The 108733-nt window shown below is 40.3% G+C and overlaps 15 protein-coding genes, 1 long non-coding RNA gene and 1 pseudogene across 20 annotated transcripts; 5 read left to right on the plus strand and 12 right to left on the minus strand.

Moving 5' to 3' along the window:
• Positions 1-1224: 1224 nt before the first annotated feature.
• LOC116180471 (bifunctional 3'-phosphoadenosine 5'-phosphosulfate synthase-like) lies at positions 1225-4608 on the minus strand. Its single transcript, XM_031500469.1, has 2 exons — positions 3241-4608; positions 1225-2301 (listed from the first exon to the last, which is right to left on the minus strand). The coding sequence occupies exons 1-2, from the start codon at positions 4295-4297 to the stop codon at positions 1475-1477; spliced, it is 1884 nt and encodes a 627-aa protein (XP_031356329.1). The 5' UTR covers positions 4298-4608; the 3' UTR covers positions 1225-1474.
• A 956-nt stretch (positions 4609-5564) lies between these two features.
• On the minus strand, positions 5565-7202 carry LOC116180475 (caspase-1-like). Its single transcript, XM_031500473.1, has 4 exons — positions 6525-7202; positions 6226-6476; positions 5878-6177; positions 5565-5823 (listed from the first exon to the last, which is right to left on the minus strand). The coding sequence occupies exons 1-4, from the start codon at positions 6680-6682 to the stop codon at positions 5585-5587; spliced, it is 948 nt and encodes a 315-aa protein (XP_031356333.1). The 5' UTR covers positions 6683-7202; the 3' UTR covers positions 5565-5584.
• Positions 7203-7652: 450 nt separating this feature from the next.
• On the minus strand, positions 7653-9545 carry LOC116180474 (AH receptor-interacting protein). 2 transcript variants are annotated; one of them, XM_031500471.1, is made up of 5 exons: positions 9381-9545; positions 9144-9329; positions 8744-9096; positions 8552-8694; positions 7653-8508 (listed from the first exon to the last, which is right to left on the minus strand). In XM_031500471.1, exons 1-5 carry the CDS (start codon positions 9468-9470, stop codon positions 8303-8305), a joined length of 978 nt encoding a protein of 325 aa, XP_031356331.1. In that variant the 5' UTR covers positions 9471-9545; the 3' UTR covers positions 7653-8302. The 2 variants fall into 2 exon arrangements, with proteins under 2 accessions (XP_031356331.1, XP_031356332.1); XM_031500472.1 differs by having other exon boundaries at positions 9144-9339; positions 9381-9509.
• Positions 9546-11912: 2367 nt separating this feature from the next.
• LOC116180024 (ATP-dependent translocase ABCB1-like) lies at positions 11913-17031 on the minus strand. Its single transcript, XM_031499848.1, is given in 13 exon segments — positions 11913-12266; positions 12310-12708; positions 12755-12914; positions 12963-13408; positions 13454-13615; positions 13665-13921; positions 13956-14211; positions 14261-14635; positions 14682-14805; positions 15074-15174; positions 15219-15512; positions 15564-15618; positions 16935-17031. Coding segments are annotated over 11 exon segments (2895 nt in total). The 5' UTR covers positions 15495-15512; positions 15564-15618; positions 16935-17031; the 3' UTR covers positions 11913-11927.
• Positions 17032-17676: 645 nt separating this feature from the next.
• LOC116180469 (active breakpoint cluster region-related protein) lies at positions 17677-25872 on the minus strand. Its single transcript, XM_031500467.1, has 12 exons — positions 25461-25872; positions 25179-25414; positions 24994-25130; positions 22256-22409; positions 22069-22210; positions 21742-22026; positions 20565-20894; positions 20385-20507; positions 18912-19843; positions 18467-18606; positions 18169-18415; positions 17677-18114 (listed from the first exon to the last, which is right to left on the minus strand). The coding sequence occupies exons 1-12, from the start codon at positions 25728-25730 to the stop codon at positions 17910-17912; spliced, it is 3201 nt and encodes a 1066-aa protein (XP_031356327.1). The 5' UTR covers positions 25731-25872; the 3' UTR covers positions 17677-17909.
• A 143-nt stretch (positions 25873-26015) lies between these two features.
• Positions 26016-27630, minus strand: LOC116180025 (chymotrypsin-2-like). Its single transcript, XM_031499849.1, has 5 exons — positions 26923-27630; positions 26722-26872; positions 26422-26668; positions 26223-26369; positions 26016-26174 (listed from the first exon to the last, which is right to left on the minus strand). Exons 1-5 carry the CDS (start codon positions 26966-26968, stop codon positions 26016-26018), a joined length of 750 nt encoding a protein of 249 aa, XP_031355709.1. The 5' UTR covers positions 26969-27630.
• A 57-nt stretch (positions 27631-27687) lies between these two features.
• On the minus strand, positions 27688-28842 carry LOC116180026 (kelch domain-containing protein 10-like). Its single transcript, XM_031499850.1, has one exon. It carries the CDS (start codon positions 28840-28842, stop codon positions 27688-27690), a length of 1155 nt encoding a protein of 384 aa, XP_031355710.1.
• Positions 28843-31847: 3005 nt separating this feature from the next.
• LOC116180470 (G patch domain-containing protein 1 homolog) lies at positions 31848-34075 on the plus strand. Its single transcript, XM_031500468.1, has 3 exons — positions 31848-32034; positions 32084-32385; positions 32439-34075. The coding sequence occupies exons 1-3, from the start codon at positions 31974-31976 to the stop codon at positions 34059-34061; spliced, it is 1986 nt and encodes a 661-aa protein (XP_031356328.1). The 5' UTR covers positions 31848-31973; the 3' UTR covers positions 34062-34075.
• Positions 34076-36197: 2122 nt separating this feature from the next.
• On the minus strand, positions 36198-37217 carry LOC116180491. The gene is made up of 4 exons (XM_031500494.1): positions 37062-37217; positions 36689-37010; positions 36448-36643; positions 36198-36395 (listed from the first exon to the last, which is right to left on the minus strand). Coding segments are annotated over exons 1-4 (612 nt in total). The 5' UTR covers positions 37063-37217; the 3' UTR covers positions 36198-36302.
• Positions 37218-37248: 31 nt separating this feature from the next.
• LOC116180492 lies at positions 37249-37952 on the plus strand. Its single transcript, XR_004147134.1, has 2 exons — positions 37249-37416; positions 37472-37952. It is a non-coding gene; the product is annotated as an uncharacterized LOC116180492 (long non-coding RNA).
• On the minus strand, positions 37370-38217 carry LOC116180490 (transmembrane protein 223). Its single transcript, XM_031500493.1, has 2 exons — positions 37791-38217; positions 37370-37746 (listed from the first exon to the last, which is right to left on the minus strand). The coding sequence occupies exons 1-2, from the start codon at positions 38134-38136 to the stop codon at positions 37451-37453; spliced, it is 642 nt and encodes a 213-aa protein (XP_031356353.1). The 5' UTR covers positions 38137-38217; the 3' UTR covers positions 37370-37450.
• Positions 38218-38703: 486 nt separating this feature from the next.
• LOC116180489 (CCR4-NOT transcription complex subunit 3) lies at positions 38704-46811 on the plus strand. Its single transcript, XM_031500492.1, has 9 exons — positions 38704-38945; positions 39034-39266; positions 39323-39478; positions 42312-42491; positions 42540-43068; positions 43119-43249; positions 45799-45969; positions 46019-46531; positions 46581-46811. The coding sequence occupies exons 1-9, from the start codon at positions 38921-38923 to the stop codon at positions 46677-46679; spliced, it is 2037 nt and encodes a 678-aa protein (XP_031356352.1). The 5' UTR covers positions 38704-38920; the 3' UTR covers positions 46680-46811.
• Positions 46812-55869: 9058 nt separating this feature from the next.
• LOC116180777 (annexin B10-like) lies at positions 55870-58918 on the minus strand. Of its 3 annotated transcripts, none has more exons than XM_031500905.1 (7): positions 58767-58918; positions 57206-57232; positions 56981-57157; positions 56727-56931; positions 56349-56675; positions 56119-56300; positions 55870-56066 (listed from the first exon to the last, which is right to left on the minus strand). In XM_031500905.1, the coding sequence occupies exons 2-7, from the start codon at positions 57206-57208 to the stop codon at positions 56016-56018; spliced, it is 945 nt and encodes a 314-aa protein (XP_031356765.1). In that variant the 5' UTR covers positions 57209-57232; positions 58767-58918; the 3' UTR covers positions 55870-56015. The 3 variants fall into 3 exon arrangements, with proteins under 3 accessions (XP_031356765.1, XP_031356763.1, XP_031356764.1); XM_031500903.1 differs by having other exon boundaries at positions 55870-56069; XM_031500904.1 differs by lacking the exon at positions 58767-58918 and adding an exon at positions 58550-58573 and having other exon boundaries at positions 55870-56069.
• A 1837-nt stretch (positions 58919-60755) lies between these two features.
• Positions 60756-61503, minus strand: LOC116180825 (annotated as a pseudogene).
• Positions 61504-61609: 106 nt separating this feature from the next.
• LOC116180824 (FAD synthase-like) lies at positions 61610-63238 on the plus strand. The gene is made up of 3 exons (XM_031500962.1): positions 61610-62394; positions 62490-62840; positions 62884-63238. Exons 1-3 carry the CDS (start codon positions 61675-61677, stop codon positions 63148-63150), a joined length of 1338 nt encoding a protein of 445 aa, XP_031356822.1. The 5' UTR covers positions 61610-61674; the 3' UTR covers positions 63151-63238.
• A 6928-nt stretch (positions 63239-70166) lies between these two features.
• Positions 70167-84422, minus strand: LOC116180640. Of its 2 annotated transcripts, XM_031500728.1 has the most exons (6): positions 84207-84420; positions 75514-75861; positions 75309-75420; positions 70812-70999; positions 70576-70689; positions 70167-70422 (listed from the first exon to the last, which is right to left on the minus strand). In XM_031500728.1, exons 1-6 carry the CDS (start codon positions 84256-84258, stop codon positions 70343-70345), a joined length of 894 nt encoding a protein of 297 aa, XP_031356588.1. In that variant the 5' UTR covers positions 84259-84420; the 3' UTR covers positions 70167-70342. The 2 variants fall into 2 exon arrangements, with proteins under 2 accessions (XP_031356588.1, XP_031356590.1); XM_031500730.1 differs by lacking the exon at positions 70576-70689 and having other exon boundaries at positions 84207-84422.
• LOC116180027 (putative leucine-rich repeat-containing protein DDB_G0290503) lies at positions 78391-97172 on the plus strand. The gene is made up of 16 exons (XM_031499851.1): positions 78391-78553; positions 90436-90621; positions 90665-90943; positions 90986-91353; positions 91395-91534; positions 91586-91831; positions 91882-92246; positions 95278-95378; positions 95421-95634; positions 95680-95859; positions 95904-96090; positions 96137-96279; positions 96327-96596; positions 96638-96763; positions 96809-97006; positions 97053-97172. The coding sequence occupies exons 2-16, from the start codon at positions 90613-90615 to the stop codon at positions 97170-97172; spliced, it is 2946 nt and encodes a 981-aa protein (XP_031355711.1). The 5' UTR covers positions 78391-78553; positions 90436-90612.
• Positions 97173-108733: the final 11561 nt, after the last annotated feature.

Here is a 108733-nt window from a genome sequence, read left to right on the forward strand (position 1 = left end):
TAACAAAAAGTGTTTTCCCGAGAATGTTTGGTTTAGTCGATTTTTGGTAAAAAAGGAAGGTAAAACACTGCCTTTTTTTGAGCCCCGAAGAAAAAATTGTCTCAGATCGACCCGAGAAAAAAATTTTCTTATAGAATGTGGCCTGTAGAATCCATAATTTCAAACAGTTCCAAGATTGGGCTACTAGTTCAAAAGTTACAGCCCCTTGAATTTTTTTTCGAAATTGGTTTCTAGTCTATAACTTTTTATTGAGAAGTCTGATCGAAAAAGTACGAATTGTTTTGGATTCTACGCACCAAAATTAATAAGAAAAAGTATTTTCCCGAGAAATTTTGGTGCAGTCGATTTTTGGTAAAAAAGGAAGGTTATACACTCGTAAATTACATTGCAAGAATAAACTTGCAAAATAGTAGTTCACGAAGTAAAAATAGTAGGCTAAGAAAAAAAATTAATTAATAAATAGTTCAATCGTGCAAGGAATAAAAATCGCTGACACGAACCTTTATGTATCCTTCTCAAAAACTACAAAGAACGAGAAAAGGCATAAACGGAACTCTAAGACGTCCCCCGTACCGAATCCACTGTGACCGCTTCCAGTAACGCCCAAGCGTCATTATCCAGAAGAGGTTCTGCAGGTCTCGCCGTTGCCTGTTTTACTATCATCGCTGCCTGCAACCTTAAGCGGGAGAGTGCGTGTAAAATGTGTAAATGTTTTAATTGTTGGTATTAGACGTAGTTGTGTTCGTGTTAAAAAACCTATAATAAACTATGAAATATAACAGTTCCTAAAGTGTAATAAAATCCATTTTTTAAAGCAACATGGCACGTGAACAACAAAATATGTGAAAATTAATGAATCGCAACTCATATATCGCACAAATATTCTAAACTGACCTTTTTAATAGCAGAATTCCACCCCTGGAATAGGTAACACAACCCTCGTTCGGGGTATCCTACGCTACAATTGAAATTCGAGATCGGTCCCAGTATTAGGAGTCGTAACTAAAGTAGTTACAGTTATTTACCACCCCCGTGACTGTCTCTTCACGAAGAAAAACTTTAGTTTACCAACGACCAAATATATAAATTTAACTTGGTGCCAAAAGCAACTACATAAAACCCTTCTGATGATCTTCTAATCAATCGACAATTTCAGTTCCCTGATATCTTCAATGTCTTCCTACTAATATTGCCTTTTGGTTTTAGGAACTTACAATAACTCTCTAGGACGTACAGGTATAATTTGGAATAAATCTGTACATAGCTTATCATGTTAGGTATATATGTATACAATTACATAACATAAATGTGTATAATACAAAGGTAAATGGATTTCAGAAGTATCTTACAGTGAAGGGCAATTCTTTATCACTATACAGATAAAGAAAATATAAATGCAACAATACATAAATTTCTAAGAATCAACAATTAAAAACTATTCTAATTAAAGCTGTAAAGGAATCTGAGTGGAAATTCAACATTCTTCTTTCGATAGCATCTGGTAATAATCCGCCAAGATATTCCAGGCCTTTTCGGCCATAAAACCCTTGGGCGGATCCTCGCCGTTACGAGCCAGCGCTCTCATTCTGGTCCCAGAAATGAAGTCGAAATCCTCCCTTCGCGCAGGATCGAAGAAATCCATCCTACAATTTTTGTTATCGTACGCGGCGACTCTAAACGGAAGGATCTCGAGCGCGTCCAAGCCGGGCGCGATCTTTAGCACTCGTCCGCCGTGCGAGCCGTCGTACAGGTTTCCGTCGGGCGAGCCCTCCTTGCCCGACGGATGCGGAATGCCGGCGGGGTCGCGGCCCACGATGTAAAAGTTGGCGCCGGCGTTCATGCGGGCCTTCGCGTGCCACTGGACTTCGGTGGGGCCCGCGTACATCATCGGGCTCGGGAATATCGCCAGGACGGTGAAGGCGCGGTCGAGGACGCCGTCGTCTAGCACGGCCTCGTGCTGGAGGATGCGGGTGGGTAGCGGAACGTCGTCGTCCTTCGTCCAGCCGCCGAGCGGGTGCAGCAGGAGCACGGGACGTTTGAATCCGCGCTCTTCCAGTTTCTTGCGCGTGTCCGTCATCAACAGCGCGTGACCGTTGTGAATCGGGTTGCGCAGCTGAAAGGCGAACACCACGTCGGCCTCCATCTGCTTGAAGCGGACGCGTAGCTGGTTCGGCGTCAGACGGTACTCGTCGAGACCGTCGCCCCAGGTAATCGGGCGCAGAACCTCGAGCTCGCCGCCCATCAGCCAATCGCCGGATTGGTAAATCATGCTAATGTACGGATGGTCTTTGTTAGTCGTACCTATTAGCAATAATAAGGGGGATTTTATAAAGAGTTCTCAAAAGGAGTCTTGTCTAACACTTAAAGAGGGATTGGTAACGGGTGGCCGCTTCGCAGTTTTAAAAATTATTTTTTCGTTCAACAGCGAAATTAACACATATACCGCTTCATAGTAAAATAGAACGAAAGTACGTCTGGAGATAACTGAAAGTTATTTCAATTTTATTGATTTGCATGAACATTGATCGATTATTTTTAGGAATTTGCACGTTATCATATTCCTAAAGCAACCGACCTATGGGATTGGTAACGGGTGGCTGCTTCGCAGTTTTAAAAATTATTTTTTCGTTCAACACAGCGAAATTAACACAGATACCGCTTCATAGTAAAATTGAACGAAACTACGTCTGGAGATAACTGAAAGTTATTTCAATTTTATTTATTTGTATGAACATTGATCGATTATTTTTAGGAATTTGCACGTTATCATATTCCTAAAGCAACCGACCTATGGGATTGGTAACGGGTAGCCGCTTCGCAGTTTTAAAAATTATTTTTTCGTTCAACATAGCGAAATTAACACATATACCGCTTTATAGTAAAATTGAACGAAAGTACGTCTGGAGATAACTGAGTTATTTCAATTTTATTGATTTGTATGAACATTGATCGATTATTTTTAGGAATTTGCACGTTATTATATTTCTAAAGCAACCGACCTATGGGATTGGTAACGGGTGACCGTTTTGAAAATAATCGGATCCAAGGACTCAAAAGACCTTTACTAAAAATTGAGTCTTTAAGAGTGTTTAAAAGCCGAGCAAACCGAAACATTTAGAGGATTTTTTATAAATGTAGGAATTCGCTAATCTTGTGCAAATATTAATTATTTATATAATGTAACCTTGAGTCCCAGATTAACGTGTAGAAAGTCGAATCTGAGCTTAGAAAAATACATACCAAATTGCCTAGCAACCCGTTCCTCCTTGCGATGGTAATAAAACTCGGGCTTTCGCATGATCGCGTAGCAAACCTCGTTGTAGTATAACGCAACCGCCAGATTCCCATCAAAACGTTCCTTATCACTGGCTGTAACGGCTAAAACAATCGGAATACTTTGATTAATGCAATCACCGTCGGAGACGAGACAATTGAAATGCTGCGATTGCAAGAACTGCTCTTCGCGCATGAAACCGCGCAACGGGGTCGCCCAGCCTTCGGCGAGCACCTGCACCCACTGCAGATCGACCTTGGTGATGCTTAAAGCGGGAAGATAGCTGGCTTCTTCGCGAGCGGCGGCGAGGCGGTACTCGGGCACGAAGAGCTCTCTAACCTGGTCGTTACTCTCACTATCTATGGGGAAAATGCCGTTCTCCTGTAGCATCTCGACCACCTGCATCGTCGACTCCTCGACGCTACAATTGATCGTCTTCACGACGAGCTCGGGGTTCTCCGGCTTCTCGTACGCCTGATCTATCCCGGTGAAACCCTTGATGTTGCCGAGCCGCGCCTTCTGATACAGCCCCTTCGTGTCGCGCATTTCGCACACCTCAAGTGGCGCGTCGACGAACACCTCGAAGAATGGCAGATCGTTGTCGCGATGTATACGCCGGGCTAATTCCCGGTCGACAGCGAACGGCGACAGAAAACTGCAAAGGCAAATCTGTCCGGCGTCGGCGAACAGCTTGGCGACCTCCGCCACCCGCCGAATGTTCTCCTCCCGATCGCGCTTCGAAAATCCCAAATCCTGATTGAGTCCCCTTCGCATGTTGTCGCCGTCCAAACCGTAGGCGGGTATCCCGCGCGCCACGAGGTAGGCTTCGAGCTCGAAAGCTATCGAAGTCTTACCGGCGCCCGAAAGTCCCGTAAACCACACCGTGCAGCCGCGAAAACCGCGCAAATGGCCCAAGATCTGTCCTCTCTTCGCCCTCGAAACATGATGCTTCTGTTCGGTTACATTCGTTGCCACCTGCATGCCTGTCTTCTGCTTTTTGTAAATTTCCTGGGTACTATCCATACTTTCACTTGCTAACTTTCACTTCCAATCTGCGATTCTGCTTACGTCGCATACAATTATATAAAATTCTTTTTTACTTTTTAAAAATGTGAGGTTAAATCAATTGTCATTCTTCACGTCAACAAAATAGGTGCATTCAACGTATCAAAAAATTCCCATTTCTTAAAAATTCCTTACCACAACTCTACCAATCGTCAACTATGAGTGCGACACTTCAGAATCCAGTTGAACTATGAATCCTTTGCACTTATCATTAAATAAGATAAGAAGATAACTATCATACTAATGCTACCCCAATGTGCAAATGTAGCAAATAAAAGAGAGGAAAATTATGTCTTTTATTGATTCCCCTCCAAATTATGATTACCCGTCTAATTAATTTTTATTAGATAATAGCTGCAAGGCCGACAGAAATAGGTTTCATTATAAAGTCCGATTCGAAATACGCACGCAAATGGGTTGCACGTGATTATTGATAAGCTGAACTTCGTATTGCACCTAATAAATAAATTGTTGATTAGAAACTTGAATTTTCTTGGAAAAACAACTGGTCCTGGTTGGCTCGGGGCCGTTACTGGTGTTCATTTTGCATTTAACCCTTTCTGGGCCCCTTGTCAAAGGGGATCAGCAAGCCGAGCCGGTAACGGGACGGACTCCCCGAAAGAGGGGACGATCTTATTCGAGGACCCTGGTGGTTGGCCAGCTCCTATTCGCAAGAAGAATAGGATTGGCGCACGAAAAAGGGATGACCAGGCTGGTAAAACCTCGGGTCAACCGGCCCCTGCACCCAACCTTTAAGGCTGGGTGTGGGTCATTGGCCCAAGGGGGCAACTCGACATCAGAGACCAAGCGTCTCAGACCCGTGGGAAGCACTCCAGAGTCGGGCTCAGAGCAGCTTCATGAGAAGAAGTCTAAAGGTTCTGGAGTACCCATGCGTGAAAGGGGGGGGGGAGTCCTGGGCTGGTAGGGTTCCGCTGTAATTCGCAGGTTGCATCGTGACCGAATGCGAGGACCGTGCACTGGGTGTAGAAGACCGTCCCTCTACATTAGGCCCTGGAATGACGCGTCTCCGAAAGTTTAGAGACACGTCCCTAGGGTGACCAAGGTGATGACTGTGTTATACGGGCTCCCGAATGACACGGCCACCATCTTGAAACGCCTCCAGAGGCAAAATCCTGGTTTCAGGACGAGCCTCTATGGAGGATATGTTCTTCCGGAGGCAGAACTTTTAGACACACGACTTTTACGTCGAAGTAATAATCAGTAAAAGAGTCTTTGAACCCCAATTTATTCGACAGGATAAAAATAAAGTAAGCGCGTCAACGTGCTAACAATTGTACCAATTTGCTTCTTTCCATGCATCTCTTTTTTACTTGGGGCGACACTTTTATAGGTGATCGCCATTCTTCTATTTAAAAAGGTCAAAATTGTTAATAAATCAGTACTTTTGGACCTCGTTTTCAGTTCTTCGCACAGAGATTGAATGAACCATGAGCCGGTGCGTGTGCTTCTCCAGGAAACGTACCCTGCAATTGTAACGTGTAGGTTTAGACTGAGCAATTAAGTTCTGCAGTGTGTACCGTCGTAGCACGAGTACATTACGAGTATGTCGGCCATTACTGGTATAGTGTAACTGGCCTGGGAGTCAACCTGCGTCGCCATGCGTACCCTGCTACCATCGTCCGTTTCATCACCACGACATGCCTGCACAAAGAACAGTTTGGGTTTTCCCGCCAGACTTGGACATTTGTCTCCGGAGAACGACTTCCAGAGAAAATCGGGGGGATACTGGTGATCGCGCGCGTAAACTTTGCCGCGGTCACCGTGCGACAAGACTGCGACAAGGAGGCAGTCCACGTCCGAGTGGTCACTCTGTGATACTACAAAAACCACGACATCATCAGATACCATGGGGGAGGTATACTTGCATGTCGTGATAACTTCATAAATTGCTCCGTATTTCAGATCGGTGTAGACCTTAACGTTAAACTTCAACGCGACAAGCACCTCCTCGAGGTCTTTCGCATCTTTACTTGCACCCTCTCTCTTCGCAAGATCCCCGTCGAATTGGATATGGCTGAAGATGATCGCGTGACCTCTTCTGTAGTGATTCATATTGTAATAATCCGCGAGTGGGTGGTCTGCACTGCCCGATGGCGCGTTTTGGAACGAATCGCACCTTTAAAATCATACACTGAGCACTTAGAGAATTAATTCTTAAACTTGCCTTGTGAAACTTGTCAAACTGAAGGAGTCGAGAGTATCACCGTTTTGGTCCATGTCGAAATAATAACCTGGCTCGCTATCTGAACCAATACGGTCATACATAAACACCATCCAAGTTATCTTATCAAATTTAGTTAAGTCAATATAACCGATTACCATTTGAAACGGTAATTTCGGCAAATTGAAACGGAATTAGGTCGGCTATAGTGCAGCATTGATGATGATGGTTAGCTTTACGGCGAAACGTTCGTATAAATTAATTCTGTAGGTGGACAACAACGTGTAATTATTAGGAGAATAAAGTTCGCATGTGTACGAATAGATAAAATTTAAAGACAGGAGTTTCCAGAAATCATGACTGTCTCAATTACGGCAAAAAATATTAGTTTACAAATAACAAGTGGGCACATACATCAACCAATTTACTACCTTCCACATATTTAAATAAATAACTAAATACAAAAATATAAATTTAACTTGGGGTCAAGACTATGTAATCAAAACATAAACTGAGCAAACATTCACGCCAAAAATGAATGCGACAATAAGTTACCAATATCAAACACGTGATTCTGCATGAAGGTTAAATCAAGTCAGTTTCAAAAACAAAGATGGAAAACTATAAAAAACATATAAAATGTTACATATAACACAAATAAATTATAAATAAGTGCACAAATTACCAAACATTCTCGGGAAAACACTTTTTCGTATTAATTTGTATGCGTAGAATCCAAATCAGTCTTGTACTTTTTCGATCAGACTTCTCAATCAAAAGTTATAGACTAGAAATAAATTCAAAGGGCTGTAACTTTTGAACTAGTAGCCTAATCTTGGAACTGTTTGAAATTATGGATTCTACAGGCCACATTCTATAAGAACATTTTTTTTCCGGGTCGATCTGAGACAATTTTTTCTTTGGGGCTCAAAAAAAGGTAGTGTTTTACCTTCCTTTTTTTTACCAAAAATCGGCTACACCAAAAATTCTCGGGAAAACACTTTTTCTTATTAATTTGGGTGCGTAGAATCCAAATCAGTTTTGTACTTTTTCGATCAGACTTCTCAATCAAAAGTTATAAGACTAGAAAAAAATTCAAAGGGCTGTAACTTTTGAACTAGTAGCCCAATCTTCATATTTCATATTTATTTATTTTTTTCCATTTTGATTACAGTGTATAGGTAATATTGGAAACGTCATTTTAGATTTTACTACAACCAGACTAACAGTAACACGCATTTACATATAACACACATAGGGTTGCCATCCGTCCGGGTTTCCCCGGATTTGTCCTAGTTTAGGGGGCGTCCAAGCGGGTTTTCATTGGTAGCCCGGGTTTTAGGCTACCGAGACATCTATGAGTTTCTGTCAAAATTTAAGCCAACAAGGTAAACTTTTAAGCGCCCATCAGCTTTGGTTACAATTTTTTAAAACACTGAATCATCATTTATACTGGGAGTTATTCAAAATTGCCTAGTGCTTTTTTTGCATTCCTGCTCATAAAGCAAACATTGAAAGAATATTTTCACTAGTGGCATAACATTGGACCAAAGAAAGGAATTTATTGAATATTGCAACAGATTATTTCTTTAGACAATATTTTTTATCAAATTCAGTTGATATGTCCGGGTTTATAATCCCTAAATCCGGGGTTTTCACGCTTCCTGTCCTAGTTGGCAGAGTTTTGAGATGGCAACCCTATACTCAGTGCAAGTGGACCCTATTTTTTCATTAAAATTCTATGTACATAATTACATTTATAGTGCCAACATAAAATACGCTTATTTACTAAACATTCCCTTAAATAACTGTTTATCTGTACCATCCTTTGACTTGATCAGTTGATCTAAAACATCAATTTCCTTTTTAACCGAGGCCGCCAGACCGTGGTCCAACTTTACAACTCGTTCAAAATCGGCTCTCGCCTCGGTCGGATTCCACGCACCGATGTGAGCTTTCGCCCGGCGAAACAACGCCTTCACATTATCTGCAATAATCCATTGAATAACCACGTAAACTGTCAGACCTACCGGGCTCAATTTTAAGAACGGACGTGCAATGCTCGATGACCGCATAGAAATCGCCCTTCGCCATCATGCACTGGGAGTAATTCGACAGTAGGGGAATCTTCATTTTGTTTAAATCGTTCCATTCTTCCGACTGAGGTTTCTCCCTAAAAATCTTGGACCGGTTTTAAATGGCCCCCCCAATAAAAACCTCACTTGATCATCAGACGTTCGAGAATTCCAATCGCCTCGGCGTACATCTTCGACGCCGCCTCGTGATTGGAGCTCTTGTACTCGGCGTTACCGAGCTCCTTTAACTCGTGCACGCGATCGACCTGCTCCAGCTCGTTCATTTGCCACGATTCCTTTTGGTACTCGTTCGGCTCTTCCACTTTCACTAGTTCGATCGTGAACTCGAGATCGGCGGGATTCGACATCAGACGATTCAGATCATCGTGTCCGATGCCGTGCTGGTGTGCGGTCATCACGCAACGGTGATTATTGCGTTTGTCCGCGGGAAGATGGACGTCCCTTAGCGTTTTTGATACGAATGGGTACTGTGTCAGTAGCTAAACGCTAACGATTGGCATTAGTTCTACAGCTAAGTTAAACGTACGTCTTTGCTGACAGTAAATTGTGAGACTTCGCCGATGGCCATGCATTGTACGATCGCCTCCCAGAGTTCGAACTTGAATTTTCTGCCCAAGATTATTTCGAGGGGCTTTCCGTCGCCCATCCGTCTCGAGTCGTCGAGGAGTGTTTTGTCTTGGTCGCATAGTCGCGTTTGGAAGTGAAATTGTACCTGGAATAAGCTGCATTTAACATTACCTTACCGACTCTCCACTCCGAATACTTTGCAATCGTTCCCAAAATTAACTGCCTTACTGCCCGCGTGTAACACTTTTTTTATAATTTTAGGATCACCAGATATGCTCGTACTCATAATTTTATTATTTATTTGGGTTTATTTACAAAAATAAATATTTTAAATTGACAAATGACAGAGCGCAGATGATTGGCAGCTGTGGCTCACGCCCCCCACGCATTGACAAGTATTGTACAGGGTATTGTATTGTTTGTGTGAGTACTATGGCCGTCAACAATGGCGATAGTGACCCCCCACTTCTTGAGGGCACGCTCTTTTGGTTATCACTGGTCACCCCGCTCTTCAACATGCACTTTATCCGTTTCGATAGTTTCATGCAAGGCGTTATATACAGAGACCTGTTATAACTAGACCGCGAGTAACGTAGATTTTGCTATAAACGCCTGTTGTCAAGATAGGATAGGCAACCAACTGTTCATCGCGGGGCAGACGTACGTTCTGCAGCTTGCTTTAGCCATGTTTATTCTAAATTTTAGTAGCAAAAAAAGATAACATATAGCTGTTAACTGTTTTAATCGAATTTATTGGTATTTTATTTGAACTAAATTGGTATATAACTGCCTTCCTCTAGTCCTAATTTGATTTATATGTATTTTGGTGGTGAACACGTATGGGAAAATATACTCTTAAAACTAAAGATGTAAGTAGTAGATATGATTATTTAGCGGATTTTGATTCAATATATGCCTATCCAAAAACCCAAATGGGCTGTAACTGTTATTTATTTTTCTGACTGCTGATAACAATTTTGTTTACAACGCGGTGTGGTGTGGATTGAATGAAAAACCTGAACACATTTTCAGCAATTTGGCAAATTTTTAATGCATCGCTTGATATGTGCAACAATCCTCCACGATTTTTTCTACTTAAAAGCTTTGAATGACTCTCTGATGCGAATATCGCATCTGCACATATGGAACATTTAACACTTAGCTATTTTTCTTGTAACAAAACCTGAAATAGTACCAGTAAGTACTTCTAGTCTATAACTTTGGATTGAGAAGTCTGATCGAAAAAGTACGAATTGTTTTGGATTCTACCCCCCAAAATTAATAACAAAAAGTGTTTTCCCGAGAAATTTTGGTGCAGTCGATTTTTGGAAAAAAAGGAAGGTTATACACTGCCTTTTTTTGAGGCCCGCAAAAAAAAATTGTCTAAAATCGATCCGGGAAAAAAATTTTCTTATAGAATGTGGGCTGTAGAATCCATAATTTCAAACAGTTAAAAGATTGGGCTACTAGTTCAAAAGTTACAGCCCTTTGAATTTTCTTTCGAAATTGGTTTCTAGTCTATAATTTTGGATTGAGAAGTCTGATCGAAAAACTACGAATTGTTTTGGATTCTACCCACCCAAATTAATAACAAAAAGTGTTTTCCCGAGAAATTTTGGTGCAGTAGATTTTTGGTAAAAAATCTGCCTTTTTTTAAGCCCCGAAGAAAAAATTGTCTCAGATCGACCCGAAAAAAAATTTCTTATAGAATGTGGCCTGTAGAATCCATAATTTCAAACAGTTCAAAGATTGGGCTACTAGTTCAAAAGTTACAGCTCTTTGAATTTTCTTTCGAAATTGGTTTCTTACTTAGTTACGTCTATACCTAGTAGGCAAATAGGTATTGCCGTTGTCTTGCTGGTAAAGGATGTCGAATAATAGTTCTACGTTATTTTAAGTGAATGGGAAAGTCGAAAAAGCTCGGTATTGCATTATTGTTTAACACCTTCGTAGGTACCTTTCTAAAATCGGCTTCATTCCCCGCAAATGCACTATGGTGGGAGTAAATTTTTCTCTTCGAATGGCTCTGATCCATTGGCCCTTTAAACTTTTATCCGTTGAAAATCAGCATATTATTTAAAAATTTATCGACAGAGTACATGTTGATAGGCACAAGTTAACCTAAGTTTATTGGTTTATTCTCAACAGAAATTTATCTGTTCACTAATTCGAGCTAATCACGAGAATGATTAATGAACGGAACATCTAAAATAACAGCTTATTTCATTATATTGCATATCATCTCAGCGATTTTTGCCCCGCGGTGCATTGTGTGTTGCATACTGTGTCGACAACACCTTAGATACGTTAAGCGCAGTCTAGTTATAGCAAGTCTCTGGTTATATAACTGTTTACGACACCTAAGGCTGGGACTGACCTCGGCTCTCCACTATAGACTTGAAGATCCTGCACGAGAGCAAAGGCTACCTGTCTCCGGGGGAGACCCTGCTAACACAAAAACTCTCAGATTTAAAATGTATGTGCGAATGTCAGTCACCCTGGGCGTCCCCGGTTGTCCTACTCACAAGGAGGGATGTCAGCACCAAACTATGTATGCCTAGATTACAGGCGGATAACGCGTGGCCTCACTAAAGTTCTACTAATCCTTGGTTATCTAGAATTCTAGATGATAAACTAGTCTCGTCTGTCTCATAACAAAATCTATAACTGTTAACAATAAAGCTTATTTGTTTTATCTTTATTTTAGTCATCAAAGAATTTAGGGGTCTTTGTCTGAACAAAGCTAATGCTGTAAGTTGTAAAGGTTGTAATAAATTCCCCTTAAACTTAAAAGTTCTGCGTGCGTGCCAATTTCCGCAACTCTTCCGTGATTAATCACGCAAATGACATCTGCATCTTGTATCGTTGTTAAACGGTGAGCAATCGTAATACAAGTGCGTCCTTTTTTAGCATTATCTAGAGCTTCTTGGACAACCTTTTCGCTTTCGGCGTCTAGTGCTGACGTTGCCTCGTCCAAAAGCAGTACCTTAGGGTCTCTAACCAAAGCTCTCGCAATTGCAACCCTTTGTTTCTGACCACCTGACAATTGCGTGCCCTTCTCTCCCAATTTAGTTTCATAGCCCTGGACAAATTTTGTTTAACGCCGTTTAGGAGGCTTCACTTACCAAAGGCAACGACGCAATAAACGTGTGAATGTTTGCTTTTTTGGCGGCGTCAATAATCTCCTCACGTGTTACTTCGCGTTCATTGTCTCCATAGGCAATGTTCTCCGCGATTGTTCTACTGAAGAGGTCGGGCTCCTGCGAGACAACCCCCAAATGTGACCTTAAGGTGGAAAGCTGCATTGTGTTAATACGTTTCCCATCAACGGACACGGAACCGGACGTCGGATCATAAAACCGTGCCAATTGTTGTAAAACGGTTGTTTTGCCGCAACCACTCGGCCCCACCAACGCAACCATTTTTCCTTTTGGGATTGTCAAATTTAACCCTCTTAATACCGGAATAGTTGGTCGAGACGGGTATGAAAAGTAAACCTTTTCGTAGGCAATATTTCCACTCCCCTGAAAGTAGTTTGACAATTGATGCGAAGATATGGAGGATATCTACCCATTCGCCGTTAGTGTGCGGAGAACCATCGCGTATCAGAGGAATTCTACTAAACAATTGAAAAATACGAGAAGCCGCTATTAGGCCTTTTTGAAAATTTGGCGTGAATGCTAACGCATTTCCCATTGACCATGAGCTAGTGATGATGCACTCGGTAACACTGAAAAACGATTTCAATGGTTTTACGATAAGGCAGGTACCTACTTACATGATTACGTTAGCATAATCGATTCCTTCATTTTTGAGAAGCACAGATCCAAAATAAAGAGAAGCCCCGTATGTACAATACAACAAACTTCTTGATAAGCCGTAAACTAATCCTCTGAAGTGAGTGTTACGTTGGGCCACTCGTTGGTAGGACACCATTTCGGCCATATAACGCGTGTGGAAACTCCGTTCGCTTCCCAAGGAGGCGAGAGTGCGAATGCCGTTAAGTCCTTCGACGGCAATTTTGGTGGAATTTTGCAGAGATGCGTAATATCCTTGGCTTTCCTTCGCGATAATCTTTTGCTCTAAGTAAAAGGCCATAACGATTAGGGGCGAAAAACACAAAGCTACAAAGGCGATTCTCCACTCAAAGTAAAGAGACGTACTAAGAGCTAGAATTACAGTGGAAAGCGAAATCAAGATCGTTCCAATTCTTTGACCGGTAGCCTACAATAAGAGTTGCATTGACAATTCAAAGATGCAATCGCCTACTCCTTGAACGCTTGCCGCTTCTCCAGATAAACGTGCGCACAGCGAACCAACACCGTGCTCTTTACGGTCAAAGTAGCCGATTTCTTGCGCAAGAAACGACTTAAACATTTGACTGCGCAGGCGCATTGTTAGTTTTTCACCGGCAATTCCGAACATATACGTCTGAAGAAAAGAGATAAACGCATAAAAACTTGGTAAGACAACTACCTACATGCAACAGTATTGCGATTCCAGTAATGATTGCTATAATTAAGAAAAAGATGGCAAACTTCTTTGTTTCGCTGACAATATAATCAGCATCGTGGGAAGGTAAGACGCTCATTACGCGTCCAAGTACGATGGCGTACATTGGCATACCCGCTCCAGTTACTATTGACCCAACGCACCCGAGCAGAATAGCTCACCTCTCCGGGGAGTTATATTTCATTATAGCCCACAATGACGACCTACTTGTTTCGGTCTTAGATTCTTCTAGCATCTAAAAAGTACCGCACTTCTTTGCCATCAGAAATAATATTTACACCATCCTGGGGCTCTAGCATCTCCCCGGTTTCAGTCTTAATAAATGCATCTGCACCTGTGTCTGCTGGTGATACTTGCGCTGTTACTAGTTCGAAGTAAGCGCCCTTTTTATCCATAAGTTCATCGTGACCACCCTGTTCTACGACCTTTCCGGCGCCTATGACGACAATGCGATCAGCCTTTCTGACCGTAGACAATCGGTGCGCCACAATTACGGTTGTACATTCATAGCTGACCTGCATTACTTTAATCCTAAGGAAGGGTAGGTGTTCAACAACATCTTACCGCGTCAAGAGCAGCTTGAACGACCGCTTCGCACTTTGTATCCAAGGCAGAAGTGGCTTCATCCAAAAGCAGAATTGAAGGTGCGCGCACCAGAGCTCGCGCTATCGCTATCCTTTGCTTTTGCCCCCCCGATAACTGGGCGCCCCTTTCGCCGACAAGCGTATTGTAACCCCGAGGAAGTGAGCTTATAAAAGAATGAGCGTTCGCCTTCTCGGCGGCTCGTCTAATATCGTCTTCGCTCGCATTATCCGCACCGAGTTTGATGTTTTCGGCTATCGTCATTTCGAACAGTACCGGCTCTTGACCCACAACCCCAATCTGAGATCTCATCCAAGCGAGATCCAAGTCGACCACGTCGTGATCGTCAATAAGAACCTAAAAGTAGCGTAAAATCGCGAAACGTAAAAAAAAGCTAACGCACATTTCCGCACGACGGGTCGTAAAAGCGCTGTATACACGTCGACTTTCCACATCCGGAACTCCCAACTATAGCAACAGTTTCGCCGGGGTTTATTGTTAATTCGGTGCCTTGCAAAATCTGCGTTCATAAATTAATTAATCCCCGGTTACGTAAATCAGACGTGGCCTTGTTTTATGGTGTAGGGTCGTAGCCTGGGGTGTCTCCGACTTTAGGAAATAGCATTTTTCGATCATATCATTTGAATTTACCGTTTTGTTTGAATAATCATCCTTTTGTTTATTTGATTATTCAGATACAAGTGCCTGCATTGTTTTGTAAAGGCTTATCTCCGGTCGTTGAGATAAGTATGATAGTTAGGTACCCCAAAATAACCAAAAGCATCTTCAACCTACTCCGCCATGCGGCTTGCAAAATCTCCCGTCTGGCGAACGTCATACCAACCAATGTCTTGGTTTAACACTTTGTGCAAAAACAGCTCGCGTATTCGATACGTCTAAAATACGTCTTTTACCTTATCTCATTGCCGAGATTATTTACCTGTTTTAAGGCGCTATAGTTAAATAGTACCGTTGCAATATACGTGGCGGCCATAACAAAAACACTCAGCGAGCATTCGATGATGACAAACGTAATTAATCCATTCTTTAAGTTCTCCTCGGCCTGTTCAATGAGGGTTGCATTTGTTCCATTTAAAGCAGAAACGTAGGTCACTATTACGTTGGTCGCGTCTCCAATTATAATTGAAGGCAAGCTGTTGGCAACAGCGCCCACTGTGCAAATGATTGACCCTAAGGCGATGAAAAGTTTATCCATAAACGATGCATATTTGTACTGAAAACATATTGGTCAAGTTTAATTTGACGAGAAAAGGCGGATTATTACCAGTTCGACAAAGGAAACAGGTGGATAGTTCGCTTTAGGTATTGGTTCTGTTTTCCTAAAAAAATAGTAATAAAATTGTGGTATAACTCTCGCCAGGAAAGATTGCCGGTCACAGCACACATTGTGTCGATCTACAATGTATGTTTTTCTTAAGATGCGAGCGACTTCCGGAATAGGATCGTGCCAGTGTTGAACGAAAAGTTTTTTTGTTCAACATTGACACGATACTATGCCGGAAATCGCTCGCATCTTTAGAAAAACATACATTGTAGACCGGGATCAAGTGTTCTGTGACCGGCAATCTTTCCTGGCGAGAGGTTTATACCTACGTAACATAACATTGTCAATTTGTTCAAGATTAAAAAAAAAACTCGACAAAATTCCATTTCGCAACATGATTAAATGACAGGGTTGTAGCAATGTTATTTAATTTATAGCCTATAACATTTGCATCATAAATACAGTAGATCTATTACGTGCATTTTACCGTATTTATTTATTGATTTAAAGGTATAATTCAGGTAACGTATTAATTTTGATGTTGAGATATTTATGTTTAGCGATTTATCTGAGTAGGTTTCCAAATTTTCTTGTCATAAATTTCTCCAAATCAAGTTTGGATATACCGATATCACATTGTTTATTTACCACATAAATACGTAACAGTCGGCAAACCAAAAAAAAAAGGTTAGTTATATATAAGGCGCAACTACGAGTTGGCGAGTCAGTAAGTAAAATCATCAAACAGTCACAGTATATCCTGGATATACTGTGAAACAGTGGTCTAGCGACGTAGAAATAACATTTTCAATCCGTGAAAGTTCATAGTCACAAATTAACCCGATGCCATTTCGCGATTATTAGATTGTTTGTGGATTTTTAAGAACGCCAATGAATAACCAAAATTAAAACCCTCCCCCTCCCCACTCCTCAAACACATTTTCCAAAATAAGCGATATATACAATAAAACGTATATATTTCAATTCCTTTTTCATGTTTGAAAAAAAACACTTACTCTAAATAATTTCCAATTTGAAGAACACTTAAACTTGAAGTTTTTGAACACCTACTTATCCTACTCATTTTACGCCGTTTCAACGTAGGTACTTGATCATTTTTGTTTTACGGCGATAGTAATTAACTTAAATGCCATCCTTATCACATTGTCGGTTTTCATTACTTAATAATAATCTTTATTAGGGGGTTAGGAGAATCCAATTAAGGCTAATTTAATATTTCGGCGACAAAAAATAGTTGTAGTACAACATAGATTGATGTGAGTCGAGATGGCACTGCTTTTTCGCAAAGCCGACGGCCAATTATGCTCGGGGATTAATTACAACGTATAACAGGACATGAGATACTCATACCTTGCAAAATTGAGAGTCCAATTTCTTTAAATAATTGGAGCTTCCTCGTATGACACTGGGCAGTATTGCAGGAAAGCGATAAAATACAATAGTTGCAATTTCCCGCGACAAAATATTGCAGTGATTTTCCAGCCGGCCGGCGTAAACAATTAAAACTTCTTTAATTGACTTCTCGGTGTCCAGTCATCATATAAATCTGGGACCAGTCTTAAAATTCATGCTAATTAAGCGCGCTTCATTTGACACCATATGCAAACTAATCAGACGAGGTTTGCTGCAACACATCTAATTAGTGACGGTTAATTATTATGCTTACCTTGCACCTTTGCAGAGTTCAAATTGCAAAATTCTGTAGACTAATTGTTAACTGGAATTTCGGGTGAACGGTTCACGGTCTGCGATAACTAAATATGCTGCACGGCCTTGCAGTTTTAATGCTTGTTTTCGCTTTAACATTGGGAAACGAACTAATGTAGAAATCATACAATATCAATTTATTCTTGACTTTCGGAGGCTGTAAGAATAATTAAAATATCTCTACGGGAATAATTACATATCGTACTACAGGGAGCTTGCGTAGTCGTAGTTGATGCCTCACTATTGGGCAGCTCGACGGTGGGAGTGATCCCGCCGTGTTGATTCTACTAATGTGGTGTGATGCATATCAGCTACCATACGTTCCACCACAAGTCGATCGGCCTCGATTATGAATAACCTGCAATGATTATTGAAAACAAACGCGAATTATTTGATATATATTTACAAATAGTATGAATAGTACAAGTTCAGGTGGTACTTAAATACAAAATAAGTTACACACTAATTATACAAATTTTTATATGGATACAAAGATACAAATATTGGTATGAATGAGTACATAACCTAAAATACTAGAGCGAATGTTTTGAATACTCGAAGAAACGACTCCTTCAGTCTATCACTTGAACAATGTAAAGCACGAACAGCGTATTCTTGTCAACAATTCTTGTGGGCGATACTTATATCTTGCAGGTAGCAATAGAGAATGCCCGCCTGAGCCATTACGTCCACCGTACCTGTCGCCAGCAAATCTTTTTGTTTATTGCTATCCGATTTGCCGCCAGGCCGTAAAAGCGTCGGACCGAAAACCGTCGCCAAATTGTGAAGGGACATCTTGTTCTCGTTCTCGTGCTGGTTTATACTAAAAGACGATTTTAGGTTAGGTCTCGTTCAATTGGCCGCCGTAGGAACGTACCGAATTAAGTGGTCCAAAATAAACTGAATCGTCGCCTTGTTCTGCTGCGGCAGTTTCGTAAAGCACTCCTTGAGCAGCTCCATTCGACGAATCAGATTTCCGTTGCTCTGATTGAACGCCTCCAAAAGCGTCGGGTACAGTTGGTCCGTGTACAGCGCCTCGGGCAACTCCCGCAGGTACAGCTTGAGCACGCCCGTTACCGAATGAATGTCCACCTCTTTCAAGAGCTGCTCCGCCTCGTACGAATCTGAAACGTCTCCGGCTGCGGATGAACCGCGTGGCGATAACGAAAACTTACTGCTTTCGAACGACTTTTTTAGTCGAGCCAGATCGGACGCGGAACCGGACACCCTGTATATGCCGACTTCGGACATTCCCCGCCTTTCGACTTCACGTATGCATGCGGACACGATAAACGGTATATCGCGTTTTTGTCGCCTGTAAGATGTTAATACAATTAACTGCTAGAAGGTGAGGGGTTGTTTCTCATGCACTCATTGCCAAAAGCGCGGGATCTTCCACTGATACCTTTTGTTTAATAATTACGTGTTATAAGATTAGATTTAAACATCTTGAAATTTATCTCATATTTTTCTCCGGTCGCCAATAAGAAGTTTTGTTATCGCTGCGTACGCCAATTAAATTTTGGTCAGCAACAAAATATATTTATTTTATTTCTTTTAAATTATTTGCCGCCCAACGTGGGATATCTAACAATATATAGTTCAACTGAGAATACTTACTTGCAAACATTTTGAATTTTCTCCCCGAACAACGAGCCCGCTTTACCGGTAGGCACTCTCCTTAGGCTGACCTCGCAAGGTACAAACTTTAAAGCCACACGAAGGCTGCATCCATTTAGCTGCAGGATTTTCTCGATCTGATGCTGCCCGAGCCACTGGCGACTAAGCTTCTGCGTATGCTTACCGAACAGGTTCGCGTGAGATCCGTTCTCGCGATACACCAAGAACCGAAGATTCTCGCATCCTTCCAGATCGATGACAAACGACTCGTTCCACACCGGCGTACTCGAATTGCACACCATCTTTGTTTTCGCCTTGCGGAAGAAGTGCCCGTAGAAGTCGACCTCAATGCAGACGTAGAGATCCGCGCAGTATTCCATTCCCATCAGCTCGCGGATCGTTACGTGAAGATCGCCGACGAGCAAGCTCTCGTCGTGCCCGCTGCGCAAGAGGTACGAGCCCATGTTCGTCTTTAAAAACGTTCGGCACGCCGTAATCCACGTTTGCAACTCCAGCATGCTGAAGTTGACGGTGGGCGCAGGCGGCGTGCTCGTCTGCTGCAAGGTGTGTATCGCCTCGATCCACTGCGTCCGCTCGAACTCGGACGAAAGAAAGAAGATGAAGGTCTTCTGCGTTTGGCGATGCTTTATTCTAAATACTAAATTCGGCGAAACTAAGACGAGTTGACTTTCTAGTTCTAGCAGTCTTTTTCGATACTTCTCAGATCCTCTTCCGAGCCGCAATTTCTTGTCCTCGTTTTTCTCCTCGTGTCGTAACTGGTCGCGCACATTTGATGCTTGCGACTTTAAGGCCACTATATTTGAGGAGGACACCTCGTGCGGATTCGCGGTCGATTCCTCCAATATATAGATATCCTCCACCGGAATGAACCACTTCAATTCGAAGGTGTATTTTTCGTTACGGCCCGACGACTATAATGGGAATTTTTACAAAAAAATATATATATAAAAGGTCCTCCAAATTTAGGAGCTAGCTTAGCAGAATAATCTTTAGTGGTGATCTCTTTAAACCGTTTTTGAGAGCTTTTACAAAAATATATATATAAAAGGTCCTCCAAATTTAGGAGCTAGCTTAGCAGAATAATCTTTAGTGGTGATCTCTTTAAAACGTTTTTGAGAGCTTTTACAAAAATATATATATAAAAGGTCCTCCAAATTTAGGAGCTAGCTTAGCAGAATAATCTTTAGTGGTGATCTCTTTAAACCGTATTTGAGAGCTTCGGGGTGAATAAAATGAGTTTAAGGTTATTGTTAATTATAGGTAATAATTTGTGCCATTGATAACAGTATAAGCGAAGGTCAATAGGGGAGTCCAATAACTCAGAACTCACATATTGATTGAATCGCCTATTTTGGTTTGTCATCGTATTAACATCTGCTTTTTAGTGTTCTCTGAACTGGGTGTCATTAATAAATTCGTCACGGGATGACGTCACGCGTCAGTTTTACCTACCTTGTACTTCGCACAGGCAATTACGTCATTAAATAAAAATAAATGCCTCAGCTTTCGATGGCTGTCGACTAACTCTACGATAAAGGAATTTTTGACTAGACGCCTCTGAGCTCGGTCCGACGCCTGAAAAACATGTAAGATTAATCCGAGTTGACGCGCGACTTCGTCGACAATACGTACGGGAAACATCGACTTGGTCTGGATCATGTTGAACTGATCCAGAAATACTTGGGTTAACTGCAGCGCCTCCGAGAGGCTGCTGTAATCGGGATGAGTTACGGGCGTATACTTGAGGAGATCGTGCAGGACGAGCGCGTTCTTTTGTACACGCGCGACGGGTTTGTGGAGGAGATCCTCCAGGGAGATGGACGGACCTCCCGATAACGTTTTGCAGATAATGTTTTTCGTTATCTCGCCGAATTGCGTGTTGGAGGCGCTGCATTTGCGTACCGTGTCGATCGCCCTTCCGTAGTTTCCCAAGAAAGCACCATACATCGATAAATTTAAAGCCTGAAATAAAGAAACTTTACAATAGGGCAGTAGACTTTAAGTTAGCAGCATCGGACAAGGATAGAGACGGTCGGGACCTGCTATAGTCCAGGTACGTCGAGAAGCGCGGAGACGACACTGGTTAAATAATTATTTGAAACGAGGCTGAGAGATGGGGGGGAAGCGAGACAGTTTGTCAGTATTCGAGTTGCTTGACGTGTCAAACGTTAGATTTGTCTCGTGCCGTCTCTCTCGTTTTGTTTTTGTTTTAACTGAAAACTGTAGTTTTAACCGAATTTGTTCTGTTACGAGTGGTAAAATTTACGCGAAGGAACATTTTCGAGTCGGTGAATTGCTTTTAAAACCAAATCAAATGGAAGAAGTGGTTGTTTATCAGTACCCGTTAAAGGGAGTATCGATCGTTTGCTGCGTGATATTTGTTTTTCTGGCCCTGAGGGCCTATTTTTCTTTCAGCTTATTTGATTGATTTATGTCGAATTTAGCCCAAATAACGACATAGATTTCGAGGCGACTACTGAATGTCTCAAATTAATAAAATTTACATCAGTATCGAGATTTTCGTTGCGACGAAGTTTTTTTAATACTTACCTGTGTTTTATTGTGGGTGGTTTTAGAAACCATTTGCTATTTACATAGTAATATTTTATATTTAAATTTATCTTAAGGGAATAATAGTAGACTCCCCCAGAACCAGTACATACTTAATTTACAATTAATTCATCTGTGACCTGATGAAACGACACGATTAAATTTGCATGACACATCACCGACCGGTACAATTAAGGCGTAATGAGTGAACTACGCTCATAAATTGGCCTAATCAAATCCAATTAGCGCGCATACTCACCATATTTTTAAAACTGTCTCCTATTTTGCTGTCCCACTTTTGCGCGTGCCTCCGTAAGCTCTCCAGAAAATTGGAATGCAACAAATGCAGTTCGGGAATTTTATAAAATATCGTCCGAAACTCCGCCTCGGTTATGACGGGATGCGACGTGCCCAACGTCGCCTTTATCGCCTTCATGTACTGCAGCATGACGTTAAGCCATTCGACGTAATTCGCCTCGCTATCGATAATATTCGACAGCATGCACCTGTACATCCTTTCGACTTCGCCCTTGCTGTCCCCGTCCTAAAACTCAAATTAGAAGTGGCGTACAAAGCCTCAACGTACATGACTGAATTTCCGACGCGCCGAGGGGGTCGTCGACTCCAACGAGCTCGAGCTCGCGTACGAGCCCTCGTCGGTGCTCCGCCGCAACTCGGGCACTTCGTCCTCGTCGCTGCTGCTGTGACCGTCGGGTCCCGAACGTTTCCTAATCACGGACGTAATAAAAACACCTCACCCGTTCAACACTTACTTAATGAAGTATTCGATGTTTACGTAATTGGAGGCCGTCCCGGGCGATTGGGGCTCCGTTATGTCGCTGATCTCGCTTAGGGCGCTTCGTTTTGCCAGAAGCGGTAGCGTGCTCGATGTCGTAAAAACATTTTCGGTGCTCGACTCTTGCTCACCTTAAATTTCGATAAGTTTAGTTTTCCATACACATTTTCGGTTTTCTTGAATTACGTCAGGGATCAAAAAACCGTTTGTGATTGGTGGCGCAAGGGACATTAACCAATTGAAAAGTTTGACATCGCCATTTTGAAGAGAACTCGCCATTGTGGGTGTAGAACATTCAGAAGGGGGCCATTCAAAGTTGAATTAACAGACAAGATAATATTGAAGTTTGTTTTGTAAGGTATGCAACATTTTAAAGCGACCTACGTACTTTACTCAACGCGTTTTTGTGCGATAGATCGATGGTGTATTAGCGCCGCAATGCAAAGAACTGACACAAAGCTAACGCTACAAACCAGAGCATTCTACGATGATTCCTTCGAGAGTTATACTTAAAAAACCTTTGCAGCCGACCGACCGTCCGAACAGCCAAAGTGAATATTTTCTCAAAAACGCGCTAAAAACCTCTATAAATAAGAAAACTGACATTGCGCAATATGTGCATATCTGATTTTTACAATATGCGATATACCTGTTTTTACTAGAAGCATCTGTGGTTAAAATTTCAAAAAATATCCCCATAAACAAGAAAGATAACATTATGGTAATCTGATTTGTACAATATGCGATATGCTTGTCATTACTAGAAGAATCTTTAGTGTCAATTTAAAAAAAAATATCTATTAATAAGAAAGTTCACATTGCGCAATATGCGCATGCGTACATCTGATTTTTACAATATGCGATATGTTTGTTTTTACTAGAAGAACGTTTGGTTAAAATTCCAAAAAATATCTCCATAAATATGACATAGCGCGGGTCTCATTTTTCCAAAATACGATATACCTGTTTTTACTAGAAGCATTTGTGGTTAAAATTTCAAAAAATATCCCCATAAACAAGAAAGATAACATTATGGTAATCTGATTTGTACAATATGCGATATGCTTGTCATTACTAGAAGAATCTTTAGTGTCAATTTAAAAAAAAATATCTATAAATAAGAAAGTTCACATTGCGCAATATGCGCATGCGTACATCTGATTTTTACAATATGCGATATGTTTGTTTTTACTAGAAGAACGTTTGGTTAAAATTCCAAAAAATATCTCCATAAATATGACATAGCGCGGGTCTCATTTTTACAATATGCGATATACCTGTTTTTACTAGAAGCATCTGTGGTTAAAATTTCAAAAAATATCCCCATAAACAAGAAAGATAACATTATAGTAATCTGATTTGTACAATATGCGATATGCTTGTCATTACTAGAAGAATCTTTAGAGTCAATTTCAAAAAAAATATCTATAAATAAAAAAGTTCACATTGCGCAATATGCGCATGCGTACATCTGATTTTTACAATATGCGATATGTTTGTTTTTACTAGAATGTTTGGTTAAAATTTCAAAAAATATCTCCATAAATATGACATAGCGCGGGTCTCATTTTTACAAGATGCGATATACCTGTTTTTACTAGAAGCATCTGTGGTTAAAATTTCAAAAAATATCCCCATAAACAAAAAAGATAACATTATGGTAATCTGATTTGTACAATATGCGATATGCATGTCTTTACTAGAAGAATCTTTAGTGTCAATTTCAAAAAGAATATCTATAAATAAGAAAGTTTACATTGCGCAATATGCGCATGCGTACATCTGATTTTTACAATATACGATATGCTTGTTTTTACTAGAAGCATTTGTGGTTAAAATTTCAAAAAATGTCCCCATAAACAAGAAAGATAACATTGTGGTAATCTGATTTGTACAATATGCGATATGCTTGTCTTTACTAGAAGAATCCTTAGTGTCAATTTCAAAAAAAAATATCTATAAATAATTAATAAAACTTTTTTTAATTTTGGATACCATTTTTTTACTTTTTGTAAACTCGCAATTGCCCCTCCTGCAATAAATTTTTCGGAAATGATTTAATACTTTCCTTTATAATTCATTCTATTGTTCTGAACTGTACTGAGTTTTTTTAAAAAGAATTTTTGCTGAATACGGGAGCCAACTCTGAATGTATTTGTGCACTTCAATTTTTTGAATTTTGCGAATTTTTCGAAATTGTAATACCTTTTTAATTTGGTTCTTCGAATTTTGCGTGTCTTTTTGTTAAATTTTTCTGAATACCTTGACATTTTTGAATTTTTTTAATTTTAGAAATGTTTCTGAATGTTTGTCTTTTCAAATCCTTTTTTGAATTTTTCTATATGTTCAGAACTTTCCTGAATTTTTGTGTACGATTAATAATGTATTCAGGGGACACACTATCAATTTTTTGGTTTTTTAAATTTTTTCAAATTTTTTTGAATATTTATTTCAATTCTTTCAATCCTCCTTTTGACTTCTTTACTTGCGTACACCTAACATTACCCTTTTTGCTCCCCTAAAGAAACAAAAAAAATTGCAAAAATTGGCTAAAAGCACAAACCTGTCAATGAGATCTTTAAATTTTAAAAACAGTGTCGAAAGAGGGTACTCTCAAAGGGCAAATAGAAGGTCTAGATGAAATGTATCTATTTGTAAGATTGTGAGACACTCTGTATATTCGGGAGAACATTTTCTGAGTTTCCGAATACGTACTTTGATCATCCGCTGCTACCGAATCGTAAAACGGCTCATCAATACCGAGCTGCTCGGTCGAGGACACGAGAGATTCATTGCTGGCCGAACTCTCTTGCGCGCTACTGTTGGATCGCTGCACGGGTTTAATCGGCGGTCTAAAAACGTTCGTGCTGTCAATTTAATATTGTCGTGAACCGACTTACCTCGGAGGCAACTTCAGAGGTGACGATAAATCGACGGACTTCAGTCCGTTGACTTCGATAACCGTAACGAAACTGCTGGGATCTATGCTAGAAGGCGCCTCGTCGGAATGCGCTAAACTTTCGGCGGATATTTCGGATAAGCGAGCCGAAAGTTCGCTGACACACTGATTTACGGTACAACTGTCGAAACCGGGAGCCGCTTCCAGAGGTGGTGCCGTAGGTAGATGATTGTCGATCTACAACAAAACCACGTTTTCCCCGCGCCTTATCACGTTTGTTTACCTTATCAGCGATGACATCATTCTTTATTAGGATTTCCTCGCCCTCGGTCTTTTCCTGCTCGATTCTCTTCTTGTGCTCCTCGACGTCGTGCAGCAACCGTTCCAAATACTCAACGTAAAACTCCTCCTTCTCCAATTCCTCTTTCAAGAGCAAAACTTTGTGTTTATGCTTTGCCAAATTTGCCCTGACATCCTCCTCCCAAGCTGCAGGCAGTGAACTGTGGGGAAATCTTTGCGACCACACCTGCTGGAAATCGCCGAAAACACTCATTTTATTTATAACTATCACATGGAAGATTGCATCTTGTTATTGTTGCAATTTTTGTACTTAATTTTAATTAATTATACTCGAAAAAGAGTGTAAAAGCTTTAATTGACTACATTGACACTGACAGTCGGTTAAAGAACTAAACAATTATTATTAGAAACAATTCTTATTTCGCATAAAAACTATCAAAAGAGCTAACTTTTTTAAAACAGGTGAGTACGCGTTATACAGGATGACACAATAGTAAACAAAATTGATCCATGAAGTGTTTCATTAAATTGCATTACATTACAAATTACACAACGTAGCTGTGGTATGACAGGAAATCCAGGACAAATAGCTGTGCACTCTTGTGAAGACGTCCGGTTTACCTCTAGCGCAAGGAATACCCCATGACACCACGCCGACTTGCTTACCAGAAGCAACTAGCGGACCTCCAGAGTCACCCTTAAATAAAAACTTTGTTAATCTGCATTGTATGTGCAGTCGGCAAACCTTGCAAGCACCTTCGCCTTCCTTAGTAAAAGTACAAATATTAGTTTCTGTAACATCCCCTTCGTCTTGGTGCTCCTTCGCGCATTTATCATTCGTGATTGACACCAATTTAATAGTTTGCAACTTGTTAGGTGACGCTCCGGGATACTAAAACACGGCCGTTACCTTCCGTGCTCGCGCGATCAATAATTATCCTTACCTTGGTCATTCCCCATCCGGTCAAAACCAATTCGACGTCACCCGCAACATTTTCTTCAGATAACTCTATTTTGCTTACCCCAGCGTTGAAAGCAATGGGACTGTGCAACTCGATAAGTCCGATGTCGTTCGCAATGGTTTTCGGATCGTACTCCTCGTGGGGAATAAGTTCCTCGACATTGTAAGAAGCGCCGCCAGAATCTAGCAGGTTGGAACCAGCTACAACCGTAAAACCCTTGGTGCTTTGCCTGTGGGGCTCAGAGGATCAGCATTATGAAATTGACGCGAAGACACTACTTACTTGTAAATGCAATGGGCTGCCGTTAAAATCCAACGATCGCCGATTATTGAACCCCCGCAGAAATGTCGCCCTCTTCTACGCAACGAAACTTGATACGGGAACGCTCCGCTTTCCGCATCGGTTCCGCCAACTATTTTATTTTGACTGGCGTCTGAAAATCAAACTTTGTAACTGTTATTATGTTCTGATAGGGTGGATTACAGCAAAACTCTGCCAGAGCACACAAAACGAAAATCAAAGAACGCATTTTCGAAAATGTTACCTTTTGCAATTGGCGTAGCCTTTATATAGGTAGGTACTCCGGTTTAATTTGCATAAATAAAGTGTGCATTTAGTGTGTCAACGAAATGTATCGCTCTGGATTTGAATTATTCACACTGGATATCAACTCGCGTGCATTAGATTTAGAATAAGTTTACCATTTACATATCGCGATAATCCAACCCCAGTTAAACGAACCAAAAAGTTGTTCAACAGAAATAAAGTCGGACAATCGGCCCTTAATATTCACAACGGAGATCGAGGGTCGCTATTTTCTCGCTCTCGCTTAGCAACGTTTAATTTTCAGTGTGAATTGCGGCTATAAACGAATCGGATTGGATTGGAATGATTAAAGATGGCCGATTAAAGTAACTGACGCCATTTTGGAGCGTTCTGAATTTCTAAGAGTAGGGACTAAAAAGAGAGTCTGGCAGGTTTTGGACCACTTTTAGTGCGTGATTTAATTTGTATTAACAAGAGAACACCCGAACAAGGGGTGGCAAAGGACCACTCCCTTCATAGTATCCTGGTTAGGGTTTGGATATAGAACTTGCTAACGTAAAAGATCAACCAATAAATATTGAACAAAAACAAAGCAACACTAGGACACAGTATACAAAGCTAGAAACAAGAAAAACTAAGAGAGAGCAGAACAAAAAGCAGATCAATTGTTAAATAAAACCACCCAGAGTTATTGAAACTAATTTAATCAATTCTGCTTAGAAAACGATTAGGTAATTGTAGCCTATTAATTTTATTCGTTCGGGCAATATCTGGAAAGTAATGCAAAAAAGCCTCCCAGGCAATTTCCGCTAACGTCGGAATCCTAACCCACGCAGAAAATAGCTTGTTATTCCGCCGCAACGTGGTCCCACCTTCCATTCCGCCGAACACGTACAATTTACCCTCGCGTGTGAGCGCGACCGAATGGAAGTACGGAGATTTCGGTAAAACGTTACGAGCCAACAGCGTCCACTGCAACGTCGACAGTTCCAATCGCCACAGATCGTTGAAGGCCTCCTCGTTGTTCTCGTATCCTCCCAGCACGAAGACGTGCACATCATCGGCGGTCTTCATCTGGGCGAGAGCGTGACACCGGCGATTGGCCGGATAATTGTTGGTCGGATCGGGTTTAGCCTTGATCTGTTTCCATTTGCGCGTTCGTGTGTTGAAAATGGGGATGTCGACCAAATCGAAGGACGATATAGCGGTCCCTCCGCCGATCATGTATATGTTTTTACCGTCAAATGCAAGTTCGTGCCTGTAACGTCCGATAGGGTGGTAGACACCGTTGCACTGCTGGGCAGTCTCCGTTTTAGAATACAATTGCTTCCACACGCGCGAGTGTTTATTTAAGTTCACCCTGTGCACATCACAATTATAAGAGAAGCAGTCGGTCCCACCGACCGTGTACAGCATATTCTTGTGCATTACCACCGACTGGCCATACTGCCGCTTCGGCTTCTTACCGTGAACGACAAGCGACGAAATTCGAACCTCCTCGTCTAGCTTAATCGTGTACAACTTATTGCTGCACTTGAACGCGAACGGAACACCCGTGCCACCGTACACCACCAGTTTATCTTTGCGACGTAGAACAGAGCACGAGATCACCTCTTCGGGAAAGTTGCCCGTTATATCGAACATCCTCCATCTCTTCGTGCAAAAGTTGAACTCCCACAGTTCTTGGTAGCCGTCATTTGCCGCTTTCGGATTATACCCTCCGTAGAGATACAGCGATTTCGAGTTACACACGATACGGTGGGCATTTCTCGGTTCCGGAACCGGACAATCCTCGGAAGACTCCACTAATTCAAAGTTGAATAATTTAAAAGTGTACTGACTGTCGGTATCATTCATTATAACTGATTTTTGCTGGCTCTTTTTTGAATTTGCTTGCTTTCACAAAAAAATAACAGTCATGAAGTTTGCAAACGAGAAATTGTTAATTTTCTTTGGCACGTTGCCAGATTTACGATTATTATTGGTTTTGTACGATGAACGAAGAATTGACTGACCAATTCGGGACCACTTTGACCTTGAGATATGCGCATGCGCCAATCAAGGTCATTCGATTCGGTTCTGTTTACCAACCGAAACCAATCGGTTTATCGGGCGCAGGTTGTTTAAATAAACCTGATTACTTAATGTTAAACTGACCTACTTCTTCTGAACAGAGCTGTCCATTAACGCTTCCAATTATTTCAATGGTGCATGGAGCAACACTGAAAATTGCGCCTCCGGTTTAAGTGAACGCGAATAAGAAGTTACGAATTGCAAAAATAAATGTTTTCTATTCATTGAGCATGATGTGTTGCCTACAAACCAGGCTACACAAACATCGAGTGCCCATATTAAAATTAGGGATTTGCTTGAATCTCCCCAATCTGCCGTTTTTATTGAGGGTAAGGAGGGCCTCCACGAAGGAATGGCCCAGGGCCCCGAAAAACTTAAAAACGGCACTGCATTTAAGGAATAATAAGTGCAACGTTGCTATTAATCGCATAAATTCAAATAAAATTTTAAAAGTAGCTGCGTAAGTGGCGACATCTCAACTAGACTTCTAAAACTATAATTGATAGAAAGTGTATCGATTGCCATGGAGATGGCGCACTAGTATTTATTGTATTTAATCTATCTATTCAAAAAACGGGCATTTAAACTACAATTGCTCTACAGATCTTGCAAGACTCCGTACATTTTGAACTGCCATTTATTCAGACTTCTCAATCAAAAGTTATACCTAGACTAGAAACCAATTTCGAAAGAAAACTCAAAGGGCTGTAACTTTTGAACTAGTAGCCCAATCTTGGAACTGTTTGAAATTATGGATTCTACAGGCCACATTCTAAAAGAAAAATTTTTTCCGGGTCGATCTGAGACAATTTTTTCTTCGACGCTCAAAAAAAAAGGCAGTTAATTACCTTCCTTTTTTACCAAAAATCGACTACACCAAATTTTCTCGGAAAACACTTTTTCATATTAATTTTGGTGCGTAGAATCCAAATCAATTTGTACTTTTTCGATCAAACTTCTCAATCAAATGTTATAGACTAGAAACCAATTTCGAAAGAAAATTCAAAGGGATGTAACTTTTGAACTAGTAGCCCATTATGGCGATTTAACTCGTGTATTGGGAACAGATACTTTATTCAAATCGTCAAAAATCTAGGTATAGGTATACCAAAGAGGTATACGGACGGCCGTCCGTTTACCCGCCCTGTCCTTTGGCATTCCAAAAACGCTACGACGCAAAGAATACGAATTTCGTGGTTTACTCCTTTGACAGCGAAAGGCACAAATCCCAAAATGTTTATAGCTTTGCCTGATTTTTTAGAATCAAAGCAGAATACATTGTGCTGACATCTGTCTTTATTATTGGGGACTAGCATTTTATCGCTAAATGCAAGACACTTTATTACCACCATTATTTTAGTTGGAACTTACACCTCAAAGATGTCGCCACACTCATTTAGTAATGTACTTTATGAAACTAACGTTAGATGTCAGAGCGCAGTTTTTAAAAACCATAGAAATATGAAGTTTTAACCTCAAATGCATAATGAATGTTTGTTTATTTAACAGCCCGAAGTTAGTTACTCCTATTCATATTCAGCCTGAATGATATTTCCTATTTGCCTATGCTATTTTACGTTCTATCCCCAATAAATTAGGCGGAGTATTAGCTCTATTTTTATCAATTTTAATCTTTATAATTATGCCTATTTTTAATAAAAAAATTCAAAGAAATAGATTCTACATTCGCTTTTTTTTAAGGACATTCGCTTTTTGGGTAGTACCAACCTAAACGGGAAAACAAAAAATAACTAGAACCGGGCTGTCGTTACATTCGCTTTTTTTTTCAACGGCCATCGAAAATGATGGCACCGGGATCAATTCTCATCCCCTTTTTGGAAAATAGCCCTAAACCCCGACAAATTCGTCCCCGAAGTTGACAAATTGCGCAAGTGTGCGAGTGAGTGTGTTTTGCACGCGGAGGAAAAGGGCGCCGTGGAGGCCCAAGGGCCCACCTAAAACCCTCTACCTGTAGTTTTTCGAAAAGTGCCCCACAGTTCGAGAAATTCCCTTTTGGTTGGTCAATGGCGCGGTATACGAATAATGCAAGTTGCAATTCAAAATTGATTTATTACAATTGAGTGAGTTTTGCACGTGGAGGATAAGGGCGCCGTGGAGGCCCAAGGGCCCACCTAAAACTCTCTACCTGTAGTTTTTCGAAAAGTGCCCCCACAGTTCGAGAAATTCCCTGGTGGTTGGTCAATGGCGCGGTATACGAATAATGCAAGTTGCAATTCTAAATTGATTTATTAAAATTGAGTGAGTTTTGCACGCGGAGGATAAGGGCGCCGTGCAGGCCCAAGGGCCCACCTAAAACCCCCTACCTGTAGTTTTTCGAAAAGTGCCCCACAGTTCGAAAAATTCCATTTTGTTTGGCCAATGGCGCGGTACCTATATGAATAATGCAAATACCGCGCCATTGACCAAACAAAAGGGAATTTCGCGAACTGTGGGGCACTTTTCGAAAAACTACAGGAAGAGGGTTTTAAGTGGGCCCTTTGGGGCTCTACGGCGCCCTTATCCTCTGCGTGCAAAACTCACTCACTCGCACACTTGCGCAATTTGTCAACTTAGGGGACGAATTTGTCAGGGTTTAGGGCTATTTTCCAAAAAGGGGATGAGAATTGATCCCGGTGCCATCACTTTCGATTGCCGTTGATTAAAAAAAAACGAATGTAACTTCAGCCCGGTCCTAGTTATTTTTTGTTTTCCCGAGTAGGTTGGTACTACCCCAAAAGCGAATGTCCTTAAAAAAAAGCGGATGTAACTTCAGGCTGGTCGCGAACAAAATGTTCTTGATTCAAAAATTAAAAATGGCGGATTTTAATGAGCCGGTTCATTAGCCCCGAAAAGTAAAAGAAATTTGGAAATCTTAAACAATAGGCTTTCACATTTATGCCTGGTGAGCCTAAATAATGTCCGATTCCGAAGAGGAAGTGTGCTATTACGGCAAGCCGTTGGAGCCCTACGATGAAGGTGACCAAAAATTGAGGTTAGGTTTACAATTTTGTTTATTTACTACTAGACTCCTTCCCAAAGAAGCGCCCCATTTCCGTTGAGGAGCAAGTGGCGAAGGATGCGCAGGGACGTCGTCGATTTCATGGCGCCTTTACCGGAGGTTTCTCCGCGGGATTTTACAATACGGTCGGATCCCTGGAGGGTTGGGCTCCTGCCGAATTTAGAAGTTCGCGAAGCGAGAAGGCCGAAAGCCGCGTGCAGCGTCCCTCTGATTTTATGGACGACGAGGATATTGGCGAGTTCGGTATCGCCCCGCAAGCCGTCAAGGCAACCGATGAGTACGCCAAAACCAAAAAACGGAAAAAGCAAGTAAATAGGTATAACGCTTACGATCTGTTCTCTTTTAAAGTGAGGTGTTGTAGATTTTTTCCGACGGTCCCATTCCCGGTGAGCCGGTATTGGACACTCTGCTGCAGGCGGGAAATGAAACTGTCGGCTATTTTCTGATGAGGAACATTAACCGGAAGAATAGAGGGGTGGATGACAAGTCGGGACCGAAGGTGTACGGATGTGCTATGCCGAAAGATATTGAGGATGAACCTTCGCCCGTTGAAAACGACTTGCACCGAGTGTACACGGAGTATTTGTCAAAACCGAAAATCAACACGTACGGGTTGGGGTATTTCGGGTTGAATAAGACTCACGTTAACTTATTTCAACCGGCTAAGCTAACCGTTCGCGAACGTAACAATAAGAAGCTGTCGATTGCGGGGCAGGCGTTCGGTGTGGGGGCGTTCGAGGACGAAGACGAAGATATATACGTTAAGGACGACATGAGCCATTATGACTTCGAGTTGACCGCGGAAACTAGTAAGGAAAAAGTGGCACAGTCGGAGAACCTCGTTTTCGGGGTGTTCGTAGTGGCAAAAACCGCCTCGAGCCCGGTTCAAAACTTCCCACCGCCCGTAATTCCGGGAAGCTTCTCGGGGAGGCACAACATTAAAAAATCGAGGTTTGAGCCTGTCCTCGAGGAACCTAAAGCTCCCGAACGAAAAGAGATGGATGCCACGATTCGTGCGAAATATCTAGGCGAGAATTCCGCAAAAAGCCACACTCCATCTGCTCCGGTAGTCGGACAAACTAAACCGAAGCCGGTGGAAGAGAAACAGCCGGTCAAAACGGTCGACAGTTCCTTAATTTTCGACCGCTTTGTCTCGGCAAAGCAAGAGGATGACGTCACGAACATGCTGGAGCCGGTGAAGCCGACGGAGACAACGCACGGTACGTCCGAAATGCACGCCGCCGTCAAATTGAAAATGTTCGGCCCGCTCACGCGTGTCACGTTAACGTGGCAGCCGAACGGTTTGCTGTGCAAGCGATTTAACGTGCCGGAGCCAAAGCTCGAAGTTACGGAGACGAATAAGAAGAGAACCAAAAATCTCATCTTCGAGTACCAGAAGCAAGTCGACCGGGAGGTCGACCACAAGCCGGGTTTGTCCGTGCAAAATGTCATCGAGACAAAACCCGAAATCGCTCCCACTCTTGAAGTTGAGGTGCAGGCGGAGAATGTCATCCCGCCGACACCCGAGGTACAGAAACCGATCGATGAAACCGAACGCGTGGACGTGTCCAAAAATGCGGACCTATTCAAAGCGGTCTTCTTGAGCAGCGGTGAATCCGAATCTGAAGGGGAAGAGCGAGATGACGAAAAAGAGAAGGAAAGGAACGAACAGTTGACTGCCAGTGTAGTGTCGGAACCGTTGGTCCCAAAAATAAGGCCAATAAAGGAAGGTATACTGTCGAACATTCAATTTAAAAAAAGAGAGCCCGTTGAAAATAAAAGTCGGGTGCCGGAAGCCAATCCCGATATGTACGGACCTCAGTTGCCCGTTACGAAGGTATCCGTGCAAAATAACATTATGAGCGTGACCCATAGTGATGACGAATGGGTCGAAAAGGATGAAGTCGGTAAAGAAAAGAAGCACAAAAAGAAACATAAGAAAGAAAAACATAGGAAGAAGCATAAGGATAAGAGTAAGAAATAAATGTTTTTGTATTATTGGTTATTTATTTCTTCTAAACCTCCATGGACTGCCATAGTACCAGATTTATTTAACCTTTTTTCGTATCAGACTAAAGAGAGTACAAAAATTTTATTGCGTTATGTGACCGTCAACAGTCTAATACACACATTTGAGGAAGAAAAATGTCAAAAAGAACTTTTGACCCTCGTGGTACTTTACGTTTACATTGCGGCACGTCAAATTTGGCAACTGTTTCCTGCTGTTTTGATTATTTTATCGCGTTTGGCTACATTAGCCGATAAAAAATCCGTTAATTTTATAACTAACAATTACAGAAGACTCGCTGCTGTATTCTGCGCCAAAAGTTAAATAACTCAAAAATGCCCACGGGTTTACTAAGAAAAAGTACGCAACTGTATTGGTATACAATTGATATGAGTAGGTAATAGGTGCCTTATATCGACAAATGGGAGGGTAAACAGGCGAATACGCTGGCCCAAACCTAACAATTAAATGACCTATTATATATAAGGTTCATCATTCCAATGACTAACATAAAATTGAGTAGCATTCTAGCCGCGATTAAAGGAAATCCCATAACAGGTCGACCTCGCGCCACGCTCCACCAAGAAGACCGCGCTCACTCCGACGACAGCGCTCGCCGCGTGCACTTCAGGTACTATTTTGTTCCATAAAACACAATAGCATTTTATTTAGCGTCGCCCACTAAACCAGTGTTATATGTTTTTGATTATGTACTTTATGTTTTTAGTTTATTTAATTTAATTTGACATAGTTAATGTCAAGGTTTTTTTTTAGTCGTGCTCATTTCCCTTGAACAATGCTAGTTATTACAGTAGCTAACTGGAAAACTTGCCAAATTCGTCGTGGGTTTTCGCGAGTTTGTTTAGGCATCATTTAGCTACTTTTTCATGAAAAAAAAATCAAACCAACGCATTTAATTTTTTTGAGAAAATTAACCGTTTCTGTCGGAATGTCGAAAAAAGCCCTCAAGCGGCGATATGTGAAACTAACAAAACTTCAAATATTATAATATTTGTAGCCGAAGAATAACTCTTTTCAATTAACACGAGTTTGTTAAAATCGGCTCAGTCGTTTCGAAGATACAGGGTGTTCCTTACGGAAACCTTTGAATACCCCCACCACTTCATTTTTAGGGATACAGGAAAAATTGTCAAACAAAAAAGGTTCAGATTATCGTCAACTTCAGAGACCGAACATTTTTTTTCTTAGGTTAATATGGCGGAATTCACAGAAAAATCACTTGTTTAGATTCCAGATTGCAGTTACGCCTCCTAGCGGCCAATGCAGAAACTTAAAAATATTTTGCAGGTTTGTCTCGTGGCCGTTTTAGTAATAAATTTTTTTACCGCAAGCCTCTACGATGGACAGGTTCCCAGATACAGTACCTCGCATTCTTATTTGGCCACCCTGTACAACCTTATTTGGCCACCCTGTACAAACCAATTTATTTCGATAAGACCTTTCATTAGAATACCATGAAGGGTATAGAACATGTGCCCCCCCCTCCCCCAAATTGTCTAAAGTTTAACTTGGTACCACTAAAGGCATGCGTATGCAAAATTTGAGGCCAATTGGTTGTCGTGTGTAAAAGTTATGCACATTTTACTTTCAAAAACAGCATCTCAGGAAATAATTCGTGGGGGGGGGGGGGGCCATTCTAGACAGCGAAATTTGATGGCCGTCTGGCACACGTTCAAGGACAATTGAAGTCGTTGATGTAGCACTGTCTATATGGCCGCCTACATTCTCTTCCATTGTTGCATCAAAGATCTTATGATCTTTGATTGCAGCATGATGCTATGTAAACATACTTTAGTGCTGACGTCATAATACACCGATCATGTGCGCGAAAACTAAGGAAAATTCAGGAAACATGAACTGCTTTATTCTTTTAATTACCTACTTTGTTCACCCATTATAGGGTAATTACAATTCTTTATACTTATGAAGCATAACAAAGAATAATCGAGACTAATTTCTATCCCAGTTAAATGCTCCTCACTAGCGGCATTATGTGACAATACCTACTCTGTAAAATCTTTCCGAGTAAACCTTTTCATAGGAGAGGGAATACAAAAATAAGCTTTTGGTTTTGGCAATATACTCCGATAATGAATTTAAAATCTGCAAAAATACTGTTTATTACAGGAAAAAAATCACGACATTAAATTAGGATTAAGATTAGTAGTCTTCCAATATAATACTGTGGTTACCAAATCACAAAGGACGGTCAGGTTCCCAATTCATCCTTAAAAGTTTTAAAGGAACTTTTAGCACATTCAAAGTGGGATCACCAAGGATGTTGCCTCTCTGAAACAACTTCGTTTAACCACACACAAACGGAAAAATGCAACTTAAAAACCTTGCTGGCGTATGTTTTCTGTAACACCTCCTTTAACTGTAACTTTTTAATGTAATCAACTTCCTCGCCGATATTTTCACCCTTAAACACCGCCCCCAAATTCTCAAAGCAATCCATTAGTATCCGCATCGCCTCCTCCGGTAGCTGCCTGGGAGCCTTACCGGCCATCAGGTCGATGAGGTACTCGTAACACAGCCTAAAAAATTAACTCGCTTAAGTGCGACAGAGCGGTAAAGCTTACGTAAGGTTCTTGTCCTGTCGCTCCTCGAATAATTTGATGAATCTTAGAGCGGTGACGAGGTCGCGCGATGCGAACGTGTCCGGGCTGTTGTCGCGGAAGAATTCCAGCCAGCAGTCGATGGGCGCCTGCCGTTGGGTGCTTGTGATGCCGTCGTCTTTTAGCGCCCGTATCGCTTTCCTTTCGTACAGGCGCAGCGCTCGTTCCACCTCGGTCTGCGACTTCGTAGGTATCATTTTGGCAATTGCGTTTATGTCGGTCGATCCGCACTCTTCGAGCGCCTCCAGAAGATTAGCTTTCTCATCTTCGGACCAGAAGAGGTTCACTGAAATATGTTACATTTTTAGAAGATTAGCATTTTTATGTTTATTCTCACTTATTGCACACTTCTACTTCGAAAAGAACGAAAGTGAGGTTAGAAAACTACTTGGTAGTTCAAATCTAATGTTATTCTTAGCAGTGTTGCCAGACGTATTTAAATACGAAATACGAACGGAATTTAAACGTGGAGAGGTGCCCACTAGATAGCACCCTGGTTTATGCCTATGTCTTGGTCATGCAGTCCACTGTGAGGTAAGGACGAGCTAAATACAGGTGGTGTTGGTATTATAGGAGTGGGAGGGACTCAATAGAGAACCCTTGGAAGATGTCTTAGAATCTTCCCTTCTCCAAGGAAGATACCATAGTGGTGATCCTGGGAGAAGAGGTCTTTACGGTCTTTTAGCTGTGAGGTAAGAGGAGAGTGAAAATGCCATATAAACATTTTTATTTTAAAGTACGTTTTAGGCCTGCTGTGTAATCGAATAATGCAGCATTTTTAAATTCCCCTTTCATATCGAGAATATAATACATAAAACGATTTTTAACTTTAATGGGTAACTGTGTGGTGGCGTTCTGTCGCGTCTGCTGGCAACTCATATTTTCCAATCCGACAGTCATCATTCGGTTGACTCCGAACGGTGCGTACGTGACAAATGTCACCTTTGAACCGCCCTTGTGCAGAACCAGATACCTAACCGATCTTAACGTATACATCCAGGATATTGCCAAAATACCGTAACCTACAATTGAAATGAAAAACGAGCGCTACCGTTTCGACACTCACCAAGTAGAAATGAAAGGAAAGCGATACCGTTCCTGTACTTATTTTCGCCAAGGTTAATTCGCTGATACCAAGGCGCACCGGGCGAGCTTGTACTCGGTGCATCTCGTAGCGATGTGTAGGCAAACAGGGATAGGTAGGTCCAAAAGCCGAACTGGCATACTGCGAATATGTTCAATAGCTTAAAAAACCTGGGATTATCGTACTTGTACAAAATAACATCTTTAACGAGATTGGTGTTCACGATCGGGCTTTGACTTGTACAAAATTTAGGGGTCGTTTTAATTGCTCTACAAATCTGAAATACTCTCAGCTTATTCGGAAGAAGACACAACTTGTGCAAAATCATTTTAATAAATATTTTTTATATACCGTTTAAAGGTTATGTTTAATTTAAGTTCAAATGTAGAGTAGCAATTGACCGATTTTGTGTCGTTAAACCTACCGTTTCAAAATGTTAAACTATAATGCGTTCACACCTCTAGAAGTAGTATGGGGTCTTATGGACTAGCCTCTTACTAATTTGCGTCATTCTTGGATAACACTATCCTTGTTCCTCACCGAAATGATGCCAAACTGACATATGTGACACATTGAAGTAGACACAAAGATGGTCGTTCTATTTTCTCGATACATACTGTAGTTTAACCACCGAGGTTGACACGAACTCACCTTTTCACACATCGATACAGGTCTGCAAACTAGCAAAGATACTAAGAACGAGAAAAACGACGTAAGCCTAATCATGAAAAATACGTAGGCTACTAATAATTGAACATTCTGTATGTAAAAATTTGAATGTTAAATTGCCTGCGTAACTTTGTCACTGTTTAACACCTACCAATACACAAGAGTGACTGAGATAACTAGTAACGATAGATTGGTGCCACTGGTTGCAATAAACGTTGGTAGTTGGTACCGCGGAAAAATACAGAGTGTATTTTATGTCAAAATCGTATACTGCTGCATCTGGGAAATTAATGGAATTGAACCCCTTACAAGCGTCTTTAATGCGAACGGATTACTGAAATCTCGTTTATTGTAGCTTGCTGAACAGTATTGAAATAAATATCGCTCGATTGCTGGCTTTAGATGTGCAGATTATGAGGACTTGCTGAGGCAAGTGGTCAGACATGGCAGCGACAAGAAAGTTGCAAGGTGAATAGAAGTAAACAAAATTGTTTTTAACAATTCATTGAATGAAATTGTTGGCGCCTAACCGATAGTTATACTTCCATATCCTCAGGTGAAATCGATAGGTGTTTAAAAAAGGTAACGGAAGGAGTCGAAACGTTCGAAGATATCTGGCAGAAGGTGCACAATGCGACGAACAGCAACCAGAAGGAGAAGTACGAGGCGGATCTCAAAAAGGAAATCAAGAAGTTACAGAGGCTACGCGACCAAATTAAAAGTTGGATCGCGTCGGGCGAGATTAAGGACAAAAGCACCTTGATGGAATATCGGAAGCTAATCGAAACGGTTCGTTGTGCTTCGATTTTAACGTCTTCGTATTGCTTAACTCCGGCTCTTTACAGCAAATGGAAAGGTTTAAAATAGTGGAGAGGGAGACTAAGACAAAAGCGTATTCCAAAGAAGGTCTGGGGGCGGCGCAGAAACTGGATCCGGCGCAGAAGGAGAGAGAGGAGATGTCGAGCTGGTTGGTCGGGTGCATCGATCAGTTAAACATTCAGGTTAGTTTGTCGGCGAGGAACGATTCGCAAGTTAAAATTGTCGGCTAAAAAAGCCAATTATAATACAGGGCGTCACAATTAAGTGTGTAAAAAAATTGGGGGGGGCCAAAGCTTTTTAAAATTTTTTTTAACTGCATTGGCATATACAGGGTGTCCCATGGTGAATGCAGCGTTCTATATCTCGAAAAGCTGAAGACTGAAAATTTGATAGTATGCTATCTTGTATTTCCGTCTGTCCGTGTGCATGATAACTTTGTTTGGTACACATGTTCTTTAGGATATTGTTTTTCAGCTATGTAGATCTCGAGGATTGTTCGGTATTCAATCGTATCAGATTTCTTTCAATGGATTCTGTGTAAACATACAATATTCCGTTTTGTATGCTACAGGGTGTTTCAAAATTCGCGCACACGGACTATGGGATGATGTTATACGACAAAAACTGAACAAAAACTTCTTCTACCAGTTTTCCATCAGACCGCTATTTTTCGAGCTACCGTGATTTAAAAAATCTCCGCCCCCCCTACGCTGCGCCTCTGGTTAAACTTAATAATAACACATTTTTAAAAACAAAAGAAGGTTCAAAATAAACGATAATTATGACGAGTGCGTAATTACAACAGTTGTTCAAAATGTCCGCCGTCTGTTAGTAAACAAGCTTCAGCACGTCGAAAAAAAAGAAAAGTGCCGGTCTGATCAAAAACTGGTAGAGGAACTTTTTATTCAGTTTTCGTTGTATAACACCATCCCACAGTCCGTGTGCGCGAATTTTGAAACACCCTGTATATTGCATTAAATTAAACAAATACTTGTCTTCAGACTGGCTTTTAGTGTTATCATGCATAATATAAAGCTCTTGGATACAGGGTATATTTAAAATCAAATGCTGGTACCGAGGTTGTACTTCTAGTATTAGGAGTTGCGAGTTATTATGTTAGCATTTTGGACATTCTTATAAAATCTGGTAGCTTCATAAACCATCAGGTTGTTGGTGCACAGTAACCTGGTAACCATAGAACCTTGTTTGTATGTAATGATGTTTCTCTGTCTTACTAAATGTTTAAATTAACGTGGCCGAAAGGAGTGTGATCTCGATAAAAGCAAAAAAATCTTCCGCTATTGTTCGCATTTACCGTAATAGTTTATAATTCTCTTGAATTGACGTTCACCAGAACTCTACATTTTGCGTATTTAAAAACTGCACTTAACTACCGTATTAGCACAAAATTTTTCCGCTCTAGTTTATTAGGGCGTCACACCAATGTATAAAGCCATTATGCACTAGTTTCGCAGATAGTTAACTTAATTCGTTTCACTTCTGAGGGCAAATTTCGATGTTGCCCCATGGTAAATTACAGGTGGTTGACTTATATTCGCTCGCGGTTCAACGTGATTTTTCTAACACAAATATACAATAAATGCGTTAAATTACAGATGTTTGACTCAAACTTGGGTCGCTGTATCAATGCGAATTTAATAATACAACATTAAACACCCTGGGCTAATTTTTAGCGCATTTTTTTAAGAATTAAAAAAAGTGCTATTGTTTGTGTTTTGTCCGTCCGTCCCCACTTCTGCCGTTTCGAACTACTTCTAGGGGAATGGTCTTAGAGTCCTTGAATTTTTTGCGGTAGGTGCCAGACGGGCATCAAATTTCGCTGTCTAAAAGCCCCCCCCTCCTCCCCCCACGAATTATTTCCTGTGATGCTGTTTTTGAAAGTAAAACGTGCATAAGTTTTACATACGACAACCAATTGGTCTCAGATTTTGCATACGCATGCATTTAATGGTGTTAAGTTAAACTTTAGGAAATAGGGGGGGGGGGGGGTAAACACATGTTCCATCCTTCGTGGTATTCTAATGAAAGGTCTCATCGAAATAAATTGGTTTGTACAAACTATATCTTTTCCGTGCGACTCTTTTTCGGGAGCCTTAGAGGGTGGGGTGGGGTGGGGGAGGTTAAAAATGAATTTTATCTCACTGTATTCTAATTAAAGGTCTCAACGAAAGGAACCGTTTTCTACCAACTACTGCCCTTCTTTCGGTCCTCTTATCAAAGTACGGGGGGGGGGGGGTGGAACTAGTTTTATCCTTCATGGTACTCTAATGAAACGTCTCAAAACAAAAGCTATTTCGATTGAAAAAAATGCGCTTTATCTGCACATGAGTTGTGCACAATTTATACTTGTTTATGTTTAGACCGAAATAGCTTCTATTTGAAATTTAGGATCATACTGAAAAATACTGTTACAATTAAGTAAAAGTGTTTCTGGTCATTTACCAGTTTGGAATCGAGATACACTTCTCTCTCATGTGGAGGCTATAATTATTGGAATTCAAAGCGAATTCATATTATGTTATAACAAAACACAAATTTATTCATTAATTGCTGTAATAGCGGCCCTCAGGGCCAGAGACAAATACCACGCTCATTCGAAACAGGTCTCCTCTTCATGTCTGATTTTACTTTTGTTAACAAACAACGCTTTAATTACTCCTAGAAAACACTTGACTTTACGTACATCCGAAAACTCAAATATGTCGCGGCCAAAGGCCCAAAAGCCACTGTAAAACACTTCATCTTCCCTCTGTTTTTCATGTTCGTACTACTCTTAGCATATACACAACTCTTATCTAAAGTGCGCACCTGCGACAACATCTGTTTACAAAATTAATTAACTTCTTAGCGATAAGCACAATTGTAGCGATAATAAACTTACTAATACAATTCTAACAAATGTCCCTTATGCTTCTCGCACGCATTCCCACACGAAAACATTACCCCTCGATCGTTGGTTGCCGGCGCACTTTGTAATTTAATGATTGATTGCAGATAGACTCGTTTGAATGCGAGATTGAATCTTTACTGGCGAATAAGAAGAAAAAGTTAGACAAGGACAAGCAGGAACGGATGGACGAGCTGAAGGCGAAGCTCGAAAAGCACAGGTTTCACATTCGCAAGTTGGAGACGATACTCCGGATGCTGGACAACATGTCGGTCGAAGTGTCACAGGTGAAGCGCCCGCGCGAGGGTTTTCGTTAATTGTAAAAGAAATTGCAGATCAAACAAATAAAAGACGACGTCGAGTATTACATCGACTCCTCGCAGGATCCCGATTTCGAGGAGAACGAGTACATATACGACGACATAATCGGTTTGGACGAGGTCGAATTGTCGGGCGTCGGTCTGCCGTCGTCGGCGACGACCGACAGCAACGAGACGGGAGGAACGCCGACGTCGATTATCTCGGGATCGTCGCCGATAGCGTCGCCGTTACTGACGAATCCGCCGTACAATCATTCCAGCGACAGCTCGAACGAGGAGAAGAAGAATCAGTTCAAGGACGTGCCGAAGCCGGTCAAGCCGACCGCGGTGCGGGCGACGAGCACGAACCTGAACAGTAGCAGCAATTCGACGTTAAATTCGAGCGGGAATAGCGCGACGTCGACGCCTAGCAGTAAACCTACGTTAGTAAGCAGCACGCCTAGTAAACCGTCGTCGGTTCGAGAGTGTTCGCCGGTTCCTCACGTACCCACAACGGGAAATTTCGCCGCCGTCGCCGCCAATAATATTTTAAAATCTATCGCATGTAAGGCTTGAATCTGTAAATGCCGCGATTTATTTTGCGCGATTTTTCAGGTAATAACGAAAGTGTTCCGACTTCTGTGATAAGTACAAGTAATCAATCGGTGATCTCGACGTCTACGGTTACGAATACTATCCACCATACTGTGGCTGCTCAGGCTGGTAATACGCATCAAGCGAATCACGTAAGTCGTCCTTTTTATTTACGTTTTCTACGAGAGTAGCTCTAGGGTCTTCATAGGAAAAAGAGCTACTGAAAGCTTTTCAGTACTTACTTTTTTACTTCTTTTCCAATTTGCGTTTTACAATTACATTATAATAATTTTCCACTTGCACGACGACATCTGAGAATTTTATTTCCCTCGTGATTTTACATTGATATTTAAAATGTGGCATTACCTTTCACGGAAATAAATGTAGTTACTAAGGCGGTGATGTAACGGGCGAGGAAAATACATTTTTACAACATTTGTGTGGGTGGTTAGAGCTCAGGCGTCCACCATTTTGGCTGGCCCGTTTCATTATAATAACATAGGAGTTTTGAGATCCATCCCATAACAGTATTCAAATAACAATTGAGTCATGAAAGATGATCGCATTTGGACTCAATAAGATAGATACCATTGTAAGCAAATCTATTACGCCCCGATATAAAACAAAAAAAACCCGATCCATCGCACAAGCCGATTAGAAAAATCACAATTGATCTTTAAACTCACCTTTTTGCGAACAGTTATCATAAATCACTACAATGTGGAAAATTCCACTGCAGGTACGGGTACCGGCACGTAAGTAGGCGAAAGATGACGCATCCCCACTATTCATTTTCTATTAATTGCACCTCCCAGTTCGCCACGGAGCCAGTTGACTCCTGCAGACTCTAATACCCGCTGTCACCTTCTTATGTACGAGTGCATGTGCTTTAAACCAATTGTACAGGGTGGCCAAATAAGAATGCGAGGTACTGTATCTGGGAACCTGTCCATCGTAAAGGCTTGTGGTAACAAAATTTATTACTAAAACGGCCACGAGAAAAACCTGGAAAAAATTTTAAGTTTCTGCAATGGCCGCTAGGGAGCGTACCTGCAATCTGGAATCTAAACAAGTGATTTTTCTGTGAATTCCGCCATATTAACCTAAGAAAAAAATGTCCGGTCTTTGAAGTTGACTATAATCTGAACCTTTTTTGTTTGACAATTTTTCCTGTATCTCTAAAAATGAAGTGGTGGGGGGTATTCAAAGGTTTCCGTAAGGAACACCCTGTATCTTCGAAACGACTGAGCCGATTTTAACAAACTTGGGTTAATTGAAAAGAGTTCTTCTTCGGCTACAAATATTATAATATTTGAAGTTTTGTTAGTTTCACATATCGCCGCTTGAGGGCTTTTTTCGACATTCCGACAGAAATGGTTAATTTTCTCAAAAAAATTAAATGCACTGGTTCGATTTTTTTTTCATGAAAAAGTAGCTAAATGATGCCTAAACAAGCTCGCGAAAACCGCATCTCGATATCTTGTTCCTAACCTAAAATTTAGGCCAAAGAAAATTTTATACCCACAAACTTTTTTTTTTAAGGTAATTTTTCTGGAATTATTTTTATTATATAATTTGTGGCCCTAAGGTGGATCGGTTTAAAAAAGGAAGCTTTCATCACGATATAAAAAAAAAAAATATATATATATATATCAAGATACGAGATGCTGTCGAAATGTCGAACAAAGCCCTCAAGCGGTGAATGTGGAACTAACAAAACTTCAAATAGTATAATATTTGTAGCTGAAGAATAGCTCTTTTGAACTAACCCGAGTTTGTTTAAATCGGATCAGCCGTTTCGAAGATACAGGGTGTTCTTTACGGAAACCTTTGAATACCCCCCACCACTTCATTTTTAGAGATACAGGAAAAATTGTCAAACAAAAATTGTTCAGATTATCGTAAACTTCAAAGACCGGAATTTTTTTGTTAGGTTTATATAGCGGAATTCACAAAACATCACTTTTTTAGATTCCAGATGGCAGTTACGCCCCCTAGCGGCCATTTCAGAAACTTAAAAATATTTTCCAGGTTTTGCTCGTGGCCGTTTTAGTAATAAATTTTTTTACCGCAAGCCTCTACGATAGATAGATTCTCAGATACAGTACCTCGCATTCTTAGTTGGCCTCCCTGTAGACGCGTTTCTTATAGCATTTTTTATTATAGTGCAATATAATTCAAAAATAAAGGAAATAAATTAAAATCGTATCGATTTTCTGCTCGAATACATTTCTGATTAAGTGGGTTGCTTATTCGTAATTCCATGATTGCCATGGAAATGTCACTTGACATTTGATTATAAAACTGGCCGTCTGTGTAAATAAAAAGACTTCGGTTAAAAACGACGACACCTTTCATTCAGTTGCTTGTTGCAGAAGCAGAAGAAAAGTTATTAGGATAACGACAAACTGCGTATCCGCATCCAGACAGGGTTGACTGCCAAAAAAACACGTGCACACTCTCGGGCCAGCACCAAAAACGCCTCATTTTTGTTACGTTCTCGTATTTAAAAGATCTCTCTCAAAATCATATTTGATTAATGCCAGCTTCAAAAATAAACTGCACACCTGTTTTGTGAACACGTGCTTATCTTGAAACTAATTAATTTTCTCTCATTGTGTTGTAAAAGAGAGTCGGACTTGCAGTCATCATGCTTTAGTTACATCAAACATCCCAGTCACTAATATGAGACTTTTTGTAGACTGCTCAAAACTTATCCATCACCTTACAAAAGAACAACTTTGCGGAACAAATCACGAACAACTGCGTCAGTCCCGTGTCTAGCGTAAGCAGTCGAACGTCGCCAATGATCGACATAACCTTACAGGCGTTAAACCAACCGATAATGAACGGACCGACGACGGACAGCAAGGTAGGTAACAACCGCGTCGGCGCCGACAAGCCTTAACCGCTTCGCCAAGATTGCAGATGGCATGTCATCGTTGAAAACGATCGCGCAGCAAGTGATCGACCGTGCCGGTCTGGATGGGAATCAAGTAATGTTAGACACCAATAAAGTTCAAAATAATAGTAAATCGGAAGCCCAAATACCTCCACTTTTAGGAGTGGCACCTCTCGGCGCGGTGCCACTGCAGAAAGAGCACCAGGCGCAATTCCAAATGATGGAATCGGCCTTCTTTCACATGCCCCACCCGTCCGACTCCGAAAAGCTCCGCACCTACCTGCCCCGAAGTCCGTACCACACGCCCCCCTACTACTTACAAAGTCCGTTACCCCACTCGGACACGCTAGAATTCTACCAGAGGCTTGCGACGGAAACGCTTTTCTTCGTCTTTTACTACATGGAAGGGACCAAGGCCCAATATTTGGCGGCGAAAGCTTTAAAAAAACAAAGCTGGAGGTTTCACACCAAGTACATGATGTGGTTTCAGAGGCACGAAGAGCCGAAGATCATCAACGAAGAGTACGAGCAGGTATTTAAAGTTGGACCGGAGGCGAGTTGTTCAAGTGTAAATGTTGTAGGGGACGTATATTTATTTCGATTACGAAAAGTGGGGTCAACGAAAAAAGGAAGGGTTTACATTCGAGTATAAGTACTTAGAAGATCGCGACCTGAACTGAACACCTCCATGACCTACTTCTCGTTTTAATTGAGACAATTTTTCATTCTAACATCTGCATCTCCGAGGTCACCAAGCATTTATTTTAATTGTAAATAGTAAAGTAATATATGCCGGCATGGTGCTTATTAAATAACGTTTTTTATTTACACCTGCTGTTTTGAGTATTTCTAGTAAAAAGATTTCTGACTAGCTTTTGATCGTTTTATTGTTCGGCTACTACGAACCATGCATACGCATGATTCATTTTTAAATTCGAGTGGTCTAATATTGGTGGGGGGTTTGTTATAATGCGCACCGGTAGATGTCTCTAATTCAAATCGTGAATTTGTGATTATTTTGATATAACAACAGTGATAATTTGAGGTGTTAGTGAATTATGAAAGTAGAAGAAATGTTATAATCACGTCCGCGCGCTGAGTATAACATAACCAACACCTTGCGTAAGTCCTAACTTTATTAATTACATTTTTTTTCAGATGGGATCTACAGCTCCACCAAGCAAACCATTCAGACGGAAAATATGCGAACTAATTTTAAAAATTCATGGCGGGAACAACGCAGGCGTGTACAGGGTGGCCAACTAAGAATGCGAGGTACTGTATCTGAGAATCTATTCATCGTAGAGGCTTGCGGTAAACAAATTTATTACTAAACCGGCCACGCGAAGAACCTGGAAAATATTTTTAAGTTTCTGAAATGACCGCTAGGGGGCGTAACTGCAATCTGGAATCTAAAAAAGTGATGTTTCTGTGAATTCCGCTATATTAACCTAACAAAAAAATACCCGGTCTTTGAAGTCGACGATAATCTGAACAATTTTTGTTTGACAATTTTTCCTGTATCTCTAAAAATGAATTGGTGGGGGGTATTCAAAGGTTTCCGTAAAGAACACCCTGTATCTTCGAAACGGTTGGGCCGATTTAAACAAACTCGGGTTAGTTCAAGAGAGCTATTCTTCAGCTACAAATATTATACTATTTGAAGTTTTGTTAGTTTCACATATCACCGCTTGAGGGCTTTTTTCGACGTTCCGGCAGAAATGGATAATTTTCTCAAAAAAATTAAATGCATTGGTTCGATTTTTTTTTCTTGAAAAAGTAGCTAAATGATGCCTAAACAAACTCGCGAAAACAGCATCTCGATATCTTGAGATATATACAGGGTGTTTTTTTGGGAGCTTTAGTTAAACGTTTCTGGGAAAGTAAAATACGTAGGTTTTTGAATATAATAATAATAATAATAATAATGTTTATTTTACTGCAACAACGTTGCCGCACAAGATGTACAACAATAGTAGGCAGTAATTGTCATGCATAAAAACAATAATACACACCAAAGTACATAATAAAAACCATGATGTGTATTGGGTTGACCTATATAACTCAATGCTCAAAATATTCTTTTAGGTTGTAAAAATTTTGGTTTAGTAAGTATGTTTTGAGTTCTTTTTTGAACTTGCGAATGTCGTTTAGAGTTTGTATGTAATTTGGGAGGACATTGAAAATCTTACAGCTTAAATAGTTTAAGTTATTTTGAAAAAGTGCTGTTCTATGCCGACCAGGATTTAGTACTAACTTGTTACGTGTATTATAGGCATGTGTTAATTTAATAAACTGTTTTTTATTTTTGAAGGCGTATAAACATGTTTCCAGGATGTAAAGGTCAATGACTGTCAAGATTTTTAATTTTTTGAAGTAAGTTTTACACGACGTTGTTAATGTAAGTTGACACATTATTCTTACTGCACGTTTTTGTAATTTAAGGATTCGTTCCACATGCGCACTGGCACCCCAGATACCAATGTTGTAGCTTATGATAGCGTGAAAGTTTGCGTGGTATAAAGTTAAAAGCGTATTTTGATTGCACAAACGTTTAAAAAAGTGTAACGCGTAACAGCATTTCCGAAGCTTAGTGCACAGGTTGTCTATATGTTCTGACCATGATAGATCTCTTGTTATTGTTACTCCTAGCATCTTTGTAGAGGTGGAGCATGGAATACCGAGGGCATTTTCGATTTTGCAGGTATTGCGCTTACTTCTAAAGTGTATTACTGAAGTTTTCTCAGTATTTATAATTAAGTTGTTATTTTTACCCCATTGATTTAATTTGTCAAATATTAATTGAGCTTTCAATAGAAGATCGTTAGTAGTGTTTGATTTTATTAGAATATTGGTGTCGTCAGCATAACAGGTTATAAACACACTATTGTCAGTTGAATGTAACAAGTAAGGTGCTAAGTCATTAGCGAAAATGATAAACAACGTGGGCCCAAGAATAGATCCTTGAGGGATTCCAGTTGACATGAACGATCGGCTACTGCAGTGACCCTGTGGTAATTTAACAAACTGGGATCTATTCGATAGATAAGACTCAAATAGTCTTAGTGGTGTGCCGCGTATGCCGTAACGGTTCATTTTGTTCAACAGAAACTCATGACTAACAGTGTCGAAAGCAGATGAAAAGTCAACAAATAATCCGAGTGTTAATATGCGCTTATCCAAAGAGCTGACGATTTCGGATACGAACTCATTTAAAGCTGTACAAGTGGATTTGGATTTTATAAATCCATGCTGAGATTTGTTCAAAATATTGTATTTTAGTAAGTAAACCATAAGTTGCTTATTGATAACATTTTCTAATACTTTTGAAAAACATGACAGGATGCTGATAGGCCTATAGTTTGTAACATCACGAGGGTCACCTTTTTTGAAAAGCGGATTAACAATAGCAGTTTTCAAGGAGTCAGGATAGATTCCAGTTTGCAGGGTTAAGTTAATGATATGGCAAAGTGGTTTGGCAATAAAATTCTTCGCTAATTTTAATATTTTCGAGCTAATTTGGTCAAATCCACATGAAGATGATGAGTTCAAGGAGTTTATAATAGATTCCACATCACTAGCGATTATTGGAGAAAAGAACATTGACTGTGCAACATGGGAAACAGCAGAAAGATTCAAGGGCGTTTGAAGATTTGACGAGCTTGAATTTGAAAACCTTGAAAAATGTAAATTTAATAAAGTGGCTGCTTCCGAATCGGAGACCTCTATTCCATTTTTTAGTAACTTTATATATGTATTTTTATTAGATTTCTTAATGGAATTTATAATATTCCAAGTTGTTTTCATTTTGTTCGAAGAATTTGTTAACATATTATCATAATATAGTTTTTTGGATACTACTAATTGCTGTTGATAGTGAATGTGAAGGTTTCGATATACTGTACTAAGTACTGGAAAACTTTTAGACATTATTCTGTAATCAATTACCCTATTTTTCAGATCTACAAGTTGTCTTGTAATCCAGGGTTGTTTATTGGGTCTTTTACCGTTTTTAGCAATTCTAAGGGTTTTGAACGGAAAGCATAGTTCAAAATAATATCTGAAAATTTCGAAAAAATAGTTAAAAGCTTCATTAGAATTTGTACATTGATAAACCTGATCCCAATTTTCTTGCACCAGATAGGATAAGAAATTGTTGAAACTTTGTCCTGAGAATAGTCTTCTTTTTCTATAGTCTGGGGTTATGTTTTCATTACAATTATTAAGGGTGTATATCGTCAGTGTTTGGGCCAAAAAAAAATTTGTACTTAGGAGTTACTCTGAAGGCCGAATCTATGTAAAATATTTTCAAAATGTCCGCACTTCCGGAAACACCGGAAGTAGATAGTAACTTCGTTATTTTAAATTGCGACCCCTATTTTTTATTGCATTTTTGGATTCTACGTGAAATTTCAGTTCTTTTGATACCCATATGTCATATCTGTCATTTATGGTTTTTAAGTTATTTTGACTTTAAGAAAAAAAATGGCGGATGCAGATGGTACCTTGATAATTGATTACTTGAAAAAGGTTATAGTCATGGCAACCCATTTTTATCAGTGCATAGAGAATGAATAGGGCTTTCTTTTAGTGTACTTAAAAAAAGTTAAGTTGCGTACAACCGCACCTATGGAGATCCAAATTTAAGAAACTTCAAAGTCTATAAACTCAGTTTTTTAAATGGAATGACCATGTTCTTAATATTGCATGAGATAGAGAATCGAAATTGGCATATTTTGATATTACATGTTCCTATACCTATCTTTAACAGTTTCTGATTTATTCCCATTTCATTGAATTGATCTCGGAATTGATGCCATTTTTTTCGCATTTTCTTTTTAGTGGTTGGCCATGATTTTATATCAATCGAATTTTAAACAAATCATGGAATGGATTCTTTAATACCATTGATTCTAGTTCTAGTCTAATTAATTAATAAATAAATAACTCATTTATTAAGGATATAGGACGGAAAATTTTTGAAAAATCTAAACAGAGTCGTTCAACTGAATTTCTTAAACAACGTATAAGTCTGGAAATTAAGAGAGATAATGCGATATCTGTTCTAGCAACAATTCCATACCAAACATTTTCAACGAAGTTTTTTATATTTTGTTAATCAGGCATTTGCAATTCAATTCATTTTCTTAAATATTCTCTTGTAGAGCTTTGTATCACTTGTGCTTCAACGGTTTGTAGTGCATTAGGGGTACAAAATTTCCAAAATGCATACAATTTCGTTCCAGTTTTCGAATGAATGTACGGAAAGCACGCGCGGCGATTCTGCCCATTTCACCATAAATAACAATTAAATTCCAAAATAGGTGAAACCACTGCGAGTCATTTTTCGATTTTTGAAAAACTACGTTAACCTATAACAGTAAATGACGGATTAGTGTCACTAGATTTGTTTAAAATTCAATTGTTATACAATCATGGCCGACTACTAAAAAGAAAATCCGAAAAAAATAGTGTCAATTCAATAAAATGGGAATAAGTCAGAAACTGTTAAAGATAGCTATAGGAACATGTATTGTCAAAATATGCCCATTTCGATTCTCTATCTCATGGAATAGTAAGAACATGGTCATTCCATTTAAAAAAACTGAGTTTTTAGTCTTTGAAGTTTCATAAATTTGGATCTCCATAGGAGCGGTCGTATGCAACTTAACTTTTTTTTAAGTGCACCAAAAGAAAGCCCTATTCATTCTCTATGCACTGATAAAAATAGGTTGCCATGACTACAACCATTTTCAAGTAATCAATTATCAAGGTACCATCTGCATCCACCATTTTTTTTCTTAAAGTCAAAATAACTTAAAAACCATAAATGATAGATATCGACATCTGTGTATCAAAAGAAGTGAAATTTCACGTAGAATCCAAAAATGCAATAAAAAATGGGGGTTACCATTTAAAATAACAATACGGCGTACACCTATATAGTAATGCAGGTTTCGACGCAGCATTGGTCAACGAGTTAGCGATGGTACTAGGATTCGTCACTGCTTGTCATTACTCATCGGATAATTCCTGTCACAATTTTGACGCTCAACATCCATGAACCCTCTCGATTTCTTCTACTGGGGTCACCTGGATTCCATTTATGCACGTGGACCGTTTCCGAACACTGCTGTTTTGGAAGATGCCATCCGTGAATGTTCTGCGGGTATCACTCATACCCAACTCATGTCTGTGACTGCAGAATTTGAAAACCGATTGCATTACACGATTCCTACTGGCGGGGGCTTATTTGAACACTTAGATACTATAACGGCAGATGCGACGCAATTTCTTTTCTTAGACTGCTCTGTTCTTTTTTTTTGTGTTACCAAAGGCTGTTTCTTCTTTAATGTAACCGAAGGATGTATTTTTTTCTTTCGTTATGTTTCCTTGTGCTCATCCTGCATGATCACTTCCCTTTTCCATGGAATTTCTAACGTGTCGGCCGATGCTGCGTCGAAACCTGCATTACTATATAAGTGTACGCCGTATTGTAATTCATATTTGCACGCAGCTAACGGCATTTTCGTATGCTGCGACGAATGTCGGGTAATCCTGTATATACAGTCAAGTCCGTCTATAACGAACCCGTTTATAGCGAACTCCCGGCTATAACGAACTTTTTTGAGGATTTGTACTTTGGCCATCGAATTTGCGTCTTTTCTTATATTGCGAACCTTGGATATAGCGAACCTGTTTCTAAGACAAGTAAGGGTTCGTTATAGCCGGACTTGACTGTATATATATATGTTTTTATATCGTGATGGCCAGCATTTCGAACATTTACGGCGGCATTAAAAGCTTCCTTTTTTAAATCGAATCCACCTTAGGGCCACAAATTATATAATAAAAATAATTCCGGAAAAATTATCTTAAAAAAATAAAATTTTGAGGGTATAAAATTTTGTTTGGCCTAAATTTTAGGTTAGGAACAAGATATCGAGATGCGGTTTTCGCGAGCTTGTTTAGGCATCATTTAGCTACTGTTTCATGAAAAAAAAATCGAACCAGTGCATTTAATTTTTTTGAGAAAATTAACCATTTCTGTTGGAATGTCGAAAAAAGCCCTCAAGTGGCGATATGTGAAACTAACAAAACTTCAAATATTATAATATTTGTAGCCGAAGAATAACTCTTTTCAATTAACCCGAGTTTGTTAAAATCGGCTCAGTCGTTTCGAAGATACGGGGTGTTCTTTACGGAAACCATTGAATACCCTCCACCACTTCATTTTTAGAGATACAGGAAAAATTGTCAAACAAAAAAGGTTCAGATTATCGTCGTCTTCAAAGACCGTGTATTTTTTTGTTAGGTTAATATAGCGGAATTCACACTTTTTTAGATTCCAGATTGCAGTTACGCCCCCTAGCGGCCATTTCAGAAACTTAAGAATATTTTCCAGGTTTTTCTCGTGGCCGTTTTAGTAATAAATTTTTTTACCGCAAGCCTCTACGTTGGACAGGTTCCCAGATACAGTACCTCACATTCTTATTTGGCCACCCTGTACAGTCTGTATCAGATGTGACAGTGACAAATGTATAAATTAAACCCGCTTGTTGTCACCAATTATATCGGTATGACAAATAAGAGGAAAAAAACTTTGCATTTATTTATTTTTTATTTACATGATTGGTAAAACTGACCAAAGGAGGAGGAAATAAATTGAAAATCGAAAAGTAAGTCTGATGGAGATGACATAGACGACGTTAAGAGATTGGAAGAAGAAATGTGGCATCACCGAGGATTGTTAGATGAAGCTGTAGAAAGTTTACCTTTCACGCTAAACACTGGTACAGTTAGTTTTAAATACACACTGCTCGGTCATTAGTAATAAACTATTTTATTATTGTGATCTGTAATTCTTGTATTTGTTTATTAATTACCCAAAATCGTCCTGAAACCTTCATTTTCATGCGTACTTTCTGTCAGAAAATTTTGATTTCCATAACAGAAGCAGAGCAGATTACGTTTCCTTCCGCTTGTCACTTTACTGGCCGCACCTGTCACTTTACCGGCCGCATTTTTGACATTGCTAACTGTCTATGATGACTTGTCATCACTGACAGATTGACATTAATCAAGTGTTCTATATGAAAATTGAAATTTTGTATTAAAATACGATTTCGGGTAAAATTTAAATAAAAATTCGTCAGTAAAATGACATTACTTGACTCGGAAATTAAAGTACTCGACCCCTTTACCGATTACATTATTAATTATAATTAAAATGTGTGGTAAAAACTTAAAAATATCGAGGTACCCGCGAAATGTCGAATGAAAATAAAAATTTCGTTCAAATTGTTCCATAAATTAAAAAGTTGCGTTTTGCGCATGCGCAGGATGATTTTTGCGCATGCATTTATAAATTCGATTCTAAAACGTGGCCAATGGATATATGCGTAAAACAAGTAAAAAGGTTTTCGCCATAAGGCGAGTAAGTTCAGCGCATTTTCCTAGAATGATCAGTACTTTCCCAAAAGGCCATGCGCTGTGATGTGCTTTACTAGAGGCATACCTATATATAGTTAAAATTTCAAAGAAATATCTCCATTAACAACAAAGTTTGCGTTGCGCATGAGCACATTTAATTTATGCTATAGGTATGCGATGTTTACATGTTTTTATTTTTACTAGAAGCGTTTAACTTTAGAGAGAGATTTTCATAAGTAAAAAAGTTGGCATTTTACAGTCTGCGCATGCGTGGATTTGATTTTTACTATGTGCGATATGTTCACTTTTCCTAATTGTAGTTTTCGATTTTTACTAATATATGTGATATGTTTTTCTTTACTAGAAGCATCTATGGTTCGATTTTATTCAGAGCTGCTCACTAACTTCTACCAACTTAACCTTAATACTAAACAAATGTGTTTTAGAGTGACTAATACCTATAAAATCAATCAAAAACAGTAAAGATGTTGAAGAGTGTATAAAGAAAGCAATAGTTGAAACTAATGCTGAAGAAAAGGAAAGTAGAAAAAGACAGGCGGTATTGACAGAGATGAAACGAACGCGTAAGCTACAAATGTGTCAATTAAACTTAATAAATACGTTTGTGCAAAAGAACAATGTTCTTTTTTTCTATGATTATTAATTTATATTTCTTAATAATAATTTTATTTATTTATGTTGGAACCCTTAAAAACCCCAAAAAAACTGCGTGTCCTGGAGTGTTTCTATGTCCGCACAGGGTGTCGCCCGTCGCCTTTTGAATCTGTGTAGGTACTCTGCGTTCTTCCCGTGTCCTGTTAAGGGTTTGTGTTAGATGGTAGTGTAAATCTCCGTGCTTTCTCTGGTGCCATTTCTAGACGTCGGGAATCAATCTACTTGTCCAGGACTTCCTACGACCCCATTCCTCCTGTTGGCGAACCAAGGGGTCTTTCCTAGTGGCTCCTTCTGCTCTAGTCTCCGCCTCCGTTCTATAAGTCGAGGCTATTCTCAGGATTTGCAGTTTTCTTGCGATGGCCTTGGCCTTATTTCGGCCCTGATTTTCACGTGGTGGACGAACTTCAAGCTTCTATCTAGTGTGCTCCCTAGTATAATAATAATAGTGTGAATTTTTTTTTTTTAATACCCGACAACTTCACCAGACACAGACACTAATCGTTACTTGATTTTAATCCGTGCGATTAGTTAACCAGGCTAGACCTGAGTTCTCACAAGAAACATCGACCATAATAATAATAATAATAATAATGTCTTTTATTAGTTACACATCTTGCAACAAAATTATGTAACAGATTAAAATAAAAATTATATATTTAACGTGTAACTAATTGTAATTAATGTAATTTCCCTGTACATATTTCGTACTTAAAACGTTGTGTTACGATCCATCGTCTAACACCAACTTTATTACACAATGAATAAATGTATGTAAATCTTTAATAATAATGAATACAAATATAACATTATATGGTTGAATTATAACAATTAAAATACTTCTGTAGGTATATAATGAAAACGTATACATGGAGAATTGTCAACGTTTACCAGTCCACTCCATTAATTAATTAACGAAGAAGTGCCAACAATGCGCGTTTATAATCGCCAGAGGTCTCGTTCTGCTAAACACGTACAAGATCAGATTAAAATAAACTTTACGCTCTCACTAACCGCGACCATGCTTTCCAGCGTCTTGTCGTAAATTCTCTCGAACTCCTCCTTAATCGAACCTAAATCGATCTCGGAACGGCTGACGATGATACGAATTAAGGTTTCGTCATCGGTACCCGCGCCTTTCATCGCCCCGTACAGACGTTTGGCGAAGTAAGCCGGTGGACTCTGCACGCATTCCACTGAAAACAACTCGGACATTAACGGAACGCGCCCCAATTCCAAATTACCGACGGCGAGTAGCGCTTTTAAATAGTCCCCGTCGACTTCGTGCCTCAGCGCCTGCTCGATCGTATTACCCGAAACGTTTTTGTACTCCTCGAAAATTTGACGGAGCTGATCGAAGTTCTCGTGTCCCAAAATTTTACTGAACGAACTCTCTTCGGTACCTAGTCGACCTTCTCCGGCAGCGTAGAGTTCCTCGGCTTGCTCGCGGGCTCGTTCGCAATCGACTTCGTTACTATCGTCCCGCGTACAAGTGACGATAAATGTTAGTAGACGGCGCAGGTCGCCCGATGTCTCGCTGCACATTTGCTCCGCTAACGGCCTGTCGTACACTGAAACCCCACGATTACCTATAACTACCCAACTCTGGTCGGGAGATTTACTTTGCTCGTACGTATCGACAATCTCGCGTATCTCGTCGTTGTTCCTCGTGCACAAAATTTCGATTAGCGTGTCTTCGTCGGTACCGGCACCCTTCATCGCCCTGTGCAAGTGCTTGCAGAGGTACTCGGTGGGCGGACGCACTAACGCGACGATCACGTCTTCGAAGTTGCCCCCCAACTCGCTCTTCAAATCGTCAATGAGATCCTGAAACGTGTACCGCTGAGTGCCCAACTTCTCAACGGATCATACGCACCCTTCCCAGTTGTTCCTCGAAGAAGGCGGCGATTTGCTGCCGTTGCCAGTTCGAACGCGTGCAGATGATGTCGATTACGGCCTCCTCGTCTGTACCGAAGCCTTTCATCGCGCCTCTCAGCGTTTCGCCGTCCTCGACGACGCTGAAGCCTTCGCGCGGGTAGACTGTTGGTGTTCTCTAAGGGGGAGAGATTACGACGGTGTGAAACTCGTTTAAGATACGTACCATATTATTTGGCTCTCAAATGCTCACCTGTAAAAAATAAATGTACGGTTAACACAAATAGAGTTACCACGAAAGCGTTGGGGTCCAAGGTACAAGACATTTCGTTGCGCTAGTTACGTTAAAAGACCAGCTTGTTAATCCAAGTGGTGCACCTAATTTGTTTATATACGAGGTTCTAACAACATTATAAATAAATCGGCAACCGGTAAAAGGTCGAAAGACCATTAATTCGTACTTTTATTGGCTCTAACGTAGCCCAGAATTGCTGTTATTTCTATGATGATCTGAATGTCACGTTTCAGTACTTGGACGAGGCAAACGGTGTACAAGGATACTGAAGTGAGGTTGCTCCTACAGAACCACGATTTTCGAGGATGCCTTTCGAACTGCGGAATGGCCCCAAGGCATTAGCGCGTTTGATGCACGGATTTCCAGCGTTAGATTGCACCCAGACGGGGTGGATGTAACCATTGCGACTGATCACCAACCTTGTTGCAGTGGCTTTTCTCTGTGAAAACCCCAACTGAGAGAGATGCCCGGTGGGCACTCGCGCGGAACATGGCATGGGTGGGTGTGGAAGGACCAGAAGTCGAGTTCGAATTTGAGGTGAGTCACAATAGCCCCCCCCCCCCGAATCTGGTAAAAATTAGAATAGTAGTTCCGAGTCATAATGGAAAAGAACTTTTGGTAGTAAGTTCGCCCCTACCTTAACTAAATAGCTATACTCCCTCATGGAGGAGGGGTAGAAGATCAGTGTTAAAATTGAGAAACGCAGTCGGGCGAAGACGGGAATAGGGGTCATCAAAAATTGGCACATACCTCGAGGTGAGCTCGAGGGACCGGAATTGGGTCAAAATAGGTCACATCAGTTCTGGTTCGCCTGGGAAAAACGCTATGGATTTTGAAGCGGAGACCGGGGGAGGCCAAGTCTCCCCATTCGGGCCATGGTATTAGATCAGGGTCGGCTGGGTACGAGCGCTAAAAATTAGCGAATCGTTCAAGCCCCCTGACAGGCGCCACAATTGGAAACAATCGACATATAATTAGGGAAGACTGGGGCTAACTTGATTTTTGTAAAACGTTTACTTTTCCACTAAATGACCTTAACACGCTAATTGCACGTTAATGGGCCGTTTAATGCGTGAACCGGAAAACATCACATGGCAAAACGTGGCACTCGAACAACGCTAAAACCTTCTTGAAGTATTAAACCGTGGAAACCTTCGAATGGTAAAAAACCGTAATTAAAAAAAACGACACTTTCTCGTTGCGTCAGATTAAACAACCGTGCAAATCAATTTTCTGTAAAATTGTATTACATTCGGTGGAAGTTAATTGCGTTACCAAAAGCGATGATTCATTCTCATGAACGCGCCGGAATGCGGTTCGTGACTACAAGGGAAATTCCGAGCGCAATTATGACTGTAAAAAGCAATTTATATTATGAACTGCGTGTCTATCCCCTTATCTTATCGATCGGGAGTAGGGTAAACAAGCGTGACTAAGGGTGTGGATTATATTATCGTAATAAAAAATTTTCTTACAGTCCGAAAGTACCTACCAAATCGTTGGGGCGCGTGAAACTTTTATTACTACCGGTACGGTCAGTAATTACGGGCTTATTTTTCGTTAAAACGTTTACCGTCCCGACACCACCAAGTAGCACGGGATGTTAAAGACTAAACTGGAAATAAAAATTGAACGGAGGATGCGCGGTACCCATTTTACCGCCCGTTTCCCACCTTTCGCGCCAATCCAATGACCCCTTTTTACTACGCTAAACAGCGAGCACCGTTTACTTATTTATTTCCGTTATTTACTCACACTTTTTCGTCTTGGGTAATTCACTAGCTATCGGGGACTCGTTGAGATAAAAACCCATCCGCGATTCTTTCAATGAACTGAAAGGCCAACGGGCGTCGTTTAGATACGTTTACAATTGGACCCCTTCTTCATAGCCGGGTGCTCTAGATTACGAGTCGCCTTCGACAAAGCGTTTTCGATATACTCGCTCGTAAAGTATCACCAATAGACGTCCCAATCGCCCTTTGTGGGTACCATCCTCAGACAATCTGATGTATTAGGATTATTTATATACGATCACGATAAGGAGTCTAGGGGGAGGCTATGGTTCGTAGAATTTAATTCCTTTCGTTGACACCTTTCATTAGAGTACCATGGAGACCAGTTCCACCGCCCCCCTCCCCACCACCTCCGCCCCAATGATCCTTTTTATAAGGAATCAGAAAGTAGGGCGGTAGTTAGTAGAAAATAGTTTTTTTGTTGAGACCTTTAATAGGAGTAAGTACCATGCGAAAGATAAAATTAATTTTTACCCCCCTCCCGGCCACCCTGATCACGGAAAGGAGTCGCGCAGGAAAGTTATAGTTTATACAAACCAATTCTTCATTTCGGCGAGACCTTTCATTAGAATACCCTCAAGGGTAGAAAGTGCGTTAACCCCCCCCCCCCATTTCCAAAAATTTTACTTGACCCACAAAATGCATGCGTATGCAAATTCTGAGACCTGTTGGTTGTCGCATGTAAAAGTTATGCACGTTTTCATTCAAAAACGGCATCTCGGAAAATAATTTATGGGGGTAAGGTCGTTGAGACCGTTCATTAGAGTACCATGAAGACCAGCCCCCCCCCCCCATGCTCCTTTTTTGATAAGGAGTCAGAAAGTAGGGCGGTAGTTGGTAGGAAATAGTTCTTTTTGTTGATTCCTTTAATAGGAGTAGGTACCATGCGAAAGATAAAATTAATATTAACCCCCCTCCCGGCCACCCTGATCTCGGAAAGGAGTCGCGCAGGAAAGTTATAGTTTATACAAACCAATTCTTCATTTCGGCGAGATCTTTCATTAGAATACCATCAAGGGTAGAACGTGCGTTAACCCTCCCTCCCCCCCCATTTTCAAAAATTTTACTTGACCCACAAAATGCATGCAAATTCTGAGACCTGTTGGTTGTCGCATGTAAAAGTTATGCACGTTTCTCATTCAAAAACGGCATCTCGGAAAATAATTTATGGGGGTAGGGGGCCCTTGAGACAGCGAAATTTGATGGCCGCCTGGCACACCTTCACGGTATAGGCTAGCTATTGCAGAAAATTTCAGGGCTCTAGAACAATTCCCCTAAAAGCAGTTAAGAATCGTGGGTCCGGACGGACAGACAGACGGTACCTCATAGCGTCTAAAACGTTCCGGAAATGATTTAAAAATCTATGGAAACGGTCTGCGCAGTTCTGGAAAGGAGCAAGACGGCTCTGGAATGCACTCGTAGTATTCTTAATAGATATCAGTGCCCTCCAGGGTCTCTTAAATGCTTTCTTTATAAAGCACCCTTTCCTGTTTTGGAACTAGGCGTAAGTAAATTTGAAAAATCCCCTAGAGGCCTAGAAGGCTTTAGAGGAAAACCGAATGCCCCCAATAAATATTTCGAAGGTCTTGTATAGTGCTTTTTTGTCTACACTTTTACGGCTGTTGGACCAGAAAAATCTGGAAAACATTCTAAAAAGGGCCTAGGATGATCAGATAAGACTGTGCACATTTGAAATTGTCATGATGGTTTTATTTAACAATTAATAAATATTTAACAATATCACAGATAAAGGAATGCTACAAACTGATCAATCATCATTGTCATGATTTACATACGATGTATAAACGTCGTAGCCTAACGAAATTACATTATCGTACAGCAACCTGTACTTTGGTGGAACAAAATAAAAATTAACGGCCTGCGCCGGGGGCCACAGGACCCATTCCGCGACGTACAACCGCCACAGCTTCTTTTTAAGACTCTCGAAAAACTCGTGGACCGTCGCATTTTCCAAATACGCGACACTCACCAGAAACGTACCCAACGATATCGGTGACATTACAAACTGATCTACTAGCAACTTGGTTGTGAGTATTTTCAAACTGCGACCCGGCAGCTTTCGGTCTAAGAACGTGTAATAATAATGGCAAATAATTCCGATGGGCAGACCGGTCAGGGCCATTTTGCGCGTTCTCCTCTCGTTCCATTCCGGTATTTTCTTAGTCGTTATTTCGTGTCGCTGCTGGATTAGGTCCCCGACACCGGATAACGTGCAGGAGATTGCCACGTTTGTATACATCAGGTAACGGCGAAACGCTACGCCTGATAATTTTGCGAATTTCTCTCTTAGTGTATCTGGCATTGCTTTAAAATTAACTCTTGAATTTATTATAAAATGAAATTTCGAAATTGAGGTTATAATTAGGGCACAAGGTTGCCATGTTCTTTTGCGGTGCCTCACTTACCGCTCAACGGTTACCGATTGTACAGTGTGTATAATCAATGAGAGTAAATGTCTTTGTCTACTCGTGCAATAAACAAAGATACCTACATTTGTCAGTTCTTTGAAACGGAAGTGGTTCAAGCATTGAGGTTATGTCAGTGCTCTAGGCTGACCTTGATACGTGTGCTGTGATATTTGAAATCATGGCAAAAAAGACCTTAAAAATACTCACAATTCACAGTAAAGAAACCAATGACAACATTTTAAACTTCATAAGTGAAAAACTGGAATCGATAAATTACCGTGTGAAAAGGGCGACCGTTGAAGCTAAAGAGGAGAGCTTATGCAAAGAAATCGGGTCCAGTGTTAGACAGTGTGACGTAGTCTTGTTCATCGGTGGCGTTGGTACGGAGTACTCGGGCCTGGTTTGGCAGGCCGTTGCGAAAGTATTTCATCAGCAGTTAATCGTAAATCCGCACCTCGCAAAATACACAAACTCGGTGGAGTACACAACGGCGTACGCCAAATGCTTCGAGTATACACACAACGGTACTTTCCCCGTTATGTACGTGCAGGGTTTGTTCTTACTGACGGACGACGTGAAACTATTGCAATCGTCAATTCTAAATATTGCCGTTCCGTTCTTGACGCATTTGAACGGCGATGTTGTGTTTAAACGAAAATTGACGATAGAAGCGAAGGGTGGCCCTCCGAAGATATGCGGTGGTAGTGAAGTGCACGTCTCTCTATGTACGGCATCGGACGTGGCGATACTGCATTTAACATCGTCGAACATGTCGGCGTTACTCGACTATGAAAATAAACTACTCGAGGACTATAAGGTGTTGGATCGTCGCGAAAATGCCGACATTGAGGATCTCGTGTACAGCCAGAGCGACTCGCATGTCAAAAAATCAGTCGAAGTAAGTACCAGGTAAGATGTGACCTGTTCACTTAAACAATTCTACAGGATGTACCTTTTTAGTATGTCAATTAATTAACGATGCTCCAATTGTAGTGCATTGAGGAGTGTTTAAAGAGATACGGGCCCGAAAACGTCTTTGTGAGCTTCAACGGCGGAAAAGACTGCACCGTACTGCTCCACTTAACGATGGGCGTCTTGAGAAGAAACTATCCCCGGTACCGCGGGAAGATCTGCTGCGTTTACATGGAGAACGCGAGTCCCTTTCACGAATTGAATCAGTTCATTGAAGAATCTCGAGAGTATTATAATTTAGACGTTCTCAAATTTAGCAAGTCGATTAAGGATTCGTTGACAGATGTACTCGCGAGTAAACCGAATATAAAGGCGGTGCTGATGGGTACACGAAGATCTGATCCGTTCTCGGAACATTTGCGACCATTTCAGGTAGGTTGTGGAGTAAATTAGCGTCTCTAACGTGTGTTTGCAGATGACCGATCAGAATTGGCCGCAAATAATGAGAGTGAGCCCGATATTAGATTGGCATTACTCGCAAATATGGGATTATTTGCTCCATTTGAAAATCCCTTACTGTGGCTTATACGATATGGGCTATACGTCGTTAGGGGACACGACCAATACGATTCCGAATCCATTTTTGGTGATAAATGAAGGTGACAGCGGGAAGAGGTACTTGCCGGCTTATAAATTACTGGATGCCCTGCAAGAACGGAGCGGACGGTTACGTAGTAAATGAGATTAATTTGTACAAATCGGGATTAGGGGAAACTTAATTATGAGAAGCCAAAGAGTGTCAAAATTTATAATAAATTATTTGTTTGTAATTTTTCGGTTATACATATATTTATTGTCAAATGACTACCTAGTCTCAGGCCTAATTAATTATTATTATTATTATTATTATAGTCAGTGTTTCTTGTGAGAACTCTGGTTAACTAATCGCAGGGGTTAAAATCAAGTAACGATTAGTGTCTGTGTCTGGTGAAGTTATGTAGGGTCCTATTATTATTATTATTATTAAATAAGTCTTCATGATAGTATGGATCAATTCACTGTCAAACAAATCTGATCCAGAAATCTGCAGAACAGCTAGAAATATCCCATCCAGTCATACAGATTTTTGTTATTTTCCATTTACTCGCCCCTTCGCCGTTAATTCCTTTTACTCGCTATTTACTGGTCATTTTCTTGATATTTTCCCATTTACGTGTACACTATACGTTTGTGAAAAATCTGGAGAGTGATTAAATTAAGAGACGATCAAGAGGGCGCTTCTCTTTATTTTCAAGGTTTAGGTGCGCATTTTAAACGTGTTCCTTATATGATTGCTTCACATTAATAGGTACCTGTAAATACACTTCTCAAATTCGAATACCATTCACCATATACATATACATATACGTTTTTTAATGCAGGCAGAGCTGGGCAGAATACTTTCAAAAAGTATTTGAATCCTAAATACTTTTACGTCCAGCACAAGCGAATACTAGATACAGATACATTGAAAAGTATTCAAATACTTAAAAAAATAAGTATTCAAATACTTGTCACTCAAATACATTTAAAAAAATTGTCTGATAGAATGTGGCCTGTAGAATCCATAATTTCAAACAGTTCCAAGATTGGGCTACTAGTTCAAAAGGACTCCGTCCATCTTGAAGTTCCATTTAAGGAAAACTAAGTCCAAGGCGGCTATTAATCCCATAAATTGAAAAGCAATTTCAAATGAAGTTACTTACGTGGCGACATCTCAACTAAACTTGTAATACTAAAACATGAAAGAAAGTGTAGATGGCGCACTTGCAGCCATTATATTTCCAATAATTTTTCAAAAATCTGACAATTGGAGTACAATTGCAGTACAGATCTTGTCCGTACATTTTTAACTGCCATTTTACTAGCTATACTCTGCGTTTTCCCCGTGTCCTTTTAAGCATTATGTTAGATGTTGGTGTACCTCTCTGGTGCCATTTCTGGACTTCGGGAATCTTGTCTACTTGTCCAGGACTTCCTACGACCCCATTCCTCCTGACAGCTGCCTACTTTTGCCCAGGAATTCTGCACCTCCAAGCGCCGTTTAACTGTCGTCAGGTTCTCACTCAGATGACAACTTAGAGGAATCTATAAAAGCTGCCTTTTCCTGTTCCACGTTTAGGCAGAGAGTATAAGTATTCTTTGCTTTAGGTGTGTATTTCCAAAAATTGTAGGAGGCATCCAAGCACCTCCTTCAACTCCTAAGGGTCTGGTTGTTCTCGCACGAGGTGATTCGGAGTTTATTGGTCATTGGTGAGGTTGGGTTAGAGCATACTAGTTAGGTTAGTTCAAAAATCTTGTATCAGGAGAATATAATGTGCGAGGAGATTGAATTTTAGGGTAAAATATTAGTGAGGTTAGGTTAGAGTGCTAGTTAGGTTAGCTCAAAAATCTTGTATCAGGAGAATATAATGTGCGAGGAGATTGAAGGTTAGGATAAAAAATTAGTGAGGTTAGGTTAGGGTGATAGTTAGGTTAGCTTAAAAATCTTGTATCAGGAGAATATAATGTGCGAGGAGATTAAGGTTAGGATTAAAAATTAGTGAGGTTAGGTTAGGGTGATAGTTAGGTTAGCTTAAAAATCTTGTATCAGGAGAATATAATGTGCGAGGAGATTAAGGTTAGGAAAAATTGTTCGTGAGGTTAGGTTAGGGTGATAGTTAGGTTAGCTCAAAAATCTTGTATCAGGAGAATATAATGTGCGAGGAGATTGAAGGTTAGGATAAAAAATTAGTGAGGTTAGATTAGGGTGATAGTTAGGTTAGCTCAAAAATCTTGTATCAGGAGAATATAATGTGCGAGGAGATTAAGGTTAGGAAAAATTGTTCGTGAGGTTAGGTTAGGGTGATAGTTAGGTTTGATTGAGAAGTCCGATCGAAAAAGTATAAATTGATTTCGATTCTACGCACCCAAATTAATAAGAAAAAGTGTTTTCCCGAGAAATTTTGCTGTAGTCAATTTTTGGTAAAAAAGGAAGGTAATAACTGCCTTTTCTTGAGCCCCGAAGAAAAAATTGTCTCAGATCGACCAAGAAAAAAATTTTTCTTATAGAATGTGGCATGTAGAATACATAATTTCAAACAGTTCCCAGATTGGGCTACTAGTTCAAAAGTTACAGCCCTTTGAATTTTTTTCTAGTCTATAACTTTTGATTGAGAAGTCTGATCGAAAAAGTACAAATTGATTTGGATTCTACGCACCCAAATTAGTAAGAAAAATTCAAAGGGCTGTAACTTTTGAACTAGTAGCCCAATCTTGGAACTGTTTGAAATTATGGATTCTACAGGCCACGTTCTATAAGAAAATTGTTTTTCCCGGTCGATCTGATACAATTTTTTTTTCGCGAATCAAAAAAAGGCAGTGTATAACCTTCCTTTTTTACCAAAAATCGACTGCACCAAAATTTCTCGGGAAAACACCTTTCTTATTAATTTTGGTGCGTAGAATCCAAAACAATTCGTACTTTTTCGATTAGACTTCTCAATCAAAAGTTATAGACTAGAAACCAATTTCGAAAAAAAATTTAAAGGGCTGTAACTTTTTGAACTAGTAGCTCAATCTTGGAACTGTTTGAAATTATGGATTCTACAGGCCACATTCTATAAGAAAATTTTTTTTCCGGATCGATCTGAGACAATTTTTTTTTTCGGGGCTCAAAAAAAGGCAGTGTATAACCTTCCTTTTTTACCAAAAATCGACTGCACCAAAATTTCTCGGGAAAACACTTTTTCTTAATAATTTTGGTGCGTAGAATCCAAAACAATTCGTACTTTTTCGATTAGACTTCTCAATCAAAAGTTATAGACTAGAAACCAATTTCGAAAAAAAATTCACAGGGCTGTAGCTTTTGAACTAGTAGCCCAATCTTGGAACGGTTTGAAAGTATGGATTCTACAGACCACGTTCTATAAGAAAATTTTTTTCCGGGACGATCTGAGACAATTTTTTTTTCGAGGAAAAAAAAGGCAGTGTATAACCTTCCTTTTTTACCAAAAATTGACTGCACCAAAATTTCTCGGGAAAACACTTTTTCCTATTAATTTTGGGGCGTAGAATCCAAAACAATTCGTACTTTTTCGATCAGACTTCTCAATCAAAAGTTATGGACTAGAAACCAATTTCGAAAAAAAATTCAAAGGGCTGTAACTTTTGAATTAGTAGCCCAATCTTGGAACTGTTTGAAATTATGGATTCTACATGCCACATTCTATAAGAAAAATTTTTTTCCGGATCGATCTGGGACAATTTTTTTTTCGGGGCTAAAAAAAGGCAGCTTTAACTAGGCCTGAAATCTTCAAAATTTCAGTTCACATTAAGCCAGAACTTCAGAAAATCATATGCAAAGCAAAGCCATATTTCACACTTATTTTATATACTTAACCTATTAGTGGCCTGTACCAAAAATGTGCTTTATTGACTACAAGCGAAACGGTATTGCACCCAGTCGCCTCTTCCAAATCCTGCAACCGTATTCGGCTCCAAGCTCAATGAAGAAAATTGCGGCGGACAGCAAACCTCCAAACAGTAGCACGCAGAAAGCTCCCTGCAGCTGTTTCACTGAGAGACTGACGGGTCCTCCTCCATCGACATCAATTGGTCTTTCAAAGTACTCCATCTCGATGTCCGATCTCCATCTCGCGTAGAAGCCCGTTTCGGTAATCCTCATCAGGTTGAAGTTGAAGAGGTCGTAGAAAACGTGGTCGCGTTTAACGAGCATAACCGAGTGGTAGAGGTAGAGCTCGAGCAAGTTGAACGAGCCCTTCAAGTGAGGGTGTACGGAGATCTGTCCGTCGCGACTGATCGTGACGTGATCTCTGCGCAACGCGGCCTCGTGCAACGTTTGGTTCTCGTCCAGCGCCGACTCGACGAACCGATCGAGCACCTCCTCGGCTTCGTCGCCGTTAAACAGAAACAGTCGCGAGTACGACGCCGGGAAACGTATCGGGTAACCGGAATCGAGAATGTCTCTCGTGGTGCTGATGGGTTTTTCCAAGCCCGGGTTGTTGAGTAAAGCGAACAGCTTCCCCAGGTAGGACGTGCCCAGAACGATGCAGCTTAGACTGAACAGTACGAAGAGAACGCGCGAACCGAAGGATTGGGGCGGTTTTGGAACGCCGATGCTCAGTAATGGGCGAAGAGTGAGACCGGCAGCTCTTCCGACTGCCTTGTGCAAGCAAAAGAAGGATAGAAACACAAGGAGTGCGCTCACGCCTAGCAAGGCCCACGCTAGTGAGGAGAACGCCATGACTACGCTCTTCCAAAATGCTTTTGGTGTCGGTTTCGGTACGACCCAGTAGATCGTTTCAAAGCCCGAGGGTACCGTACAGTCGTACAAAACCACGCACTTCCTGTACTCCGGCCCGGTTATCGACGCAAAAATCTCACCGCGATTATTATTGAACTCCTCCAAGATAACACCGTCCGCTCCAAAGCTAACCTCATCCACAAACCCCCGAGGCGTATCTTCGGCGAAGGTCACGTTTAAGTTGTTCCTCTGTCCAACCAGCTGGAGCGCCGACATCATCAGTCCCGGATTCGCCCTCTTAAAGTCGATGGTAAACGGAGCGGCCGGAATCCACAACGCCAAGAGCGGTAGGTTACAGAGATTGTTGCGGATCTGCGTCGGAAAGAGATTGGTCGCCTCCCGGCGGCGTTCGGCAACGATTCTTCTGCCGCACTTTGATCTGACGAAGTCATAACTGAAGAAAACGTCGTGACTCGCGACCAGCGAGTTGTAAACGTTAAAGTTCCACAAGACGCCTAGTATACTTCCAGCTTGATGGACGGATGGACTCTTCGCGGTGGCAACCAGAAAGGTGGCTCTAGAGTTCCAGCTCCTTCTGTACTGTCTGAGCTCGGTCAAAGTTTCATTCAGGTCCTGCTCGTTTTTGTAACTGATTACGTAGTGATTGAATTTCTCGGTGACGCTGGTTAGAGCTGACGCGGAGTCGAGTACAATTTTCGGCCCCTGGAAATTCTTCAGCGATATCTCCAGATTCTCGGCGTTTACGACTAGCGTGTTTTTGTGGGTGAAGTACTTGTTGGCAACCGTTACCAAGCGCTCGTCAAAGAGGTCTTCGAGTGTATCAATAGCGAAACTGGTAACGGAAGCGATAACGTAACATAGGATGACGACGGACGGCGACATTTTGGTTACTGGTTGGTCTTGCGTTTCTAAGACAAATGGCATCCATTACTGGTGCGATTGCAGTTAAAGTGAGCCATATTCTAACTTCCTAATTTACATTAATGCATGGGAAGGGTTTTATGGGCTGCATCTGGAAAGGGTATTTTTTGTAATTCGAAATCCATCCATCTGGAAAGACTATTTTATAAATGTATAGTCATTATCTAAAAGTAATAAATTGAAAATGTGCATTATTTTGAATTGCCATTGGTCTATTAATCATAACCACTCAACAAGTTACAGATTCACGGTATAATATAGGGGGGAGAAAGTTCAAAGGGCTGTAACTTTTGATCCAGTGGTCCAATCTTGGAACTGTTTGAAATTAGGGATTCTACGGGCCAAACTCTATAAGAAAATGTTTTTTCCCGATCGATTTGAGACAATTTCTTTCTACGGCCTCAAAAAAAGGCAGTGTATTACCTTCCTTTTTTACCAAAAATCGACTGCTCCAAAATTTCGCGGGAAAACACTTTTTCTCACTAATTTTAGTGCTTAGAATCCAAAACGATTCGTACTTTTTCGATCAGGCCTCTCAATCAAAAGTTATGGACCAAATACAAATTTCGAGAAAAAGTTCAAAGGGCTGTAACTTTTGATCCAGTGGTCCAATCTTGGAACTGTTTGAAATTATGGATTCTACGGGCCAAACTCTATAAGAAAATCTTTTTTCCCGGTCGATTTCAGACAATTTCTTTCTACGGCCTCAAAAAAAGGCAGTGTATTACCTTCCTCTTTTACCAAAAATCGACTGCTCCAAAATTTCGCGGGAAAACACTTTTTCTCACTAATTTTGGTGCGTAGAATCCAAATAAAATCGTACTTTTTCGATCAACCTAATATAGTCGAAATTTGGGTCTTCCATACCCCCCCCCCCCCCCACCCCCCGGTGATCCTCGCGCGTACTATTGTTATTTTAAAACACGCTATTCATTCAATCATTCCCAAAATTAATTCATATCAAAACCGTATTCCAGTCTATTCCCGACCAGATACCATAGTTACTTTTCCGTTTATTTTCCAGTCACCAAATAGCTTTCCGTTTAATTCGTTATTAATTGCTCACTCACCAGACCGGTTTACTTAGTTTTGGTACCCGTTGCCCATTTTACTTCCCTGTAACGTCAGCTCTGGTAATTAGGTCATATAAACCTGTGGACTTCACGTTACATAATGCTTCATTTTGGGCTGGTGCATTAGTTCGATAGACCTGACTCAAACACAATTGTCACCGTCCCACGTGATTTCCTCTTAATAAGGGGGTTGCTTGAATCGCTTGGAAGATTCCATTTAAGGAACGCATGCGAGAAAAACCAGAATCCGTGACACACTCCCCTGTGTTGGAGTAGGTACTAATCAGATAAACGGAAAACATTCTTGTGTTTCGAACGACTTATATTGCCTCACGCGCAAGCCCAACTTATTACCTGCAAAAATTAGGGTCCTGACCTAATATAATCTCACGATAAAAATAGAAGGTTAAATATACAATGTGAACTTTTATAGTGTAAGTAATTAACGGATGTTTTTTTTTTAAATAAGGTGTATTTCTGAACTGTACATGCAATATGTTACACTTTCAGTTTTGGTACAGGCGACTAGTATATGTTATGAAAAATAAATAACAAAAGTGACCCATTTGGACACCGTACATAAATACATATTTACAAAGTTTCTTCTTTACACACTATACACATTTATCACATTCTCACAACTGCAACCCCAACAGTACGGCAAGGTAGAATAGAAGGTGGACGGGTGACGTGCCTGCTTCGACTCCCGAGTCACCTGCAAACAAATTAATGGTTATTTTTAGTGTTTATCGGTATATTGTGGTGGTAAAAGCGCGAGGGGTTGGTAGCCAAACAAGTACGTCTAGGAGTGTTAGAAACAGAATCTTTGTGAGCAAATAAAGCCGAGCTAAATATGTTGAAGAGATACCTTGTCCGGTAGTAGGTTTAAGCGTAGATGTTTTAATCGTGGTAGAAGTTGTGACGGGGGCAAAAGTTGTTGGGTCAGTAGTTGTGTCAGGATAATCGGTAGTCGATTCGTATCCTACAGCAAAATAAATAAAAAGTCAACCACCAAACATGCCGAGTTAGTTGCAGCTTTCGATCGCAACCGAACGCGCCTATCTTCGGGTTACTGCACGAGCAACGAGAACGAGCAATACTTACTTTCGACTTCGATCGTCACTGTGAGCGTTTCATTGAACACCGTTCCTGGTATGAACACGTTGCACGTGAAATGGACCGTTTGATTTAGCAGCGACTTGTCCAAGACCAACGTCTTGGTGACGTTGTAAAAGTTGTCGTCTGTTTTTTCTTCGGTGCCCAGGATTTCCAGGGTTGGTACTGGATCATCTCTGAAAAAGGAATGAGATACAAAAACTAGTCCTTAAGCAAAACCTTTCCAACGACTATCCCCCTTGCCAACTACTTCCGATTGTTTGCTTTACGTCATTATCCTTTTCAAATGCATATGCATAAAGCGAAACCCTCAAAAACTTTGGGAAGCACTTACGAGCTATAGAAAGTTCCTTCCTTCCTTCCTTGTGATGAATCCAGATATGCAGATAGCCCTATCGGAAGGGAAAAGGAAGTTCCGCTATCGATCTTTTCCTAAAGTCAAGGGAGCGATAGCGATACAGGAACGGGGAATTTCGCGGTTTTATTTCTCTTCAAGGAAATAAACGCCGCTTGGGGATGATAGAACTAAAAGTGGGTAACCGTCTCGCTGGAATCTACCGCACGATGTCCTAGTCGTGGCGCTGCCCTTAACGAGAACAGGTAAACAGGGCGATTGATTATACTATCATCCCTCGTTTTTCCGTCCGAATTACAAGCTATTTCAGGAAATATCGGCAGGATGGAGCAATCGCCAAACGGAAAATAGGGGCGCACCGCTATTCTTCACGAAGGATGTCAATTTCGAATACGCGACGTTCATCAGACGAATCCATGCACTCCCTGAAAATCGTGTGGATCATGGAGGAATTCCCATAAGAAGTGTTTCAAGTTCCTAAAGCGCGTGACGTTATCAGAGCCCTCACACACTAAAAAAAAGTGCGCACACCTTGAAACGCATCGGAAGGTGCTGGAAACCCTCACAGACTCTTAAGATTTCGCATCTCATTTCGATATAGGGAAATTTACATTTGTACCGCTTTATACGGAAAGTGAACGAAAGTAAGTCTGGCGATTAACAAGCGATAAGCAAGAACGTGTTGGTCCTTAAAATTGCGTCAGTTCCGTTTTGAGGCATCTGCAAAACTATTCCATGAAAGCCCTTCACGATGGTGCCTCACGTCCCAACGCAGACCCCTAAGAATATTACAGGTTTTTTTGTTTTCATGGCTAACTAAAGTCTCTAAGTGTTTCAGACCCTGAAAAGCACTTTTTTGAATTTTAGAATGCGTTCAAAATATTTTCCAAGAACCTCTCGACCCTTCTATAACTAAGCGGGGCTAAGAAAGATGTAAACGATGATCAGAAAAAGAATCCAGAAGGCTGAAAAGAACGCTACTGAGTGATTTCTAATTCATCTTCATAGCATACTTGTGTCTTTCCAATTCTATTGGAGCATTTCCACAGCTTTCTAGATCTTTGACAAGAAGTTTATGTTTATTTTTTATTTATTTCCAGGGTTACGTGAGCATAGAGTGCTCTGGAAAGCGAGAAAAGCTGCCAAAGAGCTTGCTCAAGCTTTTAAATACCTTTACGGGGTGTTTTAGATATTTTCCGGATATTTCTGGGAAACTTGAAAAGCGACAGAATGCTCTGGAAAGCTCATAGAAAGTTCTGAACACTTTCCATTGAATTTGCTGATCGACCTTTAAATGCTATGAAAAACTTCGGAAGAAACTAAAACGCCTTTTTCTGAGTGCTCTCAAAAACATGTATAAAACCATTTTTCAACGCGCGCTGTCATTAAAGCATTTTAGAGCACTGAGTACGCGTCTAGGGGATGGGGAGGCAGAAACTAACAAAAGGAGAAGGGACGAAAACGAAATAAAAATGGAGAAATGATGGTCAAGCAAAGAGGCTCTCTAGGAGTTCGCAAAAGGGTATTGATGTCGCGGTGCTGGTAGAATCATGGATAGAACCAGTTTGCGAAGAAGGATAATAGAAATAAGGGAAGAGCAAAAGGAGGTATATTAACAGGGAAAGGGAGCGGGAGAGGAAATGAAAGGGGAGGACGGCATGTAGGAAAGAATAGTGGGAGTGGAGAGGAAGAAAACGAGAGTGATAGCTATTGTTGTGTAAACAACAGGATGTAGACGTTATTTCGGCCTAAACCCCAAAAATAATAACGGGACAGACTATATGAGAATTACTTCAATTTATGAAGTAATAATATGGGGGATTATTTACGAATAAACACAAAGTTAGTTTATTTTACTTGAATTTGTGTCTCAGTGTTTGTTTTTCCCCCTTAGAACTTTGTTATCTGCGTAATTTCAATTTAGATAAGGTGTTAGTAAGGTTACATCTGGTCGTTTGCAATAAGCAGTTTTATTATCTGGCGACATTCAATCGACGCACGCGTTTTGATTCTGATAAGTAGATTACAAAAATTGGGCGTTTCATTTGGGGATGTGGGGGACGTTTTGGCACATTCCGTTGAGATTGGTGATTAATTTAAAAATGCATAAAGTAGGAGTTTATTTTATGGTGAAAGTGGCGTTTCCTTAAATATTAGAGATAACGACAAACCCGTTTCTTTCGCGACGGTGAATGTTTTCTTTACCGTAAATGTTTTTGAGCAGTCAGCCTGTGTATGTTAATCGTATTTGGTCAGAATTGTAATAAAGTGTGCAATTTTAATAGAAGGTTTAAGTTATTACATCGTCAAGTGAAGTACCAAAAGTTCGAAAGAAGTCTTTTAAAGCGTTTTGTCTGTTAACGGAACATGTAGTTAGTAAAAGTTGAGTAAAGCAAGCGGTCGTTGCATTGTGAAGCCTTTCTACGAGGTCTTAAAAAGTTTTGTTTTGTTATTTTAATTGTCGACCGTCTGCGTGCGGGGTAATATGTCCAAACAAGCTTTGTAGGCGTTTCTTTATTATGTCAGGAGTTAATGAAAATTCATATAATTAATTCTTTGCAATTTTCGGAATGTGTTTGGTGGGTGGCGTAGTGACCGCACGCCACTGCACACAGCACTAGGAGGAATGAAAGACTTAAAAAATGAAATAGAAAAAATGGACGATGAAAGGGAGAAGGAGGAGCTACTATTGAGTGGAGATTTTAATCACAGAACAGGGAGTAAAGGAAAATGGGTAGAGATGGGAAGATAGAAAATCAGGAAATAAAGAGGGCAACAACGAGGGCGAAGTGTTATAGAATTATAGAAGATAGGAAGGGGCAAGTCACGTACATGGGAGGAAGAGGGGGGTCTGTAAACGATTACGCAATAGTAAATGAAACAATGGAAGAATCGACTCATGAGAGTAAAAGGGAAGACAAGAAGTTCAAGAAAGGGACGGATGCAACGACCGTTGTGGACAAGAGACACTATGGAGTCGTATAGAAGGAGACTAGACGGCCAGAAGAAGAAATAGGGGGAGGAAAAAAATTGAAGGTGAATATTTAAACATCAATAACGTGGAAACAAATAATTAAAGGGGAGGGGGAAAAACAGAAGGAAGTGGTGGGACAGAACGTACAGAAGAAAAAAAAACAAATTTAAAATAATGACGGAAAAAGAAAGAAGAGGAGAAATAAATCGTTGAGAGAACAGAAAAAATAGAAAAGAAAGTGTAAAGAGAAAAAGATGGAGAATGAATATGGGTGAAAGGAGGAGCGAAATAATGGAAGATTAATCAACGATAAAGGGGCATTGATACACAAACACAGCAAAAGAGGGTCAAAATTGACCTCACGAGAAAAAAGAATAAGGAGATGATATGGGAGTAGTTGCCTAGGAGGAGGAAGAACAATATCAAGATAATAGCGAGGTTTAGATGCGAAAACGAGGATAAAGAGAAGGAGAAGTGGAGAGAAGGAGAAAGAAAATCTAGAATCTGTGGAGAGGACGTAGAGCGCATGCTGTGGGAATACAAAGAAGTGGAAAGTTGCTTCAAGAGGGGCGAAGAAAAGGGAAGGGGATGAGGAAACATTTGCTGTTGGAATATAAAAAGCTTTCCATAGTTTCTTAAGTGCCCTCAAAAACTTTAGGCACCCCACCAGAGCACGTTATCGCCCCTTCACAATTTCTAGGAGCCTTTCCTGGATATTTCTATGACTTTCTACGATGGTCTAGCTTTGGAAAGCTTCCTGAGAAAGTGTCTACAACTTCTGGAATGTGCTTATACAATTTTAAAGAGAACTGAGAGACTTTCAAGTGCACTTGAAAGTCCCTAAAGTGCTTTCCAGACAATTTGCAAAGCAATAGAATGACCTTCTAGGCGGTGACCTGGAAAGCGCTGGAATACACTGGAACATTCAGGAACATTCTCAAATGTCACTTCTGGAACACCTTCCATGGCCTTGTTAAGATCTTATCTGGAACTAGGCAAGACTAGGAAGGATCTAAAAGTAGCTTAGGAAGAGCCCTTCTCCACAGCCTTACTGGAAAAGAGCCCTGGAGGTGAGCGCATTTTCTACACGTTAACTTTCTCGAAAATGTTATGAAAAGGTGGAGGTAGAAACGGGGGTTGCTAAAAACCGACTTACCTTCCGGTAGTATACGAGATCGTTATCGAGATCGTTGGCTCCGGGTAAACGTCGTACGCCGAGCACGTTACGTTACCGTCGTCTTCGACGAATTCGACGGAACTCGCCGGCTCTGGAAGCAAGAGACGGCATAATTAAAACGGCTTTAATGCGCCTTTGTGGGAGATTAACGGAGGGTAACGAAACGGCACGCGCCTTCACTTACGGTACACAATCATGTTGAGCGTTTCGGACTTCTCATCCACATCTCCGCTGACCTTACACGTGTATCGTCCCGTTAAGTTAAAGTTGAGATCCCTAAACCGGACGACGCTCCGCGTCGTCTCGTTCTCGGCGACGTCGGCGAAGTCCAATATCGACTTGAAGGCGCCGATCGCCTGCGGCCTCGTCCTCGTCGGTATCCACGAGACGATCTGCTTGTTGTCGTTGTAAAACCATTTCACCTCCACTCCGGTCTCGTCCTTCAGCACGAAGCTGCAGATCAGCGTGTTGTTCGAGCCGATTTGCGCGGTGTCGCCTCCCGTTAGTTCGCTTATTATTACGGTTCCGAGTGCTGAAAACGAAACGAGATGTTAATAAATTGGCGTTGCGTAATAATGGCGGAGGTTTATAAATAGGCCGTAGGCGCAGGTCTTGATTTGGAACACGGCCATTTAAAATTCGTGGACGATTGCCAAACTTAAAATAGAATTTACGAAACGTTTTGTTGGACAATAAAAATTTTTCATTTTTCTACAACTCAAAATCTGTATAAATCTTTCGGGGTCTCAGGTGCTGAGATCTCAGCACTCGGACAGATAAATGGTTTTTTTTAAAAATCGCTAATTGTTATATTCAACACAGTAAGCGCTCGGTAATCCGGCAGGAGTCGCTAAATGCGCCGGACTACTGGATGTGCCGGACTATCGAGCGCCGGATTAGCGAGCGTCTACTATATTTCCAAAATAAAAAATTCAGAAGAAGCTTTCGTGATTCGTGAGCTCAGAACGGTGCGGGAGGGGGGGGGATAAATAAACAGGATACGAAGAATCGCATACAATTTTCAGTCACTCCCAACATATTCGGAAACCAGACTTTTGATCCGGCTCATATTCACTAGCACTGATCCTTGAACTCGTAGCGGAGCGAGGGTTTAACATCGCTGTCTCTTTTCGTTGGAGAACATTCGCGAGCAATCGAGAGCATTGGAGTTGGCAATATAAAAAAATCGAATCGCGTCTCAGGACAGTTCCAATTTCAACGCCAAAGTAATAAATAGTTCGTGCTGTTATAGATTGTGTATGTATTATCTGAGAGAAAAATATTTTAAATGTTATAAATTTATTCATAATTAATTGTGAATAAATAAATTACGTAATTAAATTTACGTTACAGTTTGCTACAAAAAGGTGACGATATGGTCATGGAGCTCCTGGAATTTTGGAAATCTCTACGAAACCTACTACACCATTCGCGAAACACCTGTCCAGCTAGCTCAAAACAAATCAGAATTGAACCTTAGAATTTTATAATCTGCTACAAGAAAAATCCTAATACTGACTTAAAATCTCTCAAATCGAAAAATTCCAAAAAATTTTGATCAACACTTGAAATAAATTTTCGACACAAATAGGAACTCTACGTGGATTGCACTTTGGATTCGAATAAATACACAATTAATTGAGTGACAATTACAACGATTTATTCGGAAACACATGAAAGAATTAAAACAAATCCCTGAAAAGTATTCAAAGCTTGTTTTTACACATACCACGCACGCAGGCGTTCGACAGACAAATAAAGATTCTTAATTACTTTTAGTCATTAATCTGGATATTCAGGCACACTTAAAGTGACACAAAAACGCTGATAGATTTTGAACTTCACTTTGCACTACAACTGTTTGCTTTCTCTCGTTATCTCCCGTATTTAAGGAAACAACCGCTTCTCCCATAAAATAATCTCCTTCCTCATGAATATTCAAATAAAACGCCAATAACGATCAAATTAGATAAACGCCATTCACTTCGCGCAATCCTTCAAAACACGTGCGTTAATTAAATTTCGCCTAAGAATAAAATTTCTTATCGCAGCGACCAGATGTAACCTTCTATGAACGCATATAACAAAATTTATAAAATGTAAAACAAATTCAAGTAAAATAAACCGACTTTGTTTGTTCGTAAAAAACCACCAAATTTGCACAGGGTGCTCCATTATTGCTGACGAGAAGAATGTAAAACCGGGGGAGTCTGGGGCGGTATGGAAAACCCCCCAGAAAAAAGACAGATTCAATATTCATTTCCTCGCACGTGTCGTAAGATCTTCTGGGCGCTGGTGGGTATCCATATCGGAAATCTATGGATGCTTTGAAAATGGCGAAAAGTGTTTAGCAAACTTTTGACTCCAGCACCTTCCAAACCTTCTCCAAAATTGGTCCTATCATGCCATGTTTACAGCATTTTTTAAGAATTAAAAGAAATGTGCTATGGTCTGATTTTGTCGGTCCGTTCGGTCCCATTTCTGCTAGGGGAATATTTTGCTGTCTTAAGTGGGGGAGGGGGGGGGCAAGGATTATTTCCTAAGGTGCTGTTTTTGAAAGTAAAACTTTTACATCCGACAACAAATCGGTCTCAGATTTAGCATGCGCGTGTCTTTAGTGGTGCCAAGGAACTTTTGAAAATTGAAAGGGAGGGGGGGGGGTTAACACACGTTCTACCTTTCATGGTATTCTAATGAAAGGTCTCATCGAAATAAATTGGTTTCTACAAACTACAACTTTCCCACGCCACTCTATTTCGAGACCGGGGGGTGAGAGGGGGGGGGATTCATTTTATCTTTCATGGTATTCTAATTAAAGGTCTCAACGAAGGGGGCCGTTTTCTACCCTTATCAAAAGACACGGACGTTTAGGAACTTGATGATTTACTAACTCTTAAGTAAGTGAGGAACTTTGGAATTTAAGAACTTAGGAAACTGCGAACATTGAAACTCGGGAATTTAGGAATTGGGAAACTTTAGTGGCTTGGAATACGGTAGGGCGGACGAAGACGTGTTATTACCGAGAGGGCGGTTTTACGAATTTGATTTATGGGCGAAGTCGTTGCAAAAATTGAATGATTTGATGGCGTAGAAAATTTACATTTGCAGGTGGACGATTTTCGCCCGACCACCCCCAGAGTGTTCTTTCGCCGAGAGTAAAAGCTTAACTTTCGAATAATCACTACTTTTACCTCATGAAACCACCGCCATAAATCCGGAAATGGGTAAGTTTATTTTAATACGTTACTGGCGCCGGGCCAAAATAGTGCTCAACCTCAATGTCGAAATGCTTATGCGAATTCGCGGGCGTCACCGCCCGATTTCGAGCTTTGACACATAATTTCTAAATAAAAGTGAAAATAAGCGACGGTTAAATGGAATAGGGCAATGTAACGTTCTGCAGTCCGATGGTAAATTACTCGGTAATTTTATAAATTATGCGCGATTATTATATCCACTACCAGCATATCTTTCAAGCGCAACCTTCCCTTCCGGTGTATATATTATGAGCTGCTTCATGCACTTTAATGCACCTTTACGTATACAAACAAAGAGATGTGGTGCTAATGAATCGATTTTTTGTCTTCATTTTGATTCCAATCGCCAATTTCTGATTTTGGTTTCTATTTTCGGTTTATTTCTAACGTTGGGCGTTCTTCAGCCCTACCCAAAAAACAGACAATAGTGGCCACGAATTCTACCGAAAGTGCGAAGACGGACGCTGCACTCCCCCCTGAAAGTACGAGGGGACCCGAGGCGCAAGGAATTGGGGGAAAACGTGGTGAAAACCAAGACGCACCAAGAGTGTACTGCAGATACTATACAGAATAGAAAAATTACATTAATTACATAGAGAACACAAACTGCGTACAGAGGATGAGAAAGAGTAACAAAACCACAAAAATTACAAAGACTGTAACAATCACAGAGTACATTGGCGCTTTATCTGTAAAAACCGGAAGAAGGAGATTTATTTTATTAGTGAAGCGGTGTTTCATTAAATACTGCAATCAGGAGGCCGAAAGCAAGCTGATTCGCGACGGTTAGAGAGCGTACGTTTCTTTACGCTATTTTTATTCGCGGATTTCGTGTTGTTTACCGCAAACCTTTGAACGACCAGATTATTAGGAAAAGAGAAAAACAGTGTAAGTAATTTTAAGATTTTTTTTTGTCCAACGTCTGCGTGCGGGGTATTTTGTGCAAACAAGTTTTGCAAGCTCACTAGACAGGCCGCAAAAAAACTACAACAAGGTGCAGATGCAACATAATGAAAATCAAGTACTAAAGGGGGCTAGAAAGATTACAAGGGTTACACAATACACAGGCTGCGCGTACCGCAAACATTATAGGGGCTACAGAAATTACGGGGGAGGTTTCAAAAACTACATTGATTGCAGAAATTCAAGAACACATAAACCATGCGAGGTAGAAAAATTACAAAGAGTAGCAGAAGCTGTAATACTTCAGAAACTTCAGAGTTAATTAGTTTAAAAATAAAAACTGGGAAACCTCGCATTTTTGTACAGTGACACAGTTTTGCCTTGTGATATTCTTAGATGGTGTAATAATGTTTAAAATTATAAATGTTTATAAATTAGCTGGAGGAAATACGTCCGCTATCATGCAGGTATTTAGTTCGTTTGATAATTATAAAAATAAACATCTCACCCACAATTAGACTTAATGCTATCTTTTCTTCTGTTTATAATTTTAAAGATAAGATTCTCGGATGTAAACGCTAGTGTCTATTGCAAGTCATACTAAGTACTAGAATTACACTAATAAATGCAAATGTATGCCTCTTTGCACGTACGCTTAGTAAAATGGGTCTTCTGGCGGGGGGGGGGGGGGGGATTCCACCCCCTCGGAAAAAGGTAATCGAATCTTCGTAGACACTAGGCGTGGGGGTGGGAGGGGGGAGGTGGCAATACCACCCAGAATATAAGAGTCCAACCTTTCTGGATCTATCATCCCTAACGTTTCTATGGTAGTCTTTTTCTGTACCTCTAAAAATGAAGTGGTGGGGGGGGGGGTATTCAAAGGTTTCCGTAAAGAACACCCTGTATCATCTAAACGACTGAGCCGATTTGTTTTCGATATTCCGACAGAAATGGTTAATTTTCTCAAAAAAATTAAATGCGTTGGTTTGCGTTTTTTTTCATGAAAAAGTGGTTAAATTATGCCTAAACAAGCTCGCGAAAACCGCGTCTCGATATCTTGTTCCTAACCTAAAATTTAGGCCAAAGAAAATTTTATACCCTCAAAATTATATTGTTTTAAGCTAATAATTCCGGAATTATTTTTATTATATAATTTGTGGCCCTAAGGTGGATCGATTTAAAAAAGGAACCTTTTAATGCCACCGTAAATGCTCGAAATGCTGGACATCACGAGATACTCTATATATATATATATATATATATATCTATATATATATATATATATATCTTCGAAATTTGTATTTAGTCCATACCTTTTGATTGAGAAGTCTAATCGAAAAAGTACGAATAGTTTTGGATTCTACGCACCAGAATTAATAAGAAAAAGTGTTTTCCCGAGAAATTTTGGTGCAGTCGATTTTTGGTAAAAAAGGAAGGTTATACACTGACTTTTCTGAGGCCCCAAAAAAAAATTGTCTCAGATCGACCCGGGAAAAAATTTTTCTTATAGAATGTGGCCTGTAGAATCTATAATTTCAAACAGTTCCAAGATTGGGCTACTAGTTCAAAAGTTACAGCCCTTTGAATTTTCTTTCGAAATTGGTTTTAGTCTATAACTTTTGATTGAGAAGTCTGATCGAAAAAGTACGAATTGTTTTGGATTCTACGCACCAAAATTAATAAGAAAAAGTGTTTTCCCGAGAAATGTTGGTGCAGTCGATTTTTGGTAAAAAAGGAAGGTAATAACTGCATTTTTTTGGGCCCCGAAAAAAAAATTGTCTCAGATCGATTCGGAAAAAAATTTTTCTTATAGAATGAGAGCTGTAGAATCCACAATTTCAAACAGTTCCAAGATTGGGCTACTAGTTCAAAAGTTACAGCCCTGTGAATTTTTTTTCGAAATTGGTTTCTAGTCTATAACTTTTGATTGAGAAGTCTGATCGAAAAAGTACGAATTGTTTTGGATTCTACGCACCAAAATTAATAAGAAAAAGTGTTTTCCCGAGAAATTTTGGTGTAGTCGATTTTAGGTAAAAAAGGAAGGTTATACTATGCCTTTTTTTTTGGCCCAAGAAAAAAATTGTCTCAGATCGACCGGAAAAAAATATTTTCTTATAGAATGTGGGCTGTAGAATCCATAATTTCAAACAGTTCCAAGATTGGGCTACTAGTTCAAAAGTTACAGCCCTTTGAATTTTCTTTCGAAAATGGTTTCTAGTCTATAACTTTTGATTGAGAAGTCTGATCGAAAAAGTACGAATTGTTTTGGATTCTACGCACCAAAATTAATAAGAAAAGTGTTTTCCCGAGAAATTTTGGTGTAGTCGATTTTTGGTAAAAAAGGAAGGTTATACACTGCCTTTTTTTGAGCCCCGAAAAAAAAATTGTCTCAGATCGACCCGGAAAAAAATTTTCTTATAGAATGTGGCCTGTAGAATCCATAATTTCAAACAGTTCCAAGATTGGGCTACTAGTTCAAAAGTTACAGCCCTTTGAATTTTTTTTCGAAATTGGTTTCTAGTCTATATAATAATTGATTGAGAGGTCTGATCGAAAAAGTACGAATTGTTTTGGATTCTAGGCACCAAAATTAATAAGAAAAAGTGTTTTCCCGAGAAATTTTGGTGCAGTCGATTTTTGGAAAAAAAGGAAGGTAATAACTGCCTTTTTTTGGGCCCCGAAAAAAAAATTGTCTCAGATCGATTCGGAAAAAAAAATTTTCTTATAGAATGAGAGCTGTAGAATCCACAATTTCAAACAGTTCCAAGATTGGGCTACTAGTTCAAAAGTTACAGCCCTTTGAATTTTTTTTCGAAATTGGTTTCTAGTCTATAACTTTTGATTGAGAAGTCTGATCGAAAAAGTACGAATTGTTTTGGATTCTACGCACCAAAATTAATAAGAAAAAGTGTTTTCCCGAGAAATGTTGGTGCAGTCAATTTTTGGTAAAAAAGGAAGGTAATAACTGCCTTTTTTGGGCCCCGAAAAAAAAATTGTCTGAGATCGACCGGGAAAAAACATTTTCGTATAGAGTTTGGCCCGTAGAATCCATAATTTCAAACAGTTCCAAGATTGGACTGCTAGATCAAAAGTTACAGTCCTTTGAACTTTGTGTATATATATATATATATATATATATATATATAAAATTAACCATTTCTGTCAGAATGTCGAAAAAAGCCCTCAAGCGGTGATATGTAAAACTAACAAAACTTCAAACAGTATAATATTTGCAGCTAAAGAATAGCTCTTTTGAACTAACCCGAGTTTTTATAAATCGGCTCAGCCGTTTCGAAGATACAGGGTGTTCTTTACGGAAACCTTTGAATACCCTCCACCACTTCATTTTTAGAGATACAGGAAAAATTGTCAAACAAAAATTGCTCACATTATCGTCCACTTGAAAGATCGGACATTTTTTTGTTAGATTAATATAGCGAAATTCACAGAAACATCACTTTTTTAGATTCAAGATTGCAGTTACGCCCCCTAGGTGATATCAGAAACTTAAAAATATTTTCCAGGTTTTTCTCGTGGCCGTTTTAGTAATACATTTTTTTACCGCAAGCCTCTACGATTCTCAGATACAGTACCTCGCATTCTTAGTTGGCCATCCTGTACTTTTCAAGGCAATCGGACATTTGTAAATGACATGGAGACGGACGGACAGACAGCAATAAAATACTCTAAACGATTCTTAATAATTAAACAGTTCCGGGTAAAATAGCGTAAGTCTATCTTATGATTTTCTTAATCCAGTTCTGTCAATGAAACTGAATTTGAATGCGGTCGAAATATCTAAAGAGTCATTATCCAGAAATGTCCATACTACGAAAGGCAATGTAGTACCAGAGTGGGTCTCAAAGGTTCAACCTCAACAACGATTCAGTTTTCAAGTTTTCGTGGAGGGAGCCTTTTCAAAGGAGGGTTCGCACTCTTTGTAACCCAAACAAAAACCGCGAACTCGGGCGATCGGGTGTTTTCAAGTTCTCAGAAGGTCAATGAAAAGGGGCGGTCAATCGATACGGTAGATATTGTTCTATTGAGAGCGCAAACCTTCAGTTCCTGAATATTCTAAGGCAAAAAATCGAAATAATTTGCTAGTCTCAAAATTTGTGCCACCAATGTTCTGCCAACTTTACAAACCCCGTTGTTTCTCGAGCCCCTGCGCCCAGGCCAATCCTCTTTCATTCGTAAACAGTAATTTTGAAATATCGCACAATTAGAATTGTGTAGGTATGTGTAAGTGTGTACATTTTTTGCTAGGAATATTGCACAGGGCACGTGCTTTTACGGAATTCCTCATGCAAATCGGATGAAACTATAAGCGTAACGCTAAAATTACACCTGCTTCTTTACTTTTAAGTGAAATCAGAGCCCAACAAATGCAAAAGACGCGCTGAGTAGGCGCGTTTTTAATTTTTAAATTCACTTTAATGGCCTTAATATTCAAATAAGCTCGGACAAGAGATAGATCTCGTTATCCAATTACGTACTCAATTACAAGTCACCAAATCTTGCCCGCTAAAGTTTCAAGATTGGATCCTTGAAAGGCTGCGTATTAAAATCTGATACCGCCCTTTTAATATGTTGACGGGCAAAAGGGGCAGTTAGTCGCACTTCCGGTTATAAACGCGTTACACTTCAGCACGTGCCAACGGAAATATGTTGCGTTTCCGTTTGTCCATCTGTCACGTATGTAGGGGGTCAGTCTTACCTTCGAGAAATAATCCGATTAGTAATGCGAGACACAGCGTCCACTTGCACATTATCGCAACCGATTCTATGGCCACACCACCCCAAATTTAAGACGCTACGCGAATCTTCATAGCACGCGCGCGCGGCGTTTTAAAATGCAAAAGTCGGAAGCCAAGCACGCACGCTGAAAGGCCTAACGTTAAAGCGCTACTGGTAGGTTATTTTAGTCGTTTTAACCACCATGCGTGCTTAACCAACCATATATGACGTCCGTTTCATTATATTTTCATCACGGCCTCCATGCGTCCGTCCCAGTCTGGCAGAAAACTTTCGGTTAGCGTCCGAACTGAAGAACGCCGACTGGTAGAAAAAATGTTGGCGCGTGTCCCAGTTTAATTTCGTAAGAGAGAAACGGATCTTCCGAAATAAATATTTAATTACTCACATCGACTCGCTTTATCTTGGCGGATGCACTAATTTTTCTTAATCTGCACGGATTCCTTTTGCAACCGAGACCTAGAAGCATATCTTCTTCCTTCGATTGGCAGCATCTCCCCGCGAGAAAGATATCGGATAATTATCCACATCCACAAGGGCTTACTTACTCAGGGGCAATTTAACAGAGCTTGAGGGTGCTCGAGCCCCGTCAACAGCGACGTTGAGGGGGGATAACCGCCTTTTGGCAAAACCATATTTTTTTTGTTCGCACTTCTTCCCTTTCTTCTATTAGCCCCTTCGTCCTTCTTCCTCTTCCCCCCTCGACCAGTATTTCTTTGCTGCTTTCCGTTGTCCTTTCTACCTCTTAAAATTCTCAAATCAGATGGTCAACACTTTCCTCTTTCTCTCTACATAGGTTACATTTTCTTTCTTCTTTTTCTCTCTCCTTCACCCTTCATCTTTCCTGGTTTGTTCACATCTAAACCATTAGTATTAAACTATACGAGAAAAATATAAATTAATATTTCGGCATCCCCTCCGTTATTAGCTCCTTGTTTCCTCGATTTTCTCTCTCTCTCTCTCTGTTGCTGCACTGGTATATCTTGGTCCCTTTTCGTGAGGTCTTCTTCCACTATGTCCCCTATTTCTGTCTTCCGCCCTTCTATCTTCCTCTATCACACCCTCTATCTATATGTCTCGTGCAAGTTCGTTGTAATTAGTTCTGTTGGTAAGTTTTTCACTTCTTAGTTCATTGTTCTATTACTAGAGGTCACTCGAACTCTGCACAGTGATTGTATAAAGACAGAGTGGTCATATGTCGACCACGCTTTTTGCAAATGTGCCATGGAGTTGATTGGTTTAAACGAATTGGTAGATTTTGATATGGTTACAATAATATTGCCGTGCTGTTTCTATCCTATTTGCATTTCTCTCCCACCTATTATGTTTTTTCTCTTTTTCTTCTCCCAAAAATATCCTTTCTGTTTCTTCATCTTCTTTCCTTACATTTCCTTTTGTATTTGTTTTCTGTTCTCTCAACTCCTTCTCTATATGTCTCTCTTTCTTCCTTTCCGTCATTTTTCTGTATCTGTGTTTCTCTTTCGTACACTCTCTGTTCCACCTTTCCTTTTTCCTGTCTCTCCCTTCGTCTTTTTATCTTTATATGTTTGATCTCTTTATCGTCCCTTTTAGACTTATTCTATTGTTCTTTCTACATTACGTTCTTTTATTTTCTTCCCGTATTATCGTGTAATCAAATCTACCGACCTCCTTCTTCCTCCCATGTATTTGTATTGGCCGTCACTATCTCCCTCCATATTTCCGTTGAATATTCTTCATCCTCTCTTATTTCCCTCTTTGTTGAACATTCTATCGTGTGTTCCTCTTCCCATCTCGACGTGTTTTCCTTTATTCGAAGGCCCTCAATTTTGGGCTCTCACCCCTTTCATGTACCATATTTTCTATTTCATTTTTCAACTCTATCATTCCTTCTCTCTTCCCCTCCACTTGTCGTTCTTGTATACCTTCCTCCTCTTCCCTTCCTCTCCCCATTCCCTTATCGATTCTTTTATCCCTGTTAACAAACCTCTTTCTGCGCAAACTAGAAAATGGTAACTACCCGCGTATTGCCGCATTCAATTTATAAACACATTGGTGGTGGATTTGTTGTTGCCCTTTAGAGCCTCCCTGGCTTTAGGGTAGATCTCCGAAAGTGGGAGAAAAGTACCTACCTAAGCCTAATGTGACATGGCGAAGGATTACAGGCCCATCAGCCTATTATCGTTTTTAAAAACGGGGGAGAAATTGGCGGTTACATACATAAGGAATGGGGTACTGGTCCTTGACCACTACATCCGGTCCAACATGATCTGAGATCTGAGACAATTTTTCTTTCGGGGCCGTTTCGTACCGTTTGGAAATTATTTCGATTTTTTGCCTTTGAAAATTCAGAAATTGAAGGTTTGCGCTCTCAATAGAACAATATCTACTGTATAGATTGGCCGTCCCTTTTCATTGGCCTTCTGAGAACTTGAAAACACCCGATCGCCCGAGATCGCGGTTTTTGTTTGGGTTACAAAGAGTACAACCCTCCTTTGAAAAGGCTCCCCCCACGAAAACTTGAAAACTGAATCGTTGTTGAGGTTGAACCTTTGAGACCCACTCTGGTACAACACTGCCTTTCGTAGTATGGAAATTTCTGGATAATGACTCTTTAGATATTTCGCCGCATTCAAATTCAGTTTCATTGACAGAATTGGATTTAAAAAAATCATGAGATAGACTTACGCAATTTTACCCGGAACTGCTTAATTATTAAGAATCGTCCAGCTCGTTTAGAGTATTTTATTGGTGTCTGTCCGTCCGTCTCCATGTTATTTACAAATGTCCGATTGCCTGGAAAAGTACAGGGTGGCCAACTAAGAATGCGAGGTACTGTATCTGAGAATCGTAGAGGCTTGCGGTAAAAAATTTTTAAGTTTCTGAAATCACCGCTAGGAGGCGTAACTGCAAACTGTAACCTAACAAAAAAATGTCCGATCTTTCAAGTGGACGATAATGTGAACAATTTTTGTTTGACAATTTTTCCTGTATCTCTAAAAATGAAGTGGTGGAGGGTATTCAAAGGTTTCCGTAAAGAACACCCTGTATCTTCGAAACGGCTGAGCCGATTTATAAAAACTCAGGTTAGAGCTGTTGTTCAGCTACAACTATTATACTATTTGAAGTTTTGTTAGTTTTCACCGCTTGAGGGCTTTTTTCGACATTCTGACAGAAATGGTTAATTTATATATATATATATATATATATTTAGTATATATATATATATATATATATATATATATATATATATATATTAAAGTTAAGGGCTATAACTTTTGATCTAGTAGTCCAATCTAGGAATTGTTTGAAATTAATGGATTCCTAACGGGCCAAAAAATGTCCTGTAGAATCCATAATTTCAAACAGTTCCAAGATCGGGCTACTAGATCAAAAGTTACAGCCCTTTGAATTTTTGGCGAAATTCTGACCGCGTCAACCGATAGCGCTGGTCGAGACCTTTCCAACGAGGGGTCGGAAGGCACATCTACGACGCACCGTTCTCGAGATATTACGGTTTGAAATTTCGACCAAACATTCTGACAAACCGTAATATCTCGAGAACGGTGCGTCGTAGATATGCCTTCCGACCCCTCGTTGGAAAGGTCTCGACCAGCGCTATCGATTGGCGTCAAAATTGCAGTCGATTTTTGGTAAAAAAAAGGAAGGTATAACACTGCCTCTTTTTTTGGCCCGAAAAAAAAATTGTCTCAGATCGACCGGAAAAAAATATTTTCTTATAGAATGCGCCCTGTAGAATCCATAATTTCAAACAGTTCCAAGATCGGGCTACTAGATCAAAAGTTACAGCCCTTTGAATTTTTGGCGAAATTCTGACCGCGCCAACCGTTAGCGCTGGTCGAGACCTTTCCAACGAGGGGTCGGAAGGCACATCTACGACGCACCGTTCTCGAGATATTACGGTTTGAAATTTCGACCAAAAATTCTGACAAACCGTAATATCTCGAGAACGGTGCGTCGTAGATATGCCTTCCGACCCCTCGTTGGAAAGGTCTCGACCAGCGCTATCGATTGGCGCCGTCAAAATTGCAGTCGATTTTTGGTAAAAAAAAGGAAGGTATAACACTGCCTCTTTTTTTGGCCCGAAAAAAAAAATGTCTCAGATCGACCGGAAAAAAATATTTTCTTATAGAATGTGCCCTGTAGAATCCATAATTTCAAACAGTTCGAACTGTTTTGGATTCTACAAACCAAAATTAACAAGAAAAAGTGTTTTCCCGAGAAATTTTGGTGCAGTCGATTTTTGGTAAAAAAGGAAGGTAATAACTGCCTTTTTTTGGGCCCCGAAAAAAAAATTGTCTGAGATCGACCGGGAAAATTCAAAAGGCTGTAACTTTTATTTTTATTTTATTTTCGGGCCTCAAGAAAAGGCAATTTATTCTACCTTATTATACTTATTATTTTATTAATTTATTATTATTATACCTTCCTTTTTTTTACCAAAAATCGACTACACCAAAATTTCTCGGGAAAACACTTGACTCCCCGGTGAAAGTAAATGTGTGGAGAATCTTTTGTGTGGTACAAAAACATTTTCCAATTTGCAGGTAGGTATAATCCGGAGGTTAAGGACCCTCTCACGTGGTCTTATTGTAGGTACCTACTGTTCCCCTATCGCACGAACTCCAGTTTTTCTTAAAAGGGAATGTAGCAATGCCCTTTTGATTTCCCGACTAGGATTTACCTGGCTAACGGAATCTTCCGAACGATTCAAACAACCCTTTTGAAGAGTCAGTTGAATTCTTTGTGTGTCACAGTGACAAGTTCCAGGTGAAACTCAAGGAACATAGAAAAGAACATAACAGTTGGGAGCTAATCAGGAGGAAGCGTTATGGCGGAGTGGAGTGGGGAACAGATGTACAGAAGACTAAGTCACGAAATTATCCCTACATGAGGAAACAATTTGAGAAAAGAAAGGAAATTTAAATTTTCCAGGCAGGCTCCCGTTACAGTGCTTGACGCCGGGCCTGTAGTTGTCAAGAAAGCAATTAAATAGTGACGTGTGCGATGACGGAAACGGCATAACGATACCAATTTGCTAGTATCGTTAACGAACGACGACGGACAAAGGGGACCGGTGGTCCCTACGGATTCCACCGCCGCCGCCCCCAAACAAGACATCTCGCACGCTCTCAACTTTAAAAACGTACTAGACTTCAGGACCAATTCGTGTAATGTTCCATTTCTCATTTTACACCGAGCGTAGAAGTGAAACGGGGGGGATTTCTCTCCCCTCCGGCGCCTTTTGCTAGCCTTTTCAATTTTCCACGCCTCGGTTTACACTTTTCTAAAATAAATTGTCCAATTTTTTCCTGTCTAACTCAGGATCACTCCAATTTCATATTGCGAGAGCGATTTTTCGACGGCCATCGAAAACCCGAATAAAAATTATCGTTTATTTACGCGGACGAAGATTATAATGGCGATGGCTTCGAGTATATTGGTTTCGATTACCTCCATTAGAGGTGGGTATTATTTATTATTCGCCCGCGGCGGTAACCACCATCCGCCATTATCTTAACCCAAACTTCCGAAATGCTTACAGGGCTGGTATGTTCACGGAGACGCCTCTTTACAGTGTCCTGTGCACGCTTGGGAGGGGAATGTCTGCTGGGGAGGTAACCTTGGGAGCATACTAAGATATCGAGGGTGCGTTAAAGGGAAAGCGGACCTTGATGGGACGTCAAATTGACCTGACCAGGTCCGTAGGGTCTTAGTCGGACCCTAGGAACTGCTCCCTCCATTGTCAGGGGCAGGATTAAAGATTGGGCGACCAGTACAGGGCCTTTTTAACAAAGCTCCTTAACAAATGTTAAGTCTGAAAAAGAATAGAAGCCAGATTAGGAAAATGGCGGGTGGATGGTCAACTACTGTAACTTGCAGGTTCTATGACGAGGTTCTGTTCACTGACACCAGCTCCTTGACAACAGTTATTTGGAACCGGAGAGGGTGCGTTGGACCCCCTCGCATTGCCCTACAGTATTGATTATCCCTCTCTTGTTCTGGGCCCTCAACAGGCTTGCGCCCAATTACAGAGTGACCCGCATAATGCTTTTTAGAGGTGCCTCTGCAGAAAGTCTTAAGTTGTTCTATACTACTCCGTATTTACCTTACGCTTTAGGAAAACCTAATTCGGAGTAGCCGGCAGAATGCTCGAAACTGGTCTAAGGTAATTTCCATCTCTGCCACAGATGAAAAATTCACCTCAACCCAGGTTCGAACACCCGACCTCCGGATTTATAACTCAACGCTCTACCATTGAGCCATAATGCCATAGATCTAGTCACCTAAAGTTTCCGTCAACTATCTGCCAGTTTGGAAGCGTTTTTGTTACGAAATTTTGGAATATCGCGTAAAGCTCCCGGGCCATGAGCGAGGTAAGACCAACAGTTCGAAAGTCCGCCACTAACATTCTCGTAGGAGTGGAAGATACAATATTGCAAGCTGTGCAAGGAATTTTTTTTGGACTCGTGCGGTTGCCTCGCAAATTTCCAGTCTACCCCCGCTCTCTCGATCATTTCCGGCGTGTTCGCAATGCTCCGGAAGTTGCGAACCCAGAAACCGCACCCTGCGCTTGCTCGACAAAGCGTCGAGTTCTCCAGGTACATCAATCTGGCACCGCCCGACACGCGCACCCACGTGTGCCCCACCTCGGATTTCTACATGTACATGTTTACCATGAGCGGGGAACAGAAGGGGGTGAGTAATTCACTTGGACTACCCGCGTAATGAAGTTTGCAGTTTTCGGATAATAAATCGGCGACACTCTCGTCCTCGAGCGCCGTCAGTGTCAACTCCAGAAGGTCAGGTAGCGGCGGCATTCTTAAAAATTTGATCGGGAAAGCGAAAAAGAAGAAGAAGAGCGTGGACGAGTACAGCTCCAATCCCTTCGTGGAGAAGGGCGACTCGTGCTTCTCCGAAGATGACCAAAGTGACACGACGCAGTGCACGGTCTCGGACGCCATCAAGGAGGTACCCTCCAAAAGTAAAATTCCGGTTCTGAAGAAGTCCAGTTTCGGTAGTAGCAGGGGAACGACGAGCGCCATTGATTTGAAGAACGGAGCTCTTTGGAAGTACCCCTCGCACACAGAGCTACATATGCCTGTTTGGTAGGTATTTGAAGATGAGGCGCCCACCATACCTTTCTTAGCAATCTTCCAGAGCTCAACAGTTTTGACTCGAGTATGCGAGAAGCTGACAGACTCTTAGCCCAAGTAAGGGCGAGCGAGATGCACATAGCGCACTTGCTATCGAAATACGTCCAAGATTCCTTATTTAAGGAGGAGCTATGTAAGTTACGTTCCGAGAGTCCCCCAGATATTCCCCGGTATGTTTTTGCAGTGCAAGCCTTGACGAAGCACTCGAAGCTTAGCTTGGAGGCCGAGAGGTATACGCGCAGCTTTTCGAACGACTCGCTGCAGCGCAGCAACGAAATCGCACGAATCCGCGAGACAGAAACGCAGGAGCGTCTCAACTCGTTCATTCGAAACAATCGAATGCTGCAGGACGACGTAGAGGAATTGGCGAGGAAGAACGAGAAGCTCTGCATCAAGCTTCAGCAGTTCTCTTCCCGCGAAAGGTCTCCAGGTAAGCCTTAGGAATTGACCGGCATTTCTTCTAAGAGAGCTTTCGAGAAGATACATGCAGTGGACTGTTGGAAACCATGAATAAGAACAACGACGTGCTTCGCGACCAGGTCTCCAGCGCCGTAAGCAAAATTGAGCACCTGGAGAACTACGTGCAGAAAGTGCAAGGCGACAATCGCGTCTTGGAAGAGAAACTCCACGATGCCACCTCCCAATTGCACGCCTACAAAGATCTCGAACATCGTTGGGATGTCGAACACAAACTGGAGCAGGTGCAGCTAACCCAGGAGTTAAACAAAAATCGGGAGTTGCTGAAGGAAAGCGTCGAGGCTGGGAAGCTGCTCTTGGACGATCTGGACGGTATTAAACAACAGTGGCAATCGGCATCAACCGTGATAAACAAGGCAAAGTCTAGCGTAAGTGGTACAACCCCTTCGTCACAACCAAACCGAATTTCTAATCTACTATACACGACAAGAAGTCGAACCCCTCTCTTCCCAGGGCCAAGAGACTTCTCAATCAAAAATTATAGACTAGAAACCACTTTCCCAATCTTGGAACTGTTTGAAATTATGGATTCTACAAGCCACATTCTATAAGAAAAATTTTTTTCCGGGACGATCTGAGACAATTTTTTTTTCGGGACAAAAAAAAGGCAGTGTATAACCTTCCTTTTTTCCAAAAATCGACTGCACCAAAATTTCTCGGGAACACACTTTTTCTTATTAATTTTGGTGCATAGAATCCAAAACAATTCGTACTTTTTCGATCAGACTTCTCAATCAGAAGTTATAGACTAGAAACCAAATTCGAAAAAAAATTCAAAGGGCTGTAACTTTTGAACTAGTAGCCCAATCTTGGAACTGTTTGAAATTATGGATTCTACAGGCCACATTCTATAAGAAAAATTTTTTCCGGGTCGATCTGAGACAATTTTTTTTTCGGGGCTCAAAAAAAGGCAGTGTATAACCTTCCTTTTTTCCCAAAAATCGACTGCACCAAAATTTCTCGGGAAAACACGTTTTCTTATTAATTTTGGTGCGTAGAATCCAAATCAATTCGTACTTTTTCGATCAGACTTCTCAATCAAAAGTTATAGACTAGAAACCAATTTCGAAAAAAAATTCAAAGGGCTGTAACTTTTGAACTAGTAGCCCAATCTTGGAACTGTTTGAAATTATGGGTTCTACAGGCCACATTCTATAAGAAAATTTTTTTCCGGGTCGATCTGAGACAATTTTTTTTTCGGGGCTCAAAAAAAGGCAGTGTATAACCTTCCTTTTTTACCAAAAATCGACTGCACCAAAATTTCTCGGGAAAACACTTTTTCTTATTAATTTTGGTGCGTAGAATCCCAAACAATTCGTACTTTTTCGATCAGACTTCTCAATCAAAAGTTATAGACTAGAAACCAATTTCGAAAGAAAATTGAAAGGGCTGTAACTTTTGAACTAGTAGCCCAATCTTGGAACTGTTTGAAATTATGGGTTCTACAGGCCCCGTTCTATAAGAAAATTTTTTTTCGGGACGATCTGAGACAATTTTTTTTCGGGGCAAAAAAAAGGCAGTGTATAACCTTCCTTTTTTCCAAAAATCGACTGCACCAAAATTTCTCGGGAAAACACTTTTTCTTATTAAATTTGCCTTAAGTTCCGCACAGATTAAAGGGCGGCTCCAGCCTTCCTTCTGTCAAAGTGCGTCTTTGTTGATAATGGATTAATTACTTCCGAGATAAAAGTTCATCTGTGTTTCTTGAGAATATAACTTTTCTATTTTTAGTTTGCGCGATTTAAGACGAAATTAATTTGTCGTCGCTCGAGTCGCTAGCACGAAATAATGCACCGACTCGAGTATTGCGTCACGTATTTCCCAATGCGAAATAAACAAAGCCCTTCTTCGTCGTCCTTCCGTTATACACAAAAAATGTATAACGGCCCGCTTGAAAATTCTAATACCTCTAGATTGTAACTGCGTAATTGCGATTAAGTTTCATAAAACGCTGCACTATCAAACGATTGCTACCAACCAGTCCCCGTTTTACTTTAACTTCGCCTTTTATGTTGTTGCCCGCCAGAAAAACCGATACGGAACCGCCGCCAATCTCGCGACTAGCTTGGATTATCGCAAAGGTCACACATTTTTAAACGCGCTTCATGGTCGCCATGAAGCGGTACATATGTATGGAACCCCAAAACTCCTAGTACGGGTCGTGCTGTGGTGACTAACCCTAGAACCGCAATATAACTAGAAATTTCGGAAGGAAAAGAGACTGTGAAACTCGTCTTGGACGGTATCAAATACCAGGTGCAATAATAATAAAGTTTAATGTAAATACATCTATTTCCCCTTCTTTTTGTTATCCTTTTTCTTATCCTTCCCCTTCTTCGCGACGACCTTGTAGGGACCAATCTGCCTGATCCTCATCACTCTCCTCCACCACCTTTGGATACACACAGCGGCTCGCTTTTGCAACTCCAAAAGTTCCGCCTGCCTCCTCTTCTCGTCCTTTTCCCAGAGCAGCCTGTCCACCTTGACCTTGTCGACGTCGTAGACACACTGCATTTGAACCAGATCGGCCTCGAGGCCCTCGCATCCCATTTTCAGTTTCAAAATTTCGGCCTCGATCTTCTCGATTTCGCCGTCGTAGCGCTCCATCCAGTACTGAATGCCGTTCTTCAGGTCCTCCACGTTCTCCTCGATAAAGTTGTGGATCTCGCTATGGATCCGCTCCTCGGCGTCGAGCCTGCCGAGGTAGGCGTTGATTTGGTCGGTGTAGACTTTCTCCTTCAAAAACAGGCCGAGGTGATTCTGGTCCTCCCGGGAGGATTCCCAGTGGTTTGCGTATGAGAGCTGCCGATTTCCCTCGCCTGGAAATTTGAGTTAGGTAATTTAAGTGGGGGAGTGCGCGCAATGACCTAAGATGTCCTCGTAGTGGTCGCGCAGGTCTAGGAGAGCCTTGCGGTTCGCGTCTAGTTGTCTTGAGAGTGAGTTGCGGTCCCTTTTCAGCTGTTTTCTAAGTTCGACAAGCCTGGCCGAGTTCTCTCGATGTTCCGCCACGATGGCCTCATTTTCTGCAGCCTCCCGCTGGAAGTCGTCGACCACCTGGAGCACCGTGGTGAAGTTGCCCGTTTCGGATAGTTGCGCGCAGGTCTCCATCAGGGTTGTGCAAACGAAGTCGATGTCGGCCCGCAATTTCTGCACGTTTGTGTAGGGTATCGACTCGTACACCTCCTCCTCGAGACGTTTCCGTTCTTTTGGTGTTATGATAAAGCGCAACTGCGGCGCAGTGTATCGGTACAACCCCTCACTAGGCTCGCGATCCACTTCTCTGAGAATTGCCTTTAAAATTGCCAGCTCCTCCAGACATGCCTCCAGGGTAACATTGACCGCGACGCATGTGATGGCCGTCAGTTCGCCACTGTCTTTCATAATTGTGACAACTTTCAGTTGAAAAGTCACAGCTTGCCTGATCTCATCTCGCTGTTTCGGTCGTGCATCAGCGAGCTGTCGAGCGAGCTGCAGGTGGCCCGCAACAACGAGAAGGACCTGTAAGTAACCTCCGTTATGACGCATCTGATTCGAGAATTTAGGCAGTGCCTTAAGGACGAGGTTGCGCGAAATGAAGAGCAGCTGAAGCAGCACAAGTTTGAGGAGGATCGCCTGCGTAATGAGCTGAAGCTGTTGGCGCAGACGGAGTTGGAGCTGCAGAACTGCAGGGCCAAGCTTTCGAACGCTGAGAAAACGTTGGGGAAAGAAGTTGCCCCGGTCGTCCTCCTGTCAGATTTCGACCAGCTGAAGAAGGAGGTGGTCTTCAACTTCCTCGACGAGTAGGTAACCGATATCTTTCAGGCCGTTGAAAAGGACGAGGAGCTGCTCCTGCTTCACGAGCAGAACGCAACGTACAAGTCGGAGAATGACACGCTGCGGATGCAAATGCAGGGTTTGAGGCAGGTGCTTTCGGCTAATGGTACCGGAGAGGTTGCTGACGTCCAGGAGAAGCTGGCCACCTTCCAATCGCAGTACTATCAGGTAGGTAACCGCTGGAGGGAATTGGGCCTGAGTTTGAGCTCTAGATTCTATCTGAGAAGAACGCCCTCTTGGAGAAGCTCCACTCTGTAAGTGCCGATAAGGTTTCTCTGGGCCAACTGCAGAATACCACCTCGCAATTCGTGCACGCTCAGCAACAAGAACTAGACGCTATCAAGAGGGACTACAGATCACTGCGGCAGCAGTTCGACGTGGAGCACGAGCAGGCCATTAGTGAGTGCCGACGGGGCAGGTCTAACTTACCCGCAGGTTCTTCCAGCACTTAGGCTCGAACGAAATAAACTCAAAGAGGAAAAATCGGTCTTGAAACAAATCTATCTACAGCTCAAGAATGAAATAAACAGAGTCCAAACCCTGGAAGGCAAAGTTGTAGGAATGAACATGGAGGCCAACAGACTGGCGGTAGGTTTCTGAAACCAAGGCACCTCCTCTAAGGTGCTCATCTGCAGGTAATCGCCGACTATAATAAGCAATTGGGGGAGAAACTGCAATGCGAGGTGGTCGAGCGAGATGTCAAGATCTCGGAATTGGAAAGCAACATGAAAGAGCTCAATAATGCGCAAATCGAGTACGCCAAGGACAAGGTGGCTTTATGCCTGGAGCTATCGGAGGTATCCTCTCTAAATGAAAAACTCAGCAACTCACTGGTGAGCAAACACAAGAAACTGGATCAGCTTCACGACACCAAAAAGCAAATCGAGAGCGCGGCAAGTGCTCAGGTAAGCAAAAACCCGTAGCCCACGCCTCTATGTTGCCTCAGTTAAGAGCAGCGGAACAGATGCAAAAGGTGGAAAGAGCAGCCTTGGTGGAACTCCTGCAGGATCACAAGCGAGTAGTCGCGCAACGAGACAGTCTCTCCCGCGCTCAATCTGAGTACATCAAACAGGTATGGAAACAGGTCATCGCGCCCACTAACCGCTCGCACCCTTAGCTCACCGAGCTTCGTGCGAACACGGCGACCCTAAACAGGAACATTGAGACCGCCAACAGGAATCACATCTACAACGTCCAGGTAATCCAGAATCTGGAAGGTAAGCTGCAAACGTCCACGAGCGAGGCGAAAACGTTACACGCCCAAATTCAGGGCAAGGATCAGGAGCTTTTGCAAACGCGAATCGCCATGGAGGAGGTAAGCGCTCGTTTGCCATTTACGCGGCTAACTCTCGATCCTTCAGATGAGAAAACAGGGACAAGCACTCGAGGGGAGCGTTTCGTACTTACAAAACACAATTCAGCGCTTAAGCCTCGATCTGGATAAATCGAGGGAGTCCGAAATGGTAAGAATAAACCACTAAGATTTTACAACTTTTTACATAAATAAAATCACGGTACCTCTGATACAAAGTGTCCTGCAGGTTGGGTCCGTTAACTTCCCCCCCCCCCCCCACTGAAAGATTTGATAGTTTGATATTTTGAAATGAATGCGCTCGTTATGCGCCCCCGATAATAACACTTGCGCCATTATCGTTTTTTAGAAATCCGAAAAAACATTTAGGGGGGGGGGGCAAGTGAACGTAGCCCCCCCCCCCAGTACGTATTTTGTTCCTTGTAACTAGGTCACCTGATACATTTGGTTATGCGCTCAATTGCGCCACTTGAATTAAAGCTAGCGCCATTACGGTTAAGCCGTGACAAATTTTCAAAAAGTGGGGGGGGCCAACTTAACGTTTTTAAAAGTTTTTTTTTTTAACATCTTTTCATACGAAATTGTACTCTCAGGTATGCGCTGAAATGCGCCGTAAAAAGATATCTTTGCGCCATTATTGTTTTTTGGTTATCCTTAAATATATTTGGGGGGGCCAAGTGAACGGAATCCCCCATAACGCATTTTGCTACCGGTATTTGTGCCACTTGATACATCTGGTTATGCGCTCAATTGCGCTACTTGAATTCAAGCTAGCGCCATTACGGTTAAGCCATAAAAAAATTTTAAAAAGTGGGGGGGGGGCTAACTTAACATTTTCAAAAGTTACGTTTTTTAACATGTTTTTTCTACTACATCGTACCTTTCATCATGCGCTAAAATGCGCCGTAAACAAAAATCTTGGCGCTATTATAGTGTTTCAGAAACACTAAACAGGGTGTTTTTTTGGGAGCTTTAGTTAAACGATTCTGGGAAAGTAAAATACCCCCCCCCCCCTGCGTGTGGAGCCGCCTTAAAATAATTAGGGAAGCCAATAATTGTAAATTAAAAAATTACTATTGAAATTCCTATGGTGCGTTCGTCAAGTCACCACCCTGTATAGTGATTTTAAGACCGTACACTTACATTTTTACAACATAAATCTATTGCGCATATATTTTCCGCCTTTTCGTTTCACAAACTAAGCAAAAATCTTACTAAAAGTTAAGCATGTCTTTAAATTGAAAATATGTTTGGGTTAATTTTTATACTTTTCGTAAGAATTGACTGAAGTTTAATATCGCGTTCTTCATCTAAAAAGAAATAACTAGAAGGGTAAATTCAATTGATTTTAATTCAATTGTGTGCAAGAATCAATAGCTGTAAAAGAGCATTCTCGCTCTTTACCTTACGGAAAGGTCTCTGGGGTGGATCACCGCTAAAACACCCGTGATTGTGGGTGAATCTAAGACTCGAGTAGCAATATTGAGGTCATAATAAGTTTCTACTTAAGAACTGTGTTCTCTATAATTCGCATATTTTTTCAGTCAATAAATCGAATTATGCTCCATTGCAGTACGAAAAAACCCACTTCTTTTCCTCAGTGACGACAGAACTGTAAGATACTAAGATCAACATGGTGAAACACGAAAATCGCATCCACTGATGTTTCTGTCCGATTGTATTTCTTAAGTATAGGCTCTATAGTCCGTCTCACCTTTATTTTACAGTACAAAGAACATAGGGTAATGCAATTCTATAGGAGTTTTTAGCGCAGCGATGCGATTTATACAGAGTGGCACAACGAAAACTGAAACATACTAAATGAACCCCTAAAGCAGATTTTAAAAAGCGGCAGAGCACCTCGGTGTGACCGTACGGGTCATTGGATTTCACCCATTTTCAATAGGCTTATTATATGTGGCATATAGGTCAATTGTGGAAAGTTTGAACAGAATAGGTTCAAGCGTTTGACAGTTATCGTGTTCACGGACAGACGGACACCATCGATTCCCCTATAAGGCTTGCATCGCTTTGCTCTACCGCTTAATAACTCGTAAGGAAATAGGCTTTGGAAAATACGCAAAAAACAAGTTCGGTTTTTAGGTACCGATAGTAAAATAGAAACACGATTTTATTTCAGTAAACCAGACTAACGTACTGATGTTACATACATTTGTAGTAGTTCTGTACCCTACAGCCAAGTGTACCTCCGAAAAGAGTCCCTCGAATTTGAAAACTAAACCATAGGCATGTAGGAACCGAAGATCCCTTTCCAATGATGTCACTCGACCCAAAGGTCAATTTAAACTTATTGAAGGGGTTGCCACCTTGCGTAAGGGTGTCAATTTTTAGGTTTAAACTATTTCCTTATGAGTCTGTTTCGTTTTCGTTCTGACACCCTGTATATAGACTACATATAGTCCAGTCAACAGGAGAGAAATAGGGCCTTTGCCTTATAAAAAGTGTTGTAGTGGTAATTTTGAATATGTTGTTGAGGTCTGGGCTTTGAATATAACATTTTTGTTTATTTCAGACGTTTGAGGGGGGAGGGGGGCTTGGAGCAACCGTTTGTGCCGCATTGTTGCAAGAAAAGTACAGAAAATCGTTTCTTTCAAAACAACTACGCATCGGTTGACCTACGAAAACAGTGTTCAAATGAAAGTTAAAGAAAAGAAAATTCCTCACATTTTGTGTAATACACTTTTTTGTACAGGGTGGAGCAGAGAAGTACATATTTCTATTTACTGTTCAAAATTGAGGTACATCTTGAATTTAAAAATAAACTCCCTGCATTTTTTTTTTCATTTGAATGAATACTTCACGATCTACGGACGTTTGAAAATTTGTTTTTATCATACTTGCAAGTACTTGCATCAGAATCTAGCTATTTAAAACACGTCTGGACCTGCGGAAAAAGGCGATTAAAGCACGCCGCTATAATTTGGTACTGAAATAGAAAATCCTCTCGGATCGCTTTGTGCAAATGCAAGAGATGTCTGTGGCTCGTATTCTTTGTTAGAAGTTTCCTAAACGCGCGTGGTTTAGAGTAGGTTAGGTATACTGCCAAGTCTGTTCCACTGCAATCATTAATCCACCCCCACAACTTTTCATATTCTTTATAATAGGTTTTTGCATTTGAATTTTACAGGTACCAACCGAAGTCATTTTATTTAGTGCTTTGTAAAAGCAAACATCAAGTGACATTGTCATGCCAATCATGGAATTACGAATAATCAGCCCACTTAGTTAGAAATATATTTGAGTATAATGTAAATTATTTCCCTTATTTTTAAAAGATATTGCAGGTATAATTTAAAAAAAATACTATAAAAAACGAGTGTGTAATTGGTCTTTAAAGTACTATATATAAATTCCTTATAGTATTCAAACTTTAGGGAAGTATGTGTAATTTTAAATTTTCTAAAAACTTTTTTTTTATTTCAGGTGAGTGATACAACTCCATGCTTTTATTAATGGAGCGGAGAAGTAAGCAAGTCATTTCTTATTCTTGGATAGGAAAGACATAAAAAACTAATTTATTGATTAAACAGATATTTTTAAATAAATTAAAGCACGTCCAGTTTTAAAGGTTGCTAAGTAACGGTACTTCAAATATGACTATGAAACTATCAATTGGAACTGAAAACACAAATCTCAGATCTCTTTCTGCAAAAGCAAAAGATGTCTTTGGTCGCCGTGCTTTTAAAATCGTTGCTCGTTATTTAAAGATTTACCTTTTCAGTCACCAAGAATTAACTGATGATAGACTGCGATTCACCATGACCATACCTTCCCTTGACATATAAAAAATAAAATCTTGACCAAGAATTAATGCAAGGTGGACTTCTCTCAGCACTTCTTACAACTGGTCTACAGGTCTTAAATCTCGATAGAGATAGACAAATTTCTAGAGCAGACACCTTGCATGTGAATTTTGAATTATATGTTAACGTGAATTTAAAATGCTATTTTACTTCAGAAGGGGACATGTGACTAGAGAAACCGTATCATAGAAAAGGGGATAAAACGGAAAATGAAGTAAATTAAATTTAAATAGGAATTCCAAGACATATCAAGATCAAGATTTAAGTACGGATGCCTTCATATTCACCATGTTACATCCATTTAATATCACGTCGCACGCGAAGCATAATATGTGAGCAACCACCTGGTAGACAATGAGGAGGTTGCGAAAGGTATTACCATAGTACAAGTCATGGAACATGTCCACAACAGTGATAAAATGAAATTTTCACGCCTATTGAATTTGATTTTCCTCATTTTCAAAAGCAAGAAAATTGTTGCAACTGTTACAAGGTAAATAAATGAGAACACAGCTTATTTGATAATAGCTATTTCTCTGGTGATGTTTGGTTTCACATAAATTGATCGCATTTGATGCGCTGAAAATTTTCACAAACCGGGAGCCACATCTCGGGACGCGGCTTTTAGAAGTTCCTTTACTTACTTCTACCCCGAATCGTCATGAAACGCTCATTTTCATGCCTACTTTATGGCAGCAAATTTTAGTTTCCATGACTCGGAAATTAAAGCAGTCGGCCCCAAAGGGGCTTGCATATCATAGAGTAATTGCAAGCCGCTATAGAGAGGGAGCTAATCAGAATATCACATAACAGGAAATGTGGTCATAACTTTCATTTTACCAAACTGTTATCCTTTGCCTAGTAGTAAATCCTGATGATTTGTTAAAAATACATTATGAACGTTGGCTAATACAACAATAAAATCTTCGTGTTGATCATATGCAATTATGCATGCTTCAAAATAGAGTTGTATGCGTTTCAATATGCACTTTTTTAAAAATGCATAACTTAAGTTTTGCCTTACGCCGTTCCTTTTCATTTGATTTACATTCCCCTTCACGCAACTTAAACCCTTACTACGTAAACGGAACCCCTATACATTCTCAAAAAAATTGCCAACAATAAACCGTTAAGGTACATGACAAAAGTGCGTATAATGATACTGAGCTGCTGATATGTCTTTCGCAGAAAATCCAGGAGAAAATATTACCTTCAACTCGCTTTAACTTACACGATTTTTTTCTGTTTAGACCTACAGACGATGATAGAAATCTTCCAAAAACATATTTCTTCGTTGAAAGTTTGTTAACTGAGATTACAACCGTTTCTTGGTGCCCAAGTTATCTACAAGTTGTGTGATTTAGGTCGACTATTTGTCATCTTGCTGCAACATTCAGCAAAAAGCGAAATCTCCAAACCTGACGTGGGGAAACTCATTATTGTTTAACAGCGGGGGTTGCTAACCAAGTTGCAATTTCCCGGGCGGCGGGATGCTCGTCTCATTTTGCCAGACGACAACTGTCGGAATGAAAATCTAAGTTGGAATTTATCTCAGTTTGAGGAAAGTTTTCCGCCGTCAATGCACTGAATCAGACCGAAATAATCGAGATGATACCGAAGCTAAGTCCAATTATTGAATTAGGGATATTACAATCAACTTTTGACATCCCTAGAAAGGAAGTTATCCATTACGGTCACCACATATGACTGATACGTTTAATGTACATACGATGAGCGCTCTCGGGTGCAAGATTGCTGTCGTGTTATACAAGTGTTGGTCAAATATCGATGCAAAAACGCGGACTGTGGTGCTTTAAGTGAAAACCGCGAGTTATCAAAATGCAATCTACGTTTTAAAACAGAAAAACCGCGAGTGAGTTTGTGTAATTTATTCACCTGAAGGAAGCAGCTCTTCTAAGGTAGAAAATGCAAATTTTTCATTTTGTAAAATTCTCCCAACGCGTTCGGAATGCCAACGAATTTAAAACGTCGCACTGGCATTCAATTTTTATAAAGCACCAACCAATAATCGTGAAAATCTAGGGGATAAAAATAGCAATTACGCGCTTAGTACAACAAAGTAACTCAAGATGGAGATTTGCAAATTAAGTGGATTATGTTTACCGTTAGGTTAGGTCGTTTAGCAGCCATTTTAATAATTCATCGTTCATCTTTTCTTGTGGTGAATAAATTGACGCTCATCTTTTATTACGACCGACTTGCTGATGGAGGAAATGCCCAAACGGAAAATCCGAAAAAAATTTCATTTTTACCTTTATTTTGTAATTTGTAGGTGACGATGCGTTCTATATTTGAAGCGCTTCGTAAATAGAACGTATAATGCATAAATAAATAATTGCTCATTAAAAACAGCTTTTTCCATTCACTATCTAATACCATAGAGTAAATAAAGAGTAATACTTTCTCAGAGGCGAGCTTTCCACACAATTTACTAAGGAAATTGGTGCAGCATGCAGCTTTATTTGGTCGGCGCTTTTCGTTTTATTGTTTTCCAAATGTATATGTAAATGTCGATTACAAGAAATTACGACAGGTTTTTAGGGAATTAAGGGCCAATTGCACCGTCAAAATTAAGTATTCCTTAAAGTTAAGCATAACTTAAATACCATAGCAACGATTGTCTTAATAATCGTTGCCATACATTTTAAGTTCGACTTAACTTTAAGCAAGGCTTAATTTCGTTGGTGCAACTGGGGCTAATACGCACAAAAGGGTAGCATACAGGTTTTCGTAAAAACTGCTCCTCTCATGACTAATAAAGGGGAAGAAAACTGGAAATAAGTCTTTATCTGTAGGTTTTCGTTTGGCAACACCCTTGTCTCAAATGCTGTGATATAGCATAATTACAAAAGATGAACCTCATTTACACGCGAAAACAGATCCCATTGTTAAGGAATTCATTTTTTTTAGTAGAATGAGAGATTCAGACAGTATTCCCTGCGTTCTCTATTGCATTCTAATAATTATTACGACCGATTTCAAACTCGATTAGAGTTAAGCGTTACCGTTCCAGCTAAAATACACTTCAGTGGTTACGAATGTTACGAATATAGAATTGGCATGGCACAAGTAAATTTATTTAAAAATTCTCTCTCTTGATGGCAAAATTGATTTTCTAGCGTTCAAGTTGATAAAGTGTTCGATGGTCTGTACTAGACTTGTTTTAATGAATTGAGCTCTGGTTTAAACATTTAAAATTCATGTGGTTAATCGAATGTGATGTGTAGCACACAATACAAGTAAAAGTGGAAAGATGGCAAACCTTCAACGATGCATTACACATTTAGGTAAAACATGAAAAGTGAGCAGTTTTCTTTTGGTGGCCGACAAATCATATACTTGCATTTGTGCCAAAACGCCTTAATTAGCTGATAATTCCATTTCCAATTGTTTCTGTTTTTACGTCTAATTCTATATTAACTATTCAGAACTTAAAATCATGTAACTTCCATAATTATTACTTAAAATACGAAAATGTCTACAAATTTTTCATTTCTCCAACGTACAAAAATGGAACAATTTTATTAATAAATTAACCGTAAGAATTATCATGATTTTGTATGTGCTCGCACATCCTTGTAAACTTTTGCCTAAGCTTTATTGATAATTATAGTAAAAAATACTTAGGAAATACCATTCTCAAAGTTGTAATGCGAATGTCAATTTATTTCAACAGATCAATAAGGCTTTTCAAGAGCTGTTATTTGATACGCCGCAGGGAATACGATTATATTTAAGATTTTAAATGAAAATTATTGTCACAAACTCCCCCTCCCCCTCCATGTGGTTATATATTTAGTGAAAAATGCAGAACATGACATCGAGTTAAATACAGTGAACTGTTTTAGACGCACTACCCTGTATATAAAATGAAGGTTTTGTACTCCGAGTAGCGGGGCTTAAATCATCCCTAATATTTTTAAACATACGACTTGTTTTAAATACCCTTGAAGCATTTTGTAATTTTTATACCTTTACTATTTATTTATTTATTTATTATCCCTCTCTTGTTCTGGGCCTTCAACGGGCTTGGGCCAATTACAGAGAGATCCGCATAATGATTTTTAGAGGTGCTTTGTTGGACCCTTCCAAAATTATTTTGCATAAAATTTGAAAAATTTATTTGTTTCCCTTTCCGACCGTAGCTAAATTTGTCCTTTGAAAATTCTTTTGGAATTGCTACATACTTAAATAACGCTTTTAACATCCCTTGGTCATAAAGCAATAGTCATGGAAAATCATAATATGGTGGCTCCTAGATTATTAGGGCAGACTGATTCTTCTGTTTCCAGTTGCCTTGGTCCACCATATACTCTTTCCCTTTCTCTTCTTTCAGTACTTTTCCATTCTTGTCTTCCACCTCATTGCTACAATCAGCTTTTGATGATCTATCCCAGAGCCTTTTAAACCTGTTGTAAACCATTTTCTTTCCTATCTTATCCTATTTCCTTTTCTATTTCATTAGGTACATTACATTTTCCCACCATCTTTACCTAGCTTCATCAGCTAGTTGATCAGTTTCTTTTCTCAATTCCGTATTTAGCCTCTGATATCGACGTCCTTGTTCAGTATTGAACGTTTTGTGTTTGTGTCTTCTCCCTTCCATCTATGACATCATTTCCTGATTGATCCAAAGATTCTTTGATCTTCAGCTGCTTTCATTATTGTGTCACTTATTCCTTATTCCAATCAAATCCAGTCAGTTTTTAATCATTTCTCGCCGCAGATTTTCAAGCTTTTCTTTCTTTAGTCGACTTCTGACGTCCTTAGTTCCCATTCTCAATTTAGCATTTTCCTTCTTTTCATTATTTTTCTTGAATGCATTTTTCGGATACTGTCCACCCCGGAGATCCGAATTGGAGACAATTTTAACTGCAGAAAATTTTATATTCGAAGAATCCATATTTTTTTCATTTTTCTCTGGCACTTCTCAAGAGATACCGTGCGGTAATTAATGGAGTGGTTTCCCCTGGCCGAAGAATTCCTCCTCTTCCGCTGTCCTCGTCATTGAAATCAGGCTATACCACGGGAAGGTATGACGTGAGCCTTATCTTTATTAATTTAAATTAATTTACCTACATCGTCCTGAAACCTTCATTTTCATGCCTACTTTCTGTAAGGAAATTTTAGTTTCCATGACAGACCCAGAGCAGACTACGTTTCCTGCCGCTTGTCACTTTACTGGCTGCATCTGTCACTTTTACGGCCGCACCGTCACTTTACCGGCCGTATCTGTGACGTTGCTAAAGATCTATAATGACTCCTGTCATCACTGACAGATTGACATGAATGAAAAGTTCTATATAAAAATGTAAATTTTATAATAAAATACGATTTCGGGTAAAATTTAATACAAAACTCGCAAAAACCACCCCTCCAAAGAGGCCTTGCACTTCAATACTTCCTCGCCAGTAATGTGTCATTTTCGGGACTTTTATGTAAATAACTATTAACAATTTATTAGCGCAATGAAACTATGTTCTTAATATCTTAGGTCTTTAAAGATCTGACGGATAAAGAAACTTTATATAAAATGTTGGTTAACAAAGTTAGTCAGTTAGCGAGTAACATAACGTGTTTATAATGTTATTATATGACATTATATGAAATTGACCACTCCAACGGATCTGTAGGAAGCCAAATGTAAAGAAACATTTCCGTGTAATTATTCATGCAGATAACGAGTCGAGGGGTTGAATATCTAAAAAACCATATTACAAAGAAGACGAAAGCGGAATAAAAAGACGAAAGCGGAATAAAAATAAAAACCGAAACGACGTCATCGGCACAAAAAACAAAATACAAAGCATTAGCTAAAACTCAAACAACTTCCAACTAAGAAACTAATTTTAATGTTAAATCCCCCAGGAGAATATCTACGTTCGACGAATTGAGAAATTTCGAAACTCGAACTCCCTTAAGCTGGGGGCGATTTTCTACACTTAAAACTTGCGGAAAATACTTACAAAACTAATGAAATAATAATCTAAGCTAAATAATTTACAGTTGCATAAATAAGTGAAACTTTCGAAGCTCCCACCGCCGTTCTTTAGGTACGTTTTACAGCAAATACGTCGTATTCAACGGATACGCCTCGTTTATTAACGAGCCGTCTGTCCGTGTGCACGATATATTTGTTTAGAAAATTGATACACATGTAAAAGGTTGTTATTATTTTTTAACTTCGTGCCACCAAAAAAACACAAAGCAAAATAGAGACTTTACAACAGAAGAAAAATAAAAGTAGCTAAAACTTACGAAATAGAAACAAATCTTTCTAAATAAACTAGTAGAATTTACGCACAGTTTGCTTTCAAACCTCATATTCATTGTTACTTAAAACCAGGCGTAAAACTATTCAAAAGTAAAAAAAAGCGTAAAAAAAAAGAAAAGTGGCTAAGGAGGACCAGAATTACTATCTTTAGTAACTTTTCCGGTAACTTTTTGCGTAACTATCGGCCTCACCACCCTTTTAGTAACTTTTCTAGTGACTTTTTGTGTTAACGATAGGCATTACTACTCTTAGTAACTTTTTTAGATACTACCACTCGCCCCAATACATTATACACCAGATTTGCTCCCCACGTCGCCTTCACTTAAATTCGTAATTCGCAATTTTCGCCCTAAGAAACCCTTCAGAAAATGTACTTTTGAAATGGTAGCAATTGAGTTTTTAGGCAGATGCGCTTCTGGGATACTTTTTGGGGGAGAATTTCTCCAATATATAAATAAGAATTTTGATAAGAGGCAAGCGATCACTACGACTTTCCTTGGTGTAGATTCAAAATTTATTCACTATCTTTTGGCTCTATCTCTATCTCATTTTCTATCAGGTTTCGTAAAAATAAGTTTAATACAAATGTTGTTTGACAGCACATTTTTTCAAATTTGGTAGTATTATATGTTTATACAGGGTGTACTGGTATCTATTTTTTTAATTTTAAATATTCCCTACGTGCTGCGGGTTTGTTCTTATTATTTTTTTGTACATAAAGGGAAAAGTTTCTCCCCCTTAACATATTCTTAGTGAAATAAGAAAATAAATGATTAAAAATAAGTATAATGTGACGTTTGTCAGTAATAACATATTTGTTTTTGTGTGTTTTTGTATGATTACTAAAATGCGCTTGAAGCTATAAAGTAATCTCGATCTTGATACAGTTTTGGTATTGGCGCTGGTGTTCTTAATTTTGTTTTATTTATCAAGTCAACTTAATAATGATTTATTTACAATATACTCGTATACACAAAAGCAGAGGGTTATGCCCTTTAGGTTGAAATAATGTCTACAATAAAGGTATGCCTTCCTGGGGTGCCAAAGAATTCACATAAGTATAGCGTTAATTTTCGTTTAAAGATATGGGAATGACAAGCATCACACCCTGTATTTAATTTTTTTAAGTAATTCTGGTGGAATTTATTACAAAGAGGCACATAATTGTTGAGATTTATTTAATTTCTAATTAATATGTTGTAATGGTTCTTGTTTGTAATTTAAGACGTAGAAGGTAAGTAACATGTCGGTAAAGAATGTTTTGCGTTTTTACGAAAATCAATTACAAATTAATGCTTGGTAAGGAGACTTTATCAAAGTAACACATGTCCTAAACTTAAGAAATGAAGTTGTCAGTTCAAACCCCGTACGGACGTCACTGGTGAATATTTAAAAAAATCTTTTACGTGCTCCTTAAGTATGAAACGGGTGTGTACAAAATGTCATAAAAATATCTAAGTGTGATAAAAGATTATGATAAAAAAGTCACTTTTTCTTAAAACTTTAACACCCTGTAGCTCAAAAACTAAAAGATTTAGGATATATTTTGCTATAAACTTTTTTCCTTAAAATCACCCGAGGATTCGCACCCTGTATTATTGGCACTCAATT

This window comes from Photinus pyralis, unplaced genomic scaffold, assembly GCF_008802855.1.
Source record: "Photinus pyralis isolate 1611_PpyrPB1 unplaced genomic scaffold, Ppyr1.3 Ppyr1.4_LG9, whole genome shotgun sequence".
NCBI lineage: Eukaryota > Metazoa > Arthropoda > Insecta > Coleoptera > Lampyridae > Photinus > Photinus pyralis.

What these genes read in the sequence shown, in the direction of transcription:
- LOC116180471 (XM_031500469.1), bottom strand. Translation starts at nt 4,297, where the DNA reads ATGGATAGTACCCAGGAAATTTACAAAAAGCAGAAGACAGGCATGCAG. An exon ending in ACGGGTTGCTAGGCAATTTG is followed by an intron (nt 2,302 to 3,240) that starts GTATGTATTTTT and finishes TATTGCTAATAG; the next exon opens with GTACGACTAACAAAGACCAT.
- LOC116180475 (XM_031500473.1), bottom strand. Translation starts at nt 6,682, where the DNA reads ATGGTAATCGGTTATATTGACTTAACTAAATTTGATAAGATAACTTGG. An exon ending in TTATGAAGTTATCACGACAT is followed by an intron (nt 6,178 to 6,225) that starts GCAAGTATACCT and finishes TGGTTTTTGTAG; the next exon opens with TATCACAGAGTGACCACTCG. An exon ending in AATGTACTCGTGCTACGACG is followed by an intron (nt 5,824 to 5,877) that starts GTACACACTGCA and finishes TTACAATTGCAG; the next exon opens with GGTACGTTTCCTGGAGAAGC.
- LOC116180474 (XM_031500471.1), bottom strand. Translation starts at nt 9,470, where the DNA reads ATGAGTACGAGCATATCTGGTGATCCTAAAATTATAAAAAAAGTGTTA. An exon ending in ATTTTGGGAACGATTGCAAA is followed by an intron (nt 9,330 to 9,380) that starts GTATTCGGAGTG and finishes AGCTTATTCCAG; the next exon opens with GTACAATTTCACTTCCAAAC. An exon ending in CGTTCTTAAAATTGAGCCCG is followed by an intron (nt 8,509 to 8,551) that starts GTAGGTCTGACA and finishes GGATTATTGCAG; the next exon opens with ATAATGTGAAGGCGTTGTTT.
- LOC116180469 (XM_031500467.1), bottom strand. Translation starts at nt 25,730, where the DNA reads ATGAGTGTTTTCGGCGATTTCCAGCAGGTGTGGTCGCAAAGATTTCCC. An exon ending in ATGATGTCATCGCTGATAAG is followed by an intron (nt 25,415 to 25,460) that starts GTAAACAAACGT and finishes GTTTTGTTGTAG; the next exon opens with ATCGACAATCATCTACCTAC. An exon ending in CCTCTGAAGTTGCCTCCGAG is followed by an intron (nt 25,131 to 25,178) that starts GTAAGTCGGTTC and finishes GAACGTTTTTAG; the next exon opens with ACCGCCGATTAAACCCGTGC.
- LOC116180025 (XM_031499849.1), bottom strand. Translation starts at nt 26,968, where the DNA reads ATGCGTTCTTTGATTTTCGTTTTGTGTGCTCTGGCAGAGTTTTGCT. An exon ending in GCAGCCCATTGCATTTACAA is followed by an intron (nt 26,669 to 26,721) that starts GTAAGTAGTGTC and finishes TGAGCCCCACAG; the next exon opens with GCAAAGCACCAAGGGTTTTA. An exon ending in AAGGCGAAGGTGCTTGCAAG is followed by an intron (nt 26,175 to 26,222) that starts GTTTGCCGACTG and finishes TTTTTATTTAAG; the next exon opens with GGTGACTCTGGAGGTCCGCT.
- LOC116180026 (XM_031499850.1), bottom strand. Translation starts at nt 28,842, where the DNA reads ATGAATGATACCGACAGTCAGTACACTTTTAAATTATTCAACTTTGAA.
- LOC116180470 (XM_031500468.1), top strand. Translation starts at nt 31,974, where the DNA reads ATGTCCGATTCCGAAGAGGAAGTGTGCTATTACGGCAAGCCGTTGGAG. An exon ending in GTTGGAGCCCTACGATGAAG is followed by an intron (nt 32,035 to 32,083) that starts GTGACCAAAAAT and finishes ATTTACTACTAG; the next exon opens with ACTCCTTCCCAAAGAAGCGC. An exon ending in CCAAAAAACGGAAAAAGCAA is followed by an intron (nt 32,386 to 32,438) that starts GTAAATAGGTAT and finishes GAGGTGTTGTAG; the next exon opens with ATTTTTTCCGACGGTCCCAT.
- LOC116180491 (XM_031500494.1), bottom strand. An exon ending in CGACAGGACAAGAACCTTAC is followed by an intron (nt 36,644 to 36,688) that starts GTAAGCTTTACC and finishes TTAATTTTTTAG; the next exon opens with GCTGTGTTACGAGTACCTCA. An exon ending in AGAAAACATACGCCAGCAAG is followed by an intron (nt 36,396 to 36,447) that starts GTTTTTAAGTTG and finishes AAGTTGTTTCAG; the next exon opens with AGAGGCAACATCCTTGGTGA.
- LOC116180490 (XM_031500493.1), bottom strand. Translation starts at nt 38,136, where the DNA reads ATGATTTTGCACAAGTTGTGTCTTCTTCCGAATAAGCTGAGAGTATTT. An exon ending in TTTCCTTTCATTTCTACTTG is followed by an intron (nt 37,747 to 37,790) that starts GTGAGTGTCGAA and finishes TTTCAATTGTAG; the next exon opens with GTTACGGTATTTTGGCAATA.
- LOC116180489 (XM_031500492.1), top strand. Translation starts at nt 38,921, where the DNA reads ATGGCAGCGACAAGAAAGTTGCAAG. An exon ending in GACCGACGACGGACAGCAAG is followed by an intron (nt 45,970 to 46,018) that starts GTAGGTAACAAC and finishes CGCTTCGCCAAG; the next exon opens with ATTGCAGATGGCATGTCATC. An exon ending in TCAACGAAGAGTACGAGCAG is followed by an intron (nt 46,532 to 46,580) that starts GTATTTAAAGTT and finishes TAAATGTTGTAG; the next exon opens with GGGACGTATATTTATTTCGA.
- LOC116180777 (XM_031500903.1), bottom strand. An exon ending in AAAAGCGCTACTCGCCGTCG is followed by an intron (nt 56,301 to 56,348) that starts GTAATTTGGAAT and finishes AGTTGTTTTCAG; the next exon opens with TGGAATGCGTGCAGAGTCCA. An exon ending in CGCTGGAAAGCATGGTCGCG is followed by an intron (nt 56,070 to 56,118) that starts GTTAGTGAGAGC and finishes GTACGTGTTTAG; the next exon opens with CAGAACGAGACCTCTGGCGA.
- LOC116180824 (XM_031500962.1), top strand. Translation starts at nt 61,675, where the DNA reads ATGGCAAAAAAGACCTTAAAAATACTCACAATTCACAGTAAAGAAACC. An exon ending in ATGTCAAAAAATCAGTCGAA is followed by an intron (nt 62,395 to 62,489) that starts GTAAGTACCAGG and finishes CTCCAATTGTAG; the next exon opens with TGCATTGAGGAGTGTTTAAA. An exon ending in AACATTTGCGACCATTTCAG is followed by an intron (nt 62,841 to 62,883) that starts GTAGGTTGTGGA and finishes GTGTGTTTGCAG; the next exon opens with ATGACCGATCAGAATTGGCC.
- LOC116180640 (XM_031500728.1), bottom strand. Translation starts at nt 84,258, where the DNA reads ATGTGCAAGTGGACGCTGTGTCTCGCATTACTAATCGGATTATTTCTC. An exon ending in AATCGGATTATTTCTCGAAG is followed by an intron (nt 75,862 to 84,206) that starts GTAAGACTGACC and finishes TTTCGTTTTCAG; the next exon opens with CACTCGGAACCGTAATAATA. An exon ending in TAAACCTACTACCGGACAAG is followed by an intron (nt 70,423 to 70,575) that starts GTATCTCTTCAA and finishes ATTTGTTTGCAG; the next exon opens with GTGACTCGGGAGTCGAAGCA.
- LOC116180027 (XM_031499851.1), top strand. An exon ending in TGAGCGGGGAACAGAAGGGG is followed by an intron (nt 90,944 to 90,985) that starts GTGAGTAATTCA and finishes TGAAGTTTGCAG; the next exon opens with TTTTCGGATAATAAATCGGC. An exon ending in AGAGCGCGGCAAGTGCTCAG is followed by an intron (nt 96,597 to 96,637) that starts GTAAGCAAAAAC and finishes ATGTTGCCTCAG; the next exon opens with TTAAGAGCAGCGGAACAGAT.